General features: G+C 43.5%; 1 protein-coding gene across 1 annotated transcript; it reads right to left on the bottom strand.

The window, feature by feature from the left end:
- Nucleotides 1–43,720: 43,720 nt before the first annotated feature.
- Nucleotides 43,721–103,114, bottom strand: LOC133346151 (DNA-binding protein SATB2-like). Its single transcript, XM_061557600.1, is given in 13 exon segments — nucleotides 43,721–48,715; nucleotides 49,700–49,738; nucleotides 53,917–54,198; nucleotides 68,960–69,118; nucleotides 71,374–71,586; nucleotides 72,129–72,680; nucleotides 72,682–72,725; nucleotides 75,225–75,327; nucleotides 79,670–79,793; nucleotides 86,747–86,873; nucleotides 89,166–89,342; nucleotides 101,799–101,997; nucleotides 102,429–103,114. Coding segments are annotated over 13 exon segments (2,721 nt in total). The 5' UTR covers nucleotides 102,474–103,114; the 3' UTR covers nucleotides 43,721–48,058.
- Between the last annotated feature and the right edge of the window lie 41,065 nt (nucleotides 103,115–144,179).

The following is a 144,179-nucleotide window of genomic DNA, read 5'->3' on the forward strand; positions in this document are numbered from 1 at the left end:
GACCTGTTCTTCACCTGAGGACGGCTGCTTGCGTTGTGGCCGAAAGGTCGTGAGAATTATTTTATTATGTTTTATTTTTATTATTTTATTATTTCCATTCTACGTGACTTTACTGAAAGAACCAAGAAGATCATTCACAAGCTCTTTCAAGTACACGTATTAAACAAAAACATCAAGCCACGTTGCACATGGGTGACACTCGTGAGACGACAACGTCGTGGATAGTGGTGCTGTAAGTCGGAGGAGGGCTGGCATACGGAAGAATGTCTCGCCACATTTGCACGCCGCCAGGCTGATGGAAGGAGATGGAGCTCCGCACACTCTTTTTAAATCCTTTATATTAAGTTCGCTTGCTTGCTTGCTTGCGTGCAAATATTTCGGTCGTTTTTTAACCCACTTCCCGTGATCCAATCGAGCTGACATTTTCCACACACACTCGTTGTGTGAGACAATTAATGTTCGTGAAATTTTTTTTCCAAAATTTTACACTGTTTAGGGAAAACAGATTAAATATTTAATTACCAATTGCTTAATACTGGCAGACAATCATCTGACCCATAGGTGGCAGCCATCTCAAGCCAGAGGACGAGAGGACTCTAGCCGCAACGCATATAAAGGATTTATAGTGAAAAACTTTGTTTTTACGGGTTTACTTGTTACACATTAACAGCGGCAGCAGACACGACGGATTCAGCTGCCCTCCCCACCCCGCCGCCGCCACCGCCACCGCCACCCCACCCGCTGCGCATCAAGGGAATTGGAGTTTTGAAAGTGCGAGTTGTGGCAGTAGCAGAGGTAAGCGGACACCGTCCGCGAAACCCGCGTCTTCGTGCGCGCTCGAGCTGCGTTTTTCACCGCTGATTTATGTGTTTGCAAGAGGGATTCCCTCCCCACCAGGATGCGGGCACTTTTTTTCCCCTCTCACTGCAGTCTGTTAAATTTCGGACATCTGCCTGCCTTTAAGCTGGCCCTACATATTAACCTTTTGCTGCGGTTGCTGACTGTGAATCTGTCACAGAGGTGTGTGTGTGTGTGTCTTCTTTGTTATGCTATTTACAATGGAACAAAGGTGAAGGGTAAAGCCATAAACACGCCGTGCTGAATCGTGCTTCTGCCGGGGTCACTTAAGTGAGCTTTGAAGGGAATTGAAGCAGATTTCGACAGCCCCAGCAATGCCTTTTTTTTTGCAGCATAGCCTAAACACCAGGATATTCATCTTAATATGAAGGCGAAAGGAAACGGTGCAGTGCTGCCATTTCTTGCTCAGGCCATTGATGGCTGAAGGGCCTCCAGGGAGCTCGAGAGAGACCCCCCCTCTCGAGTGTATTTGGCCTACTCTTCCTCCCACCATGGCGACGTGCCGATTGACTGGTGATCCATTCACAGTGCTTGGAGGACATGTGCGGGGGCCAATTGATACATACATACATATTTACGTGTAAGCAAAGTACTCGAAATCGATTTGAAAGTGTATTACACTTAAAACCTTCACCTGAAGACGGCTGCTTGCGTTGTAGCCGAAACGTCGTGAGAATTATTTTATGATGTTTTATTTTTTATTATTTTATTACTTCCCTTCTACGTGACTTTACCGAAAGAACCAAGAAGATGAATCCCTGCAGTCACGAAAGCTTTAAATCGAAACTTAAACACATTTTTATATCAGTTGACGTGAATTTTTTTTATATGTTTAGCTTCCTGGATTTATTATTCATGCTTAGAGACAGTTTATTTTAGATAAAAAATTGCGTTTGATGGTTACCATCACTGAGGTTCAGATAACCGAGACATGGCATGACAAAAATATTATTAAGCAAATAACATATTGGGACTAGGAAGATATGCAGCAGCTTCCTCAAAATATAGTAATCCTTGGAAACCAGAAGAGGTGACAAGCAAAGGTGCATGTCACTGCCTCTGGTCAGGTTATCTGTGAAAGACTGAAGTCTTTCTCCTGGGGACCAACCCACGAAATTATAAATGGTTAGTACAATAATTCTAGATTTGAAGCTTTCGTGACTGCAAGGATTCATATTCTTGGGTTTTTTCGGTAAAGTCACGTAGGTAAAACATCAAAATTAATGAGATTTTTATTTTATTTTATTTTCATTAATTTTGATGTTTTACCTACGTGACTAGTACAATAATGTTTTTGTCAGTATAGAACAACTTACGTTAAATAATTTCTAACTCTTTTTAACATTTTTACTCTGTATTGTACAGTATGGAATGTATAATACAAAAACATAACAATTTCAGCCAGGTGGCACTGTTGATAGAGTGCTTTGCTCACAAATAAAACGTTGCGCATTCATATCTCAAGCACGGCTTTACCAAGGCCATCAACTCACCAAGGTTGATCAAATGAGCATCACTTTGTGGGAAGGCGACTTAGGGAATAACCCCTGTCTTGTGAATGTGGAATTGCCATCACTAGCGCAAGGCTGTTATTGAAGATGGGCACCAAAAAACAACTGTGAGCAAGCAAGCTAATTTGACCTTTGACTTTGACAACGTTATATTCGCAGAGAAAACTATTTTCATGAATACACACGTAGCAACAACAACAACAACAAAAACGGGCTAAAGTACACAATCTCTCACATGTGCCAGTATTAAAAATAACATGTAAAGAACCGTTTCCTGCCACGTGGTGAAGCGAAACTGTGGCAGACTTGTGCCGAGTTTAAATGTAACTGGCATGAAAAATGCGTGCCCGCGTTTAACTCGGGCAATAAAAATAATCAGGTTCCGCTGGCCTTTCCGCTTGCTGTTCGGCACGCCAAGGGGGGGCAGGCTGGTGCAGTGCTGTGACACGGGGCTGGCCACCTGCTCAGGGGCTCGTCTTCATCTTAATCCAACATGGCCTGCAACCAGGAGTCAGTGGTGCAGCACTACACAATACACCGGCCAGCCAATGAATAGGCAACAAGGGGCATTGGAGCCATTTTAATGACATTATTATGGCCATTTTAAATCAGCTGCTCATCCGATGTCTTTACTATCTTACTTTCATGTTGTTAGCTTTTATAGGCCTTTAAGAGGCTACAAATTAAGGTCTTTGGCAAGAGGATGAGATATTATTATATATGCACACTGTACTGTGATACTTACATGCAGATTTAACATGGAAAATACAGCATCTCCTACAACATGGTATATTAGCCAAATTAAATATAATTACCAACTCTTGTGAGGAGGAAAAAGCTGCCTTTAATAAAGCCAGTCCAGTCTTGCTGTGTAATTTGAGGAAGCATGGCTGCTAATCTCCTGGCCAGGACTTCAGATTTAAAAAAAAAATCAGAATTTAATAGTGATATCAGCCTGTAATTAGTTCGCAGTCGTGCACGTTGTTCTGGTTCAGTCAAACCCACTCCTGCAACAGTGGGAGGAGCCTCTCCCGTAATCTCATGAGCTTCGTGCATCGCGTAATGGTTTTTCTGTCCGGAGAAAATCCTTCATAGCGATCTGTTTAAATCCAGCCCCAACAGACGAACGCATGTCACACGGCCTCTCCAGTAACTCCAACTCTGTGTTCACCGATGTGTGTACTTCGCTGCACCTTTCCCCTACTTGGTGTTGTACTTTGTTCGCGGAATTTGTAAAGAATGCTATTGTGTGTGTGTACATATTTCTTTTTTATCAGGATAAAGCGAGTGGGATTCTCAAAATCAAAGAAATCCCCAGGCGTTCACAAATTAGCACACGGAAGCACGAACGCTTAAAGATTGACCGCATGTGGTCACCACAATTAATGTTTAAGAAGCTGTCACCTCGCTCCGAGTTAACGCAGTCTCTTTGGTTCTTTCGGTAAAGTCACGTAGGTATAAAATAAAATAAATTAAATCACGACGTTTCGGGCGCAACACAAGCGTCCGTCATCAGGTGGGACAACCACAGCAAGAAACAATTGCTGAAGTGGACGAGAACTAAAAATGTAGATTTAACGCAGTCTGATGTTCTGATAGTACTGCCATTTAGCGCCACGTGTTTTCACGTTGCAGGTAACACAGCTGCTCACATTGCAGGCAGCTACATGCAAAGTGAAGTGAGGGGAAAACAAAAGACACACCAGCATTTTCACATACGCTGCAGTATGCAAACATACGATCAGTATTGTGCGTACCGTACTGCACAATTTGGATACTGAAAATATGCAAATTGCTGTTATATTTTCCAAAGTATATGCAGACATGCAAATATATGCACTTTACAATTTTTTACAGTACTTTGAAAAAATAGGTTTTCAGTTTTGCCAAAGCAAGTGTATTCGTGGTGCGTACTTATTTAATATCTCTTAAAACGTGGTCAAATATTCCCCTTACATTTAAGGATATATGTTTAATAGAAAACCAAAGGGTAGCTAATTTCAGTGCACACGCGTTAAAGTTAGCAGTTAAATGTTCTGAGAATAGGCCACTTAAAGTGCGCACAAGTAATATGTATATATTTTTAAAAAGTAAACTATACTCATCACACATTGTCTGCCTTACAGGCTTCCCTGGCGAGGGTGGAAATCTTTCAAGGTACTCGGGCATCTATCACCGTTATTTGTATAGAATTTTGCCGTGGTCCTTGCAACTTGTTAAAACAAAGGTATACATATATATCAAGTCTGTAATTATAATATAAATTGGGGAACACACATCCCCCCCAATATTCAAATATTCTCAAAATGCCCCCCCCAATATATTGATATAAAATAGATTTCTGTTTATATGATTGTGGTTATGGTTGTACTTTATTAATCCCTAATCTCTGCCATTACATACAATGAAACAAGAAAAGGTAAAAAAGAAAAAAAACAGAGCAATACACTATTAGACATTATTGTAAAAAATTAATAAAAAGTCCATCTTACGTGTTAGTTATTTTTTTCATATTTTAAGCAGGAAATGGCAGAAAATTCTTTTCAACTTTAGATTTTTTTTTCTGGGGGGGGGGGACCCCAAGCCCCTGGAAGATTTGGTCCCCCCCAATATTGACTCCATGGCTACGGCCTTGCTATATGAACACGCAGAAGAGTGGCATGCTTCTGGCTACTCGTTGTCTTTCTCTCGCATATATTGTTCATAAGCAACTCTCCAACTCTTACTTTGGCAGCAGCAGCAGCAGCAATAAAAGCCAGTTTCATGATCATGAAATGTCACTGCACACCCTGGACAACCTTGCAAATGAGATGTTACATCTCAAAACTGTTTCCAGGTAAAATGTACTTATAAACAAAACACACTCCCCAACTTTACACACTTCAACACTGCCTTATATATATATACCCACACACACATCCTTCCGCTGAACTGAAACTCACCCATACATTCAAAGCCAAGCGTAACCAAACAGCCCAATAGCAAAGCGTATGAACACGAACGTAATTGTTAAGTACGAGCGGCAAAACTCCACACGCAGGTCACTCATGTCTGCGCACGCCGTGCAACTGTCCGAGACGCTTTCTGGGTACATCCCGTCTGTTCTGAGCCGCTCTCACGCATTTATTTCACCTAATAAGACGATCTAATACTTAATGAAATACCGTGATGTAAAGCGGCTCGGCTGGCAGTAGATCAGAAGTTGGAGGGAGGCTGAGTTGACTCCCCAGTGTGCTGTTTGGCAAAGGGAAGACTACATACCTGTCGACCCATACGGTTTACCCTGTATTCTTGTACAGGGAAATTGAGTTTTCAGGTCCATACGGCATACAGCCGTTTCAATAAGGGAAATACACATTTTTTTTGTCTGTGTTTCTCCCTTGTGATGGGACTCTGTCGGATGAACGTTGACATTTAGAAGGGGCACGGGGTGACCAATAAGGTCGGAATTGGTAGGCACTGATGATGGGTTGACAGGTATGAACTATCTAATGCTTATATATTTATCTGCAATAGTATTAAGTTGGCTCAAATGTGAACGGTCATTCTCACTAGCTGTCTGTCAAGCTCCCCTGCACGTTGATTGGCCAGCTGTCAAAATCCAGAGTTGGACCTTGTTTACATGCAATTCTGCTCCTATGCACTGTCTCTGGAGCGCCACGCGTCTGCAAATGTTACCATTTCCATGTATTTATCTACAAAATCACCCCAGAACTGTTATAGTACATGGTTGAACATTAATTGTAGACTACAAAGTTATGGCTATTCAGACACCAAATCCAGTCTACAGTTTAAACGTTGTTTAATCATTATTAATGTTCTGCAAGAGAGGTAGAGCACACTGAAAATTAGATTTAAGAGACGGACAGAGGAACACAAGAATCAGGGACGAGACGCAAATCAGAGACATCAACATTGGCTTTTAATAAACGTTGGCTTCCACGGGGCACATCGCGAGTAGGGATGATGGCTAGTGGACGACACTGGTGAGGGAATGGCAGCACGAGAGGAAAATCCATCGCGGAGATGGAGCGATGAGATGATGTCGTGAACCAGCGAGAGACGAATTGTGGATCATTGTGGGTAACAACGGTGTGGCCATGCCTTCATGCAGTGGAGATACGATGGATAATGATGAGGATGATGGCCTGTATGTTAATGCTTTAATTGCAATCAAATAGTTAATGACTTAATACAAACGACATTTGAACACAGTGATATGCAATATATTAACATATTGAACACGAATGTTCAAATATCTTATGAGAATTTTGATTGGGTTCGTGTCAAATTCACGATCAAATATATCATTCGAAGACAAAAATGAGTTCCTAAGCATCGTAAGAAGTTGGTTGAATCCAGGTTGTGAATTCCGTAATTTTGCAGAACACACTCGGCGAGGGTGGTAAATCACGTTGATTGTTGTCACCAGCCTACAGTCACAAATCACGGTAACATGACGAGAAGCAGTTAAGGAGTCTCAGAATTTTCAAAAAGCTAAAAATGGACGCATGTTAAAACGCTTCAGGAATTCTAATACGACTATGAAACCAAATCTACGGGATTATTTTTTTCTTTTGTAAATATGCATATATATTTTAAAAACTCCGTTCTACAAGATAATTGTGCGCACTGCATAACTCGTGGAGATATTAGTTGTTCCGGCTGACATTTTGCAGCGGGTTAAATAGCTACAGTAGGGTTTTTATTTATTTAGTTATTTACCCCAACGACGCGAGAAATGCACACGACTGACTGGCACCGTTCGTCTGTTATAAATGCGTTGCCTACGATGCCAAAGCCCTGCCGCAGAAAAGAATACTCGTGCAAAGTCTGCGTGAATTTAAAGGGTAGAAAAAAAATATGGTGTGGTACGATAAGCTAAAGCAACATTAGTTATTGCTGTTATCTCCTTAAAAATTGTGTTGCTTCCCGAAAACATCTGCAGCCGGTGACAATTGTTTGTTGATGACAGTCATTTGTCAGCGTTCTGACATGCCTCAGATGACGCATTGCATGTTTATGGGGGTGAGCCTGAGGCTCAGCATTTGAATGCTCGCTGCCACGATGGATGGTGGTTTACTTTGTCGAGGTGTTGCGTGTAACTTTGGATGGCCCGCATACCCGGTAGCGAACGGGCAAATGTGTCCTGCATCTGACACGGCACTTCATCACGTTACATTTGCCAGCCAAATGCCTTCGCGATATTCAGTCAGGGCAATTGTGTTCTAAACAAAGCAAAGCTTGGATGCTAACACGCATGCACTGTAACTTAAATAATCGTGAAGAATCCTCACGGTTTCTTTTTTCATTTGCGCATATACAGTAATGCTCTTTAAATAATTAACGGAGCGTGTGGTTTTCTTGATTGCAGAAAATAAATAGTTAAATTAAAACATTTGGCACCGGGTCATAGTGGAGTGAGAGGAAGGGATTGGAAGTGGAAAAAGAAATGTTTGGAGCTAAAGAGACCGCATGCCTTCACCTGTAATAATGAGCGCAAAGGATAATGGTCAGACTTGCTACAGAGGCGTCACATTCTTCTATGACTTCGTCATCCCAGAATGCACTTCAAACACCGTGTTTAATGCTTACTCAGACTGAATTACTGGCTTTAGAGTCCTTGAGTCGACCGGAGTTTTCGAAGGGAATAACCACGAATGCAAACAACTGAAGTCTGCTTTTTTATTTTTTGAAAACGTCATTTTTGAACATTCATTCACAACGACGATGCGCATTCTGCAACGCGGTTTAAGTGTATGTTAATCAGTCGTGGATTTACAATGACCCGAATGTTATAACTGTATACGCTTAATCACCTGACAACAGCGGTGTGGAGCCAGAGCGTTGTGGCTGCATGACCCCTACCCAGAGGTCGCAAACGGGTTTTGATTCCTTACCCGTACCCGTACCCGGCCGCACCAGGATCGCAAATGGGTACCCGTACCCGTACCCGGCCGGGTACGGGTACTCGTTCCCTACCCGTACCCTATCCGAAATGAGTGACAAACGGCTGCTCACCAGTGACTCACGGCCTACCCGTACCCGTACCCGGCCGCACCAGGGTCGCAAACGGGTACGGGTACCAGTACCCGGCCGGGTATCGGGTAGCCGGGTATCGGGTAGGGTACGGGTATCGGGTACCTGATTGCGACCTCTGCCCCTACCACTTCGCCACGACCCGCGAACATCTTTATCCGTCACTGCCTAGCATCTTAGCCGCCCTAATCGGGTACTTGAGGGGGTCTATTTTCTACCTGGCAACAACACCATGTTTATAACTTCACAAATCCGGCTGTCGGCTGATGAAGCTAGTTGTGATTACTGGTGAAACGTCGTAATCAGATGGTAAATGTTGTGGCTTGGCTCTCTAACACACCGGTGTGCTGTACTGTACTAGTTACGAATTGGCATGTTTTGTTTACGTGACACACCTTACTAATTGGATGTGTTGGGTGGTGGCGGGTTTAACGACACGTTTATATATTTATGCGATCTAAATCCCCCCCCCCCCAAAACCTGTATTGTGGATGATATTGGTCGCGAAAGCCTACGTGTTAAAATTGCTTTAACCCACCTGCAACGAAGAGATGATGTGTTGGGCCTTTTATGTGTAATAAATATACTTTGCTTACTCAGAGGGCTCTTGAAATATATATTTTATATAGGTTGCCACCCCATCGAACAGGTTGTAAGGTCAGTATCGGAAACTAAATACATATATACATACCGTATTTCTTTGGACTTGAGTCGCGTGCGTGAGTAGAGCACTGTGTGTATCACTCCAGTCTGGCATAGAAGCAACAACGCTCACTTATTCTGATTGGGTAGAAGTGGGATTGCAAAATCATAATTGACATGCAGCCCAGAAAAAGTTGAAAATTGAGTTACGGGGCTTACATCAGCCCAGTAACAATGGCACCCTTGTTATTGGTTGTTTCAGTCATGTGACCGTGCAGTAAAAAAAAAACTGCCGTGATTAGTTTAGGGGATTGTGAGGATGATGCAAACAGTCTGATTTTGTGACAAAGATGCCTCCATAAATTAAAAACATAAATAATCCTTTACGTATATATAAACAAAAAAAGTTTGAGAGTAACAGAAATCGACAAATATAAATAAATAAACTTGAGCAAATGTATACACAACATGGGTTACCTTTTATTTTACCCAACAGTTTACTTAATTGTGTTGCCTAACAAGGCAATTAGCCGCCAGTGAGTGAATCTGACCACATATTCTTTCGGAGGAAACATTGGTAGGGGAAAGAAGTTTGTTGACATCTAGCGAGTATAATTTGCTAAACTGCATGACTTCATCCAAATGGTCAAAAGCTACTTTTCCTGTCTTGTAATCTTGGCTGGCAAGTCTGCATTTACCGACTTCATATGTGACTGTTGTCAAGTATAGTGTTGCATTGCAATTGGCAACACATCAGGCAAGATGCCAACTTGCTTGATATAACACTATCAATTGACCGTAAAAATTTGCCCTTCAAACTGATGAGAAACAGACATGCAAATTGTCGCAAAAATATTAGTGATTAAGAACAGAAACGCTGGAGAATGTAATACCGCGCGGTCTTGTACAACATCGTTTTCTGAACAAAGGAAAATAATTCCAAGGACACAACTGGAAACAACAAAAACAACAATGCATTTCTCAGGCAATTGTTTAAGGCATGCTGGGTCATAATAACGAGATAAAGACGCGATCAAGAGCAGATTTGGAGTGAGTTTGGAAAATTTAATTTGGTAATGAAAAACAACGCATCAGTGTGCCTAAATAAGTAAGCCTTTCGAATTAGTGCATCTTGGAAGCTACAAAATAGAATAAAAACGTGGACACTTACAAAGAACGGAACAAAATTCACAAATAACAATGGAAATATGCATTCTGTTAATTATAATATGTTGAAATGCAGAAAGAGAAAAAAACATGGATTGGGAGAAACAAAAGAGGGACATCATATTGGTTTTAATGATTAAGGAAAGTGAGGGAACCTGGTCAGGACACGACGTTAGAAGAGGTTGACGGCTGATGGATGAGACGGTGACGGCGGCCGTCTGGGGAGGGAGAGACGACAGCCACCGTGGAGATGGAGCGGTAAAACTTATCTCACGGGCAGGGGAGCTTTAACAGACAGCCAATGAGAATAGAGTATTTCATGACCGTCCACATTTGAGCCAACTTAATACTATTGCAGATAAATATATAAGCATTAGATAGTTCATACCTGGCAACCCCTCATCAGTGCCTACCAATTCCGACCTTATTGGTCACCCCGTGCCCCTTCTAAGAGTCTTCATCCAGCAGTGGATGGAACATGGCTGATGACGTTGATGATTCAGTCATAACAGCATGACCTTGGAGCGGAGTGTTTCTGCACATTGAACTGAACCTATGTAAATGCGGTGCGCATTGGCGGGGCAGTCATTGCTTCCCTGCCAGCCTCCTTCACAAGTAATCATCTTTAGCCATGTTCAATCCACTGCTAGATGAACGTCTCCCCAAGCCCACCAACATCTCTCACGATCCTGGTATGTAATAGACACCGTCAAACTTCGCAGCGAGTAAAATAGAGCAAGTAAAGAACTGAGACCACCTGTCTGTTTGGAACGATCTCAAGTATGTATGTGTATGTATGTTGAACTTCTATTCGCACCGTACGTAGCCAACCGTGCTAATCGGAGGTACGGGGGAAGGATAACAAAAGTGCAGACAGCACACTGGCCCGTGAGACAATGTCGAATGACCTTTATGGAACTGCGACACGAATGAGCGTGGAATAGTGACATGAAACGCAGCGATCGCAATCGGAAATGGGCTGTCTGTTCACTTTCAGAAGTGACAGAATGAAACCGCTGCAACTGAGAAATGCGACGGGACAGATTTGTGTTATTGTAGCCCAGAACAGGCGTAGGTAGGTCGTGATTTTGTCGCCGCAGACATGACAACGTGTGAGTGCACACCAAAATAAGTGCTACGTTATAATTTTGTTCGTGCTCAATGCAGACATTGGTTGGCTGTGTAGCGAAGGTGGTGATCTGTAGTCAGAGATTATATTTATTTTAGACATTCAGGGCCAGCATCCATACATCTGGTTAAACATATCTGGAGACAGGGCTAAGTAACAGAACGGTTTCATGAAAGACAAATATAATCCAGATAATCTCCTGACCGTGGGTCTTAAAATCGCAAAATCCGTGGCCTTTTGGGTACAGCCAATCAATTTAGAGGGTCTGGGATTTTGTGAAAAAGGAAAAATGTTGGCAGAGAAAATAAATGTATCCTTGTGGTTCACAGTCCTTTCTTTGGAGTGATTTAAAAAAGAATAGTAATCAACGTCTTAACGGCGAGCTGTAAAAACAATCTCCGTCACGAGTGATCATGTTTTGATAAGTCAAGGAAATGGTCTTTTCAGAAAAAAGTGAAGATCTGGTCATTAAATTGATGGTGGCAGTCAGGACTAAAGTTACGTGCAGATGCTTTTTGAAAAAAATGTCGATTGTCTCGTCCATCGCAGTCATTGTGGATCGTAACGAAATATTCTGAGGAATTACCTTAAAGCAGTAAAAAAACAAATGTGTATGGGCCAAATTTTGACTTCAAAATTTCGTGACTGCAGGAATTGATGTTATTTGGTTCTTTCGGTAAAGTCACGTAGATAGAAAAAATAAAGTGCATTTTTTAAAATAATAAAAAACAAAGCCTGGTTCTTAATCGGAGTGTACTGGCAGTCTATAATGTAGACTGTAGCAATGGTTATTAAACTGAGTGAGCATACTGGCAGTCTATAATGTAGATACAAATTAAATTAAAAAACGCCGACGTTTCGATCGCAACACAAGCGGTCGTCATCAGGAAAAGGGGGCTTAGCCTCTCAAGGCAAACTGTTTATAAAGGTTTACAGATGGGCGTAGCCCAAGTGTATCAGCAGCATGGGTGGGGCAGCTAATGTTAATGTAGGAGAAAGCAAGGCCAACGCAGTGGGTCTACACCAATCAAAGGGCTGCCGGACAATCATTGCACCTCGCTCCACATACCCACACTGCTGACGGTGGAGGTTGACCAGAAAACACAAATCAAGTCATGACCCAAAGTGGTTGATGACATTTTTTTTTGAGTTTATAACCATCCTCTCGGTTGAAATTGTGTCTTTGTCTGTATATATGGATGGCTTCATGAACGATTTGTTGTTGATAGCCAGTAGGCTTGTATGGGTTAGTTGGAGTAATATTCATGACCACACCGAATAGATGAAATGCTAAATTTAAGGCTTCTACAAAAAAAACCCTCACAAAAAACTACTCTAATAATAAATTTTTAACATCACTTTTGACGTAAAAAATAAATATAACGATGGTGAGTCACACATCAAAATTGGTGTAAAATTGTTAGAATGTTCTGAAAGGGGCATTCAAAACAATTAAAACACGAGTTGTGAACCACACATATGACCAATAACAGCATTGTGGAAATATTTAAGCACAGACAGGACACACGAGGAACGTCGAACAACAAAAACAACATATACTTATTTATCCAGGAAAGCCACATTCACTCATATGACTCTTTTTTTAGGAGGGTCCTGCATCGGGTTTTTATTTTAAGATGTTGTCAGCCAGTTAATGATGAGTGTTTAAGTACGCGTGGAAGGAAACTCGAGCTCCCGTAGAGAACCCATGTGTATCGAGGGGGCAACGATTCAGCCCCGTGCAGATGGAAGCAGACGGCAATTAGTCCACTTGCTGTACTACCTTCCCCTGGCGAGCCAGGATATGGAACCTCAATGCCCACAGAAAGGGGGTATCACAACGTGTGTGTGGTCCACCAACCCTCACCTCCACAGTGCTGGTTTACAAGTGTAAATAATCTTCTTGGTTCTTTCGGTAAAGTCACGTAGAATGGAAATAATAAAATAATAAAAATAAAACATATTTTATTATGTTTGAGTCACGTAGAATGGAAATAATAATATAATACAAATAAAACATATTTAATCATGTTTGATTTTTATTATTTTATTATTTCCATTCTACGTGACTTTACCGAAAGAACCAAGAAGATGAATCCCTGCAGTCACGAAAGCTTTAAATTGAAGTGTAAATAAGCCAGCACCACCCAGCTGATGTGACTCTCCCTCAAAGTCGTGGTAAAGTTTTCAGTTCAGCGGACGCATGCATCTGTAACAGTATGCAGGTAATGTAGTGGATATTAAAGGCAATTAAATCATTAGTAATGACTGCAGTGTAAAAACTGTGACATCATATACTTGAACTTTGCAGGGATACTTTGCCCTAGGGCAGCAGCCAATGGGAGCAATTGGCCTGAATTATAACAGCATGTATATATTTAGCGATAAGCCCACCATTAACAATTTTGAGTGAATGTGAAATGATGATGTCATCATATTAAAACTGACTTTCGGAAAGGTGATGTCTTGCGTAACAATTCCACTGCTTTTAAACTTAGTCTGTGCCAAAAAAACCGTACAGAGAGTACTAATGTTCAGACAGGGGCGGTAAGCAGTGTTGTGTGCGCTGAGGGAAAAATACGTATCGTCTCATCTGCTTCACTGGCCACAAGCTTCAGATGCATTGTTTATCATGATGAGCAGGTTGCATTACCTCAGCATCAGTCACATTTCCACTCCAGAGTACATTCCCTGTGTGTGAAGCTGTGTGCAGGCCACTTGTGAAGAATGCAAGTTTTCAATCATTGCATATCACCGTGTAGGATATGTGGAATAGAATGTGTGGACTTCTGTGCAAAGAACATTAAACACAAACTTAAAAAAAATGCACTGAACGGCATAAAGAGAGATACATGGATCGGAGAATAAAAAACATAGTGCAGACATGTGCACTGTTAAGGAACGTAAATGGGCTTTGGGTAGAGCGCACCGCTTGAATGGATGATGGCTGATAGACGAGACTGGTGATGGAATTACAGCCAAACGAGGGAATATCCCTGAGTGGATGGAGATTGAGAATGAGATCAGCTCATGTGCAGGATTGAGATAGATTTTGGCAACGTAGGTCTACACGGGCTGGCGGTGAGATGTGGGGAGGCCTTGACACAGAAGTGGATGGAACATGGCTGAAGATACCCCAAATGCTGTCTTATTTTTAAGGCCAAATAAATAAACATTCGAAACAACATCTTCAACAAATCTTGTTGTGATTTTTAAACGGTTGCAAATGGTAAATGCATTCCGCAGCACACCATTTACAGCACAGCACTGACTGCTGTATATACAACATGGGTTTCTAAGACGTGTTGTGTTTAAAAAATAAGTATGTTTATAACATTACAATTAACCAAGCTACGATACTTGTATATTCAGAGTTTATCCTGTAGATTGCCATAAATCAATAAAAGAAAATGGAAATAATCACAGCTCACTGTAATTTTATGCAAATGTTAAATAAGATTTGTGAATGGTTTAATTCTAATGCATTTTATGCCTGTCTATCCAACAATAGTCCTGATTAAAGCTTTAAGTGTCATGTGCTTGGAAATGCACGAGGTGTTTTTGCAGATTACCTGCCAAAGTTTTTGTTTTGCAACTTAATTAGCAATATTCTCCGTCAACTGAAAATAAGCTATTATGGAAGTGAAACAGAGAAGTGATTGGTATTAATTTCACCGTTCCACGGCACATCTGGTGTATGTCTCTCAGTATCATCACACATTATGATAGCTTTGCCTATGTATGTATATATATTTTTTCTCTTTTCAGGGTGTACGGAGGATTGTGCGGGAACACCACCACCACTCTCTGATGAGGATGTTTATTGAAAAATAAAAACAAATTTAGTGTAGCAACTGCTCTTTAGCATATCCTGTGTAAGCAAAATTGCTTCGCACACTGGGACACAGAATGTAATTTTTGTTGACATTTTAAATTAAGATACCTTAATGTGACAGTGTTATATTGGTTGCCTTGCCATCAGCTGCTCTCTGACATGTTAGGCAGTATCCATACCTTTAATAAATGAAACAAGCAGTATTTAAGTTGCTGATATATGGCCTATTATTTCTTTTAAAAACACATTCTTTGTAATCAATGTGTAGTACCTGCTGTGACATATGGTTTTAAAATTCGGTCATTAATGATAAGTGTAGAATGGAAAGTGAGAAGTGCGCAACGAAGCGTGGAGAGATGCGTGCTTGGAATTGCAATGAGGAACAGAAAGAGGAACACGCGGATTCGCGAATATGCGCAGGTGAATGACACCATCCAAACTATTAGGACAGGTAAGTGGGCTTGGGCAGGACCTGTTGCTGAGATTCCAACTCGGTCTCATAACCACTTCGTCAGCATTTCAAATGGCCGTTCACAAAATGTTAAACTATTCGCAAAAATACCTTTACAGGTGGCTTCAAACAAGTGAAGAACCTGCTGCTATGCTGTAGCAACAACACTGGCTTAAATACAAATTATAAAAATAAAAAATACGTGTTTTTCGGCTGTAGGATCTATCTAAACCAGTATCAAAATTATAACAAATTAAGAATAGGCTTTACACTTTATGGCAATAAAACAGGTGTTAAGATGTTCAAACACCAAACAGATACTTCTAGATTTGAAGCTTTCGTGACTGCAAGGATTCATACTCTTAGGTTTTTTCGGTAAAGTCACGTAGGTAAAAAAATAATAAAATTAAAATTAATAAAAGTAATAATAAGAATAAAACAGATACGTTTTTCAAGGCATCACGTCTGCATTAACCACACGTTAATGTAGACATGCTCTGACAATGCATATATTATCAGAGCATGCGTGTTTGCAAGTTTTGTCACAAGTGCTTGTAGTTACTGGAGACCTGATGCCTTGCAAAAGGTGTGTGACCATCTTAACACATCCTGCTTTATTGCCAGAGAGGACAAAGCCGATTATTATGTTGTTTTTATCAGCTGCAGGAAGTTTTGAAGTGCTGCTTGGACACGGCATGCGTCATGCGACTCTCGTATTTTGTGTAAGTGTATTCCAAAGCAATTCACAGGACTTCAGTAATTGTGTAGGTTTATTTCACGAAGCCCAATGAGAGGATGTCTCTTCTCTGCTGCTGCTGCTCCCATCATCTGGAACTCCCTTATTCTGTCTTTAAACAACGCTGAAAACTTTCCCCAGTTCAAGTCCAGACTCGAGACATTCCTTTCCTCTTCTGCCCGTGACTGTCTCTCCCTGCAATGTGTTTTCATTTGCACACCTAACATAACGTCGTCTCATCTCTTCTCACAATGGATCCCTCTTTACTTGCTCACATCACCTACTTTTTCATATCCTTGAGATGTGCACGTTTTCCCTTCGTTTGCACAGCGTTTTGAGTGCAGTTTGTATCGTGTTTTTGAGTTTGCATTGCAGAGTAAAAGGACGGATTCTTGTGGGGTAGCCAACACCTTCCTTACCAAAGTGCCTTCAAGCAGCACTCATCTCCTGCAGGGCTTTGCCTGGTACAGAAGAAGAAAAGGGTCTTGCTGATGCCAAATCCGGAGTCTCGAGTGAGGCCTTAGCGTAACTTCATGAATTCACATCTCTAGCCACCTGTACCGCATTATCATAACATGATGCAAAGCCCTACACATTGACATCGCCAGCAATTCAAGTAATTTCCAACAATGCATTGCAGTGCAATGAGCTAAATGTGTTAATTATACAAAAGTGAAACGAATAACTTATGTTCATTCACATTGTGTCATCATCATCATCATTAGCCACGGCCAATCCACTGTTGGATGTAGGAATTTCCAAGCTGCCACCACCACCACCTCCTCCTCTCACAATCCCGTGATGTAGCAATCCAGTGAGCGCGCTGTGCTACGGCTGTGTGTGGATTGGCTGCTCGCTTGGCTGCCTCGTGCTTCGAGCACGCAGCTGAATTCTGGAAGAAGAAAAAAATCACTCGGCGAGAATTCTGAAATGTGTTGCGACGATAACGTTCGTACGGTCTTACAAAGCACACAGGCAGGACTTAAACCCAGGGCCAGAGGTTTATTTTACAGGGGCAGAATAATGTTGCTCGTTGTGTTTAGTTTGTTGTCCTTTCCCCGCACCTCTCATTAGCACGGTTGGCTACGTGCGGTGCGAAAGAAGTTTAACATACATAATGTCCAACGTATACTCTAATCGGGTTTAAACAATGCTTAACTCGGCATGTATGCACGTTGCTAGGTGGATCATCCAGCAGTGGATTAAGCATGGCTGATGGTGATGATTTGCACACAAAGCCATAGATATAGCAGATAGGACTATGTGCATATGATTTATTTATGCACAAGTAAAAACCTATTTCTGAAATGTTATTTATTTTATTAAATATATGATAAACCCGATGTGTAAGCAACTTTGCCTTCATTGAGATAAAATATGATACGAGTACGTGATATCATTGGCTTTGGCCATGATGACATTTTTATCTTGAGGACGTATGAGGTGTAGAGAAATAAATAGTGTATAGCTGATTTGAGATATTTTTGTCAATTTATCGATGTATTAAACCCTTTTAGAAAATATTTTGTCTGCTTAATTAAAGGTACTTCGACTCAAACGGAATGCATTGACATTCTGACAGACCATTCTTATTTTGGACATATTTCAGAAGGTAAAGCTGTCAAAAATGTCTCCATTTTATGATTATTAGCTTAACATAAAAATTAAATAAAAGCATGGCCATCTTTTTTTACATCGTCTGGAATAACACAAACATAGGCGAGCATCGATATGTGTAAATGTTTTAATATAAAAATGATATCTTTAAAATGAAAGCCAATATTTGTTAAGTCAATAAGAGTAGCACATATCTATGGGACCCATTTACCAGTATGAAGACAATGAATTGCACCTTGATGCCTTGCTATAGGTGTCTATGTGGTGTTTGAACGTCTTCACATCGGTATTTATGCCAGAATGGGTAAAGCCTTTTTTGATCATTCAAAAGTAGCACCATATTAGTATTAAGATATATATTTAATTAAATATATCAATAAATATCAGATACAGGGATTCTTCATATTCAATACTTTGAAACACTTAATTATGTTATACTTGAATAAGTAAAAAAAAAAAATATTTTCATTGTGATGCATATGCCCGGCATAAATTAATGTGTTCTTTCAGCATATCTTTTCATGCCCAACGTCCAAATAACTAGAGTCCTTGATTGAGCACTTAAGTGACTCAATGTAGCGCAAGTAGGAGATGCCTTTGTTGTGTTCCATCTCCTGAAGCACATGTGGCACGGAATTAAATTGTGAAGTCATTGTCATGATTCCACTTATCCCATTATAGTTTGTTTTCCTCTACAAATTAGACAGAGTGAGAATTATGCTTGAAATTGGAGGTAATTAAATTCATTTAAATGATTATACTTTGACATTTAACAAAAAAACATCTTCATTAGCCAAGATCTAACCACTGCTGGATGAAGGCCCCCTCTATACCTTCAACATCTCTCACGGTATTGCGAGATAAGAATCCATTTCGCTCTTGCACTATGAGCCGATCTCATCGCTGGGCAAATTCTTGGATGTGTTCCCTTCTTCGGCTGCCATTTCATCAGCTGTCTTGTCCATCGAACATTATCCCCCTTGGGTGACATGTACTGCTCCGACTCCAATTAATTGTATTTGTCTAATAGCGTGCATGTACAGAGTGGCCCAAAAGTCAAGACACATTGGGTTATTTCAGTTATTTTAACACCGACATTAAATATTTTAATTGTTTATTCTTTGAGTTAATATTTAATCATTTATCGTTATTAATATATTTATTCTTGTTGGGTCACCTCAAATCCGTCTTTTAAAAACATGACCAAGAACCCTGAATGGAGACAAAACATAATTGATTAATGTCCAAGATTACACCTGACATTTAAAAAAAAAGTCCTAAATAAATTTCAAAAGAGAATTCGTGCATTAATGTTTATGGCAGTCCGTTTGAACATTTGCTAAAATAAATTAAATAACCCGATGTGATTTGTTAAATAGATATAATAACCTTGAGACACCCTGTACATTGTATCACAAGGAACAGGATGATGACAAAATGTCGAAGACAAGCAACCGCGAGAGCAAAGCTGCGTTTTTAGGAAAGGCTTCTCTACCAGCGGCCACGGACATACCATTAATCAGATTTTGGAGCAGCAAATTAATTTCAATTACCAATGTGCATGGCCTTCGTGGGCTATGAAAAAAAGCATTCAACTCACAAGAAATTGATGCAGTCATCTGAGCGCACACAAATGAAGGTCAAATAAAAATATATACTTAGATATAATAAATACAATTACAAGTGTATTTATACTGACAATGCTGAAATTCCGTGCAACCTCCTGCAAGTATTATTATTTTGTTGATCATTCAGTTGAGAGTTAATTGCGACGAAATCCTTACTTAGAAAAGAGTAGTGTAAATAATGAAATTGGAAGGTGATGGATATAAATTCAGATGATCTATTGGAGTACATTCGGTGATCTGCCAGACACCTGAAATGATTGAGTACCATTTTCCATTCTTTTTTGCTCGAATCATTAAAAGAGTGAAAATTATCACGTGTCTTTCACTGTCGTTTTTATGCGTCTCACCACCTGCTCAATGTTGCCTAATGCTTAGCGTGACATTATTTGTTTTCTCCGTACATCTATCAATGCAAGGTAACACGTTTCTCAGATCCAGTTCAATACTGCAAAGCCATTGCATCACCTATGCAAAAATAATGGGCATGAGCGAATATCTGGCTTTGAACATTATAATGACAAATGGGGTGGTGTCTATGAGCCAATGGTGGCATTTATATAGTTATATATTTATATATATTAATGACAGGAGCCAGTCTATCCGTGGGACGATGATTGTTGATTTACCAATTATATGCACGGGTTGTTTATCCGTTTATTCATGCCCAACCTGTATTCCAATTGTGCCACTGGCATTGTGTCATGAGATGAAGTATCCATTCGGAGTGCTCACATGGTAAAATGTGGCTGGCAGAAGCGGATATCGCAGAACTGCATCTGCTGCCCGCCACGTGAGATGTTCATCACGTGACTTGTTGCATTGACCCCGACAGATGATAGACGTGACTGGTATTTGAACTCATACGTGTCCACTTGTGAGTTGCTCAAACTACCAGCAGCGGCACGAGCTCACCCACACACATCCGCGTTTTAGTTTATTTTCCACGTGTGTCAGTGCACATTTGGCCAGAATCTAGACTCTCTGATGTGCATCTACTGTTCGTACATATCTGAAAACGGCAATGCACCCTCACAAAATGACAGTTAGCTTTTGCTCAATTAAGCATTGAGGCCGTGCTCATTTCCTGTTTATAGCCATGAGCCAGTGCAGGAAATTCCACCTTACTATGGCAGGAGCAAGTCTCTCAATCGAACAATCACTGTTGACTTTCCTCCCAAAGTGGTACTCGGAGACAGAACATTAGGCTCATATCGATAAAATTACAAGTTGTTTTTTACAAGAGTGGGATTTAAAGTGCAGTAAATTGGTGTAAAACACACGTGACTATACATACAAACAGGTACGAGAACCTGGGAAATGACATACATTCTCAATTTGGCAGCTTGCATCTATCTGGGTTCTATATGTACCTTAATTACCATCTGTCTTCAGATGCTCTGTTCATAGTTTGTTTCGCAATGGTTCACATTTGCTCTATTAGCACATGACAACACTCTAAGATGCGTTTGACTGACATTTTGGAACAGGCATTTGGAAAATCTTTATACATCACTCTGCGAATGTAACTGCTCCCCGAGTACTGTATAGAACCTACATGTCGTCATCTCATTAAAATCATCTGTTTGGCACACGTGACAGCCATCTAGGTCAAGGGCAATAGATGCAGCAGCTGATGATTTACACGCAATTTACTTTTTGGCTGTCAACTTTGACAGAGTTGCAAGCCAGCTCGGGAAAGGAAACCATTTTAATGTATTTGCTTTTTTCTATCAAAAAAACATTAATTGGAGACACAAATACAATGAATAATCAACAGATGATCTAAAGGTTTTACAACTCATTGGGGGGGGGGGGAGTGGTGGCACCGTGGTTAGCGCACTGGAATATGAACAGGATGATGCGAGTTTGATTCTCAGCCACTGATAAAAGCAGTGGCGGGTAACATCTGGACTGGTCCTTTTATTCCCTTAACCAACCTGTATGGAGGACCAGCATGGTGAAGTATGGTCATACAACCCCCATGATCAGCATGGGGAGGCCTTCATCCAGCAGTGGACTGACAACGAGCAGTACATTATTTTTGTGAAATAATATATTTTAGATACAATTGAATAAAAAGATGAATAATGTTCACGGCATGCCTGTGGGTGTAAAATAAACCCTAAAAATAATTCACTTATACATAAGAGGTTGTTGGGTTAGATAACTTAAATATAAAGGTGTCGTTAAACCCGCCACCACCCGACACAGCCAAATAGTAAGGTTTGTTACGTACACAGAACATGCCAATTTGTGACTAGTACAGCACACCGGTGTGTTGGAGAGTAAACCCAGAACATTTACAATTCGAGCACGACGTTGCACCAGTAATTACAACTAGCATCATCAGGCGACGGCCAGAGTTGTGGAGAAATCCTCCTGTTTCGGTCTTACATAGAGGGATAAATGTCACAAGTGACGACAATCACATTTGGCTGTCACCTGATGATGCTAGTTGTAATTACTGGCGAAACGTTGTACTTGAATTGTAAATGTTGTAGTGGGTTTACTCTCCAACACACCAGTATGCAGTACTTGTAACGAATTGGCATGTTTTGTTTACATGACAAACCTTACTGATTGTCTGTCGGTTTGTGGCGGGTTTAATGACGCGTTTATATTTACGCGATTTAACCCAAAGAACTTCTATTATAGATAATATTGGTCGTTAAAGCCTACTTGTTCAATAATTCACCTACATCTGTGAAACTGCATTAAGATTATTTTCATGATTTATTTTTTGTCATGGCCAAACACTTTGAACAACGAAGCTGGAAGCTATATTTAACGAAAAAATAAGGTTTTAAAAAGTAAGTAAAAAAACATTTTTGATAACATCTACTTGCATTTTTGGTTTAGTTAATTCTCATGAGAGGCTGCTAATTTTGTGGATCAACTGCTGATATTGTAATATGCTTGAGGTGAAAAAGAGCTAATTTGCAACAATGGCATTGTGGGTGTTTTGTGTGTTGTCTGTCTGAAAAGATGAATTCTATATGATTGCTCTTATCAGTCATCCCGCCCCGAGTGGATTGCTCGTGAGTGATCTGTCGATTTTATGCGCGCGTGGGAATATCCATTGTCATGAATAAATGCTTTTCCTGCCCATGTCATTGATTGATAGATACACTGTTTTGAGGAGGAGTCTGTCTATTTGAGAGCAGGCAAGCCAAAAAAATACAACAGCAGAAACTGGGCAGCTACATTTTGTTCGAATTCACCATTCTTTACATAACGTTTGAAATATTAATTTTGGGTTTGAAATGATTGAACTCAGGAACAGCAGGATTGTTTTTGTGATACTCTCACCACACTGACTTTACTATCAGAGATGGAATTTCTAGATTCAACGTTTTGGGATGCAGATTATTCAGTTATTAAATCTTGTCTTAAAGCTTTCGTGACTGCAGGAATTCATATTCTTTGGGTCTTTCGGTAAATTCACGTAGAACTATTTTTTTTTGTTCTACGTGACTTTACCGAAAAACCCAAAGAATATGTGTTCAGTAATTAGTTCCTTATTAACCCAATCAAATAATGGAGGATGTGACCATCCCAATTACTTGTCAAATTGTGTTGTGGATGCATTGTCACATTTTATCCGATATGGTATCTGCATCCAGCTAGTTAGGGCAGCTGGATAACGACTTGGATAACTACTCAATATAAACGCACTAGGCCACAAAATCAAGCACATGGCCTCAACCGTAACGATTTTAAACAACATCACGTTTACATTATGAACACAGTGGTATTATCTTATGGCAAGTGCTGTGCATGGGCATACAGCAAGGTAAAAGGTGAACAGCCCAAGCGTATAAAGTATCGGCTGCGCAAACGCACACGTACACGCGCTGAAATGTTTTTGGAGAGTTTCCAAAAATACAAATGAGTGGTGTTATGCAGAGTCTCAAACAGGATTCCGTGGTGAAGGCGATTGGTACACCTACAGCGGTAATGCAGCCCTTGCCATTAACCGGGGCTGACGTAGATAAAATGTTCTCCGGCGCAACACGTGTGGCACGTACATAAAAGCTCCGAGATTAATCAAGTGAACAAGTGGCTGCGAACCAACACGCCGCTGCAGTGTCGGGGAGTGATTGAGGTGCAAATGGAGAGTGCTAGCAGCCAAGTCCGCGTCTAAGGATATCGGTGACTGCCGAGGATGATGGGTCTTCATACCGGGTTGGGTGTCGGCCTTTCAGCACAATGAGTCTCTCTGTCACGGGCTGCCCTACCTTTGGTGCAGCGTCGTGATCAATTTAGACGTGCATTAATAGCGAAAGGACACAATTCAGCCAATTAATACCGCGATTATACCTCGTGTCGTAACCGGAGCAATTTTAGAAATAAAGAGATGACAGGCCAATGTGACACACATACACACCATAATCAGGGTATGCAATAGTTCAGGGTAGAGTGTTTCCTAACATGCTTATACAGGTGCATGGTTGCAGAGTCATGCCCCTTTCATATATCTATTAAATGGCATGCGCTGCATACCACGGAAATGTCCTACTTAAAAAATAATAATAATAACACATTTGCGTTGCATTCAAGTAGGTCCGAACGCACGTAAAACGATATAAGGATAACAGTTAATCGATAACTGTGAGCCTTTTCTTGCGAAGCCGGAATGTAACCCCAATGTGTTCATGCGTACAGTACTTTTAGCGGCACACCCGAAGGAACAAGCTGATTAGTGCCTAGGTGCGGATGTGTGCAAAGACAGGCGTAAAGATGAGATTGTGTTGTCCATTTACTCTCCCATTCAGAGGCTAAGTGTAATTAAGTGAGAGGGAGACAATATGGCCGGGAGGTTGTAAGGCAGTGCCCAGAGCTCTTGTAAAACATCTGCGGTCGAATTTTCAGAATTTCCACGTCCATTATTTCTTAAGTGCCTACTTTATGCTCCCCTAGCAATATCGAAACATTTTTAAAGATTACGATACTGACCGTTTTAAATAACCTCGCCTCCATTTAAACGTGCACATTTTTCCAAAAATGCTTTCCTTAAATAGTGTTGCTGAAGATCTCCCACTAAATGATGGAGAATGATCACAGCGCTGTGCCGTTGGGCAATGTTTACCATAAGCGTCTCTGTACATGAGCACTTGTCAATTGTGATGGATGGTTTTTTCTCAATAGCATTGTGTTTAAAGATAAGTTCAAAGGTCAGTGGGACTTTAAATAACCAAGGATTGCATTAAATGTAATATTTAATGATTTGCCATATGTTATTGGATGTGTTTTGTGCTATAATCCTGTAACTTCCGTGTCATAAATGGGAACATTGGAAATAAGTTACGTTTAATTATGTTTGCATCTGCTGCATTTTTGAAAGTCATGAAATAATACTAATTATAATTTAGAGCCAGTTTTTAATCCACTGTTGTATGAAAACCTCCCCATGCACTTCCAGTTATGGGGGTTGCTTGACCATAATTCACAATGCTGGTTGCTGAAAATGGTAAGTGGCCAGGATTTGTTTCATCACTTTCTGCTGGTGTTCGACGTGGCCAGGAATTGAACCCGGTTTGCCAGTTTCGCAACAGAATGCACGTCTTTAAATACCCGATCAGGATATCTGAAATGTACACGTCAAGACTGGTGCATAGAACACACGTACCTAAGCTTACGAGAACTGTAGTGGAGCGGTGGTTTTCTTTGCCTTGATTGTGTAGTCTTCATACTTTTATGTTGTCTTCGACATTCCGTTTTCTAAACAAAATCCTATACCATTTCAAATAAATAAATAAACATGCACATTACAATTTACGTAACATTTGCATGCTAATGCTGTTTGTGTTTGGCATTGGACCCACATTGCAAATTTCAGCGGCCACATTAATAATATATTTATATCACTAACATTAAAACAACTATAAAATCGGCATCTTACAATGCATAAAAAGATAATGGTTTGTCAGTTGAATTTAATTTCAGACCAATAATCAGTATAATGCTGGAGTACTGTATTAAACATTTTAATGGCACTAATTATACAAAAGGAGTCTTATTTCTAGTGTTATACCAATCCATCTCTTGCTTGAACATTTTTTTTTTGGCACGCGAGCACGTGCCCATTACCGCAACAACAATATGCCGCAGGTGGTTTTTAAAAGCGGGTGAAAGCCTCATATATTCTAATTGTGCAATCTGCTAACCTGGCTAGCATAAGCCATGAGCAGCCCCTTTGACTGGGCTGTTCTGCCCAGTCCACATGGCAATGTTATCAATCTTGTCTCTTTGAAGATATCTAGCTATAAATCAGGTTACAATAGTTTAAATCTTGTCTTTCTGATGTGTAATAGGGGTTTTATAGCCATATGTCTGTTTGGCAAGCCTTGAGCTATGGGGATGCTACCAAAGAGGCCCAAGGAGCGTGTCTCTTGCTGCAAACATCAATATGAAATGTCTTGTTGTTTGTGGAAATGGTCAATGTTGCCATGATGTTGAGTATAGTGATTTTTACGCCGTAATTTAGATGTGCGATTCAAAATTACGTTTCGCTAAAAAAAAATGCGCCAGTCAAGAAGAAGACCGCATGTGACTTTTGCTTCACCTGGCTAGATCAAATATTTTAATTAACAGGATGAGCACATACTCTTTGGTTCTTTCCGTAAAGTCACGTAAGTATAAAATACATTTATTTTATTTTATACCTACGTGACTTTACCGAAATAACCAAAGAGTATGGATCCCTGCAGTCACGAAAACTTCAAATCAAGTATTGTATATACAGAACGTGATACTGGTAACCGGTCAGGTCGGCTCAAAAGGCTGCGAGTTCAAAACGCAGCCCACCATTCCTTCTGGGTCGATACAATGAGTACCAATTTGGTCGGCAGGTCAATAGTAATTGTCGACACTATAAATAGACTCGATTCTGACATACGCTAGTGGAACTTCCACCATTGCTGCAAGCCTTGTGAACAGAAGGTAAGCACCGCTGCAATGCTCATTTGAGCAGAAAATCACTTTGGCTACACTGTACTGGTATAACATCTACATTCTGTCCTATATGTTGGTATGGGGGAACGGTGGTGCAGGGGTAAGCACACCGTTCTATTAACTTTTGTGACCAATAGGGTTTTTCCCCTTTTTTTGGCAACAAAAACCCTATTGGTATATTTGGTACTGCCAAAGGAGGTCCCATTTTGTGACCAAGCTAACATGAGTGTCAATTGATATCGGAATCGATCCTGGATTCAGATATCAGTCCTCCCCCAACCTTCATCAACTCACACTGAACACTGTGTGCTAAACAACCCCAAAACTACCAACATAGCAAGTGGAGGCCTTAATCCGGGAGTAGGATTGAAACATGGCTTTGCAAATGAATACCGGTGTATCTCGTGTTCTAGCATCTGTACTAATATTTTGTTGATTCTAATATTTTTTTTTCAAGTAGAAACTAACGAGAGAAAAAACTTGCTCATTCGGAAACGTGGGAATACTGCCATTGTCTGTCTAACTTGTAATCCTGTAACGCACGTTTAGCTTTTTATGTCAGCATACTTTTGAAGCCATCAGATTATACCAGCACGCTGAGGAAACGTCTGCTCCACAAACAATATTTTATCAACATGAAACGTAAAACATATATCGACATAAAAGATCATTCAAAGCGGTTGTTATAACAGCTCCGAACAATAAAGATAAGGTTTATTTATTGGCGCTAGAGATGAAAGCTACGGCAGAATTGCAGAACAAAGTCTAAAGTTGAGATATCATCATAAAAGGTCCTGCAATTAAATAAATAAACGTTTTGCCATGAATAGGACACGTGAAGTCAAGGCACTTTTAGATAATTAACATAATGTTGTCATCCATCTCACACACAGTCCTTTGATAAAAGGATCAACAGTCAGTTGTTACAAGTTATATGCATTTAGTTAGCAGAGCTAATTGTGATGGAGACACAGGCACTTTGCAGTTTTTTCCTCAATACGTATAGAGCCTCATATCTGCATGGATGTACAGTTCTTCATTTACGATTAACTTATAGTTTCCAAAATTGTACATTGAAGACCCGATTTTATGAGCAATGTCCTTGTTTTTAAAGTAAAAAGTAGGCAAACATCATTTGCAAGATTCATGGTCAGGTGTATGTTTCAGTGATGTGAAGTCCACATTGAGCATTAATTTGTGTCCGGGTCCAAAAAAAAAATCTAACCGCTATAGATGCTACCACAGATCTGCCATGTATAGCATTCACAACAGCAGATACTGTCAGAACGTCAGTATCAACGAAGCGGATACATTGTATGACAACTCTGAAACCCCACAAAGCGATCCTGCGTACAGAATATTTATACAACTGAATGTTTCTCCAAAGAAATCTATACCGATGGCATTCGGAATAAAATCGTGTCCTTTTTAGTAATTCGATGAACATTGAGTCATATCCCCCACCATCACTCTAATACTCCCTCCAATAGCAAGCAATTCTGTTCCAGATCAACTTCAAGACGACACTTGCTGCCTTCACCATCCTCCATGGACCTACCCACCTCTCCCCTCTTGCTTCACTCTAATCTCCTCCTTGCGTCGATGCCCTCGGTGAAGTTTTGCTCAGTGGGAGGTCGTAGTCTTCCCCTCTGCTACCCCCATATTCCGGCAACTCCTTTACCTCCTACATCATCTGTCCTGCCGGCTCCTTGCCCCTGCTCAAGTCCAGACTCGAGACCATTCTCTTTCCCAATAGTTATAACTGATTGTCTAATTCTCATATAATAAAGAAATAAGCATGCAAATGCCCTACTGTTCCTTAGCTTGTCTTGAGACGTGGTGCCATTTAGATGCTATATACATTCAAATTATACGTGATTATTGTATTACACTTCACCAGCACAATTTGGTAACGTACTTTCGTGGGCAGATTCTAAAGCTATGTATCCAGAAGGCGATCTCTTGGTGAATAACCTGTGCTGTAAATATAAAGCCCTCTCGTCGTAGTGTGTGTGTGCCTGATGTACGTCGCAACAGGCGTAATGAATCCACGCACCTATGGGGAATATACTGCAGAGTTCTCTGCTTCAAAAGAGCTTATTGCATAACCCCGTTCGCTGAGAGTGTGCCCCTTTGGCAACATCACTGGCACGATGGCTGCGCTCCTAGTCGCTTCGAGACGCATTTTATGGGTGCAAGATTCCTGCTGTTTTCAGACGGACACGATTTGAAAATAATGCAAAGTGTGTGCACTGTCCAAGTGATATTCACTTGGTCACCACAAGTATGGGTCATGAGCAGACGAGGAATGGATTCAGCAAGGCTGACTCTGCTGATGAGACACGGTGTGTCGAAACTCACCCAGACTTTGCTCGTATTTACCCAGTAAGGTTGAAAAAGAAATCACCCGCGGAAGGCCTCGTGGCCAACGGGGTTTGTAGAATCTTGCATTTTGTATGTGGAGAAGCAAATACGGGAAGGAGGTGCATTGTCTGCTTATGTAATTTGTTACTAATAGTCTCTAAAATGATGCTGACTATGTTGTTACGTATTATATACTGTAGTTTTGCGTAGAACAAGGGACCCAAATCTAACAGAGGAAGTCCTTGCCCAAAAACATCTGGCAGTTCACCAACATGCAAGCAAGCCTGACTCTGCTGATGGGACCCCTAATGCTGAAGCGATCAACGTTTGCTTGAATGTAACCAATGCTGCAAGAAAATAATAATTCTCAAAAGGCTGTATGGCACATGTGATACGTAAACACGTGTTTCTTTTTTTTTATCCTTTATATTAAGTTCACTTGCTTGTTTGCGCGCTTACGACCGTGCAAATATTTCGGTCGTTTTTTAACCCACTTCCCGTGATCCAATTGAGCTGACATTTTGCACACAGACTCGTTGTGCGTGACAATTTATTTTCGTGAAAATTTTTTCCAAAATTTTCCACTTTTTAGGAATTTTTTTTTCATATTTAATTTAAAATACCAATGTGATAAAAATGAAACTCTTACTCAAGAAAAACAGAAATGAATAATAAAATATAACCGATGCCACGCATATAAAGGATTTATAGTGAAAAACTTTGTTTTTACGGGTTAATTATTAGGAGAATCAACTATGGGAAGATGTAGCGTGCTTGTTTATTTTGATACCAGGATTTGGATGACATGGTTTCCCAACAAAGTTTGTTGATGGGACCACAACTCATCAATTGAAATTGATTCATATGCATCGAGTGATGCGTGTGAGAATCGATGAGTTTGGATAATTTATGATAATGGTGTGAAATATTTTGGTAATTTTGCGCTCAGGCTAATGAAGTGAACAGAACTGTACAAATTAGTCCCCCAAAAGAGGAAAAACTAAGAGCGGTTGGTATGAATGAGACCAAAAGAAAATATTGATTATTTAATTAAATTATAATCCTTAAGTGTGGAAATTAATGGGATCGATGGAGGAGGGAACCGTTACAGACGTCGGAGCAATCAGCAGCCACATGTGACGGTGAAAAGTTACTTCATTTAAAGGACATATTTGACTTGGCATTAAAATGCGATAACTTCCTTCCTAAATTGTATTTGAGAGTCAGCAATTGCTGCTGTATTAACTTTAATTAAAACACCATATTTGTAAAAGTTTAATCGCACTTAAAGAAATTATAATAATTATCGCGCTGATGTAAATAGGGCATAAACAATAGATTTACATTGAAACTGATATGCAATTTGGTGGAATGTAGCTTCTTACACATCTACTCTTGCAGAGAGGGTCCTCGTCGAAAAGCATCTGGCAGTTTCACCAGCATTCAAGCAAGCCTGACTCCTCTGATGAGACAATGAACGTTAGAGTTTGCTTGCATTGAACCGATGCTGCGGAAATTATGTGGCTGATGGGATGCAGAAAAAGTGCTTTTATTTATATATGGAGGAACAAATATGTGACCGAAGCATCTTTTGTCTGCTTAGTTATTTTGTAAACCTTACTCTGGGTCTCCTTGGTGGGTTATGAGGCAACTGTAAAACTTAATCAAGATTGAAATGAGAGATGTTTGGACAGACAGAACACACACAGACACCACTGAGAAACTCTCTCATTGTCTACTAAGGTGAATCAATAACTTTCACATTTGAGAGCTCGTTGCAACACAAGCCCGTTGGGAGACATAAATACGGAAAAATTCGCATTTCAACTCAAAATTATGTTTGCAGATGTGGGCCTGGGCAAGACATATCATTACACTGTGTAACAAAATATTTTTTTGTTCCTGGGTAGTAAGTGTTTTTTTACTAATTGCTTATGCCTCAAAAGTGCAGAAAATGGCTATTATTCCCCACAAACTTTGCTTTTGTGACCAGGACAGTGATATTTTGAAATATACCTATTGTCAATTAGAAAACGTGTGCATTTGTGTCATTCCTTCACATAAAGTCCTGGTCACAAAAGCAAAGTTTGTGGGGAATAATAGCCATGTTCTATCCTTTTAAGGCGTAAGACATAAAAAAATAACACTTACTACCAGGGACAAAAATCGTGTTACATAGTGAACTATTAGGGCTGGTGGCTAATGGTCAAGCACAATGATAGTGGCAACCAAGGAATGGAACCCATCCGAGAAGAAGTCCACCAAAGGCGATGGAGTGATGGAATCAACTCGTGTGCAGGTGTTTGGTGGATTGTGGGAGATGTTGATGGTCTTCGGAAGGCCATCATCTAGCAGTAGATTGACCATTGCTGATGATAATGATTATGAGATCTTTCACGATTTGGAGACCTTTTGGAGTTCATCCATTTATCATTGTAGGGTTGCCACTCGCATTTATTTATATAGTTTAAAATATTCTTCTCAAACCCAACCCTCTGAACTGTTCGATCAGTAGCTGTGTCACCCATTAGAATTATAGGTAAACAGGATTGAGAGCTTTAGAAAATGTTAACTTGCTTTTAGAAACTATTATTATTTTTAAAAGTATGTTGTCACTGTACCTCCCTAAAAGTATCTGACTCAAGTCCATAGCCTAGCAGCAAGGAGAGAGGAAAAATACATGATGCCTGCTGAACTTTGTTCTATTGAATGAGACAAAATGCATAAAAGCTATAATAGACGGAAAATAGTGTGTTCGTGTAACCTAGTGGCAACTGGTCAAGAATATATTGACACAACCAAGATAAATGTTAAAATCCAGTGACGTGAACATACGATGACCGTACTGGTCTGGGTAACGATAAATCCACTTTGGTCGTACGTAAGAACAATAACAAAAAAATGTATCTATTTAAGCCTTGCGATATTGCCTTACTACATTGTGAGGACGAGGATCGCCTGATTGATTATTCAGGATTGATTAATTACTGTACATCCTTAAAAAAATTCGATCAAATTGGATAGGTACTCAAGTGGATTAGTGTTGTAATTAACCTCATGGGCTCGTGTCCCAATAGACCCGAACTGAGAGCCCCCTGATGATTCTATGACCTCCCAATGTCATCTTTTCCCATCAGTAGTTGCACGTTGATTCAGCACTGCAGTCTGTGAACTCAAGACCGATTCCTTTACGTACAAAGAGTGAGCCGGCCACGGGCTCTCTCCTACATAAGTGGCACTCTATATTTCCCAGTGTTACACTATGTGCGTAGTGTGTTAAGTTGTCCCACAAACTTCACCTGGGATGAAACGTTAAGTTCCAGTGACAGAAGCTAAGAGTGGATGCCCACAAGCTGATACAATTACTCTTGCCGTGATCTTGTTGTGTTTTCAGGTTGTGCCCCCGTGTGCTGTTCGTCATGATGCCTGACGTTTTTTTTTACTCTGGATTCAGTTCAGATTCAGAAGCTTCCCAGCACGCGGAGTGACGCATCAGACATCATGCTGCAAAACACAAAGTACAACCCGAAAACACATTATACAATTATACAGCACAACTGCGAAAATCCCACGCAGTAGTACCGATCTCATGTACAAACCGTGTGTTAAATCACTCAATAATCGCGTTAATGCCAGCGTTCTATTGTATCACACATTTGCTTTATTGAAGTGAACAGTTACATCGAGGGCCTGCGTTATATGCTGCTGTAAAGGCAGTCTCTGCAAATATTTTATGTAAAAAGGACCATGATTAAAAAGGTAGGTTTCTGTAGCCAACACACTGATTCGTGTTAGTTTTTATGGTGAATCCGCATAGCAGATTCATCCCAAAATTCCTGTCACCACCCAACATGATTGTCAAGCTTACTCGATTTCCATGTAGACTACGTGATGAAGATCAAAGCAGTTTGAGCGAAAGGGTCTTAAGCCACCGTTGAGCATTATTGGCCACAATTTGATCGATGCTTTGGAACATATGAATAGTATCATAATGTTAACGGGTGTTGGAGGATTATGACATTACTTTTGTTCATAAAACTACTACGTGGCCTAACCAAAAACAAGTATGAATCAAAGGGCACAATGGGACTATTCAGCTTCCAACTTGAACATTTTTCCATTGAAACATATTGGGAAAGTATTTTTTACCAATGCATTAAACATACCCGGAGTGTTTTGGAGAAACCTGCCACAATGTGATTATTTGTAAAGCAGTCAATTGCACTGTTATTCCTGTGATAAAAATGTGGAAATAAACGTGATTGGATAGAAATAGTGGATATACTTTTCCCATGTTCTGTACATTGCTTTGAACATAATAAAAGAGTAGAGGGGGGGTATTATCCCCTTTCAAGAGCAGTGCTGCTCTGAGTTGGCCAACGTGGAAGTCACGTGGGTGCGGTGGTGCCTTTGGAGAGGGAACATAATCGTCACTCTAATTTCTTTTGCTTCTTCACAATCTGTGATTTTAATTTGCGGTTTTATGGTTTAATATTACCCCATGTTGTCTGTTATACCAAGTAATAAGCAAGTACACACTAATTGTTTGTGATAAGTTTGGGCATTGACGGTGCCTCCACAGCCTAGCAATTATGACATTGGCTTTGGATATGGCAGACTTTACTTAAGTTCTGCTTCATTCGCAGCTGCCGTCAGTTAATTGTGGCTGCCCCCATGGCTTGCATTGTCAAGGACAAAAGCGATAAACTTTACACAGATACTGGGGGCGCTCTACCTCCCCGGATAGTATTTGGAATAACATCACTCTACTGTCACATTCATATTTAATTGAATATCTGGCATTGCTAAACAATATTTTGATTCCAGCAAAATATTATATTTAGCCTTCTGATAATGAATAAAAAAAGAAGGCCTTATTTAGCAAAAGCGCACGTTTTTCGTTGTTTTCAAGAAAAGTTTTGGAGGAGCACGTAAAGCAGGAAAGGCACACGGATGTGCAACAAGAGATGCAGCAGTGGCAGCTTCGCCAACCTGAGCCGTGGACGCTCCGTGTACCTATTTTGGATCCAGTTTTTGAACTCGAGCCACTTCCACTGGCAACGGATTCTGGGGACAACAACCACCACCACCACCACCACCACAAAATCAGGCTCTGTCGGCAATTACACCGCAGTGTTCTTTACGACTGTCAGCCAGGAAAGGCAGTGAGTGACAGATGATTAATTTAATAAGCAGCAGTGTCTCATCCTTCAATTTTACAGTTTTATGTCACAGAAATCACTTCTTCCCTCCCTCCAACATGCTTGCACCTGCTGTGGAAGGCATTTCTTTAAATATTTTTGTTTTAGTGAGCGCGCTGGCCCAGTCGTGCGGCCGGCCTGCCTGCCTTGGCAGCATGCATCATCTTATCTCTAGCGCTGCAATTAATCCCACGTGACAGGGCGGCCGAACGAGCTGCCATTACCGCCAACGACTCCTATCACTCATTGCATTATTCCAGCATGCGGCCGGCACAAACACCTGCCTTGCACTGTAATTTACCCAACCAGTTATTAGCAATACAGTAAATCAAACGGCTCTAAAAAGCGCGCTTATTAGTCACGACAGCATCCTAGGCTGACGGGGTGGTGGTGGGGGGGGAAGTTACAGAGTGATGTCCTCATCCAGGATTCACTGTTTTGTGAATCGTCACCACCAGAGTGTACCCACATATCGGTTCTGTAAATGAGTACCTCCCCGGCGTTCCTATTCAATGCAGCCTCGGTGCGGGTTTATGTTTTTGTTGCACGATTAATTGTTCACGAATTCATTAAGTGCGGCACTCAAAGGTTTGCACTCGAGAGCAATGGCATGTCCTCATCACCCATCTACTTCCCTTTCCTCTCTTACCCGGGGTCCTTGAAAATACGTTTTGCCCCCCCCCCCCCCCCCCCCCATCGAATGTCTTAAGATTAACCTCCGGTCTGTTGTCAGCGGTGTTCAGCATTCTCTAAGCCATGAACACACAAGTGCCGCTGAAGCTACAGACATACATTTTTTTCCAGCTACAGTTACCTTTCACGGAGCGCTAACACTGTGTAGTGCCAGTGTTTCTATTCAACTGTGCTGCTTTGTGACTGGGTAGCCCAAGAGGCTTGGAAACCGTGCCAACCACTTTTTTTCACTGAAGTGTGACATTTTTTTGTTGTTGCAAATGATAAATTATTTGCTTGGCCGCTTGCGATGTGCTGATGATTAGACATGTGATACTCAGGTGTGCGCGCACCTGTACCACGCTTCAGCAGTGTCCCTGACCCAAACAAAGCCAGCTGGCTGGCACCGAACGCGCAAACCCACCCCAGCCACCAGCAAACCCACCCCAACAACAACAAAAAAACCTTAATTTACGATTATTAATATTTCAGAGAGCAGCCAGGCTTGGGGTGTGTTGTGAGGAGGACGGGCATTAGTGCTGCGCTGGCGGAAAAAAAAAGTGTCGGGGCTTATCGCGCGGGGGGGGGGGGGATGGTTGGAGGAGGGGGGGGGAGAATAGTGGTGGTAGGCGAGTTGAACCCCTCCGGGCCGTGCCCACCGCTGGCGTTTGGGAGCGCCTAACGCCACCGCCACCACCACCAACACTACCCGTCTTATCAGCGCCCGCAGCAGCCGCTGCGCCGCGGTCTGGCCCGGCTGATTTGGGCAGCGTCCGCGCGCGGCGCGTTAGGGCTTCGCGATGGATGGTGGTAATTCACCACTCTGACAGGCAGGTAAGGGCTGCCCGCAGTGGCTGAGAAAAGAGGTAAACCCGCCTCGTGTTGCCCGGGTTGAGTGTGCCCGAGTTAAGGGGGGGGGGGGGGTAGATGGGAGTGGCGGGGTGGGGGCCAGCAGCACTCGGGGCCCGACCCCCCCCCCGCCCGCCCCCCGCATGGATGGCACTCGAATACAAAGATCCCCCGTATAGCCTCAACAAACTATTGGGGCAAGTGCTGTTTAGCGAGTAAGGCCGGAACGAAACACAATGGTATGGTGGGTGGCCATCACCACGCCGGGCCGCCTTTGTCTTCCTTAGTGGCAATGTTTACACACCGCACCAAAATACTCGTCAGAGGCTGAGTCGACTTAGGGGAGGCCCAGGACCGGTTCAGACAATCGTCACCGGTATTGGCCGTGAGCGGGACTCGAACCTCGTTCCGTCTGGTTGGTTAGCGCAGCGCGCTGACCGCTTACACCACCGCTCCACTCAGCATGGCCACACACTCACGCGCACACACACCCCTCTACACACTGCCCGCCCTCCCCACCTGCTCCTCCAAGCCTTGAAGCGGTGCCATGTGCGTAGCCAACGCACGTTTCCTTGGTGCAGCGCTAGCGGCCGGCCGCCGCCGCCACGGCTACGAAAGGTGGTGGTGGTGGTGCTGCCAGGGTATCAAGCTGGCACACATGGGCAGGGCACGCACGACGCACGCGCACACACACGAGCGCGCACGCGCCTCGCTCCAAAAGTGAATGTCTTTTGTTCCTCGTTTCAGCATTGAATGATAAACCGCCGGGTCCTTTCATATCCACGAAATACAAAAGCGTAAAAAAAAGAGGTAATTGGACAATACATAAAATGTAAATGTTTTCATTCGGTGTGCGTTATTGTTGTTTGTTGTTGTTGTGTGAATTCGGCGCGTGTCGCTCACGTGTCGTAGCTCGGGCTCGCCGGGTACGCACCTCGGGTCTGCTCCGTGTCCCGAGCAAAGTGGCGTTGAGGACGGTGAAGTTCGTGGAGCTGTGCGTGTGTCAGCGCCGGCTCTCCTTGAAGCCACACGAGAACGCCGCCCGCCCCCCCCCCCATGTGACAGCAGCTTCCGATGCACGCCAAGTTTGAATTGTTAGCGCGTTACAAATCACGCGCGGTTCTGCGGAGTTAAAGAATGCAACAACGTGAACCTTACATTTTGTTTTTGCGATGGGTGTACTCTTATCTATAATCTAAAAGTCCCATAACCGCATGGAATCCACGTGCTTCTAATTCCTGTGCATGTCCTACGAAGAAGGACCATGGACTGAAACGTCGACATACTATTTTTCCTTTTAAGGCCGCAGTGAGTTTGTTGTTACTTCTCCTCTGTGCCTTTTTAGTCAAATCTGTTACGCAGTATCTCCATATCACTTACCACCACATACTTTCGCGTCCACCCTCTACACCTTAACAGACTGTTGGGACAAGTGCCGTTAGCGAGCACCTATGAAGGCCGGAAGGGTATGGGTAGCCAGCATCACGCCAGACCGCCTTTGTCTACCTAGTGGCGATGTTTTACACACCGCACCAGGTACTCATTTGAGGTTGAGTCGACCCAGGGGAGGCCCAGGACCGGTTCAGATCATCGTCACTGGTGTTGGCCGTGAACTCGGGTGGCCGGGTTCGTAGCGTAGCGTGCCAACCGCTATGCCACCGCTCCCCCGCCCTGTAGGCAAAGACATTGACACCTTTAGCTAATGGGGGTGAAGATAGCGGTACTTTATGCCGTTGATTTTCGCAACCTCGCCACAGCGTCCGTTCATAACATTGATAGCATAAACAAAACACAAAGTACCGTGCTGACATTTCAAGCAGTGACCGTTCTTCAGAGCAGAGCTAGAAATCGATGATCAAATTGTTTTATATTAGGTGACGCATTCAACTTGTTTTTTGTGCTTTCATGACTGGCGTGACAACGTTACGTTTGAAATAAATATAAAACGTACCATGTGAGCTGCGCAACATAGCATAAGTTACCGACAGTGCCGTCATTCATGGTTAGAGAGGAAATTGAGATACCCTCCAAAACATTTGTACTGTTTTACTGAATATACTTTTGGACAGATTAACTTACTCTATGATGTTGTTTAAACTACATCTGCCAGTGCAATTGAAGCTCTGTAATTGAATATATATAGCAACACAATATCTAGAATGTTGTAAATTACAGCATTGAATGCTCTGCGTCGCTACATTTACGATCAAGTCACGCGTTTCGATGTTACATAAGTGATTGGCAGTGACCTCTAGCCACGTTAATATTTTTCACGTTGGCTCAAGTTGCTCGCTGTGACAACAAAGTTTGAAGGTTCTGTCTCGAGCAGTCCTTGAACCATCATCACATTTTTTTTAAACTGTGCAAGAGCACAACGTGTGGATTTAATCACCGCACATCAAATGGTGACGAGTTGCAGATACAACAATTGGCATCTCAAATAAAATCCGTAGCTGCGTTTTGTGTCATAAACGCAGTCACAAGAAATTCTTGGAGCTAGTTTTGCGTTTCATCTTGCTATCGTAAACACTTTACACATTGTTGCATTTAGTGGCGATATAAATATGGCGCAAGTTTTATAAGAGGGAATTCTCCTTGCTGCGCGAGATCATTATTAAACATCTTCATTACATCAACATGCATATGTCACGCGATAATTTCAATTTTCGAAAAACAAATTCTGTTCGAGAATGAATTATTTTGCTTTCAATAAAATTTAGTACATCAGTTGTGCATTTACGGACATTTCAAGCCTGGTTCAACTGCAAAATGAAGGATCTTCGCACGGCTTATCGCAGGTGGATGATTATATAAGCGATAATATGAGTTACGTATTTATTGTGTAGGATGTAATGTGAAATATCAACCACGAGATCTGCGCATTTGCTTGCTTGTACATCTGGAAACCGGGCCGATGTTTATCCCACCTTCTTGTGACCTGCGTCAAAGACATTGTGTGCAGATCATTAGAATTGTAAACGATTAAACCAATCCCAAGGGCAGCTGTGCGAAACTGACAAAGCTGGTTTATGTGGGGAATTTGAGTTGTGCTGCCTGCTTTGGCACTCGACCACTTTCTAATGCCGCCGTAATGCCAATCCACCGCATCACCATCAGTTGCAGTGAACCGACTCAAATGAGGTATGTGCTTTATCGCCTCTCGGGATCGGGTAGAATACGAGGCTTGGCATTGGGCCAGTGAATCTGTCTGCTCACAAGAGTTCACCGCAGGATCATTGTGCCACGCTGCTGTTTCAATGCCCTCCGTCGCAGTAAACTGGAGGGCTGGCGTCCTCATTCCCTGTTCACGGAACGCGCAGAATTGGCCGTGAGAAATTTTGCGGTAATGCGGCAAGAAAATAAGGATGCCAGGACAATTAATTCCCATGTCCTTCCTGGCCGCATGCCCACATTTTGGGCCCCTTTAATGCAATGATTACATTAAAGGAGAGTATTTGTTTTAACTGCCATAGGGGAAACTCCTAAACATGCCACGGCATCGAGTACCAGAGTCTCACACCACTGCAGAGTGCCTTTGAAATGTGCGGATAAAAGGCGCCGACAAAATAAATCAGATCAGACATTGTACTGGCCCTATAGCCTTTAAGGTCATGCCTACCCGCATAAGGAACAGCATATTGTGTCAGCGATAATCCATAAGTTGATAATGCTTGTCATATGAACCTGATTTTAAACAAGTTTTCTTTTTGTGTTTACCACGCTATTTTGTCTAGGCTGATAAAATACCCCGCTACAGTGGCCTTTGAACAGCCCCTTATTGAAGTATCTAAAGTATAGCTCTACAGACTTTTATTTTACAGTGAATGATGTGTCGCTATAGAGATAACAGCGTTGTCTTAATGACAAGACAGCCGAGGAAATGATCAGGGTGTGCTCACAGGGGCTCCAGTGGCAAGCCCTATTTCCTGTCTTCATTGTTAATCCCACTATTGCAAGGCTCCACTTAAAATAATACAAATATTGCTTGATTATTTAAAAATACTTTTTCTTTTCTTTCAAGGAATATATTGTGAACGACTGGATTTGGTTACACACTATTTCATTACGTAACATAATCACATGTATGGTTAATCATGATGTTTGTGAGTGTAAACCAGTTCACAGTTGTTTATCCATGTGGGATGTATTTGTATTTTTATGTAAATGTCAGGCACGTATACTGGTACTGTTCGACTTACATATTCCATAGGGTACATCGACAACCTTTTTAATTTCGAAAGTAGCTTGATTATAACTTATTAATATTATTTTTGTTTACGTTTCTTCAGGAGGGCCCTGGGACAGTTTCCCAGCAGTGAGTGGGCCATAATTGCTGTGCATCAACCCCCTTGAGCAATTTGTGAGTATTTTCCTTGAATTGTAAAGTTTGGACCACGACACTGGTACACAACGTTATTACTCTTGTTAAACGATGTCACGCGATCTTTAACGTCTACTGTGAAGCAGACGGAACACACTTTTACAGTTATAACATTCGAACCGTGAACCTCTGAATGCGATACCACCGTCTCATATCAGCGCCCCAATATCTGTAACTTTTACCGAATGTTTTACTAAAATGAGTCTGATTTTCGCCAATGAACATCAAAGGCAATTGATGTTCTGCCCGATAAGGGCATTCCGTGGGTCAACTTTGAGTACCCCGTGTGCTTTGATAAGGTGTGTGCTAAGGTATGTTCTGGGGCAGAAACAAAGGTGATTGGATATTATGCTGCCTCCACGGCTGCGCCTTGTAGCCCATGGCAGGTTCTTACTCGTCAACAATGGCCCATTCTCAACAACATAGTCAAGTTAAAGTCAGCCTCTGCTCATTAAATATTTTGTTTGTCTTCACGAATTTTTTTATTAAGTAGGCTGGGGTTGCAAGGTGATCAGGAAATGGCAGAACGACAATGGATTAAAAGTTAAATATATCTGTGTGGAGCTTTGAGTGTGTAACCTCCGAATGTGAGTGTTTCTTTGGATATCCACGTTTTTTTGGTCCTCCACATGCCAAACGCAAAATGGAAAGGGCCATGGAGTCTTGAGGCTCAGCGACGCTTAATAAAAGGGGAATTACAATGATGTTTGCTCCACAATGTATTTTTCGATATCATCATTATTGTGTGATCGCATACTTGGGGTGGTGCTAATCTCCAGTTTAAGAGCCCTGAGCCAGTTGTGAACATTCCATATTCCTATGGTGGGGGCGTTTACCCATAGGACAACACATCGTTCTCTTCCCCAGATAGTTGTCGCTAAATGCTTACTTAAGCGGGAAATCACTTTGACTTTTATGGAATAATGGATGTCTCAAACCCGTGTGCGTGCCTGTGTCCACGTTTTTTAGTCCATGAACCCAGACCGGATGAGGCGGTAAAGCTTTTAGTGGTTCAATTCCTCAAAGTGGCAAACAAAAGCGAACTTTGTGATAACCGTTTTAAATGGGTGGGTTATCAAACAGTTCGCTCTAGTTCGCCGGACAAATAAACCAGCACTGCCACATGTGTTGTCACGTTAGGTGGTAGCAATTTCTGTTCTGGCACCCACTGACTGTGTATGCCAGAGCGAGTGAGTTTGCCTGTGCAAACTCAGCTCCAGAGATGAACACAACCCTACAGCCTGCACGCAACATGTTCAACGATTAAACGGGTAAAAACCTATCACTATATTTTGCCACTGGTAAAGGAGGTCTCATAGTGTAAATGCTTACCCCGAGCTCTCAATACTCTGATAGTGCACAGTTTTTGAGTTGTACGCCTTTTGGCGTCATCTGGTCCAATACCAATGGAGACTAGGCTCTAAGAAAAGCTGTCTCGGGTGTGGATCAATCAACTTCAAGGACAGTGCATATCATTACCATTATCAGAGTTGTTTCTTTTTGTTTGCATTTTGACTGCTTGTGTTGTGGTTATTGCAAACATGATGCCTTGTATAAAGGTGTCAGTTTTGTACCAGTTTAAAGGGTAAAAACCTACTACTAGATTAAACGGTGGTCAATGAGAAATCGCTGAAACAATACAATAGAACACGTTCTGGTGACGGATTACAAAGCACAATGTACAATTGAAAAGGAGAGCCCAGGTGGCATACGAGTGCGTGATCTTACTTTGCTTAAGATATATAGCGCTTCAGATATGTCCTCTTAAAACCTGAATAACTCAAGTAAGGGTCATCTGGGTAAAATATGCTGCTGTAAAAGCCAATCGCAAAACTTCAAAGTCGGAATCTTCGTCAGGCTGTATGTGATGCTTGCATGACTTCGCAATAGGTGCAAATTATTGCACAGATGTTTCCTGATATTCATTTGAGGCTACATGGCATATCAGCCACCTTTTTGCTATACACACCAGGTAGGATGCATTTCATCTAAACAAAATGTATGTAGATTGAACTTCTTTTGCACCCTGCGTAGCCAACCGTGTTAATCGGAGGAGCAGGACATTATATGAAAACCCATACAATTGTCCAATTATCATACTTTATTTGTCATATATAAACTTTGAATTTAACTTTTGTGAATAAAAAAAACATTACAAATGTTAAAAGGCTTGTGATTAAAAAAAGAACACCAAGCATTAGCGTCTCATGTCATTGCAAGCAAAGTTTGCAGTTGTCTGCAATTATCATTTATTCTGAACAGCAACTGCAATGTGAAAACTACGTTAATGTACATCCAGACAGAAAACAAACTATACAGTATTTTGGTTGACGGAAAAAACCATACGACGCATTACACGATTAAAGGTAGCAAACGAAGGCACAGCTTCACGTTTCTCTGCAACGATTTACAGGGATTAAAAAAACACATTGAAGGCAATAAATTATTTTTCGAAGCGGTTTTTTTTTTTGTTGCACTGCGCTAACGGGGCAACTCAGCGGAGCCGCAGTGTCGAGTGAAGTGTGCGTGGGTGTGCAAGCTCCAGCAGCAGCAGCAGCAGCGTATCAGTAGGGAAGTGGCAGACAAGATTCGGCACAAGCAGTGTGGCTGAACCAAGGTCCTCTCTTTCCCAGCTGACCCCCCCCCCCCACCGTGCTACACCATGTTCCGCATTGTTCCCGTGGAGCACATGGCCCTCAGAGACAAATAATCGAGGAATAACGCAGAATTACTGACACTTATTGCTGCTGGGTAATAAAGGTGGCCCTATTTAAGTGGCAGCATGGGCAATGATGTATTCCTTCATGTCAAGCCTCATATCTCTATAAGTCAAGTCTGACTTATGAAGCCTATTGATAAATCAATTCAATTCATGGCCCTTGGCCAGACAAGAGATTGGTGCTGCATTTTCAAATGCTATGGACGTCAAAATGAACCGCATTTATTCAATAACTGTCACCCTGGCGAAGTTTGCCTTGAATAAAAAAAGAATTGCCATTAGAAACTGAAATACGGCATGTGTTAAACATATTTAATTAAAACGTAAAATAAATCTCATTCCAAACTTTCCTAGGGTAAACAAATTGCAAAGTGTTTCAACGTGTGTGTGTCCATGCAAAAGGTGTGGAGACATACTGACAAGGTCTGTGTATACAAGCGTAAATGAAAGGTGCTAATCCTTACCTGAACTACCAAAACATGTGTTTTTCTTTAAACATATTTCATCCTTTCCCAGAGCTAAGCGATTCCAGTTTAACTGACCGCAGGTATTACGAGAGTATTACGTTTTTTTTCTTGTGTGCAATTACATCTGACAACAATGCAAACAACATGTTCTGTAATAGTAAATATTTTTTTAAAGTTTAAGAGCCCTGTGTCAATCCACTGCTGGTGAAGGCCTTTCTCATGCTGTGTTAGTCTTGGAAATTGTTTGAACCATATTTAATTACGCTGGCCGGTGTGGATTGGTCAAGGGGAGATTGGACCAGGACTGGTTCAGATATCCATTCACCCCTGATGTTTGCCTTGGCTGGCAATCAAACTCGGGTCGACAGATTCATCGCGCATTACGCTAACCACTGTCCCACCGCTCCACCAAACATACCTCACATGCAGTGTGTTAATACACACACACAATATACATACACTGCATACATTTATCAGCCAGGCCTGTTCGACATCACGTGTATCTTCCTCGTTAAGTCACGCACGCACGGGACGGTACAGTAAACACGTTTCAACAATGACATTGTAAAATAATAAAAGCATTGACAGACTAACATGTAATATTTTATCAAAGTTATCTATACGATCAGTTTGTATTTTATGAGTAAAACATGAAGATGGGGTCTTCAAAAATTCGCCTGCAAAAAACAGCCAAGCAAATCATTAACATTCCCGAAATGTTTTGGCTGTCTTTCACATACAAAATACACGCAACTGCTGTTCAACATTATTGACAACATTGTCAAGTCATCTGTGGTACAACCTGAGAGTTCTGAAAAACTCCAAGGGTGGAGAAGGTTCTGTGATGGAGTCAACAGAGGTGCCTGTGTATTTTTCAGACTGGAGTGATTCATACTTGCACCTACCAACCACCCAATTTAATCCAAATTGGGGAACACACACGTCACTTTGGTGGTTGGCACATTTGCCATTAAGTGAATTAAAGTCGATCGATGTTCTTTGGTTCTTTCGGTAAAGTCACGTAGATAAAAAAAAGAATAAAGTGAATAAAAATAATAAAAATACAAGAAAAATAAAACACTCATGTACACTGTAGGCGACAGGCTACAGTCTACATAATTTTTTTTATTTACTTTATTTTTTGATCATTATTTTTCTATCTACGTGTCTTTACCGAAAGAACCAAAGAATATGAATTCCTGCAGTCACGAAAGTTTTAAGTCAAAATTTAAAGTTGTCCGAGTTTTAAACTCAACACGATATTGAAATTTGAGAACCCAATGACTACTTTATCAAGAGTTGACCATTAAGCTTCTGTCACAACCCAAAGAACAAGGGACCCTTTTAGAAGGGTAAGCAACGCGAATGATGCATCGACATGGACACAAATTCTCTCATAGGTAAACGCGATTCCCATGTTACCTTGGTTAAACTACCTGCAAGTACGATGACCGAGTCAGCATTTATTAATGCCCATCAAACAACAACAACAACAAAAACAGATGCCCCGCACATAGACATACAAAGATAATGGGGGTGAGCGTTTGTTTTAGAGAACATCTGTTGACACATCATTGCAGTCAGTGTTCATTTTAGCTGGAGCTAACCTAACGGAGGGCAACATCGGCTACGAATAGCGGTTTCCTCGGACAAGTCATTGCTGTGGAGACCATGGACTGGGATGCAGTGCATTGTGCCAAACCACCGTGGACATATTTCACAGCACACGTGAATCGGTGCATGTGTGTGTGTGTATTCTTCTGTGCAGCGCTTAATTTCAGCTTAAACGCCATCCCGACAAATATTTTGACACCCAGCCTCATTCATCACACCTTAATATGCATCATATTTTTCAAAAACCTGTTCCTAAGATTATAGGAAGATGGTGTATAATAATGTTGATTATTATGGATAGGCATACCTCGTAGTCTAGTGGTAGTGCCTTACACCAATAATCCCCACTCCAAGCCAGCCTAGCAGCATTCCGTAAAATATAGAGAGAAATTAAGCCTTGCTACCATGTATATATTAAATATACACGATTGCCTTCATATAACTATATACAGCACATAATACAAATATAACAAAAGTGTTTTGATAAATAATTTATTTCACTACACAGTTTGTGTGATCAAAATAATGAATTAATATATAAGAATTAGCTTGGTACACAGTTTATTTTGTTTATTTGCATCGCTATTTTTTTTTACGAAAAAAAAATTTTAGCAAACAAAGGAAACAGCTGGAATAAGACCTATATGATTCAATCATGGGCTTTAATCATGTTGGCACGTGTCATCTGGGAATTAATTAGAGGAATCATCATGAAGCTTTACGTCTTGTTGCCAAACAGAAAATCTCGCACCAAACTATCTCAAGCTGATGACATTTCTATCATACAAAAAAATCCCCGCTCATTACTGGAACGTACAATTACGGAATATTGTTTTTTTTTTCTTTCTTTCTGGAATTATTGCCTGAATACATGCAAGCTTTCGTTGTGATTATTGTACCAAACATATTTTGGTGCTAAAAAAATTGCACGACGACAAAAATAATAATAATAATAACTAGTTACTGGGAGACATCTCTGTCCTCCCTAGGCATGATTCATCATCATTTTTGGGCATGTGGGCTAGCAAGAAAAAAAGACAAACACTTCGGGCAGGCTGCAAACACGCACATTTATCAGTGTCCATTTGAAAATGTAAAGGCAAATTACCCAGTCAAGTTTTATTCACCTATAAATATCCTCAAAGTGTTCCCGTTAAGAGCTTCTAATCGCGCAAAATTACACGAGCTTTAATAGTTATTTAATGGTGTGCATCTCCACCGATCGTCACCTTGTTATATGTACAAAGGAGGTCCCCAACACGCCGCCTTCTGAAGCCACACACCGCAGTAAGGCAGGTTACGTTGAAGCGCTCCGTTCGACGCAATAACGCATTAGCACAGTCAACCGTCCGTATTCTCTCCGAACACACAATGAACAACAGCCCTACGTAAATCAACGCATTCGCTTCGTAAAATAATCACGATGCCGCTGATACAGGACGCGTACGCGTGAATTGTGTGCAAGGGTTACTCCACGTGAAAAAAAATCTCGGACGTGAGCCAGCCTAAGTAAGACAAATTAAACAAAATTACACACCTTCGTAACGTATACAATGGAGCAGCTGATTGCTGCCCTTTAAACTGGAACTCAAGGAAGTCAACTGTTCACGAGTGCCATTAAGGTGCGCGTTCTGACCATGCGAGCGTTCCTTCCCCCGCCCCCGTGCCCCCCCCCCTTCCTTTCGGTCCATTGGTAAACATCTGCGGTGCTCGAGCACTTAACGATGGTGGCTGGAGTGACGGATGCCCAGCGATTAGGCCGGCAAGCCGAATCAGTCTTTATTAAGTGCCGTTTAGACGCGCGGCTGTTAATCACCACCTCGAGAGCGCTTGCTGGGCCCAGCCGTAGGTTTGCCACTATCAGGGAATCAATCCATCACATCAGCACTAATTATTTGTCCTCATCAACCAACTGTTTTCCGCTGGCTTCACCCACCGTTTTACAAACAAATATCATTTGAATTTCAAGATGTGCATCCAGGGGTACCCCTAACACCTACGCACTGTAATACTGCACAGTAAGTAATGCACCTGAATTTGATGGTAAAAAAAAATAATGTTCAGTTAATTAGATACATCAATAACACCCAGCACCAAATGCCAACGAACACAATTTGACATTATGTTTAAGGTGCTTTTTCGCCTCGGATTCATTCCTTATGATTATTCATTATCCCCGTTCAAAACTTATGTTGTAAAATCTGTTTCTAATTCTGCAGGGACGAGATACATCTCTTGTCAGTCGGCGTGTGCGCCAGAACACGTGGATCTTTCTCTTGAGCACTTTTAATCTCTCGGGACTTCAGACTAACGCAGCGAGCCAATTCAGATCACTCTGATAATTGTTTTTGCCAAGTACAAATAGTCCCTCCTTTTTTCATGCTCAGTGACCCCTGTCCGGATTATTATCTCTGTCTGACTCTCAATGTGCTCTATGCTCACACGCATTGGTTGTCACCTGCAACGTCAGCTTCACAACGATGGTGCGTTTATTAAAGGAAATGATGCTACTCCCGTGTCATTGTTGACTTGTTATTTTAAACCTCGTCTACGCAGACGGGAGGGGATCTGTGTGGCTGGCTGTTAATGACATCTGCATTTTAGAGATTGCAGTCGATATCGAATTGCTAATCATGTGAGCATGGCTCTTTTGGAATTTTAATAGAAAATACAGTAAAGCAAATAAAAAAAAAGCCCTTTTGATTTTGTTACATCTTTTACCATCGTATATATACTGTTAAGCTGCAATTGTACCAGCTTTAATGAAAGTTTAGCTTCAACTGGAATTATTGTTAAAGGATTTTTAAACTCACTGTTGCCAGTTGTGATTTTGAAAATTCAAAATAGCTATTTTATTAACTTAAATTGGCGGCACAGCTATTTTAATAATGAAACAGAATTACTATGAATGACTGCAAAATCTAATCTTAAATATATATCGACTACCCAACACAGACAACATCAATTTCAACATTATATTACTTTTAAATCTATTCATCTCTCCCTTACCTCCCGTCCTTCATGTTTCAAGCTGCCTTCTAAAGTGAACAATTATACAAGTTCATTCACAATTGCTGTTCGTAAAATGTAAATGAGCTGAAGATGCATCTTCATGTCGGGAATGCAGACTTATCAGCAGAGTATTTTGTTCACTCTAACTTGAACGAGTCTACCATCATGTAAAAACATAAATTCCTAGTGTTGCCTTAAAAGCCACTGCGTGACTACTCCGAGTTGCTCTGCTCTACTTCTCTGTGCGCCTCCACTTCGGGGCTTGCGGCATGGTGATCTTCTACCTCGTCCTCCTCATCCTCATCATCCTCATTGTCATCATTGTTGTGCGTGTCCACCTCATGGTACGCGTCACTTCCTTCGTCGCTATCTTCCATGGAGTCGTCCATCATCATCTCGCCGGTGGCATTTGGGCTCATCCCACCGTCGGACTCATCCCTGCATCCGCTGGCGCCGCTTGCCTCGCCGCAGTGCTGCTCCTGCTGCTGCCGGCCTGCCTCGTGTGCCGCCTGTCCTTCCTGCAACGCTTCCCGCATCGTTCGCTGATGGTGCTTCGCCTGGTAGCGTTGATTTTGGAAAAATTTCAGGATGGTGTGCCGCGGAAGGTCCAGTTGCGCCGACAGCGTTTGCACTGCCTCCTGGTCCGGGTAGAGCCCCACGTCCTGGATGAAGCTCTGCAGGATGCCCAGGGCCTCCACGGAGATGCGTGTGCGGACGCGCGCCTTGGGGATGGACGGCGGGCCTGCGCCTCCTCCGCTGCTCGCGTCCTCGTCACGAGCCGGAGGCAGCGGGGGAGGAGAGGCCGCTGGTCTGGTCGCGACGGCCAGACGATCGCCCTGGATCAGCACCAGCGGCTGGCTTGTGGGAGGCTGAGGACACGGGAAAGCGCACGACACCACTGAAACCACAGCCCGGACGCTGACATTACCATACTACCAATTACACAGTTATTCTGCTGGAGCTGCTGTTTTTCAGCTTTCGCAGTGGTTCGGTTTAGGCTACTAATGAGTGTGTCACTAACTAGGCATCATATGTATTTTTTTTTAATTCGTGTTGCATTCCATGCCAAATCCGTATTTTCCAGAAATGTAATTATCACCATCATATTTGATGTGAAAATATTTTTACTTGTAAAAAGTATAAAGTGAGTACTATCTGAACTCTATGTGTGAATCCCATACACTCATGGTGGGCGACCACTGTTGCCTTCTACATCCAACTGTGCTCTGCCATTCGGTGCCCGTTTTACCCACCCCAGAAAGATGATGGGCACAGTTGATGCGACTTGAACGCATGGCCTCTCTCGGCTGCACTATATCTCAGTTATTTTAACAGGCGAGCAGAAACCAACGAACAAGAGTACACTCGTTTTATCATGGGAATTTCATGCAAAGTGTTACACATTCCAAAAAGATGTGTTTGATGATGTTTATGGTTAAGCTCTATCAGTGGAATTTCAAATCAGCTGATATGGTGGTTGCCTCTTCTCAGAAAATAAGGAAAGCTAAGATGTTTAAAGGCAGGTGACCACAGTTGGTTAGCTCACTCTTGTCTCTGCCTTCATTTAAAAAACGCTTATTTGTTAGCAATTGGAGCATATGGACACAGTAAAATAAAACTAAGATATCCCTTTCACGCTCAGCTGCAAAACAAACAGGATTGCATATGCATGCCGCAAAAAAAAACACTCTACCGAGTGCAGAGAAAATCTAAATGGATGTAATCGAGTCTTGCGCAGTCTGTCTACGATCAGCTTTCGAGAATGTTTTAACGTGACCATAAGTATATGATTTAAGTTTTTAAGTAAGAGGGAAGACGTGAATTTAGGAGTTGATATATGGTAGCATACAGACCTTCCAACCACCAGAGATGCAAAATCGTGAGACCTCCCTCTACGCAAGGTCAGAAACAGGGGGATGTCAGGAACGCTTCGAGCACAACACACGTTTATATAAATAATTATTATTATCGTATATATCCCACCCTTGTCAACGCACAGCTGATGGAGGCCTCCCCCGTCGCCGTTCATTGGTTTTTGCCAGCCTGTTGGCCGTGGGGGCTTGTTTGACCACACTCGACCAGGCCGGTCGGCGTAGGTTAGTGAAATGGACCTGGTTCTGATAACGCCACTGACGATGACCGTGGCCGGGAATCGAACTCGGTTCGCCGGGTTCATACCACGAGCTATGTCAGCCCTGCGCGTTTTTATATGTACACATATATGTATAAGTATTGCACGTTATTGAGACATGGTCTACACATTTGATGTGTTTTTTTCCTAAACACTTGCGAAGGGGAAAATGAAGTGTAATCCAAATGTAGGGGAATTATTTCACGCATTTTTTTGTATTCAAAGTCTTTAAATACTTTTTCTAATTGCAAAACGGGAGATGAATTTGGTTCTAAATTTTATGCTTAGACAAAATAAAATACTTCCAGATAAAGATATAAATTTGTAAAACCTCTTGTAAAACTACAGTAGTTGGAAGGTCATGCTGTTTGTAAACACATGTGCTCATTTTGTGGAAAACAAATGGAGATTGAAAAAGAAAATTGGGAAAGTTTAAGGTGTTAATGTCCGTGTGTTTCCATTTATAGCGTTTATCGTAAAACACCTTTTTTGCATTGTTAATTTTAAGATAAATTCATACAAAATATTAAAATACCATGATGTATGCGAAAACCAGATTGTTAAATGCTTTTTATCTGATCTTTATCTCTCATTTCTGTTACCGCGAGTGTAAAAAAAAACCCCATAACGTTGTGGACTAGCTTTATGTTCTCAATTAGAAACACCGACACCAAGTCATTGTCAGCATCGTCAGCCGTTATCTATATGCTCCCCATCTCGTCACCATTTATTGAACATGATCTTGCGATTTCCACAATGCGTCTGCTTTCCTCCTGCACACGAGCCGATCTCAGCACCACATCTCATCACCTCGGGTGCGTTCTCCCCTTCGGCTGCCACTTTATTACCAGCCATGATTGCTCCCAGTAAGGTGTGTCCTGTCCAAGGCAATTACACTGGTCAACACACCTTTTCTGGCATAAGGTATTCCAACGGTTTTAAGGTAATTTTGGGGTGCTGATTCCAAATCTGGCATCAGTATTTGTCTATCACATCAGGTTTTTGAGATATCAAATAGTGCATTTTCAATAAAAACTGCTGAAGAAAAATATTAAATAAATGTGGATATCTACATAAAATGATATTATAAACACACTATCCTAAAAATACAGCACCATATTTTAACACTAAAGCAGTCACTGACTCGCAACAACTTGCAATCATAAGTGACAGAGTTAATTTCGGGTAAAATCAATGAAAATGGGGTATGCCGATAGCATAAAAATGAGATGTGATAGAGCAAATCTGAGATCAGATTTGGAATCAGCACCCTGAAATTAGTCTAAAACAGCTGCAAAAGTCCAGGCCAGAAAAAAACGTTTATTTTTTGTTGACCAGTGTTATTAATATGGTGTCTCTAGTTTGCTCCCCACCCCACCTGATCTGTGGTTTATCTCCCAATGTAATTCCAAGCAAGAACGTCTCTGTGCTTATTGTTGCTTGCTTTTAAGCTTTGTTCCAGATCATTTTTTCGGTGTCCATGTTGTTTAGTTGTGTACGTTATGGCGGGTAATATGCACCGATTGAAAACTTTACTCTCTAGGCTCATTGGTACGTCTGATTTCCATTGATCAAATTACATGTCCCACAAGCAATCCGTTGTTCGAACCATTTCGATCCCGAGAGATATATGAGCATACACTCTTGTGTTTCCAAGTGGTGTCCGTAAGTTGTTGGAGTTATTTAAATAAATGTGTTACTTAGTATTCTGGAAATTTTGGGAGGGACACAACTGGCATACTGAATGTGCACCTTATTTTTTTTTAAATTGACACTGCATGAAATATATTAACAAATATAATGGTTAAGAAAAAGTAAATATGGCTTTTCCAAGCTTTATAATTTATCTATACTGTCGATGACAGGCACCACACACAGCTGTGCATCCTGAAAAAAATATTTTCCTATATAATGTGCACAATAATGTAAAGAATATTTCCACTTATCATTACTACAAATAAAATAATGACAAACTAGCACGAGAATGTTTTGTCTATCGAATAATTTTCTAAACACATCTGTTTTAAACCATGGTTGCCGATCACAGACATAAAAGCCCACAGCACCAAGTGGGGCTTGCACCAAACAGCACTTTTTAAAGTCGTAAGAGATAAGAGTTTGAAAGGTTTTCTTGATTTGAGTAAGGTTCTATGAACGAGGAGAAAATAGGCAAAGTGAGCTACAGCAGAACGGTGGTTGTGATCAACGTGCAAACAAAACTCGGCCTCTTGTATTCGGATTCAGGGTGTCTTGAATATTATCTGGATGCAGATCCTAAGGTCAGAGGTGACGGTGTTGAGCACTGACCAGTGAGGCAATGAAGCTGAAACCGGTTGGCTACCTGGTCGTGCTTGCCTATGTGCAGTGGCTTATTGGCGTGATCCGGGAGAGGAAAAGCTGATGCTGATGATGGCAGCAGCTTGGCAGTCTAACATTATCACGGCAATAACAAATGATTTGTTGATGACTGCAGATGGTCCCTGAGCTTGCAAGGGGCTAGGGGAAAGAATTGCACGGTTTCATTATGACGATGATGCCAGTGATTGATAAAGGAGATGATTTACTGCTTAAAAGTTAAAACGTGCAAATCAACAGCATGCGGAGATAGGGATGGCTCAATGTTCGCACTGGGAATGATAAAGGTTAGATGTTCAAGTGGTGAGAATTTGGTTGGACTGTATCACGAGATTCAAATCACTGCTGGCTTACAGTATATTTTGATGGGAATTATATGAAAATACAAATGATGTGAGTAAGTGATAAATTTGCCTCACGAATAAAATTAAATGCAATTAGAAATGCATGTTAGGTCGATGCATACACCAATACAAAAAAAAGATATATGGAGTTGGTGGTGCGGTTTGTATGTTATATCTTAAATGACTGCAGCATTACATTAATGTTGTCTAAATCACATACACAATGACAATAAAACTATCATTATTTCTTGAGGACAAATGAATGCACTCTGCTACAGCTGACAAAACCCCGATGGGGTGAAAGCACAAGCTCGAGGAATAAACACACCGGCTCTGGGTGAGGCTCCCAAGGGGAGGGGGAGAGGGGGATGCTTGAGCAAATGACAGAGAGCAAGAACGAAGTCACACACAAGGACAGAAGAATGAAGTTGGAGACGATAATAATGACGTCGCAAGGCTCGAGGAATGAAGGCAGAGATTAAGATATAAGTCGTCGTGATAGTACAAATGGAATCATGAAGAATGCGAATAAAGTCATCGAATAAGAATGAAGTCTGAAGGGAGATTATGAATGAATTCTAGATTTGAAGCTTTCGTGACTTGCAAGGATTCATACTCTTAGGTTACAAGTTAAGGGGGATGTGTATTTAAGAGCTGGTCTCTTGGATTTTTCCTCACTTGATACAGTAAATTTAGCTGTGACGGTCCCACCTGATGACGGAGACTTGTGTTGCCTCCGAAACGTCGTGATTTTTTATTTTATTTCTATTACTTTTATTTTTTATTTTATTTTTTACCTACGTGACTTTACCGAAATAACCTAAGAGTATTATGAATGAAGTCTGAGAGAATAAGAATGAAGTCACACACACAGACACACAGACACACACAGACACATACACAGACACACAGACACACACAGACACACACACATACAGACACACACACACAGACACACAGACACACACACAGACATACACACAACAACAACAACAACAACCGCCATTCGCCACTAAGTGGCGGTGACGTCACCACACACACACACACAGACAGACACACAGACAGACAGACACACAGAGGGGGAAGGTGGAGTGTGGGTGGAGGCTTGGGCGGCGGGGGCGTTGGTGAGAGGGGGGAGGCTGGGCTGGTGGAGGGGGGGCTGAGCTGGTAGGAGGCTGGTGGTGGTGGGGGCTGGCAGTGGTAGTGGGTGGGTGGGGGGGGGGGGCAACAGGTAAATCACCGGCAGTACGTCGGGGTGAGGCAGCAGGCAGGGCTGCGTGGCCATGGCGGCGTGCGTCAAGTGAGCGGCGTGCGACGCCGCCGCTGCCGGCGGCGGCGGCTGCTGCTGCTGCTGCAGCAGCGTGGGTGGGTGGTGGTGCGCGCCGGCCTCCTCCTCGTAGATGGCATCTCGCTCGCTCTGGGGCAGGCTCAGGAAGCGGCGGATGGTGGCCAGGTTCTCCCACAGGGTGCGGTTCTCGGGCGAGGGCGTCTCCTTCCAGCGCAGCAGCTCGCACAGCCAGCCCTGGTGAGAGGGTGGGTGGTGGTGGTAGGGGAGCGAAGACGCGCACAAGCGTTAAGAGGGCACCTCCGGGGAGACGAGGGTGGTTGCAAGGTGCAAGGTTGAGGTGCAACAACAAAAACAAGACAAAAATTACTGGGATGTATCATGGGAAGGAGAAGAAGAATATCTTGCAATTTTGAGAGTAAATATCAATTGCCCTGAGTGGCGGATTGTTACGCAACTGACAAAAAAACGTTCCCGCAGACAGATTTTGCAGGAGAGCGAACGATAACAGTTTACTTTTATCCAGCGTAAGTGATGCAAATGGCACGGCAAAGCGCTGAACAGCGTTTTCCCGCAGCTGTGATTAGCACGGTTGGCTACGTACGGTGCAAAAGAAGTTCAACATGTACATACATACAACGGCACGAAGCAAGAGGCCCCCAAAGCCACAAAATGACATCAAATTATAATTTGCGACGAGAATCACATTGGAATTTTTTAAAAGACACAAATATCAAATTTAAAAACTCCAAGCAAAACACGTCAGTGCTTACAAGCGAATTAAAATCTTATTTAAGGTACCACAACAATAGGACAATTCTACGAGAACCAGGACAGGTGGAAACCCCCACTGCACGCCTCACATCCACTGCGGCGGCGCAGTGTCCTGCAATTTCCATTCCTACAGCCGGGCGACATAACATCGACTGCTGCCAAATTGACACGCACTGCATGGGTGAAGCCAAAGGCTGTCTGTGTGGATTTGCAATCGGTAAACAGATCACAAACAGAAGAAGAGTTCCTTTACAAAACCTGTTTGTGGTAAATACTGTATGCCGTGTTGGAAAAATGCACTTCAGCCAGTGCGAAAGGTATCATTTGAATGGTTTACAGTTTCACCAATCTATAACCAAAAACTCACCAAAATAGCACCAAACTAACCTCAAATCCTTACCCTATAAATTATCGATAAATACATGTGGGGTACTTAAACGATTATCACCCATGGTTGACCTCACAATGCAAATTAACCAGACATGGTGCACTGAATATTAACTGAACATTAACTGGTCCATAAATAATATCTTGCTTGGTCTCTGCATAATATCTATATACTGTACAGTATAATTAGCGTTACTAATGGGAAGTTTGTTTTTATAATAACAGTAATTTTGTTCAAAGAGGTGAATATGATCGAGTATTATAATGTTTTGTAATATATAACTCTTGAACATAGTTGCTGAATATGCACCTGCAAATGGCGCATACTTATGGCTTGCAATATGGTGCCACGAATACAATACACGGGCTTTAATCAGATTATTATTTATCTCTTGACAAATATGCGTCAGACCACTTCACCACCTCCCACTGAGATGCTTGATTGAGTGTCTTCCCAACCGGTCAGATGACATATCGGGTTCCGCGGTACAAATACGCGCACCTCAAATTGCCGCATTGTAAAGCCATGAAGACACAAATAGAATCAAAAATTGTCACTGCTGATGACGACGATTCATTGGATTCTTTTAACACGCAGTGCAATAAATGTATTCAAATATGCAGGTGCAGCAAAACAGGTTTTGCTAAGTACAAAAACATTACTTAGGCGTTTTTGTTACATTTGTGTTTATTCGGAAACTAACACAATGCAGAGGCAGTGTTGACGAGTCATACAAGTGAGCTTGAACAAGACATCTGTTCAAAGAGATAATGACCAATGGACAAGATGAGTAACCTGAGATCAGCTCATGCATGAGAGATGGATTTTAGGATCACAGGTCCATGAGGAATGGCTTTAGTAACAGGGAGGGCTTCATCCAGCTGTGGATAAATGAAAGATGATACGATGATTGATTTTATTGAGCGAATGCTTTTTTACATGCGACTTTCACACAGTCAGAGCGTACCAGATACACAAGATGGGATCATGGTAACGACGATGTTGATGATATTTGTAGAGGCAAGCCGCCTGCGTTGGTGCTGTAGCCCGTATCACAAACTTACAGGGAAAAAAACACCGACTAAATATGAATAAATGTTTACACGGATAAGTCTTACAAAAAAATACCTATATTGGACTATGCCTGGTTAAATACAGGATAAAGAACCCTAATGAAATCCTGTCATACAGTTCACTTGATTGTAAAGGGCTGTGATGTGCTCTTGCTACAACCCTGTTGACAGCCATAATCTTTATAACGAGATGACCTGTAGTCCCTCGTAACTTAAGTGTTTTTTTATTAGAAGATCTGAGTAAGTATAAACCAAGTACTGTAAATCGAGCTAGCTGCACTATAATCTGTTAAATTCAAGTAAAAAATCTGCACATCTGTGCCCATTTTGTAATTTTGAAGGATAGTTTTTTTGTGTTGTAAGAGGTAGTTAAATATCTAAAGTGTACTCGCCTATTCCAGGTGCCTAAAATGTGGTTTGTAGGCCTTTATTAATCTTGTTCATGCATAATTAATATAACGTTGTGGGAGCAGTAATCTGTGCAAAGCACTATGAACCCGCTGACCTGAGTTTGATTCCTGGCCAGAGCGAGCATAAGTAGCAAGTGAAATCTGAACCGGTTTTGCCCCTCTCTGTCCTCTTCACCAATTTAAAGTCTCCGTTCAGTGGTTGATCAACAAAGAGCTGTCAAAGGTAATTTGTTACGAGACTTTATTTAAAATTACCTAACAGTAGATAATGGCAGATTGTTCTTATGATGAACGCTACAGTTCCTGGAGTGACAACTCCACGTGTCCTATAAATTATTGATGATATGATGTATCGATTGGTCGATACCGGCTGGAGCTCATGATACGTGCGTCATATCACGAGTACAGGAATCGGGGTTTTTCGATTTGCACAGTGTATGTTGTATGTAATTAGTTCACTTTGCCCCTACTACCACTAGAGGCCGCTATATTCACCACTTTATAGAAGAGTATAATTGTCGAATGGAATCGTTACCCTGAATACATACTATTCATTGAAACAATCATGTGTGGACGAATCGCTACATGCTTACGAGAAATATAATTTTAATACCTCTGCATCTGAGGTTCACCAACTGAGCCACTGGTGTCAGCCCCAAAATAATATGTGCAAAGACTGTTATCAAAAAATAATACTGGTCCTCTGGGGAGGACATTCAATCTAATAACTCTAAGACATAAAAGGGTTTTTGATGATATTCATATCAGTAGGCCATTGTCTGCCAGTGTTGTAGCCAAATTTATATGGCAAAATTACTATAATTAGTAATTACTATAAACATCCCAGTACAAAGGGCATGAGACCTCTCTTGAAATGAGCTTTATGGAGATGCATGGAACAATCTTCACATTCAAAACGACGATAATGATGGTACAGATAATTTTATATTTATTTTTTAAGTGATTGGAATTATTATTAAGCTTGATGAGCAGAGTTAGTGGGTGGAACTGACAAAGTGAGTCCTGTCTTGTCAAAATCGGATGACTCAGAATAAGCTCTGACCTGGCCCGCCGTTGACGCTCTTTTAGCAAGGGTTACATCACCTGGTTTTGTCAAACAGGGAATGCTAAAATACTTTACAAAAATGTATCTATCAAATGTGTTCCTTCCACTAGTGGCAAGGTGTGTTCACCATGGGCCCTGGTCTTCGGAAATACCCCCCCCCCCCTGTCCAATTTCCACCCTCTTTGTAGCCACAACATTTTTTGTAACTTTTTTTTTGTTTTAATAGGTAAGGCCCACTGAGTTATGTAGCCCTTTTTCACACGTGACCTGACCACAAATGATAGCTGAACGAAATGGTTTTTGACGTGTACATTTATGGCAACAAATATTATAAACACATGTTTAGAAATGTATATGGAAAATCGGAGGGCTCGGAGAAAAAAATCCACGAAACCACGGGAAGAGAAAACATGCAAACTCTAAATATAGAGTTGTCAGGGCTGGGATTAGAATCCACAACCTCCTGTATACCAGGTGAGGTAATTAACATCTCGCCACCATGGCGTCCTTGAAACCTTGACCCTTCTGACTTCTGGTCCTGTGGGCTATGGTGCAGTAGCACAGCTTGCACACTCGATAGCTATTCCACTGTCTGTCTACCACACGGTGGACTTCATAACACATTTCTGAGTGGTCCGTCAGCCTCAATGTTGAGTGAGCTATGCTGGGTGAGTAAGTGAAAGGTTTATTCTTTTCTGTCTAAGCCTAAACTTACCATCTAATAGAAGAAGAGCACATGTGTAAACTTGTCGTTATCATAGCACGGTTATAACACAGAACACATTATCACTGTAATATTATATCAATAGGTTCACGTGTTGTACATATGGGCGTTGTTATATGTGCATTTCGGCTTTGCTGTATAATTTATGGAAACCACACCAAACATCTAAATATCTAGAAATGTTGAAATAAAGGGCAGTTGAGCTGAAACTATACAGGAAAATAAAATTCGAATCAATCTTCAATTGTCTAAGGAGTAGAGTGTTCTTTTTATTTTCTACATTGCTATGACAAAGCTATTTTATTAGTTCATGTGGAGAGACAGACGTCGGGGGGAGACATTATTTGCTCATCTATTTTGTTAACTTATATTCTCCCCAATTACGCTAATGATTATTTTGTGTTGCGTATGACCAACTTTCATCAATTTGGCATCACGATGGTGCAAACCAAAACAATTATTGAAGTATATTTATTTAAGGTGCCTAAACTCGGATCGTTTGCTTCTCACCGAGAGCAGTAAAGTAGCAACGGAGTTTCGTTGAACCGTCTTAACTGTGATGAATCAACGTAACGTTATCTCGTCATGTGTAAGTCTTGACGGAAATTTGCCACGCTACATAGGCACAGTACGTGCTCTTCCTACAGATACTCGTAACCAAATATCGCCCTGTAACAGACACCGCAAAGAGAAGCGTGTGGGACATTGCTGACTGCGTAGCTCTTAGATGTACGCGATCATCGCTGGCGGTTGTGAAAATTGATGGTGTGCAATAAATACGGTTATTAAACGTTGGAGTTTTAATCGTCCATCGGCCTTGCCGGTCACGGCGTGAGCCTGCCCTGGGCTCCGTGCCCTAAATGAGAACACTGTCTGCCAGCCAATTAACCCCGTCGAATGTTCCACGGTAAACTACTTCTCCCACAAGGCCGAGCGTTTCCGAAAGACACCGTCCAATGATTCCTACGTTTATTCGAAAGAAGACAACATCCGCCGCAAAGTTAATATAACAAGCGGATGGTGATTTTCTTAGTTTTACACTTAATTTTAAATGAAGTCGCTCTCAAAAGCATTAATAGCCAGTTGTATATATTGTATTATGATGCTTACATATAATGGATGTATTGTCGAAGCACTAATAATGATGATTGTCATAATGGTTCTATGTGTGTCGCAAAAGTGGTCTGCATATGATATAAAAACATCAGCAGTTTGCCAAAGACCTTAGTAGACACAAACTAACTTGTTATATTTAAATGCTGTCTCACTAATTTACACAGTTTCTTGTTTTATAGTGCATAATTTCACACACATTGCACACTTTATAAAATACTTTTCTTTCGAATCTTCACGTCCTTTCAACTAAATTCACTCCTACCGTGTCCTTTGCTTCATTCTGTGATTTAATGCTTCTATACCTCTACTTACAGGGTCTTAGAGAGATTGCCAAATCAAGCTAATGGCTACAACAATTATATTACAGGGTAAAAATGTATTATTACGTTCCACCCACATCAACCACATGGCTACAAAACGCAAATTACAGTAATGTCAACTGCGCTAAATGGTTTATTAAAGCCAGCGGCTATTTTTTCTCCACTGCTAACATGATAAAAATGTTATTTGCCGTTTTTTATCAGTTGGAATATGTACCAACTTTCATTTGAAATACAATCGTAGAACATATGGAATATTACTTGCCGTTTCGAATAACCACCCTACCACAAGGGGCATGTTACTGGCATTGAACATAAATACACAAACAACGATGCCTCTCGTCCACGCTTTGACCCAATTCATATAATCGTTGCAGCTTACATCTCGATGCATTTACATATAAACGTCGTGTTTGAACTTGTCTATTAATGAACGGTGTTTTTTTTCTCTCGTGTAAATAAATACACATTGGAATAATTCACAATCCTTCCTCAATCCAGTGTCAATTGTGGGAGGTCGATTTGACCATACTGCACCGCGCTGATTGGTGTGAGCTGTTGAAGGGGGAGCCCAGGACCTGTTCAGATATAAACTCGTGATTGATGTTAGCCGTGGCCGGGAATCTCACCAGGTCGCCGGGGTCATAGCGCACTGAGCGAACTCCTGTGCCACCACGCCCCTCGTGTTCAGTGCCTAGATTATGGTCTACCAAAAAGTGAATGAATGCCATTTTGTTGCAAAGCAGAGGTCGCAAACGGGTTTTGATTCCTTACCCGTACCCGGCCGCACCAGGGTCGCAAACGGGTACCCGTACCCGTACCCGGCCGTACCCGTACCCTACCCGTACCCGGCCGGGTACGGGTAGGGTACGGGTATCGGGTACCTGATTGCAACCTCTGGGATGAAGCCATGTTGCAGGTGCAGGTGGGTTGATTCTAGGAACTTGAATTGAGATGAGACAAGACGTTGGGAAATGATTGACAAACAGTTACTCACCAGTGACTCACGGTCTACCCGTACCCGGCCGCACCAGGGTCACAAACGGGTACCCGTACCCGGCCGGGTACGGGTAGCCAGGTATCGGGTAGGGTACGGGTATCGGGTACCTGATTGCAACCTCCGGGATGAAGCCATGTTGCAGGCGCAGGTGGGTTGATTCTAGGAACTTGAATTGAGAAGAGACAAGACGTTGGGAAATGAGTGACAAACAGTTACTCACCAGTGACTCACGGTCTACCCGTACCCGGCCGCACCAGGGTCGCAAACGGGTACCCGTACCCGGCCGGGTACGGGTAGCCGGGTATCGGGTAGGGTACGGGTATCGGGTACCCGGTTGCGACCTCTGTTGCAAAGCACTACGATGTTACTGTCTTGAATAGGAAGACTAAGGTTTTGTGCAATCGACACCAATTACCGCTCACAAGACAGATTCGGGGAGCCTGACTGATCAGTAACAGACAGCCGATTCCACGCTCAAACGTAAACCTGTCCTTTGATAAACCAGTATATATCATACACTTGGTAACCCAGTCGTGTGTACACAACACAAACAGCATCCCAAATTACTGTATAAATAATGTGTATACGTATGCATTCATTTTAGAGCTGTGCAGAGCAAAGTGTGCAATCACTTTTGATAATATTGATTAAGTAAAAATATTCGCTCAATTATGGTAAAAGTCTACTTCACTAGCTCAGCATAACTCTTTTTTATTATTTAATTAAATTAGCACATTGCTTTTTGCAGTCATATTTTATTGTGAAAAGCATTCATGTATTTTTATTGCGGTATTAGGTAATGCACTGAAATTAAAATGGCAAAACCATAAAAACCGTCCTCGAAAGGATTGTGATGAAAAGAAAAGGCGACTGCTGATGGTGGTGGGCGCCGTTTGCTTTGGTCAAACACCAGCAAGGGGAGAGAAGGCAATGTGTAGCTTTACAGGGCGATCACTTGATATTTCAAACATACGCACTCACCCGCGCGTGCACACACACACCGCTCTAATATGCAATTTATAGTCCGAGTAATCAGTTTTAAGGCAGTTGTAAAAAAACAACAACACTCTACCGATACTTTTTCTAGATTTAATTGATTTTGATTACGAATGGTTCAACTAAAATAGTAGTAAATGCAATATTACCACGTGTAATCACAAAGCATTACCTTCTTTTCAACACTCATTCAAGTTACAATTCAACATCTACACTATTATACTCTCCCCGGCTGGCCACGTGTTGATGCATATCATCAGTTCAAGCACGCAGGGAGTAATCTATTTATAAAATAGTGAACTTTTTAATTTCCAGTTCACCTGAAATGTATCCAATCTTGTCGTATCTCAGCAGCTCACAAGAGTGGGAGGCTAGTAGGTGCTAATTGATGTTTGGTTGAGTGACCGCCAGGGTTCATCAGGTCGTCACCCATCCAGAAAAACAGAGTGGAGGAGCCTGGCCAGGCGATGGCTGTGTGGCAACTCGCCCACTTGAGCCAAGCACAATATTTTTTGTTATCTGTGACCTGGCCACAAACGAAGTGGCTTATCACGTGGAAATTTATAGCAGCCGAATGCTCCAAACGCATGTTGATTTTACCTCTGTATGTAAAAACCGGAGGACCCGGAGAAAAATTCACACGACCACAGGGAGAACATGCAAACTCCAAATATACAACACATCAGGTCGGGATTGAACCCACAACCTCCTGTATACCAGGCGAGGTAATTAACATCTCGCTACCGTGGCGGCCCAGGACCCTCCCGAAAAAATAGTTGAGGCTTTCCTGGATAAAGAAATCAACAACTCTGCGTGTGTGAGGAAACAGAATTTCACGCACACGGCGGTACAGGCACTAATGTGTATGGCACACTGACGGATGAAATGCTTGCGCGCATACAATGGCATTTTCAACATTTTATTTTAAAGACAAATAGTTTAATTAAAGCAATTAAATGTCACAAGGTCAAATAATGTGTTTCTGATATTATATAAAGTGGCGACGGCTTGGAGAGGCCTTCATCCAGCAGTGGATTGATCATGGCTGACGATATGAATTACACTTTTTTTCAAGAAAGAAAAGTATAAATGAAGGAAAATGTAAATATCTTGAATAAAGTTTGATAGAATAAACAAACAAACCGATGTCAATGTTAGTCACCCGCTGTTAAGATTCCTATACAAGACCATACTTGGACCTAGGCAGTGATATGCCATTCGGTGTTGACAGATGTCCCCGGATCCCTCCCAGAAATGAAGAGGCAGCCGAGATGAAGCGTACGCAGCTCGCGATGGAGAACCCTGCTTGTGGCCGCCACCGCGTTGCCTGTCACCGCTGTCAGTGGCATCACGAGTGACCCCACGTGTGTCTTCCCCAACGCGACCCCACCCACCCCCTCTGCACCTCTCGCCAGAACCCTTACCACATCTTTCTCACGTCACTGCAAATTTTACCTGTGCTACCCCCCCCCCCCTTACCACCCTCTCCTCCTCCTCCCATCCAACACCACAACGACAACGTCATCCGCATTCCCCATCATCAGCCCTCATTCCTGCATCGCCCCACCTCTCCCGGCACAGGTTTGGACAGCTGCATCGGGCTTCATTATAGCTGGCCACATCCTGCAGCAAAGCCTCACTTCCTCGGCTCTTCCAGTCAACTGTTGTCGTTGAGCTTGCAGGAGAACAACGTGTGCGAGACCGCGCGCTCTGAGCATCCACAAATATCTTGGCATTTTTTGTTCCGATTTGACTCGCGTGCTGCGTTATTCGTGCTGTAGGGACGGAATCTGTCAGTGACACTCTGCGGTGTAATGTGCACTGTATGGCTAATTTGCGAAAGGACGCCAGCCTAATTTTCCTGAGCTCCGCCGTACGCAGCTGTGTGGCACTTGCTTTCTGCACAAACGGGATGGCTCACTGCCTGTATCGGTTACAATACTCCACGAGGGCCTTAATATTACCAACCGTGCCATTTATATGTCATTACAGATGATACAATACACCTTACAGAGGATATTACATTACTATTTTTAACTGGAAGATGGAATTACCCAATCGCAAATGATGCAAGTGAACGAATTAGTGTACCGCTATATGTGCAGACAAAGACAACGATCCTCCGTATACCCTGTAACCGACTATTGGGGCAAGTGCTGTTCGCGAGCACACGAGGGGGTGGGTGGTCAGCATCACGCCCTGCCACCTTTGTCTCTCCAGTCGGGAGAGATTGTACACACTGCAACCAGGTACTTATTTGGGGCTGAGTCGACCTAGGGGAGGCCCAGGACCGGTACAGATAAAAGTCACTGGCTACGCTACCGCTCCCCACTACGTGGATATTTTGAACTTTCTTTTCCTCAAGTAGATATGTTTACGGAAACAAGTAATTCACCGGCTAAGTAAGTTGTAGATTTGAAAAAAGTGCAAAGCAATGTTTCAGGAGCAAATGAGCCCACTTACTATATAACTTCTAGAATTAACGCTCGTTTATGACCCCACCACACATGCTATACTTCCTCACTGTGTACCTCTGCCATTAGAGCATAAATGTGTGTACTTGTTCTTCCTTTCTTAGCTTCTGAACTTCAGTTTTAATTGGAATATGTTAATTCCCCATTACTGACTCTCGCAGAATGATTTCACAATAATAAAAAGCATGACTCTTGCTTGCATAAGGAATTAACAAACTGCAACTTTTTAATGCCATTTCTCCAGAAAGGACAACATTGAAGTCCTTCATATGTGCCAATTAAAGTGTAAATTAATTACCCCAATATTCCAATTATCCATATTTATCGGCACACAACACACAATGATGTTGCAGCGATGTTTACCTGCGTGTTAAATGCTGTTACGCAAACGCTTTTGTAGATCATAACCGTGTTGTATGTGTCGCTTATTTCAAACACCATCCGTAATAAGCATTCCTATGTTTGCAAAGTTCATCTATTTATAAACTTCTTCAATAGGTTTAGCTTCTTCCATCGAAAACCATGCTCTACAAGATAAAGCTTACAAGCAATCAGTCAACTAATGTTTTAGGAGCTATACAAACTTACATAGTTACGGATAAAAAATAAGTATGGTATTAAAAAAACGATGCACAAGTCCGATCGCACAAAAACAAAAACACAGAAAGCATCAACACATGAACATGAAAATAAAAATTCAATTACCGGGGAAGAAATCTGTCATACTGCAAACCGAGCTGCATGGTTCTGCAGACTGTGCATGATAATGGGATATTGAATGTTGTCATTTTCCGTGCCTGTCCCGCGCTCGAACAGAATCGGCGAGTAATTTGTGGCGAGAGCACTGACCTTCGCTGCCAGTGCGTGTAAATTAAAGTTAATTACAGCGTCGCAGTGACACAGTGAACTGGGCTCCCCTGGGGACGCCTTTAATAGAATATTTATTTCTCCCATCTAATAACGAAGGTGATATTGACTCGTGCTAATTGCTGCCTCATTAATCCCAGGATTGCCCGGAGATTGGGATGACTGAGACGATTAGTAGTAATGCTTCTTTGTACGGCCCACCTCACTAACGCGTCGTGCTGCCGGGATGGGGGAGGGGAGTAGGTGCAGAAACTCGCTGCACTTAAACGCCGCTCTTCCTGCCATGCATGGAATGCCGTTCTGTTCAAGTGCGCCGCTAGAAATTAGAGGCAATGCACGTGAGCCTTCAGCGAAATCGCAGCCTACAATCGGTACCGCGCCACACAATAACGATGCAAAGCATATATGTCTATGAATGCAGGCGTATTGCTTCTTGATTTCGGTGTTGGTTAAATAAGAACTATACGAGCGAGAAGCCCTCGACAAGTGCTTCGTGGAAAGCCAAAACGCCGTAACTTCAAATACACAAATAAGTCCCGTCTGGTTTGCAGGCATTTTACCGCAGCTGCGTGTGGTGGAAGAAATGTTAAGAAATGTGCACAGGTTGAGAAGCGTGTGAATATCAATGTTGAGGCTCTTGTTGCTATTTTTCACATTACATTTCATTGTATATCAGTCATTGACTCTGCCTCAGCCAAATGTCAATGCATAATGACGTGAGGCTACGCCATTCCTGCACATACCACCACAGTGCTGTGTTAATTTTCAAATGACAATTGAAACTGTGATGTTCACACGGTTCATGTGAATGCGATATATACACACACACAAGCAGTAACCACTCCAACAGACACCGTGCTTAACTAAGCCAAACACACTGAAGGTGCGCCAAGTTTCACTTTTGCCACAACTCGCCAACACAGAGCGATACTTGGTGACATTTGAGCAACTGTTGTATTGGGGGGCAATTTCATAAGCATGCTACTTCAGTTACAGCAAAACGAAATGGATCGTAGCCATCAGCCAGTTTCTATCCACTGCTGATTGACGGCTTTCCCGTGCCGTTGGTATCACCTCGGCGTCGTGCGACGCCACAGGTCCATCTCGCTCCTGCGCATGAGCTGATCTCATCGCTCCATCTCGGCACGATTCTCTCCTTTGGCTGCCATTCTGTCACTCGCCATGTTCATCGGCCAACGTCTCTCTGAGCGAAATGCGTCCTCTGCCCCAGCCCGCTCACGTTCCCCAATCGTCAATGTGATGTATCGGATTTGCGTTTGTTCCCTGATCCATGAGTTGCTCTTCCTGCCTGTCAGTGCACTTCCAAGTACGTGTCTCCCATAACCTCCTCATGCTCATTCGCACCTTTTTCATCTTAAAAAAAATAAAAGTAGTGCAAATGACGAATTTATTGTCCAAAATTATAGAGCTTAAATTAGTAATGCTAGGCGCAAAAAAATAAACACCTACATGTTATCTCATCTGTCTGAAAGAAAAACAGTAAAATAGTGCACAATTGCAACATGAAAGTTGTCCAATATAACCTGAAAATGCGTATTACGGCTCACCTTTTAGATACATGTAATATACCATAATTAGCATGTTTCCTATAATTGTGGTATTACTATTAAATTTGTTTCCACAATTAATTTTAAAATGATGCCGCTTATTCAGGTGCATTAAAGCACAAAATTGGATAAACACCGCTTTTCAAAGTCGCATTCAAGTTACAATACAGTGATGCTACACGCTACATGCATCACTGCCGATGTTTTTTTTTTTATAGTTTAGCGATACAACACGTATGTGTCGTGTTCAATAAGAGTGTATCTCCTGTGATATAAAGAAAAAACCAGCGAGCATACGTGCCAACATCAAGACGGGGATGGTGAAACAACGTCAACGCTCAGGAATGAGGTAGGCTGATAAAAAGTGGGTCTCGAAAGTTAATAATACCTTTGAAAGACTATTAGACAAGCTTTATAATTACAAACATGCAATTATCAAGTGCATCAGAAGGAACAAACCATGAAAAAATCTTTATACTAGGGGCCACATCACTGACATAAATATGTTGGAAATATAGTCTCATACCCACAGTTGTATTTCAAGGCATCGACATACAATATTGTCCCTACGTGGTGTGAAAAAGTCTTGCTGTCGCCACTGTGAATCTCGCCCGCGACAAGCGTGTTTCACAAACCGCCCACAGTACTGCATGCTCATCTCGACATGGGCGCAGTGGTGCAGCTGTGAAGTGTGCAGGCAGTGCAGCTGCACTACGGCACCACATGCCGAACGGGCAAAGGTTCCAGGCGACAAAGAGAGGGTGATAGAGCGGGGGGGGGGGGGGCATTGCATTCCTAGCATCAGAGCCGATGCCAGGCAAGCTATGCTAGTAGCAAGCTGAGAACAAGTGACGGCACAAACATTTTACTCCACTGCAAATCGTGTGTGAATATAAAGAAGCTTGCCAGAGATTGTACACGCCCAGAAGGAGACTAAGTATGGGTCAAGAGCCCAGTGATTTATTTTTCATGTTGCAGAAGCTTGTATCTACAAATAATATATCCACTTCAGCTTGAAAGCCTGACATTTGATGTTAGATGACTGCAAAGCGGATACACCTCAGTACTTGTATTAACAATTGAGTGAATTCTATGAGAGTGAGATAAACCATCTGTATAAAATCACAGCACCAGAAGTGATTCTATATTTTTTGACATAGTATCCAGAGACGTGAACCTCGCAATAGCCCTACAATTATGAAACAAGAAGAAACAAAATAGAAATCCATTCAAAATAAATAATTGTAAAAGGAAGGACTTTGGTTGAGATTTTGGCTTAATAGCTTCAACCTATGACAAATTATGTTTTACCAACTCATCCCTTATTTTGGAAGAGTAAAGTTTGACCCATGGCTTAAAATAATCTTGGCTATTTATATTTCAAGCTAAATTTATTGAATCATTCAACCAACTTTATTACTTTACGCATGTGGTAATAATTAAGCATATGTTCATTGATTAATATATTTCTCGTGGATATGTTAACAGGCATAAAACATAGACATTAAATACTTTGCTGCTCCTGGACAATATTCACCCACGTACCTCTCTCTACATGCGCATTAAAAACGCTGAAATTAGTGAATGAACTGCTAAACTAATGACGACACTAACCACGCAACCTCCATTCCCAGGATCACCCGTTGTCATTTTCTTGCTGCTGCTGCTACATTAGTCACATTTCACGTCTCTGATTTAAAGGAATAAAACCTGTCATGTTGACTGCAATTGCCAATCCAGGTCAACTCTTTCATATGTAGGAACAGTAAGGTAATTTAATTAATTAATCTCCCTTGTCTTAGTCAATTTAAAATTTCAGGTTAATAGCACATAGCAGGATAATGGAGGTTAGAATGGATTTACTGTGGGTGAATTTCTGCATGGATGACCTTTCCTGCTTAGTTACCTGCACCAGTCGCCTGATATCAGAAGATTCTCTGAGTGTGCTGGAGCTTCATGGGAAACTAAATCAAGTTCCTCGCACCAAACAACACGCGGTACAAAACCTACAGAGTAATTTTCTTATATTTAATATATTTTTTAAATCCTATTTCATCTTGCGAAACAACAAAACGTTGAATTATAGTTGACATGTAAGCATGCATACATACACAACAATTTCGTAGATTATTTTCATTTCGTACAAAAATTTGCACAGGTTGCCTATTACTCATGATAATCCACTTTGTGTCTGCATTATGACATTCTCAAAAGCCCCTCACCTGGCTCTTCATTGCTGCCACCTTCGCAAAGAGGGCCTGCGATACCTTGGCGCGCTTCATCTCCTGCTGGATTTCATCGTAGATGATGGCTGTGATGCCCTGGCCCACACCATCTTCGATCTTCACGCAGTGCTCTAGGGGCATGGCAAACGGCTTCGTCTGCACACACACACATCATGACGGTACACGTACAGTTTACATTAACCTTTGCAAGATCCGTGACACGCACACATCATAATTGGGATCCATTCAAAAGCACGCACAACTTTTAAAACAAGTGAGGGAGATTTGTGTAGCATTTTTCAGTGCTTCAAGATGGCATTATTGTCAGTTATAGTGTTGCCATTTATTATTTTACTTTCATTTTTCGACTGGTTATTTTCCTTGATGAAGAAACATGAATCTTAGAATGTTTATTATTTTCATCAGACATGAAGTTTTAGGGTTATTATCATTACAACACCGAATGAAGGAATTACAATGAGACAATGCCACTCGACTGCCACGCCTGCATTTGGGGCAATGTAGGTTGAATATAATGTATCAATATATTTATAATTATCTATACATTTAATGAACAAAAACATTCAGTGAAATTATGGCTATTTTAAACATTGGAATTGGTTGGCTGAAATTTTCTTGTGTCAGCCCCCATTCTTCTCCTGTAATACTTCATTTGCTTTCTTAATGGTCTGTAACTGTAACAAGATGGATTATCAACACCTGTGTTAGCTTTCCAATAAATGTTCAAAGTAAAAAAAACACAATGTGGAGAGGAAACAGCATGCGCTACATTGCTAAATATATGTGAGAACCTACATCAATCAATAAGATGCTCTCCAGAAGGGATTCTCAAGTAGTTATTATACTGAGAATAATTTACAGCTGTTTGTCAGTCCACTGCTGGATGAAGGCCTTCGCACACCATGATCACATCATTGGGGTTTACGATCATACTTCACCACGTTTGTCAGTACGAGTTGGTAAAAAAAGGGGGGGGGGGTGGGGGGCTCCAGGACAAGTCCAGCTATCATTCGCCGGTCACGCTCTTAGTGGAGTGCCCTCACCACTGTGCCACCGCTCCAACCCCCAGAGGCAAGTGTCTGCAAACATCCAAAAGGGTCTGCAGGTGGTCTGCAAGGTGATGGAGAGTCAGGGATGCACAAATACAGATCTGCACGTTTGGCAAGCCCTTCCTATCCCCTGCTCGTCTGGCTCAACCAGTAGTATAGTCGTAGACGCAGGCTGCAATGTCCCCGTAAACGATAAGTGAACGCCATTTGCTATGACGAGGACTGCAGGGATTTTCTGCAAATTCAAGGGAAGATTCCAACGCCTAAGGGGTCTTCAACCTAACGAAGGTTTAACAACCTCTGTTCCACACCATCTCGAACGATCGTCTGTGTTCAGAAATCGGACAGGGTACCCACGGAGCGTGAGCGTGCACGTACCCCTCAGTGCAGAACTGTTCCGGCTAACGCGGACAGACATTCGTGCAGCTTTGGACATTTGTTCTTTAAGGCTTCTTTGCAGGCGACAGCTGTTGCTTGCAGTATGTTTGTCGCTGACAAGTCGGTCCTGCGCAGCATACCAATGAAGCATCCTCCGCACCTGCACCAGAAGAACTGAGGACTCTTCCTCAGCCTGTGATTATCTTTTATCCCCATTACCTGACCAAATTTGGAATGGATTATGACCCTTTGTTGACAAGAATCTTTGGCAGGCACCATTGCAAACGGGTGACGTGAAACTTTACGGTGTAGATTGCCGTCGTGCAGAAATTGCTTCATTTCTTCATGACAAATGTTTATCTGGCATCTGGTGACTTTTGCAGGCCTGAGCTCATCCTTTCTGGGTCCTGGACTGAGTTGTCTCTGTTGAATTTCAGTTTCAACAGAAGCCTCTTTCGGCAGTTGCCAAAATAAATGTCAACGAATTCATCTGATCACTAAACCCTTGCAATAAAATGACTTTATACTTTGCAGCATTGTGTACTCTGGGCTTCATCTAGACATAAAGGAGTTTCTTCTTGAGAGGAAAGCACAGTTGAAGATAAATGGTCGGCATCACACGGGTTGGCGAAGGTGCCAACTGTGGCAGAACACTCCCACTTGCAAGGTCATAAGTTAAAATCCTGGTCAGGGGTCCACATTGCCCAGCATAAACAACAAATTGTGCCACTTTGCAGAAGTCAACGGTGGTTGTTGTATGAAGAGACTGGTCTCTAATATGGGAATGTGGAATTTCCATCACCTGCTTGGGAGGTGAGCACAGCCACATGCTTGCTTGGATAAGGGGACATAGTTTGACTTGAGTGAAAGTAAGCCTAAGGGGACCCCATGCCCTATGGAAATTTTAGCACAGCAATGAACTGTGGGTTACGGGGCTCACAGGAGTGGGAGCAGAAGCGCTACCTGTGGTGAGAAGTTCCTGCCAGGTTGCATTATGCTGCTGGCCGCCATCACCCCGGCTGGGTTCATGTTCCTCTCGCGCTCCTCCTGGTACAGGCGGTCCCTCTCCACCTCGGGCAGGTTGAGGAAGTTCTGCATGGCACGAAGGTTCACCAGCAGAGACTGGGACGCCAGCTTTGGGTCCTCCTCCTTCCGGAGTATCTCAGAGAGCAGACCCTGAGACAGATGCAGGCATACGGATGTTGAGATTTCTGAAGAGATGAAGCGATCCAAATGTGTTTTTTGTCCATCACTTAAGAGTCTTCCAGTTTGATATTTGGACTCATGATCTACTTCTTTTGATACACACTTCCAGAAGCTAGGCCAGGAATGAACATAAATGTTCACGAGGCATCCAAAGAAAAGTAATTTAAAGTGACGTCTAAAGCAAATCCAATGTTACCCATTTTGCATTGTCTGGTGGTCAAGCAGGTGTAGCGTGGTTGGCATGGGCCCTGGTGCAAGGAATTATATACGGGGTGGGGGTGTCCTGTCCAATTTGCCCCCCTTTTTCTATCTTGGCATCTGAGTCACTCCGGCCCATGGGCCCTGGTGAAGTTGCACCGCCTGCACACTCAACAGGCTACGCCAACCGTTGGTTGGCAATGGTTGTGTCGCAGCTTCAGGCAAACTGATCTCACTGCGACTCACTGGCTGTGTTTTTTTCTTTGTCTGCAAGCGCCATGTGGGGGGACCCCGTTCACCACAACGCCACTCACCTGCGTGCGGTTGAACGCGACGCGGGCAAACACGGCCTGCGAGACGCTGGCGCGCTTGAGCTCCTCGCGCACCCGCTGGTAGATGTCGAGGCCGACGTCCGACGACGAGTTGGGCATCTCGCCGGCGCAGCCCTTGCTGAAGGCCCTCACGGTGGAGCCCATGGACGCGCCGGGCGGAGGCACTCCCTGCGAGCCCGGCGGTGGCGGCGGGTGGTTGAGGAACTGCTGGTGGTGATGCTGCTGCTGGTGGGCGAGGAGCCTGCTGACCGCCAGCTGCTGGTTTAGGAACTGAGCCATGGCTATCTGCTGGCTCACCAATTGCGGGGGCATCATGCCAGGTCCAACCAGCGGCTGCAACGGAGACAGCGGGCTGCGCAGCTGGGAAGACGGCGGAGGGAGGAGGCCTTGGGGAGGACCCGGGGAGGACTGCGCGAGGTGCGGTGTCTGGCCCGGCGAGAGCTGCGTGGGCGTGAGCTGCCGCGGTGAGGCTGGGTCCTTGCCGCCCGACAAGTGCTGATGATGATTGGGGCTGGGGCTGGCGTTTGTCCTTCCCTGACAGCCTTGCCAATGACATCATGTCTTGTCCATCTGCTCTGGCTAAAAGCGTCGCAACAAACACGTGTTGTTACTGACACGCGCAGTTCTCATTGAGTTGATGCTGCGATCGCAAAGTTTTCGTGAAACATTCGAACTTCGCTCGATCGCAATCCGTGGATCGAGTTGTAATTCGCGAATATTACATCGGTCGGAAGTGATATGAAATGCCGCGAAATATTACGTAAGCTTGTAAGTGAAAAGCAGGTGTTGAAACATTGACCACACCTGGGCATGCACTATAACATTTTGTGATTTTTACCATAACTCTCCCCGACTGACATACATTTAAACTGACAGCTCTCGTAAATGTGTTAATTTTATGGTTCGAAGCATTAGTACAATATTTGTATTACATGTACACAATTGGCAGTGTTATGTGAATAACATGAATTTGGTTTGCCATGATCGATTATCTGAAATCATTACAATGTGTTTTGTATCGCAGGCACATTGAGATTGAAGTGATAGCGCGTTTTTTCTCATTTTCATGGTATGGAACTCATAAACGTAACTTGAACCAGGAAATATATTTACGATTGTGATTTAGCATGTAGAGTAATTCGTACGTGGAGCCTAAGTCACATCTACGGTCTCGTGCCGATGCTTTACAGACCCCGGATGATACAGAATTGCACGTCGCATTAGTACAACAGACACCATTTCCCCTCCTAGTGGGCAATCTGAACATTGCCAGTAATTTCTATCGTTTTGTTTTCCCAATGACACTGGAATGCAGAAGACCTTACATTTCAAAGAGGCAAGTCAGATGTTTTTCTGAGTTGAATGATATGGGGACGAGACTTCGTTTAAAATGGTTCAGACTAGGAGATGTGCGCCTGAAATTTTAACTGGCAATGATTTTTGAGGCAAACTATTACAAGAAAGTCAACGAAGGAATGTATCCAGTGCTTTTAATGGTCATATTGATACTCCTAGGCCACTCAACCACCTGGATATGCACTCATAGCTTTGTGGTAATTCTGTGCGTCGAGAAGTTCGTACAGTGTGCGTCTAAAAACTATTTTCTACTCTCCCAAAACGTAAACTGATTAATGTGATATTGTTGGAGCCAGAATAACCCCCGATAGGAGATGATGACAGAAACATTGATTGGCTGAGGATACAATGTTTATGATAAGAAAGCAGTTAGTTTATCAAGTTCAAAGACTATAACACAGCGATCTGCAACCACTAATCTCACGATTATAAGTGAACCAACTGATTCAAATGTTTTTTGCATAATGTTCATAACGACCTTTTCATTTTTTTTACTTTGTGATTGATGTCAATCACAAATAACCATGACTGTTAGCAAAAGCCATTCACATTCATGCGAGGGGTTAAATCAATATCGATTCATAACCTGGCGATGTACAGGTTCAGTTTGTGCGATGTCGCATACGTGTGGTTTAACTTACTTTTGCCCAAAATTCTCTCTATGCAGTTCAAAGTCACTCATATGCGGCTATGCAGTCGGACGTGGGACAACATTGTGCGTGTACTTTAGGCACTACTCGTCAGACAGCTGTCTCGTGCTCTTTCGCTTTGTGCGCCCTTTTTCAGAATGTATCTACCACATAAAGCGAGGGAAACCTGTATGCAGAATAAAGCATATATTTTCATGTTGTATGTCACGGGTTCCTTTCATCCCTAAAGCAACTTCACTGGCATGTAACATATATATTAGATATATTTTTTTTTATGAAATCCTGATCCAGAAGCACAACACTCTGCTGAATCACCGGTGTGGTGGGAAAATGTGGGTGGGTGGATGGGAGGAGAATAGATAATCTTCCTACCTAGGGTTGCCTCCTGTCCTTATTTAAGCCAGGGTTTTTCTCTTTTTGAAGTGGCTGTCCTAGGAAGTCTGTATTTTTACCAGAACATTACAGCTCACTTTTTGTCAGTTACATAATAATACACTCCTCAAGACAATGCACATAGCCTTCTTGCCATGATATACCCTATTATTTTTGAATATCATGGATGGCAACCCTTGTTCCACTCCAAGTGCATACAAAGACAAAGATCCCCCGTGTAGCCTTAACAGGCTGTAGGGGCCAGTGCTGTTAGCGAGCACCTATGAAGGCCGACAAGGCACACGAGGTTGTGGGTGGCCAGCACCCCGCCTCAGTGCTGATGTTTGCACATCGCACAAGGTACTCATTTGAGGCCGAGTCGACCAGAGCAGGCCCAAGACCGATTCAGATAATCATCACTGGTGCTGGCCGTGAGTAGGAATCGAACTCGTGTCGTGGGATTTCGATTTAAAGCTTCTTTCGTGACTGCAGGGATTCATCTTTTTGGTTCTTTCGGTAAAGTCACGTAGAATGGAAATAATAAAATAATAAAAATAAAATATTATATTATTATGTTTTATTTACCGAAAGAACCAAGAAGATCGTGTCGTTGGTTCCGTAGCACAGCACGCTAAACCGCAACACTACCCCAAGTGCATTGTGCACATCCTCACAAGCACAAAGGTCTAAGAGAACATACCTCTGTACTTCTTGTAGTGCTTGTACCATCGTCCAAACTCGTGGCACTTTGCCATAGAGACGTTGGCGTAGTAAGTGCTGTTCACGATGGAGGAGATCATACTCTGTGGGAAGATTATGGTGGTAATTTTACACAAGCACAAACATAATTGATCTCCCCACCTGCTGACTGCCAATTCCATAAGCACCAGTTTGTCAGCACCGGCACAACTGGGGCTGTTCTCAATTAGTTTATCATGCAAGCACGCAAGGACTTTATTGCATTAGTACACAATTACGAAGGCTGCAACTTAAGCAGTTGCAACTCCTCTGCAGAGCATGTGTCTCAGAGCGGCATATAAAACATTTTAACAATGGTCATATCTATCTGCGATGCATCAAATTCCCATACCGAAATGTCATCCTCATTAGTGTGTATTTTTCCAGCAAACCTGAAATATTGCCTTGTAATTTTTGGCAAATTAAGAAAATCACGAGTTATGTTTCAGTTTCATTTCATTTATTAGGTATAAACCTGTGAGCCATGTGGCTCTTGACTCGGATGCAACCGCAACAAAACAAAAACATGAACGTTTTGTAAATCCACTTCTGGATGAAGGCCTCATAGGAATTGTTTGACCATACTTCACCACATTGGCCATTGTGGGTTGGTGAAGGGGTGGAGGGTGCCCAGGACTGGCTCAGATATACACTATCCACTGTTGTTAGCTGTGGCATGGAATTGAACTCAGGCAGCAGGCTTTTTAGTGGGGTACATCAGCCAATGCATTACCACTCCACCCTTGCTTATGAAAATTATTATTAAAGTAAATATGCCCATGTGCTGTATTGTACACGTAAACATTTTTCTTAATTGGAAGACAATTAACATGTTTTGTGCCATTATATAACATCGGTATGATTAAACAGAATTTTTTAAAATGTCTAAAAAAACTAAACACACACAGATACAATATCACGTTTTTACATACGTTATTAAAAGTTTGAAATGTAAGAAAACATCTGTAAACACTCTTTGCATGCGGTTTAATAAAGCGGGGAACAGCAATTATTTTTGATAGTCCGCTTTGGGTGTGACCAAACGCCGGTTTGTTCCCAACTTCCCTGTCACACCCTGGCATTTAAACAATTGGGGACCAATTGTCCCACTTTCTAGCGCTAAACACTATAATGTACCCAGTGCCCCATCATCTAACACTAGCCAGTGGCGTAACGTGCGATGGCATGGGTCCTGGTGCAAGGAATTTCTCCCCACTTCATATCCTGGCCTGCAAGCCGCAGTGCGCGTCGCAACACACGCATGCTCAACAGCTTTGCCATTGCCTCTAACGCTCCACACTTCGTGGTCGTCATCCAGGAACGTAAGTGTTTAGTTCATCTCTCCCAACACACATGTGTTTAACCAGGCAGCACTCCCAGATAAATATTAAACATATTAGAACACAGAGAAAAAAACACTCTGGCTTAGTTGGCGAAGAGAGATTCAAAACGATTATATTTGACATAACGATTCTAGTAGTAAGCATTGTATAGAAGCAATTCAGAATAGTCTCACGCATTTAGTGCTGATGACAATGATATTTGGAAATGTGGATGGATGCTCATAACAACACCCTGAATGATTAATCACATTTTAGATGTGTATTGACAGCTTGAATCTTTTGTAATCCTTCACCTAATGCCATTATTTGTATCACACAACAAAATAAAACACCGTGCACATTTTCACGAAAGAAAAGGCCGGATTGAGTATTATAATTTTCACATGAGCCACAGGTGCTGTCACGTGATCCACAGGCTTATGGACCCTCTGATTCACAGCTGCAGGTAACCGATTACCGTACAGAAATACCAGCACAAGTAGCACAAGGCAGTGAAATGCACTCAAAAACGACATTCCCCGTTTACCTGGCACTAAGTTAAATCGTTTTCTCTGTCGTGTGCAGAGTGCACGTGAATCTTTATCACGTGCTATTGACTAATAATTATCGGCGGTTTTGTAGCACGCGATGATCTGAGGTCGCCCTGACTCGAGAGAAAGAGAGAGAGATGGCTATGCACCCCCATGGCACACATCCATGCGCAGGCTGCACAATGAGACAGTGCGCACAAAATCATTCTAAACTCGCACCGGCAAATGTACTTATACGTTAAATGTTAATGCTTTTACGTGTTGTACATTTAACGGAGGTCCAAATTAAAGTCAACTTGTTTATGAAATTATTAAAACCAATTTTCTTTCTTGGGAATAGGTTTTAGCGCTGGCTTTTTAAAACCCTGAAGAAATTACGGTCCAATATTTTATTCATAAATGAATAATATTAAGGATAATTGTGAAATGTGATCATGAGCACTCAAATCAAATTCAATTTATTTTTTAATGGACTTTATTGGATGTGTTTCTGTTTTAAATAACGAGATAACATACATCTACTGCGAAATGTCAATCAAGAAACTGCATTGATTTCTTTTGTTTAAATATATAGCCAGATTGATAAAATAATAAACATAGCTGATAATAAACAGAATTGTAGGCATCATTTACATGACTCTTAATGCATTGGAAAACAAGGGATAAATAAATTTTAGGCATTATTTCACGTAACATTTCAAATGCAACGTGAAGAAATGTAAAACTGTTCTTTTATTTGAAAGCACCATCATGGAAATTATGGTAAATGCCAAATTTCTGCCGGCTTTGCCAGCAATCAGTTCGTGAAAGAAATGAACTGTGGGAGCTGGCAGTGTGCAGCATATAACAATAAGCCTGATTAAAAATGGTGTGAGCTTCCCAGCAAATGTTTGCCGAGCATTTTTTCACATCTGTTTAGCAGCTCCACTAATCACCTAATGTGAGTATTAGTGGGGCACATGGCTAATGTTTAAATTGGCCATAAAACCTTCTGGCAGGATGCATCACATCAACATGATCTTCACACAATCTCCCCACTTCCACCAAATGTTGTGAAATGTCACAGAAAGGACGTTTAGATAAAATGGCAGGAAAATTTCCTGCCTAAGACCTTAATGAGTGTGAAACAATCTGCTTGAGCTAGAAATATACCTCCATTTGTTTAAACTAAATGTGAGGAGGCTAGATGGATAATGTGCTATCTGCATGTTAATCCACACTAAGATGCTACATACTGTGCCATCTCTGGGAGTTGAGTTTAACAACATTTAAAACCTCCGTAAAAAACGAGTAAATATTTAAATATTGAAAGGTATATGCAACGAATGTTTTGGGAAGCATATCGTAATATTTACCTTGGTTAACAGTTATTAATGTTTGCATATCATTATTTTGCATCTTAATGATTTACTAAATCTGAAGTCACAAATTTCATTTTTTTGGTTGATACTGGATTAACTGTGAACCAGGCTTAATTCATCTCCACGTGGTACACAAAACTCATTTACTGGTCAGTCGGAAAAAAGTCACTCACCTTTTAGAAAATCCTGCGCTAAACCAGTAATGTAACCTGAGCTAAATCCCATTGTCCAGGTCATCTGATTGCAGAACATGTGGGCACACAACAGTGCCAGCTCCGCAAGCTTTCCTGGCTCAACAGCCACGCTGATTGCCACATTGTTTCGTTTTGCTGTCGACTTAGACCACATTTGATTGGCGGCTATTGCACCATTGGGTGCGAAGTATCTCCCACAAATGGACGCGCGGGTCCCACAAGCGATAGCTGTAGCCTGGCTCCGGTGTGCAATGGGGTGCTATAGAACCCATGTACAAAAAAAAGAAATAGCTCTCCGATGTGTTTTCTGGTTGTGCCGAGTGTTGTTCGGCGTGCTTTGCGGCGTTTCTCTCAACGTGCTGGGAGTTCCTGAAATAATCATAATGCGGAGCAAAACGTCGGACGTCATGCTGAAAAATAGATGAGAGAGCTATACGGAACAACTGTGAAAACTTGCGGAGTAGTAATGAAAAATCTATTCTTTTGTTTATTTTCCCCCGAGTGCACCTTGTGGTATGGGACAATAAGCTAGGAATCTAACGCAGGTACCACACACGCACAGGGCTTTTAGCGACATGCTCGCCTGCAAGCCCCCCTGTGATGAAGACTTGTAAAGTACCGTATGTACTAAATTTCGATTTAAAGCTTTCGTGACTGCAGGGATTCATCTTCTTGGTTCTTTCGGTAAAGTCACGTGGAAGGGAAATAATAAAATAATAAAAATAAAACATAATAAAATACAATTCTCACGACGTTTCGGCCACAACGCAAGCAGCAGTCCTCAGGTGAAGAACAGGTCTGTCGGAAAGACAGCGTCTGAATACCGTATGTACGTACGTATGTTAAACTTCTTTCGCAAGGTACGTAGCGAACCGTGCTAATCGGAGGTGCGGGGGGAGGACAACAAACTAAATAATAATAATAATTTACATTGATTTGCAAGGCGCCTTCTACTTCAATGTGCACCAATCCAACGTACCTGGGAGAGGGGGCACTCTTTGGCGAGGGCGCTCTGGTTCATCTCCCGGAGGAGTTCTCGTAGTGCGTTTCGGACGGTCGTGTGGGTCCACTGCTCCGAAGGAAGATCCTCCAGTCGAGAGCAGCTGCACGCGCAACCAACACCACGCAAAGACAAAGACCCCCCCCCCATGCAGCCGTAACGGATTGTTGGGGCAAATTCTGTTAGCAAGCACATATGTCACTTAACACCAAGCCCAGCTGCCTTTTGTCACCATGCCCCACCGCATCAGGTACTCTTTAAGTATGAGTAGACCTAGCGGAGGCCTGGGATTAGTTCATATATTCACCACTGATGCTAGCCATGGCCAGGGATATAACTCAAGTTGCCGGGTGCGTAGCGCAGTGTGCTAACTACAGTAGTACCGCTCCCCACACAAACACAAGCCAAAGATCCCCCGTGTAGCCTTAACAGACTGTAGGAACAAGTGCTGTTAGCAAGCACCTATGAAGGCTGGCATGGCACACGAGGGGGGTGAGTGGCTAGCACTATGCCCGGCTGCTTTTGTCTCCCTAATGTCGATGTTTACACACCGCCGCACCATGTACTCATTTTGACGCTGAGTCGACCTAACATACAAATACAAAGACATACACACAGGCACGTACACGCACACACATGGACGCACGCAATAATGTCGCTAAAAAGTCACCAACGGATTAGTCATAAAGCTCTGAAAGTTAAAACAAAAAAATGTAATGCATGACTATTTGGAGCTCACATGCCAATTATATGCACGTTAATTTCAACCTGGCATGTGACACGCAAGTATCCATCTATGTACTTATCTTCCAAGTATAGACAATGAGGATGTATGCGTTTAAATGTATACCAATATTCTCACTTGAATGATTTTCCTTGGTAAGTGCCCTCATATTAAAACTACGATATGCCTTCCAATAAGACTTTAAAATGAAATGGTGTACTTTTTTAAATCGGAAAACACGATCAAAATGTTTAATTTGTACATCCCACGGTATATAAATAAACAGGCCCGGTACTGTCATTATTAATTGACGTCCTTTAAATGGACGATGAGTCCGTTGGGGCTTGTTACCCTTATATAGTGGCGAACTAGGTGACTGTAACTAACGATTTAAAATATACATTACTAGGTAAGGCACACTGAGCTCTTTTTCAGAAGCGACTTGGTCACAAAATGACAGCTCAACGAAGTGGCTCATCATCGTGTGGAAATGTATAGCAGGCAAATACTCTGAAGGAGCGTTGATTCTAAATGTGGAGGGAAAAACTGGAGGACCCGGAGAAAAATCCACGCCACCACGGTAAGAGAGACACGCAAACTCCCACTATACAGGCATCAGGGTTGGGATCGAACCCAGGACCTCCTGCATACCAGGTGATATGTTAACATCTCACCACTGTGATGCCCTATAATGAATGAAAGAACGGTTCTGTTCCATCTGCTTTTCAAAACGAGCGGCTCACCATATTCTGAGAATACTTTCCCCATTTGTAGTGTATAACATTCGTCGTTGGATGCGCATTCCATACTACATGTGAAGTAGTTGAAGTATCGGAATGACGGCAGGAAACCTCTTGACGGGTAGCACACTTTTTATTAAACCTTGACTTGTCACGATACAACGTGTGGTCACTCTTCCTCACACTACACACACTTCACTGACACGTGTGGTCACTACCTCTCCCACTACACACTCCACTGACACGTGTAGTGACTATGTATGGCTCACGCTGCATGCTCACACTGCATGCTCACACTACACTCCAGCCCCGTAACGTCCGTGGAGCCTACAGACCCACCCCAGCTTGGGCGTGGGTCACAACCTCTGGGTCCCGAGAGCCGGCCCTCACACGGACGTTCGGCCCCGGGTCCCAGGGTCCCGCCTCTGGGTCACACAGAGCCCCGGCCCTTACAAGGACAGCGGGACTTGGTGCCGCAAGGCCCTATCTCTTCCTCCGCCGTCTTCAGTCTTCGCAGGTCACCAATTCCCCGAGCGCCCGTGCGCACCGCCTTATATAGCCCTCTTGCGGACCGCGATGTGAGCACCCACTAGTCGACCAATCACGGCGCGCTGTTCCTACGATCCGTTTTCCCAGCGCGTGTTACCACTACACAACCAATCGCCCCGCGCTGCCACACGATCACTCCCTGTCAGCGCGCGTCACCGGCACACAGCCAATCACCACGCGCTGCCCCACGATCCCCACTGTCAGCGCGTATCACCACTACACATGCACACTCGTACAACAATGACCAGCGTCCACCTGACGTATTCGGCAATAGCGCTGCCTTAAGTGGAAAACAGATATATACTGGACAACGTTTTTGGGGTGATGGCTCTTAATCGTAACACACGTGTGCTGTTTGTGCCATGAAGGGCCCCTGCACAAAACGTCGCCTGTTATGTGATTTCTCATTTGAAGGCCACAGCCCTTGTGGCAAAATATTTGGGGTTTTTTGTTGTTCATGCTTGTGCACCACTAGCCAATGCAGCGTCGCCAAAGACGGAAAGCAACGGGAGCCGGTGCTTTAAGCAAAGTGTCCGTAATGGTCCACACAGTTGAATGAACTCAAGTTTGCATTGCCGTGGGACATCGCCGCGGGTGATCGCATATGTGAGCACAACTCTATTGTGCGTCTCCACGTATAAATGTCCATCCGCCTAGTGGCTTTCCACACGAATCCCATATTATCAAGCAGCACTTGTTTAAGCAAGCAGACCGGACCCGTTTTGACCTTATGCATCTCATCAGCAGAGTCAGGCTTGTCAAACACATGCTGCTCAGCTGCCAGATGCTTTTCTTTCCATAGCTTACATGAAATGCACTTGCCAATAACATCTGATCATCGGACAGCATGTGTTTAAAAAGGCTGATTCGCATAGTATTGTAACACCGATCTCTAAAATACTCAATGAATGACGCGCAAAAGAATGCAGAGGAATAATTTAGTCTGCTTTGAATGATTTATGCTACGTGCGTGTGCAGACATTACAGTTACTTTGTATTAGCGTCAGAAACCAACAAGAACTGTCTTCAGGTGAAATAAGGAATCAAATACAGCACCCCAGGGTGTAGCCTATGATTATCGCTACATCCCAGCTCCAATTAAGTTGCGGTTTTCTGCTTCAACAGTTATTGGTTCAACACTTGGCTTAGGTGCTGGCTTGGATCAAGGCTTACGCCGGCATGCTTAACCTTAGCAAGAGCATGAAAAGCACGGCAGTGTGTGACGTACCACAATGTTAGCACAGTTTCAAAAGGATGTAATCACGAGGGTCGGTCTCGAGATATAAAGTAACAAAATATAAAAATCTACGTGTAACTATTTTATTACTTATATTCGCCACAATGACACGAATTATTATTTTGCGTGATTCTCAAAACTTGCTCACAATAAGGGTTTTAGGGTTAGATCACGTAGAAATATAAATGTGTCGTGAGCCCACCACCACCTGACAATTAGTAAGGTTTGTCACGAAAACAAACGTGCTAATTTGTTACTGCATCAGCACACTGGTGTGTTGAAGAGTAAACCCACAACATTTACAATTTGTTGTTATTTACATGACAAACCTTACTAATTGGCCGTGTCGGTGGTGGTGGGTTAACGACGTATTTATATTTACGTGATCTAACCCAGACACCTTTATTATTACTATAATGAGCCAAGCAAGTCTGTTTGTGTGTAACGCTCGTGACGTCACTCCACATTCCGCTCCTCCCCCCCCCCCCCGTCATGAATATTCATGAGCGGGAGGATTTTTACACTCACGCAGAAGAAGGTCGAGCGGAAACATTATTTTTCGCAATTCGCTTAAGTTTGACGTTTCTTTATTGAAAGTTAATCTAATAAATAATTCTACGCAGCAATAAAGTGGATTTGGTGCTTTTATTTATTTCTTCAGCACTTGAGATAAAAGGTAAGTCTAATTTTGCTTCTACATTATGGTAAAATAGATATTTATCGGTGATTTTCCAGATATTGCATCGATTTCCAATTTATTTCAACTCCGACAACGGAAAGCAAAAGAGAATAGAGTATCAGAGCAGTGAATTTGAACAATTTGAAGGTCAGTTATATACAGTGCTACAGTGACATGAAGTAAGGTGTTTTATGACGTAGTTTTGTGCAAGAATCAATGTCATTAATACAGTGCTACAGTGAAATGCAGTGAAGTGTTTGATGACATACTTTCGTGCAAGATTCACTGCCATTAAATTTACACAAGATTATTAATCTCTGCTACATTTTTTCGTAAATATTACAGCTTCCATCCTAGGACGGGCAAAAAAGCTAGTTATGAATAACATTGATCGTGGAAGTCAACTACGTGTAAAAACTCAAAGTTTTCGTCGAACTAGAACACATATCTTAAACAGAGCCACCCTGCCTATAACATCTGACATTTTCCCAGCATTGATTCAAGCAAGCACGACTTTGCTGATGAGAACCTGTGTGTCATATGCCGGTCCAGAGTTTGCTTGTACTCTACTGTGATGAATCAATGTCTTGTAAAGTAGCACTCTTTACACAGAGAGTTCTTGCCACAAATGAACCACAATTTCTTGCTGATCTCGCCAAGAAGCATAAACCATCACGCCAATTCCGGTCATCCTCGCAGCAACTTTTGGGTAGCCATCGAACAAAGACGGTCACTGCACCACACTCTTTCAGATGCGCTTCTGCGGCCATCTGGAACGCTCGTCCTTCCGATATTAGGAAGCCACTGGAGTTATGCACTTTTAAATCATCTCGAGTGAAAACTAATTCCTTTGAAACTACTTTTTGTGTTTAGTTTGTTGTCCTTCCCCGCACCTCCGATTAGCACGGTTGGCTACGTACGGTGTGAAAGAAGCTCAACATACATACGTATAATGCTGATGAAATTATGCACTCCCAGACAGCTGTAGGAGCCAATGGTTGCGTAAAAAAAAATACTTTTATTGTTTTAAGTGAACAGATATAGGAGTTGTATTGTATGATTTTCTAGTTTCAAAAGGGATCAACCCAACCGTTTTCTATCAGCCACATTTGTCGATATGGTCATAGTGACTCCAAATCTGCCAGATGCCCTTGAAAGGTTTTAAATTGTGGCCATGAACCTGCGCATGTTTTATTTGTGCGGTCATTCTTCAATGTAATAGCGTGTGTTAAAATAAATAATAATCAATTGCTCTACTTTCTTTTTGCATTTGACATATATCCTTGTCCGTTTAGATGTTAAGACAATAGTTACCTGTATCCATTTCATGTTTCTGTAACACAATTGTACAACGATAGGTTGACAAGTAATCTGCCAAGCCGGTTTTGCACTTTAGGGGATTTATTATTTGACGTATTTTTAGTTTGTGCACTATTTTCGATGTATCAGGTGACACCGTTGTTTTTGCACTCATTTCTATTTGCATCATTGCTGTATTTTAATTCATGTTTTTACTTAGTCATTTTGGTGACCCGGGTCACTCTTGCAAATTGAGAACTTTATTCTGGTCTCTTGAGTTATCCTCATCTGGTTAAACAAAAGAAACTTGAAAATTTGAAATAAAGGCCTTCTCACACAAAACGCCAGTTATGAGACTGTTTGACAAAAATATCACCACGCCGGTCGGTCGGTGCGGGTTGTGAAGGCCCCAGCACCAGTTCAGATGTCATTCACCACCTTAACTGTGGCCAGGAATCGAACTTGGGCCACCGGGTTCACAGCGTTGTGCGCTAATCACCACGCCGCCACACCACAATCGTTCTTCAACGTACATATTATACAATAATACCAGGCCCTGTTGAACAAATCTTTTCTGTAAACAGCGGATTTTATTTACCCGACCACACACAACCTGCTGATATACTCTGGCAATTGTGCCGTAACTAGGCTGATATGAAAAGAAACGAATGTTCGAATGCACGACGCAGTTTGCGAAATGAAAAGAATGTGCACATGAAGGGGTTAATGGAAAAGGCAATCCGATGACAACAGATTGGTCTCCACCCTGGCACCCATCCTCCTCATTACCTGTTAGCACATCCCAGCAGCTTGAGGTCTGCCATCTTCATGTAAGCACCACTGGCCATCATAAAGCACACATTTAGTAAAATACATCCAGTCTCTCCCTGGCCAATGAAATATATCCAGCGGTATACTTATTATCGCTGCCTACATTTCAATTTTCTGTTCGACTTTCGAAATGATGCCCAAAGCTATTGTTGAGTGGCATTTTCATGACGATTATAGAACGAATTTAACTCTCTACCCAAATTAACGCCGGCTCCAGTTCTGTGGATTTGACAAGCTGCGACCTCGCACTTAATAATTTCCATATCTCATGTAAACAAGCCTCTTGTAGAGATTACGCTATTATCTTTATGGTGGGTGGAAAGAAGTGAAATTTGAATAGTAATAAGTAACATGTGCACAGGATTCCCAACGCTTTGTCTCTCCATATCTGCTTCATGGTTAAACAGGTCAACTATTCGCCGCTCTGACAATGCCGAAAGGTCCTGACTTACGAGCCAGCATGACCTAAAAAGTAAGTGTTAACTTAAAGGGTAGGTTTTCGTAGGCAGAACTATGCACCATCCATATTTGCTTTTGTATATGCTCACGTGGTAGCTTTACGTAAAAATCCTTGCCATTAATCCTACACCACCCGACAAGATTGGCACATTTACACTGATATTATTTCAACGTTCCAATATGTTGATCAAATTACGACCGACAAAGTTCCTCACCGGTGGCGTTAGAATTTCCTTGACTGAATTTTAACACCAACATATGATGACATTTCGTTAAAACTGCTATGAGCTTCAGGAGGTAGTGCCCCCAGAAGTCGAGTGGATTGCACCAACTGCCAATGTTCTGTTCCTATCAGTGTAAAGAATCGGCACCTGCCTCAGATAAAGGAGTCATTTCCATTCATCCACACATCAGACCTGGATTTCTATAGTTTTCAACACATCGATTTATCAGAGTGACAAAGTGCTTACAGGAGTACTGACTGACACAGCCCACTTTGGTACCCGTTGACGCGTAAAGTGGGTGGCCGCGTGCCAACCTGTGCAGGAAGATGCGGAGCGTCGCTGTGTGGAACACGTCCTGCAGCATCTCGCCGATGGTGGCCTCGGGGGAGTCGGTGATACTCTTCAGTGGCACCGGGTTCCAGTTTCCCAGCTTCAGGAGGCCTACGGGCGGCATAGCGGCCACGAAGTGTGAGGAGACGTAATTGCGTCAAATTTCGATTTAAAGCTGTCGTGACTGCAGGGATTCATCTTCTTGGTTCTTTCGGTAAAGTCACGTAGAATGGAAATAATAAAATAATAAAAACAAAACATAATAAAATAATTCTCACGACGTTTCGGCCACAACGCAAGCAGCCGTCCTCAGGTGGAGAACAGGTCTGTCGAGGAGACGTTGTGGCCGAAACGTCGTGAGAATTATTTTATTATGTTTTATTTTTATTATTTTATTATTTCCATTCTACGTGACTTTACCGAAAGAACCAAGAAGATGAATCCCTGCAGTCACGAAAGCTTTAAATCGAAATCATTATACGTGTATACTTTGTGGAAAGCACTTCGCCTCTACTGACTCCCATTTTAATATGCATTTTGTACTTTCTTAATTTAATTGCAGCGTGGCTCTTTTGTAAATGGTTTTCATTGTTTCTAAAATGTTCATTTTATTTTATTTCGGCCTTGGTTTGTAAGAGCATTGCTGTGACAATGATTATATTATCATCATACCTCATAACATATACACTGATTCATGGTAAATGATGTGTGGAAATATAATTGTTTAATACTGGAATACAAACTACTGTAATGCACTTAAATCCACAACCAAACTTAACGTTGCATTATTAAATGCTCACAGACCCAACCGTACATTTTTTCGGACATAACCGGCTACGTGAGAAGACGCCGCTTAGCAATACAGAAAAACAGCGCAAAGGCAACTAAATAAAATGTATAATGTTCATCCACGCACTGCTTTCCCTTTAATTTCTTATGCACCAATTAGGCTGCCGCAGAATTTAACTCGATGCATTATTTATCACCAATGCCGTATGTTGACAGGTGTGGCCATACAACCTGGCTCTCAGGCCAAAGAATTGCATTATCCTGGGGGGTTTGTCACATGCACGGTCCAGCTTTTCATACCCAGCACGAGTGAATTCAGCAGGGCTGTGAATGAACATATACTACTCAACGATGACCATGCAAAACTGGTAACAGAAATTGTTATGGATGGCACACTTAACTCACTCCATAACATTACCAAAGCAGCTAAACATGCTGACCTTTGTCATAGTTCTGGAATATGTGTTGAGTCTTTGGCAAGTACTCCGCATAATGAGTATGCCTGCAATGATTAATCACAGCTAATAGTTCAATACGTATAATTACCAATGCCTCCATCAGACATAGCGTCAAGCTATGTGACTCCAAACTCATAAGACAGACGTCGAAAAACATTTTAAGGCAAAGGCTACATCACCTTCCAATAAGTGTTGCAAAGAGCTGAGGCTTAATTTTGGCAGTCATGAACACCAGGAGAAATTAGCTTTAACTTTCAGCTGAATTGTTGTGAAGGCTTGGCATGCAGGCTTACTCTGGAACATCACCACAATGTGCGGTGCTGATGGCTGAGTGGTGGAACAGTGAAGGTTTCAGCTGCTAAATTACAATTTACATTTTTTTTAACCTACAAGGAGGAAAAGAACTGTTCTAAAATAAGTCAATCAGCATCATTAGCAAGGACTCTTAATGAGGCATCCATAGAGAACAATGTGTTAACTATCGTGAACTCAACTCCTCGTGAACACATCAATAGATCCGTGTGAATAAAATAACAGGGGGATTTTTTAACCGTCACTCAGATGAAATGACGTTTCAGCCAACTGACCTTCTTCAGGAAAACCTCATCAGTGTGTCCTTTACAGAACTGTGCTTTGCTTCACAGAGACAAGCAGGCTCAGGAGGAGATTCAGTGGTAGGTAGTTGGGTACTTCTCTTCTGCGTGGGTTACATCTCTCTTGTGAGGCTTCATGGGCCACCTCTGGCTCTGCTCTCTCTGTCGGAGCAGCTGAGTTACCGCTCACTCTGCGAGGGTAGTTGAGTGGTTCTCTCTGTCGGAGCAGCTGAGTTACCGCTCACTCTGCGAGGGTAGCTGAGTGGTTCTCTCTGTCGGAGCAGCTGAGTTACCTGCTCACTCTGCTAGGGTAGCTGAGTGGTTCTCTCTGTCGGAGCAGCTGAGTTACCGCTCACTCTGCTAGGGTAGCTGAGTGGTTCTCTCTGTCGGAGCAGCTGAGTTACCGCTCACTCTGCGAGGGTAGCTGAGTGGCTCTCTCTGTCGGAGCAGCTGAGTTACCGCTCACTCTGCTAGGGTAGCTGAGAAGTTCTCTCTCTGTCGGAGCAGCTGAGTTACCGCTCACTCTGCTAAGCAAGCTGAGCAGCTCTCTCTCTCGTAGTTACCTCTCGCCTGAGCGGCCGAGCTGTGCGAGTATCCCAGCGAGAGCAGCGCCGTCTCCACCAGCTGGTTGAAGAGCACGTCGCGTCGCAGCAGCACGAAGTCAGCGTGCTCCTCCTTGCCGTCCAGGTCCATGGGACTCTCGCCCTGCTCCACGATGCAGAACACGGGGATGGAGCGGCCTAGGCGAGGGGTCGCGAGCACGCACACAGAGAGAGACGGGGGGGGGGAGGCAGAGCGAGGGAACGTGTGGGACGTCGGCGAGGACGGACGGTGCGGTGCGCGCCCGTGGCAAGTGAATTTTAATCTTCGCGCTCGCGTCCAGCGAACATCAAAGTAGATTTCGCAATGAAGGTTCTTTTGGGTGAGATCACGTGACTGCAAATGTGTCGTTAACCCGCCACCACCGTCTGACGCAGCCGATGTAATAATTCGGTTTGTATTCTGTTCACCATCCACTGACAAGAGTGGTGAAGTGAGGTCAAACCACCCCCAGTTGCCCTCGTGGTGGTTTTCTTTTACTCGGGAATGTATGGAGCATCGAGGTTCTTTTTTTGGGACGGGTTCTGCTCCGTAAATGGTCTCCGAGTTCCCTGGTGAAGTTATTTTTTTGATTTGCACGTGAAAGGGACCCCAGGCAGCTTGCGAAAAGCCACGCGTACGAATGGGGTCACAATAATCGACATTTGTACGGATGGAAAACGCACACTCCTCGACAACATTGTGACGTCAGGGTATATAATTCACTGCGTTTTGTCCAATGGCCCTTCTTCAGGGCATGTAAAGAGGTCACAGAGAGATCGCATGAATACGTGTTGGAGACAGCACGTAACACCATGGCACCTCACGAGAATTACATTTTCATGAGAATTACGTTTTCTGATGACAACTTTTGAAAAGGGCATATGAATAGTTACCTAATAGTATCTATACAGTACCAAACAAATTATGTAATAATCAAAAGTATTCCTGAAAAGAACTCACTAAAATACGATTGGCACAATGCGATGTATGAATAGGTCAGACATCAATTTGCTCTACTGCCTCTTAAAGCTATTTCAGATGGATGTTTCATGTAGGTTCCATATTTATTCGATCCATCAACGCCAATCATATTCCACACCAAACTTGCTTCACTACATGTATACTTTGAGGACAACAATCATAGCAGCTTCTTACGTTTGGCGAATTTTTTTTACATCATTTGAAGAATAACACTCTTTATTCACAGGGATTAAAGAGTGAGACTGTGTATCTATAAAAACCTACTCAGAAAAGTAAAACTTTGAATTATGAATCAGCATTGATGACAGTATGTTCCAGGAGAAATAGACTCTTACAACAATACGGCATGGGAAAATACCGCATTCACCACAGAATGGCAGCGTGTAGGAGGCTGATAAATTTTATTTATTCTCGGAGACTTGATCAACTGGTACTGATTTAACAGAGATTGAGTCTTGCCAATTACGTCACGTAGAATTGTATTCCTCCCCCACAGTATCAGCAGCACAGCCACTCTGCCGAGCGAATTGTGTAAACACTAGCAGCCACAAACACTACAACATGGCCAAAGATCACGGACTAAACAAAAACGTGAGACTGAGTTATGAACAATAATCGGAGCAATTGGCGCCATCGATGCTTGATTTCTAAAGCGTAAAAGACGTTTCTCAAGTCATGCATAATGGACCGGTCTGAAAGAAGTGAACGGCATCACGGAATTTACGTGGCCAACATCTCAGGCGACACTGTACTTGTTCAATCTTGCGCCATAATCCATGCATCTGTTGGCACAATATGCAGATAATGGCAGAATGGATAATGCGGTTTAAAATTTTGAAGAAAATGCTTGAAATTACTTGAACACAATGGTTAGTGCCATCATTTGGTACAGTTATAAATTGAACACCCTTTACTCAACAGCACGAATACACCGCAGCCGATTGGCACCGTGGCTAAAACACTTGCCTCACAAGCACACACAGCGCTTCGCGAGTTCAAATCCCAGACCGTGGTCGACTCCACGGCTTTTTTATCATCTCACCAGGGTCGCTAAACCGAGTTACTAACGAGCGAGAGCGGTTGTCCTATGCAAGAGTCATTTCCTTGGCTGCGACCCCGGGAAATGTTTACATCTTCACCACTAAGCCTCACCGGGAAAGCCGTGAATCCAAACCGCGTCCCCCAAAACCACCGCGAATGGAAGCAAGCAACACTCCCCCCCGCCCCCCACAAAGCGCGCTTTTGTGAGTTGGGGGAAATGGGAGCTCGGCCTGCATTTCCCCCACAGCAGTTGCAACAAAAGCAAAGCCAGTGCCGGCCCAAACCTGGGTCGTCCCTTTCATGGACTGGTGAGCGCGTTCACCCTCGGGCGGCAAAGGCCTTTTTATTCTTAGGTTTTTTAGGTAAAGTAACGTAGGAAAAATTTTAAATTAATAAAAGTTAAATAAAAAATAATCACGACGTTTCGGAGGCAACACAAGCTTCCGTCTTCAGGTGGGACCGTCACAGCACGATAGCTGTATCAAGTGAGTCACCGTGGAATCGACCACAGTGTTGCCTCCGAAACGTCGTGATTTTTATTTTATTTTTATTTTACTTTTATTAATTTTAATTTTTTACCTACGTGGCTTTACCGAAAAAACCTAAGAATATGAATCCTTGCAGTCACGAAAGCTTCAAATCTAGAATTAAGGCATTTGTAAACACACGGTCCTCAAACATCGCGGACTCCAAGACGCCAGAAACGGCGTGAGCGGTCCAACATCGGGTGTGCCCAGCTTGGGTCAACTCCATCATCATCATCACTGTTCCATACCTGTCAACCCATAGTCAGTGCCTGCCTTATTACAGACTCATTCAGGCTTTATTGGTCACCCCGTGGCATTATAAATCTCAACGTTCATCCTACAAAGTCCCATCATCACAAGGAGAGAAACACAAATAGACAAAAACATGTTTTGTGCCCGTGTTGAAACGGCTGCACGCCGTATGGACTTGAAAACTCAAATTTCCCTGCACAAGAATACGGGTAGACCGTATGCGTTGACAGGTATGCTGTTTAGTACTTGCAACAGTGTAACATAACCTGGTCCTTATGGTAAACATTGTAACAACAACACAAAGTACAATTAAAAAAACGACCTCCCCCCCTGCCACGGGAGGGAATGGGTTGGGCAAATGGAAGCGGGGGGGGGGGGAGATTGGGGACCGACTGAGCTCACGGTGGCCACGCGAATCTCGGAGCCACGAGGAGCGAGAGAGACGGAACCTCCTCATTCCCGACGGCGCATCGCTCACAATTCTAATCCGAAAATAACTGAACACTCCCCCCCCACCTGCGTCGAATATATAGAATATCACTCAGAAACAGGCGAGGGGGGGGGCATTTAAAGCACCAATCTGCAGCCCCCACCACCACCACTACCACTACGGCTGGAAGGAACGACGAGGAAGAGAGGAGGCTGGCCACGGACCATGCCGGATGACGAGCCTCGTGTCAAGGGAATATCGGAGCCACGCTTCGTGCGCGTGTCAAGAGGCCGTGAGATGTGGGAGAGAGAGAGAGCTTGGCTGCCAAAAAAGTAATCGCTCGTGCGCCCACGACTTCCATGGTTAAGGGACTGATGATGATGATGCTGCTGCTGATGCTGCTGCTGATGATGAGGAAGAGGTTTACGAAGCAAAATGTAAAAGCAAAATTGTTTACGAGTTTACTGGTCGACAATTAGCCCATAACATGATATACAGTAGTTATATAATATTTGAGTAATATAATCAGCTGCTCGGTCTCCAATGATCTAGTTGTGATCACGTAGACGCGACGTATATAAATTCTTCAATAATGATGGGAGTTGGTTTAGATGACTATAATCTGCATCTTTAGTCATTTATCCACTGCTGGCTTAAAGCCTCCCCACGTCATTGACATCCCTCGTGCTTTTGTGATGCCACAATCCGTCTGTCTCTCTCTCGTGCGCATGAGCTGAACTTATCGCTCCATCTCCATGGTGGGCGTTCCTCTCAAGCTAATTCACTCCTTCAGCTGTCATTCTGTAGAGATTCTCGACTATTGGGCATAATCCCTGCGAGTGATGCGTGTGTCCTGCCAACGCCTGTTTACTCAGCTGCCAATCCGGTGTCTCTAATACTTGTTCTTGATCCGACTGTTCCAATTTCTTTCTCTGTGCAATTCCCAGCATGCACCTTTCAATACCTCTTCGAGAACTTTTTAGATTGTCAGGTCCATATTGCAAATCAATATGCACTCATTGACAAATGTCTTCTTTAGGAAAATTGATATTCTGCTTTTCAGTATGTAATGTAATTTTCCAAAAGCACACCAAGTGTATAATGAGTTTATATGGAGTAGTGGTGCAGTCATTAGCGCACTACGCTATGAACCTGGTGGTTCTCTCTTGAATCCTACTCGTGGCTAACCACAGCTGTGCATGTATATTTTCTGCACCAGTCCTGCACCCTTCCACTTCCCAGACCAATACTGACCAGCAGTATGATCAAATAACCCCCAATAACCAACACAGCTTCCATCAATAGATTGTCAACGAGGTGAAACATATAATATATATATAGCATGAACAGTATACACAGTGTACACGGTATTCTAAATTAGATTGGTGACCCCCATCAGTGGTGTAGACAACAGCTCCATTAACCTGCAGAGTAACTCCACACAGAACCCTGAAACTTAAATGTAACATCAGTTACCGACGCAATCTGTTTGCTGGATTCGAGATTTTTAGGCCCACACTAAACAGTGGAGATCACACGTCTTGGGATGCTTTACAAAGACACATCCAGCTGGTGCTGTTTCAAACCAAATTATAAATTCCAAGACAGGTGGAGCCTCAGAGCCGAGCTACAGTGCCGTAGCTGCTGCTTGATGTGTTCTGCATTGCTCCTGTTACAATGCAGTACAATTTTGATGTATCTAACGTCTTTAATCGGTGCGTCCTATCTACCAGGACATATAGATCAGAAACGTTGACAATGACAAAACAATTTAACCAAAACTCAAAAGTGCACAGAGAAGCGTGGACTTATTAAATTTTGGAATTACAATGAGAGATACAAAAAAAACGACTGTGGATTACAGAATTACAGAGGTTAGAGACTTACTGTTGACTGTGAAGAGAAGTGAAATGGCTTTGGCAGCATTCGCGACTGAGAAGGGATGATAGCCGGTGGTCGAGATTAATGATGGAGTGGCAGCCGAAGGAGGAAATGCGCCTGAGAGGTGCTTGGTGGATTGTGACATGGCAGGACCGTGAGAGATGGCGGCGATGGCTTAGGGAGACCTTCACCCAGCAGTGGATTAGTCACGACTGATGATGACAATGATGATGATGATGATGACAAGTGCAACCACGTGTCAAGACGCTGTACAGAAGCAGTGGCCATATTTATTTTATAGAGAAGTCAGTCATCGGCAGGGGGTTGGGGGGGAAGGAAGGCCTTCATTTGAAACAGAGATAAAGTTCGCAGCACGGATGGCGGTTGGTATGAGATCATGGTTGAAGGGCTCATGTGTTGGTGTTGGTTTGAGGAGCACGTGGTACAAACATGACTGTGAGCCATTGCTCGTGTGACAGTTCTGTATGTATGTTGAACTTATTTTGCACCGTACGTAGCCAGCCGTGCTAATCGGAGGTGCGGGGTAAGGACAACAAACTAAACACAAACATCAGTTCTAAATAAGTGAGTTTTCAATCTAGATTTAAAAGTACACAGCTCCAGTGGTTTCCTATTATCAGAAGGAAGAGCATTCCAGACGGCCACAGAAGCGCATCTGAAAGCGCGCGATGCAGTGACCGTCTTTGTTCAATGGTTAGCATGAGGCTGAATTCAAAATTAAATGGTGCGATTTCCCTGCAAAAAATGTTGATTGCAACAATTGTTTATGTCCCGTGCTGCTCTGTTTCATACAGGGTGCAACGCGGAGGAAATTAAGTTGCATGTGGCTCATTGGACTATGAACAAAACTTCCTGAGTTCGATTGCCAACCACAGCGAAGGCCAGTGGCGAGTGATATCTGAACTGGCCCGTCTTGCCCTCATTACACTTAAACAAACCTCAGGACTGACCCGGCATAGGGGTAGACTTCATCGAGCAGTGGATTTACAACGAGGCTTATTATAATAGTCTTTACTGAAGGTAATGATCATTGTCTGAATAATTCAAGTTTTAAAAATCTTCCCCAATACTCAAATGGCTGGATGTAAAAAAAAACATCTATCTCTTGTCACATTGCAGTGAAGCTTTTTTTTTTAAATGAACAGTTATGCATTCCTGTGTCATTATTATACAATTCATCTTTGACGTATTTATATATTTTGCACTTTGCTTGTGATGCTTTCCGGGGCAGTAGAAAGCACCACAATGCGAAATGCGAGTGCAATCAAAAAATATATAACGAGTAAAAAAGTACAAATATTGAGACACGTTTAATATCGAAGTAATGTACTTTGAATGGTGCGCACTCGTGAAAATACATTGTTAGGGAAGTTATGGCCAGGCAGCGTAGCGTAAACCTTCTACTTTGGGATTAAAATAAACACCAGAGTGCTATGTTGTCATTGCTCATGCTGCGTATTAGCCACACGTGAAATAAATTGGTTGCGTTGTCTTTGCTTTTTTCTAAAACATTTAACATACCTCATAAAATAACCCCAAAACATGATAGCCATCTACAGTACATATAAAGCACCCCCGATTAGCATGGTCGGCTACGTGTGGTGCGAAATGATGGCTGCTTGCGTTGTGGCCGAAACGTCGTGAGAATTGTATTTTATAATGTTTTATTTTTATTATTTTATTATTTCCCTTCTACGTGACTTTACCGAAAGAACCAAGAAGATTCATCATACATATTTATTGTTATGAGGTAGCATATACATTTGTGATATCTCAGTGCTGCATTCATCTTACATTTGATATCAATGGTTTCTATTCAGCAGGTCGGAAGTTTTAAAAAGTGAACATTTTAAAAGTGAACATTATCTTGTACTGCTGAGGGATCATTCTATGTTTTTTTTTGCAAACCGAATACCAGTATGAACCACGTGAATTTAATTCACAATCACTGGTTTTATTTTGCACTGTTTTAAAGTGTGCACATTTAATATCGTCTGTACTTTGTGTTAAATTACAAAGTATGTTTTGCATTAGAGCGTGTGTAAGTGCATGTGTATGTGTATGTATGATATCATGAGAATAATTACGTACAAATGCTGTCAATGGATCTTTTAAAACGAACCCTGAAGCTGATTTCCTTTTAAATCCTGTTTAAAAAAAACCCTCCAAGATAAAATTAAAGCAAACAAATAATAGCGGGATTTCATTAAAATTAATTTAAATTCCACATTGTCTGTGATGTTTTCAAAGTTTTCAAATATCAGAGAGCTGCACAGTCGTAACGTTTGAAAAAAATGTAAACTTCCGAGCAAATGTCACAGGTGCGTTTTGACACTGCAGCGCATTTCAAATATGCACTTAGAATGCGGAGTGTTCTCTCGGTGTCTGTGTGTGTGTGTGTACGCGTGCACGGCGTTGAGATGCAGTGTTGTGCTGCACCTAAGCCTGTTTACATCTCCAGGAGGCGTTGCTAGATTTTACTGCATCGAGCTGGCATTAATGCATGGGCTTGCAATCTGCACCAAATGCTCATTTTGCACGACCAATTAGCAGACGTTTCAACATTCTCGATGCAAAATAAAACATTTTTAAAAGACAAAATTGTAATTGACAGAGCTTATCTGCATTGGGCATTTTACTTGACTCAAAATTAATTTGTTCCAGCTGAAATAAGTGTGAATTCCAATATGTCTTAGTCACATTGTTTTACGTTTTTTTTTTCACTTAAAATTGGACACGATGCCAACTCGCCCGTACTAATAGAAACATTACTTTTTGTTGGAGCTTTGCAACTATGAGAGCGTGCAAATAATACACAAGATTTACAGGCAAAAAAAGCAAAATCACGTTGCTTTCATGCATTTGAAAATTGTAAACTAATGTTGTTTAAATATGCTATTTAATTAAATGATCAGTTTTGTTTTTGAAAAGAATCAATGCGCATTTCCAGATTCCCAGACTCAATTCTAAGGCAATTTTAGTGAGCTTTTGTGCGTCTGTTCATTACAGGGGACAACCAAAAATTTTCAAAGATAACATAAAAAGTTGTATACAAAAAAAGCTAAAATATTGGGCATATCTGATATTTATGTCCGAATGAAATTAGTGCCCCATGTATTACTATATTCAAAATATTTGTACATACTTATTATTTTTTTACCATTACTCAAACGTATAATTGCAATGTTAAATAAAATTATAGATAAAGGAATATAATTCCCTAATATTGAATTGTGTTGTCAATTATGAAACATAAAACATATTGAAAATAACACAGTATTGTAAGTAATCCTCTCACAAACCAAAGAACAACTACGTTTGACTTTATTAATATATATTCATTATACTAATTTTAGATTTATAAATTTCATGCCTCGCTTTTTTTCAACTGCACAATGATTTCTCAAAATCATCTCAATTTTTGAACCGCATTTACAAAACTGTGTAAATTTCAAATTTAAATATACAGTGTGTGTTTTTAATTAGTTGTCATAAGTTAAGAATATTGCCTCTTTGATAGTGTACAGAATGTGAATGCTGCCCAATGGATGTAGGATTAATATTAGCGGTGGGGATTGTCAAATGGTATAATGGTCTCCACCCACCCGCACCCCAATTAGAGCAGAAGGCGAAGGGTGGCACACTTCGTCTGGTCGACAGCGGAAGCCTTCGTGTATAAACTTGCTTCCCGCGCGCACAAATATGTACATACTTGCAATTGGATCATTGTTCAGATTATTATTTTTAATCTCTCGCCTCTCTTCAAATTATAACCTGTCAGCGGCTGGTGCCCTTTCCTCGCTCCCAACACAGCCAATTGAGAGCACTAATAAGCAAGTCGGAAATATTTCAACCTCGCTACTTCAATTCCCCACACAAGGGACCAATCAGCATTGCCAGAGGATTATACCGATTGCGTATGGTCACGGATAGACTCATCTTATTTCCAGATTTTCTGCATTCATAATGTGTCCTCTGAGTCTTTCCTACCCCGACGATTAACTAAAAAACCCGAGCTCTTGAATGAAAACTCATATTAAGGGCCATGTGCTCACGCTTGCTTTTACAAATGAAACAAAATCTTCCCACCAAGCCATTCATACAAATGAGCCATTAGTTTAAATGACCATTTATTTAATGCACATGCTTGGACAGATTATTCAAAGTTGTAACTATTCGCACTCTAAGTTACCCAGTATAATGTATTATTGTTTCTGGTCGTTACATTTTCATAATTGTGTCAAATACTTCTAGAGAATTTTTAAAAGAAAATATAAGCAATTAATGAACATATTTATTCCACTACTTTGAACATAAATCATTCATAATTAGATATTGAAAATGTATACAATGATATATTTTATGGGACCAATTAATTTATTAATCTTCATAAATATCAAAGCTAAACTAAGCACTGTTACCAATTTTTATGAAAACAACATTGTTTGAAACCTCCATCAAAGGCTATTTGGTATGTGGAAAGTTACATTATGAATACATAATTATATAATTGAGTGATACAATTCCCCTAACCTCCCATAGAAGAGGTATTTTGAGTCTCAAATGGATGTATTTTGGTGAAAATATAGTATACGGTATTTAATTTGCCGCTTCAATATGTATTGCTATTATTCCTTGTTAAAAACTCTAATTGTTTGGAACAACAATATTGCATACTTGTTTTGTTCTTTTTATATATATAACATTTTATTCTTACATCAACGTTTTAAGACATGATTTCAATGTAATGTCTTAATTACTAAAGTAATGTTATCGTACACAACCAAGAATAGTACGTTTAAACAACAACAATGAGTAAAAAGACTTCCACTAAACTTAAAAAAGCCTATACTGTGGTTTAAAGATGTGCCTGTTCATATCCTTTGCATTCAGTACCATTCTTCTGCTTATCATATGCAGGAAATGTAAGCATAAATTAAGTAACAAATAAATGCTCAACTAGGAATAGAACTCTATACATTGGCTGACAGGTGGTTTTCACCTATAATATTGGGTTTACTTCATGAAAACATTTCAGCTGATGAAGAGGCCTCCAAGTGTATGAAGAAATGGCCGTGACGGGAGAGCGTGTCGTAGAGGATGACCCACACGGAGATCGAATGCCAAGCTTTAGGATACGTGGGGAGCCAGGTGGACTGCAGTACAGGGCAAGGAAGTAATGCCGGTAGTGAATCGGCAATTGCTGAAAATGGGCATGCCTAATGAATATGGGTGGCGAGATGTTAACTACCTCGCCTGGTATACAGCAGATTGAGGCTTTCATATCGACCGTCATGGCTGCAGTTTGCACGTTCCCCGCGTAGCCGCGTGGATTTTTCTGTGAGTCAGGTCGCTTACGATAAAAACAATTATAGAGCCTCTAGCCGACAGCAACCCGAAAGAAAAGCCACTGTTAGCGCCTTGGGTCGTATAATACAAAACCGTGAGAAAATATTCGTTTCGAGCTAAACGTTTTCAGCGTTAGTTCTAAGGTCATTGTCCATTCACAAAGACCGCTTCTGCGAATGTGTATACTCACTGGCGATACATGGATCGCACTAGAAAATGGTCTGAAACTATGAGTCACAAAGGAAAGTGATACTCCAAACTTCAGTTGATATACATAGGACAGTGTTACAGTTAGTTAAAAGTGTCCTAATTTTTTATATTGAAATTTTATCTATTAATGAGGAAAGGCCTTCAGATGACCATAATAATAATAACACATATAGTCCTAATAGTATGGGCTACTTTAGCCTCATTTAGCAGTATGAAGAAGCACCGTCAAATAACCCCCACGAACTGCACATAATGTTTATGCCCTCATTCAGCAGTGGACTGCCATAAGGGCTGTACATATACATTTAAGTTACCCTGCTGACAGTGTTACAATTAGTGATAAATTATCACGTGGTTAGTCATGGTGGCACCATGCTGGCAAACCATGGAATTAAATGCGTATACATTTACTTGCAAAGGTGTCGACATGCGTACGCATAACGTACATGCAAAGTGTATATACGCTATAAGCAAAGCAGGCATATGTGGAAAATTGCAGGACTGCTGGGAAAACTAGAGCGAAACTTCCGTACATAATAACACGAACAACTTAATCCGGCAAGCTCACAAGGGACCATTAGTACACTTACAAATATAATGTAACTGTCATGGGTCATACAAACATGTCAAATTGTATCCATGTCATTGGCACACAATGGGCTACTGGTGAAAACCAAGAACAGAGAGTTTGACAGATACTTTGCAGCAAAGTGTGTGCTTTGACAGTGCCTTCCAGGATTTTACATGGCGGAGGTGCAATCGAAACTGCTGAGCCCTGGCAATGCACTGGCTCTACATACTGTGCACATATCACTCGAGGTTATCCGGCGACGATTCATCATTCAAGTATTTACAAACTAGCCACTCAATCGGCACGTCTTGGAGCACTAGCTGTATCAAGATAGTTTTCTCTCTAAACATGTGCGACGGTTCCCGCACTGGCTCACGCGGCGAATCTTACTCCCCGAATACACTTCACGAGAAACGGGCTCTAATTGTAGCATCCGCAACAGATGCACGTCCGTATCGGTGTCAGCTCACGCCGGTGCCGATTAATCGACAGTTTACATAAAACACAAATAAAACCCAGCGCCTTTCGTGGCGCAGCGGTGCTGCTGCTGCTGCTGCAAGGCGGCCAGTCGCCGTCGCGCCACTCCGAGGTCGGCATTTGGCGCTCGTGACCCTCGCAAACTCGATCGGATCGCAATTGTCCTATTGCACGTCTCTCAGTTTTTAGTCGGGGGTTCACGGCTCTCCGTTATAGCCGCGAAAATAAATGCTCACATTATACGCATGATTAGCACGGTTGGCTGCGTACGGCGCGAAAGAAGTTCAACATACATGCATTGTATTTTTATCGGACCACTATAACTGTTTTAAATCCCGTAAATCTGATCGAATACATTTAACCCAATACCAACGTGGACACGGGATACATTTGATCACCGTCCTGTGCACGGATGACACTAAGTGAAGAGAAAGAGAATAAAGGCTCTCGTAAGTGAATGCGGTGCCAGCGGTACATGTGAAAATCTGCAGCTGACCCTCCTTTTTTTGGCTGAGTCAACCTGAAAGATGTCCTCGCCACGTGTGGACACCGATTGTCAACGATGTGAGAGACCGGCCGAAAATCAAATCAACGTCGCAGGAATGGAAGTGCAGCGCGCTGACCACTTTGTCCACAACGTAGCGGGGGCGAACGCCGCTCACACGCGCGCGCTCAATGCGCACACGCGTTGCCACTTGAAATTTACTTTATTAATGGACACAGTCTCATAAGTTGCCATTCATCCAGCCATACGCGAGAGAGAAAATGTTTGTCCGTTGTTGGTGAAGCCACAAGCCTGTGACAGAGCCAAATTAGCGTCTACGGTCGTGTGCGTGCCTGCGAGCGATGCATGTGTGCGTGCGCGTGCACGTACAGACGGGCTTACTGCATTTGGCCATGGCCCAGGTGGACACCCTGGCTCTGGACTCGACGAGTTGGTTGCCCGCGCCACCGTTCTGCTCCGGCCGGGCCAGCTTGCTGGGAGGGTGGTCCCTCGCCACGTCGCTGGGACTGGCGCAGAACTCGCGGAGCCCCTGAGTGGCCCACGACTCCTCTCCTTTATTCATCCCCTGCTGGATCACACGCGGCGATCACTCGCGAAACCCGCGGGCTGGGTTAGCCCAATGCACAATGATGCTCGGCAGGAAGTGGGAGCACTCAAATATTAACGCAGCGAGATTATAATGGCGTTTGCAGACATAATGTGGAATGATGGAAATCAGAATTGCGGCTTACAAGATTTCAGCTGTTTTAAATGTCTACATGCATCTCAAAATATCAGTACACACTGCTTTAATATTATACAACACGACTGTAAGGCATCACATCACCCGGACGCTATATTGTCAAAATATTTGAACGTGTTAAAAACGAACCATTACGTTAGTCATTTTTTTATCGTGATAAAAACATGCGGGGCAGATAAAAAAAATGTAGAATGGCATTTACGATGTACATTTAATTTAAACGGCATTTTCAATGTAACACATTTTTTAAAAATTACCTTAATTTTGAGAACTGAATTTAAGTCACAGTTCTTTTTTACCATCTTTGCTTGATGGATATCTTCGTCGAAGCCACGGTTTGTTCCTCTAAGTGTGCGACCGCTTGGCTTTGCAGCCCATTTCAAGTAAAAAAAACCCCAGCATGAAACTTATTATCGAGACTACCGGCCCTATTTATCTCGTGCCTACCTTTACACTGCAATTTGAACTTTAAGTCATTAAAATTATGCACCTCACTATATCTCTGCATCGGCCAAGATACGACGAGTATTATTACCGTTACTACGGTATTGTGAAGACGTCTTAAAAGTTACGCAGGAAATATTGAAACTCAAGGTGCTGACGCGGAACACTGCAGGTGGCTAGGTATTGGTTGCAGTGCCTGACACGTGAATTGAACACCCACTACCCCACGGAGAAACTTAAGGAGATTGCAGTTTACGGAGTCTACCTGAAATCAATAACGGCTTGGGATAATTAACAACCTGAAACATGACAACTTTGAATTGCTGAAAGTTGCCTTAACTGTGAATAAGTAACGCTCCAGCATTCCAACAAAAGAAATAGTTAATCTACGAAACAAATTCACCAAGTGTCCTCAAACAAACGCTATGTTTTGCGATTGGAAGTAATGGTCAAGTTACTTTAAGTGGTACTGAAAAACATACCACATACACACAGACAACACGTGGACATCACGCACGGGCACGACACAGAGATAGGTCTCACGCAAGTGTAAACCAGGCGCAGCGGTGAGTTGGAAACATGCGACTCTGCTCTCTATAACGCGTTCCCTGCACAGACACGCGGCTTGAGGACGTAACATCATAGTGGGAGACAAGATATACAGGGAGACAGACAACAGAGAGGCAGCGTAGACACTGAGACAGAAGATAGAGACAGCGTAGACACTGGGACAGAAGATAGAGACACTGGAACAGGAGACACACAAGGGAAACACGGGGTCAGGAGACATAAAAGTACACGTCCTCATTGGGGAAACACTCGTGAACAATACACAGAGAGAAGCGAGAGTACGAGGACAGGGGAAACACACACACATACATACACAAGATCAACGCCTCGTGCTGCTGCGACTTCCTACCGCGCAGACAAGTTAGTGACAGACACGCGAGCGACACGTACACAAGAACAACTCCGAAACAAGCGACAGGACACGAGCAAAAAAGACAGGCAAGCGAGGGTGGTAAGCGGCAGGAAAACAACACAAAGGAGTTCTTAAGACGAGACAAACACACAGAGTGATCGGCGCAGGGACCAGAGAAGCGTATACTGGGGTATGATGGGAAATACTACTACTACGAGTAAAGAGACAACATCGCACAAACACAAAACACGGTGTGACGTTACTCAGGACCACGCAATACAAGCCAACACGACAACCACACACACACACGCGCGCGCGCAAGACACAGACGTCCACGGAGAAGACACAGGACACGTGGGAGACACGGACACTCGGGAGACACGGAGACCAGACGGGGAACCGAGCCCCAGGGGGTCCCAGGTGCACCGCTGTCCGATCCGCGCTGTCGCCCGAACAAAGAGCGCAGCCGAGACGCGCGGCGCGCTACAAGAAGAAGCAGCGCTCCCCACCCCCCCTACCACCACCACCACCACCCCTCTCTCTTTCTCTTGCCCGTACTCACCGCCTCGTGTGCTCGTCTTCCCAGCACTTTTAATCTCTCCCCTCCGAGGAAACGCGCGCGGCTTCCCCCACTCGGTCACTGCTGCGCACCTTCCCGAGCCATGCGCCGCGGTCCTGAACTCCTGCACCCCCCTCCTCCTCTTCCTCTTCTCCTCCGCACCCCTCCCGGCACACGGGCGCACGGCGAACCGCGCTACTCCGCGGGGCCGCCTCTGGGCCTGTTCCCCCCACCAGCAGCAGCAGCAGCTCCCACGCTGAAGGCCGGAGAGGAGCCGCTCTGCAGGGATGAGCAGGGATGCGAGGAGGAGGAAGAGGAGGAGGAGGCGGCGAGCCGGTGCTGCTGCTGCTTGCGCACGCTCCGGTTGCGGGACAGCGCAGACAGCCCCGCGGTGGAGGGCACAGCACCGCGGCCCCTGCCGAGTGGAGGTCACGATAAAAGTGGTGCCGGTCGCAGCCGCGCCGCTAGTCGTAGTGCGCTGGTAGTAATGGTGCTGCTGCTGTTATTGTTGTTAATACGGCAGTCACTTTGCGAGTCGCCGCCTGTCACCGAAGATCGGAGGGCCACCCGCTCACAACAACAAGCGTGACAGAAGCACGCAACGTAAATGGTGGAGGTGGTGGGGGGGGGGGGGAGCAAAACAAAACTAGGAAACGTCAAAGAGTGCTCGCCTCCTCCCAGGTACCACCCAGCAACACCAACAACACGAATAAGAACGCTAAGACCGACACGGCCAAGCCGCAGATGATTAGTTACGGAGACTCATCACGCACGAGTCACGGAGCCGTCACACGAGATTTTAGTTTTTTTTTCTCGCGTTGACTCAGCCGAAGGTAGTTTGACGAGATCCTTGGGTGCGGGTTTCCTCTCGGATCGGACACCCCCCACCCCCCACACACACACCACACGAACACCTTTCAATCCCCTAGGTCGCCCCCTTGTTTAGCGTCCCGGTTCGAGCCTCGGTCCGTCGCGTCTCTCTCTCTCGACTCTAACCTCGGGCTGCGCGTGATGGGGAAGGAAGACGGAGAAGAGGAGTAGGAGGAGGAGGAGTAGGTGGCGTAGCCCGCAGAGCGACGGCAACAGCGCTTATCGAGGAGGAGGAGGAGGAGGAAGGGGGGGGGGGCCCGGCCGCGCACGAATTTTTAATCAGCTTGATTACTGTGAAGCGGCTCGCATTTATTACAGATAATAATACCACATGATCAAATAATTATATGGCTGCGTGAGCCTCCGGGAGGAGGGGCAGGGGATGAAGCGAGCGCTGCGAGTGAGCGCTTCGCAGCCGCTCCCGGCTGTTGTGCGTGAAGCTTCGGACCGGTTATGGTTAATAAGGATTAGCGGCGAGTGCAATGTTTAATTTCACTGACGCGGAAAAGTATTTTGCGTAACTGGCTTTCGGCTGCGAGAGGGGCTGCGGTGGCTCGGGCACACCACCCGTTCGCCGTGCCACGTTCGGATGACGGTGCCACACTTTTCTTGCATGCCATTTGCATAAAATTAGTTAATAATAAACAACGCACCTAATGGACGCATGTTGCGACTTCTAAATTATTGATGAGCCTAGGTAAAATTGTCTGTGAGCTGTGCTGAATATTTCATAGGCAGCACCCGTTTCATTTTACAGCTGTCTGCAACATTAGCGAAACCTCCAGAGGTATGAAACACGGCGTTTTGAATAAGAAATGCCACCCTAAATGCGAATAGTGGATGCGCCGAGTAGAACAAGTGTGTGGGGGGGGGGGTTGCAGTATTTATTTAGAGACGGACGGCTGCGTGAACGGGGGGGGAGCGCTTTATGTGTAATTTGTGAGTGCCGAACGAACTCGCGGGGGGGCGGGGTGGGGGGCCCACAGGGGCCCTGGGTCAGCTTTGGGATTTCGACTGAAAATACGAACACTTTTTTCGCGAAGAGGTGATTAAAAAATAATATAAATAAATGTAAATTCGTGCTCTGACTTCTGGGCCTTGTAACTTTATTTTCTGTCATGTCCACACCTTGTTGAGCGCCCCTATATATACGTGTGTGTGCCAGGTGTGTGTGTGTATCCGCCCCGGCGTGTCCAGTGTGTGTGTCCGCCCCGGCGTTTCCAGTGGCTCTTGTCCGATCGTAACTCGCAATGGGTCCATCGCAGCCCTCTCTGCTTGGAGCGCACCTTGGTCAGCCGAGATGGGCAACATGCTCACAGCATGCAGTCCACATCCTCTACTGTTACACACGGCTTGACCGCAGAGCGCTGCTCATATATATCTACTGACCAGTTGTAGTTTTAGAGGGAAAGGCTATTCCAAGCGCTTTGTGTAATACCGTGCCATTTGTTGGCCCCTTTAACAGCCAAGACCGTGCCCGCGTGGAACCGGCTCCCTCGGTGCGCCGAACGACACGAACGTCAAGTGCACGAAGCGTTCGCCAAATAACCAAAGACGCCAACTACGAGGCACACTTTTAAACACACCGCTTACCTAACTCCACCACAGCCGCCAAGGCGAGTTGCTGTGCCAGTGTGCGCGATGCTACGTGTGGGTACAACTGCTCTCTCTCTCTCTGTGTTGCTGTACGGGACTGAGGTGGTGGGTGGTGGGAGGAGGAGGGTTATGTTACAGGTCTGCGCAGTGGCGTCCCCTCCACCTCCCCCCCGTGAGGTGGGAGAGATCCGTTTCGCGAGGTTGCGACGGCTGCTGCTGCTGCTCGATGACTGCAGGGGGGCACGGTGTGGGGTGTGGGGTGGGGGGGGGGTCTCTGTTTCACCGCGCCACAGTCTCCGCGGCCCCCGAGTCAGAGCAGAGCAGAGGGCGGCCCCCGTGCGGGAGTGGTGGCGCCCGTCCCCACGTGCGCCAGCCACCCCTACCGCCCCCGGGGGGTCGAGTGGAGAAGGAAGACGAGGTGCTCGCTAGAGAGAACGAGAGAGGGTGAGCCTTCGAACTATGAGATGTCGTGTTTTTTGTTGTTGTTGTTGTTAACATATATGAAGGTACAACTGCGTGTGTGCTTTGGGAGGGTCGGATGTCTGTGTGTGTGTGCGCGTCTGTGTCTGGGGGGGGAGCGGTAGTGTAGCGGTTAGCGCGCTGCACTACGAACCTGGCGACCCCGGTTCGATTTCCGCTCACGGCAAACACCAGTGACGATTATCTGAACCGGTCCTGGGCCTCCCCTAGGTCGACTCAGCCTCAAATGAGTACCTGGTGCAGTGTGTAAACATTGCCACTAGGGAGACAAAGGCGGTCGGGCGTGGCGCTGGCCACCCACCCCCTCGTGTACCGTTCCGGCCTTCATATGTGCTCGCTAACAGCACTTGCCCCTACAGTCTGTTAAGGCTATATAGGGGATCTTTGTCTGTGTCTCGAGAGCGGTGACGCTCGTGGTGCTTGCAAGTGCGCTGCGAACCCTGCCCACCCGACGATTTGATGACAGGGACCACGGGCAAAATTAGGCTGAAGAGAGGTTCGTCGTATCAAGAAATCTGGCCTGGGCATCCCTTAGGTCCACTCAGTCTTAAATTAGTGCAATGCGTTATGCAAACATATCGTACTCGAGAAACAAAGGTCTGTAATTGCTGGCCGCAACTACTCAGCACCCCATTGTGCAACGTGACGACCTTAATTGATAGGTGCTCGCTAATAACAGCATTCCCCCGGCAATCTGCGTGGCTATTCGTATAGGGGTGGTGGAGAGTGGGGGGGGGGGGTTAGGTTGGGTGGGGGGGGTTGGGGATGCGGCGAGCGATGTTGTTTTGTGTGGTGCGAAATCTTCCACGCGTTCCGTTTGCCGAGATCACCGCGGGTAAGCTCTCATCCTGCAAAGTTTAATTAAAGACCTTCCCGATGTTTATCGATCTGGGTAGGGTGGGGGGTTGGGGGCGGGTGGGGGGCCTGCTGCTTGACCGCTTCAAAGCATCGCAGAATGCATCGAGGCCGCCCGCGTGCGCTGCAATAACCACGGGCACGCCCGCGGTGGCGCCTCTCGTCAACCTCGCCACCGCCCGCCTCGTCGTTCATCGCGCGTGATCGCTTATCATCGCACGATCACCTCGTCAGCAGCATCGCTCGTGATCACTCGCCGCCCTCGTGACAGCGTCCATCCGTGCTTACTTGGCACAACGCGTCGTCCGCCCTCGTCACCCTCACTATTCGTTGTCATTCATGGTAACTCGTGATCGTTCATAGTCGCTCATCATCACGCATCGCCGCTCGTATGTTACCGTCGTCATCGCCTGCCGCTCGCCACGTGTCGCCCTCGTCACGATTGATTGTCACCCGTTGTTTTGTCACTCATCATCATTATCACTTGTCCCGCTCGATCACTCATTGCGTCGATCATCATCACCGTCATCATCATCATCACATCACGCATCGAACTCGTCATAACACTCAGCCATCATCGTCACTCGCCGCTCATGATGACGACCGTCATCGTTACTGCAACTCGTCACCTCGTCACTCATCGTCGCTCATCACTCACTGTCCACCATTGCAGTCGTCGTCATCATCGTCAACCACGATAAATCAATCATTCACCGCGTTTCATTCACCGCGCGTGTCACTTATCATTCACTCAACACGCACGACCAAATCGCCACTCGTCTCACCCATCATCATCATCCTCACTTCGTCACCAGCCATAGCGGCGGGGTGGGGGGGCATTCGCCCGCAGCGCATTACCGCTGCCGTAACGCGTTCGTGAAGACACTTTTACTTCGTGAGAAATCTCGCGTTTTAGCGGCTGAAGCGAAGTTTTGGCCGGCGTCAACTCAAGACGCCTGCGGGCGGCAAAAGTTTACACGGCAAACTTCAAACGGCATACCCATTCCATCATAATAATGACATCTTTACGCGGAGTGCGTGAACTTTATTTGTTCCCTTGATGCAGTCGCACGGATACATTTGTACAAATTCGACAATTACAGTTGAGCAACATGCTCGTCGTTGTTGTTGTTGCTTTACAATTGGCTCCAAACTCGCGCACGTAATTCGTAGAGGTGTGTCGCGTGAATACGTTTCATCCGTAACCGGCAGTGCGACGTTTGCAATCAAGTACTGTTATAATTCTGGATTTGAAGCTTTCGTGACTGCAAGGATTCATACTCTTAGTTTTTTCGGTAAAGTCACGTAGGTAAAAAATGAAATCAAAATTAATGAAAAATAAAATAATAAAAATCACAACGTTTTGGAGGCAACACAAGTCTCCGTCATCAGGTGGGACTGTCACAGCCAGATTTTTTTTACCTACGTGACTTTACCGAAAAAACTAAGAGTACTGTTATGATGCTCGTGTTGTTAAATACACGGGCTAATTGGACTGTGCTCATATGCTCCCAAGTAGATGCTCCCCCTCCCATTCTTCCGCAACCCTCGCTGACCAGCGTGGTGAAGTATGGTCAAATAACCCGGCCCACGACGCGAGCCCCAAGGCGACAGCGTTTGAGAAGCTTCTCGTCGACAAATGAGTTGGTAAACGAGCGGAACGTTGACGATAGGTCACCGCAAATATGTGGCCTATAGTTTAGAGTCAAATCAACAGTTTACAAGTAACTTAAAAACACCATTACTGCCTCCAACGATGGCAACATAGTCACGCACACAAGACGCTAGTGTCGTACGGCCAGCTGCGCGTGTTAACTACACTCGATCATATCGACACGTTTTGCGGAAGTTAGTCTCATTGTCGAGACACGAGGTATTGTGGGGGACTTTATTGCAGGCCTGCAGACAATATACAGTACAATATATGGACTGTAGACCCATTCTCTGGTGCCACTGCGTTCACAGTAGCGCGCAAGGACGACTAACAACACATAAAATCACTACATTTATCAATAACGCTGCCTTAAAAGGGAAACAAATATATACGTGGACGACGTTTCGGGCAACGGTCCTCCTTCACAGCACATGACTACAGATAGACCAGCAAGCAGGTCTTCGGCAGATTTCCCTTGGAAAAGTTTCACCCCAATTATCTCTGAAGTTCTAATTCGGCCACCTTAGCAAGAGAGACCTGTGCTTGACGCGGCCTTTCGTCACTCTGGCCGCATCCCCCGAGGCACTCCAAGCCCCGAAATTTCACGCGCCCGAAGAGCGTCCCACGGGCAGTAGCCGGGCAGCAGGCAGGCAGGGTCCGCGCTTTGATGGTTGACTAAATTATCCTCGTCACGGAGCCATCCCGATTAATCGCAAGCGGCCCTATCACCGGCTACACATGGAGCCCATCGTGGTTGCCTGCCAGCCCTTGTTGCGTGTCCTTGTTTCAAGGGAGGGGGGGGATACAACAGTTATCGGTGCACGACGCAATCGTTGGTCAGCAAACTCTGAACAAATGTTAACCGATGAACAGAATGAGTCCATCGCGCATTCTGCTCTCGCTCTCTCACCCCCCGGTGATGATTGTGAGGAGATGCTGTAACGATCATTGGTTAAGCGTCCTATTTATTTTGCATTTTCTCCAGCCACCGCCAACTATTGCAGAGAGTTTCGTATATTAAATGTACTTGATTGTAAGCATTTAGGAGGAGCTGAGCCTTCGGCAGGGAATTCAGGGGAGGGGTGCTCATACCTCTCCAGCCCCCCGAGTACGGATATTCAATGAGCCTTTGTCTGCGCTTATTCATCTAAAGGTAAATCATAGAGGGGGTGCAGTGAAAGTGTATATTTATTTGCTATATTTTAGGTGCATTTTTTTGGTTGTTGCACTGAACGTTAGCAGTCGGTCTACCCCGAGCAGCTGGCTGCAGGATGGGTGCAGTAAGTTGATCGTTTCTCTCATTCGCGACTGCAAAGAGCGGTGAGTTTGAACTTGGCGAAGTAGGTCAGGCAATGAGCCACTCGAGACTACAACACAGAGCCCGAGCAAATCCGGCGCAAATTTTTTTCACAAACGTATCATTGTTTATTTGAAATCTTTAGATCGAGACGATTAACTAATAGCCGGACCTCTGCATAAATAACTTTAGCAAAACATTTTTTTTATTGTAGTAGGTGTTTATGCACAACGACTGTCCCCATTTTTTAAAGAAACCTATTGCATTATATGACCTGGGTTCTTTCATTGTGTATTCTCGCGAGCGTAGACATATATATACCCGCTGAATACGAGCGTGCACGCGTGGCTTGCGTGTTACGCCTTTTTTTCTTTTAATAAAAGACCCTCGTGCAAAGAGTAGTGTTCTTCACTTTCTGTCTTCTGCCGCGTGTGTTCACTGGAAAGTTTCACTGCAAGTCGCTGCGGGCACCTGTTGGTATCTATGCCTTGTGCAGAACAAAAAGGGGGGTGGGGAGAGTTGATTTGTGTTTAGTTGTACTGTCGTCGAAAACGATGCGAGAGCCCCCCCCCCCCCCCCGGGGGGAGACGTCTCTGTCGAGGCCACGCGGATCAAAATCCCGAGGCGGTCCGTAGGTGCAACAGTTACAGGTTATACTCGACAGGTCACCTGTTCTTGCGCCAGACGCGCAGCTGTGTTATGATAAGGCCGTGACAGCAAATTTTCAATTAACTTTCCTTGTATTGTTTGGCTTTGTTTATAGACGCGTATCATGAAATACAATATGTTATTGTGAATTTTACGCGGATACTTATTTGAGGATTACGGTGGTCAAGGCAAACGAAAGAAAGCAGTAACGCAACACCGTTAATTATAAAAGGCAAAGCAAATCAATCAATAGATTGCGGTAAACCAAGTGTCAACTTAAAGAAACGCTTGCGCGCCATTTGTGCGTAATTCTTCACGCGTAAGAACAATTGCAAAGAGATCAAGTTTTACAATGGTATAACATATAAAACGAGAGTAAATACTGTCATTCTCATCTCGGTTTTCAAGAATATTATATGTACGTAGGTTGAACATCTTTCGCGCCGTACGGAGCCAACCGTGCTAATCGAAGGTTTAACTTCTAATAACCATAGAGGCTCAGCACTCGCCAAAGCCACAAAAACAGTACTTGCTCTTCATTATCCTCGGCGTACAACTCAAAGCACGCGTGGCGGTTACGCAAATTAACATTTGCGCTGCGCGTGTGCGCCACACAGGGGGCTCGTGAATAAAGTTTGCGAGAGCGATACACTTCAAATGTACAACTTAATGCTACCGTTATGTGATGCCCGGTCTTCGTCGGCCGGAGCCGGAACGATTACATCGGGGACAGGTGACCTAATGAGAGGCGTTACGATGTTGAGAGGCGCGTATGAATGGGGCTTCCGTGGGTGTTGGTACTTTAAACGTCTCGTTCCGAATGAACTTTTTCACCACCCCAAGACCGAAACCGCTGGGATCATATGCAATTAACGCTACTCTTAAGAATCACTGCCCTCGTCGACACGATTGTATCTTGTGCCATTTTGTCTCGTATAATTAATTACGTTCATTAGTCGAGAACATGCAGTTCCGACGTGATTGTTTCAGATTTAAACAACAGCAAAGGCAATAATAAAAACAACAACAACATTCACCACTGGATTCGTCAGCGCAGAACAGGTCCACTGCGCGAGCTAAGTTTATTAAACAATCCGCTCTAATTATTAAGTAATTCAATTGTTTCAATGCGGTTGAAGTGTTGCGGGCGCGCGGGCATCGCAAACATTGCGTTCATTTTAACAGTTGTGTGGTCAAATACGAGAAGCCTGCGAAGCGAGCGCGTTGTTTGTTGTTTGTCGTTGTTGTTTATTTGTAAGAGCCCCTTTATAAAGCGTCGCTAGCTGCCTGGGGGAGTCGTGAAGCTGTGCTAACGCATGCGACGGTCGTGCGGCTACACCGTTTGGCGAGGTTCCGCAAAATGTGCGCAAAACTCCAGCACGGGCCACAGACACTGGGGCAGTGGTGGGTTTTGTCTGCGTGAGATTGAGAAGGCGACAATGCAAGATTCACAAAGACAAAGCTCACCCGTATAGCCTGTAACAGACTGTTGGGGCAAGTGCTGTTAACGAACACCTATGAAGGCCGGCACGGCACACGAGGCGGTGGGTGGCCAGCACCACGCCCGACCGACTTTGTCTCTCCAGTGGCGATGTTAACACGCCGCACCAGGTACTCATTTGAGGCTGAGTCGACCTAGTTGAGGCCCATAAACCGGTTCGGATAATCGTCACTGGCGGTGTTGGCCGTGGGCGTGAATCGAACTCGAGTCGTCAGGTTCGTAGCGCAGCGTAGCGCTAACTGCTACAACCTCTACTGCAGGACTCAAACACACACAGAGACGCACCGACAACACACAACACGTGGCGTTGGGGTTTTTTTAATGAGTCCGGTGGCAATGCAACTGGAGCAGCTTGGCTTGCCTGTGGAGACCATCTCAAGTTCGTGGCAAGATGACCAGCGAGAGAGAGATAAAAACAAAAAATCCACGCACATTTAATAAACCACTTGTTAACTTCAATCTATTTCATACCCGAGGCCACTTTGCTTGTACATCTAGATGTATGTCGCGTGAAGTCGGAACGCAATTAATGAGATTATGGACCGCTTGTGGATGCCTTTATCCAGCAAGTGGATTGACCACGGCTGCCGACAGGCGAAATGCGCGTTATATATGGAAGAACACAATGACTTGAGAAACCGACACAACGTTGCGGAACAAGCAAATTACAAGGTTCATATCGGGCTAAAAAGTGTTCCATTATTAATGATATATTTTTGGTTAATGTTCAGTTAATTATACAGCCCACAACGGTTATTTCAGAACGCGTTAAAACTCGCAATTCGGTGTTTAGTTGTTTACGACAACTATCCGCGAGACCTTCAATTCCGCGTGTTGGTGGAACGTTTAGAAAGCGGCACGCAACACCGAACGTCTCGTCGGGGAGGCGCTCGCGTGTGCGTGTGTCCACTCGTCACGCGCGCCGCGCGTCTCTGTGTTAACGCGCGACCACACGCAGCTTCAGTGCCCATGAGTCCTGTCGCGTCCAGAGACCTCTAGCACTCACCCTCCACTCACCCTCCACTCACCCTACACTCACCCTATACTGACCCTCCACTCACCCTCCACTCGCCCTCCACTCACCACCTCTAGCACTCATCCTACCACTCACCCTCCACTCACCCTACCCCTCCCTACCTCTAGTACTCACCCTACACTCACCCTACACTCACCCTCCCCCTCTCTACCTCTAGTACTCACACTACACTCACCCTCCACTCACCCTCCACTCACCCTCCACTCACCCTGCACTCACCCTCACCCTCCACTCACCCTCCACTCACCCTGCACTCACCCTCCACTCACCCTACCCCTCTCTACCTCTAGTACTCACACTACACTAACCCTCCACTCACCCTGCACTCACCCTCCACTCACCCTTCACTCACCCTACACTCACCCTCCACTCACCCTCCACTCACTCTACACTCACCCCACAATCACCCTCCACTCACCACCTCTAGCACTCACCCTACACTCACCCTCCACTCATCCTACACTCACCCTACACTCACCCTCCACTCACCCTACCCCTCTCTACCTCTAGCACTCACCCTCCACTCACCCTACCACTCACCCTGCACTCACCCTGCACTCACCCTCCACTCACCCTGCACTCACCCTCCACTCACCCTACACTCACCCTCCACTCACCACCTCTAGTACTCACCCTCCACTCACCCTCCACTCACCCTACCCCTCACTCACCCTCCACTCACCCTGCACTCACCCTACACTCACCCTCCACTCACCCTACACTCACCCTACCCCTCACCCTACCCCTCACCCTCCACTCACCCTGCCACTCACCCTACACTCACCCTACCCCTCACTATCTCGAGCACTCACCCTACCACTCGATAATCCTATCCCTGACCATTACCCTCTCAAACTCTTGCACAAGCCTGACCCTCGCGAGCTCTAAGCCTTCGCCCGTGATAGCAAAGCTCGAAGCATAACTCTCGCCCTAGCTAGCGAACCCTAGCATTGACCATAACCCGAACTCTAACCCTATAAACCACCCTAACTCGAGCTCGTCTCTTAAACCAAGCTCGCGCAAGCTCTAACCTTCCCCCTTACGCTTGCTAACTAGCCCCAACCTTAAGCCTTGAACCCCATTCCGCGCCCTGAATTAATCACACGTCCCGCGGTGCAGCATGACCCTGCGTCTAGCCAATGGGTCGGTATGCGAACACGAGACGGTGGTCACTTCATAGATTCACGATCACCGAGCAGTCCTGCAAGATCCGCATGCGGCTGCGGGAGCCGCATGTTCGCCGACGCCTGCGATCTAGCCCCTAGGCTCCTAACATTGGCCCCCATATTCTTCGCCGCACGATGCCCTGGTGTGCGGGAGGGGACCACGTTCCCTTTACACCGACGGTGGCCGTAGCCGCGGACGGCCATCCGAGCCATCGATTATTTTGGTTCAAGATTCGCGGTCTCGGATCCCCAAAGGCCCTCAGATTGGCTTCGGGCACTGAACAGTTCAGGATACTCTGCAAGAATCGTTTTTTTTACTTTTAGCTTCTCCTTGAGTATGTCCTCTCATTTAGATATTTGCATACGTGTCTTGGTTTTATAGGGAGGACTGCCTTCGTTTAATTTATACCGCGATGTATTGCGATGCCCTGTTTAGTGGCGGACCTAGTTTTTACTCAAAACAATAATTGAATTAATGAAAGAAGGTTGGCTGTGGGGGGATGTCCACCCTCGCACAGATCACCCACCCTCACCTGAGCAGCTGCAGCGGCCGTTCATATAAATATATTGCATATACATTGTAAACAAAAAATTGCTTTCGAACAAAACATTTTTAAGTGCACAAGAAGCGTGGAGAGATGCATGCTTGGGATGACGCTGGCGAGACGGGAAGAGCGACGCGTGGATTAGAGGCAATGTGCGAGTGAATGACATCATTCAAACTTTGACTTAAAACTTTCGTGACTGCAGGAATTCATATTCTATGGTTCGTTCGGTAAAGTCACGTAGATAGTAAACATTTGAATGAAAAATAAAGTGATTAAACATATCATGATGTTTCGATCGCTTGTGTTGCGATCAAAACGTCGTGATATTTTTAATCACTTTTTTTTTCTATCTCCGTGACTTTACCGAAAGAACCATAGAAAATCATTCAAACTGTTCAGACACGTGCTTGAGCTCGGTGCGGAACGCTTCGCTAGAAATCCGACGGGGCAGTCGAGGAACGGATCGCGTTTGAGAGGACCTTCGCTCGGGAGATGGAGCCACGAAATCGACCCAACTCCGTGGTGTGCCGGCGCTTGGTGAATTGTTACACCGCAGAAGCATTGGAGACGGCTTAGGAAGGCCTTCATGTGGCAGTGGATTGATCGTGACTGCTGCCTGCTGCTGATGCTGCTGCTGATGCTGCTGGCTTCGGGTAGCGGCGGCGTGATTCTCAGGTGGCGGCGTGACGGTGCCACTTTCACGTGGCCGACTGAAGCAACACATCCGCATCCTTCACGCGGGGAATGCCTGTTTGACACGGGGAGTCCTATAAACTGCTGCGATTGCAGCGCGAAGTCGCGTGCAACAACAATAGTTAAACCCGCTTGCGGACGAATACAAACATCCGCGAAGTTTCCTGCCGCTATGTTTGATGCTGTCTTCCGTTGGTCGAGTGTTCGTGGTTGTTATTGGTGGTTGTTGTTGTTTTGTTGGAATTCACTGGATCACGTGTTGTCTCCTACACACATAAAAGTGGCGTCTGTGTGTATTGCGCGAGGCGGAGCTCGCTAATTTTAACGGTCAATTATCGGCGTTAACATTATGGCCACGGTGGCTAGGAGACGTTAACCACCTCGCCTGGTATGCAGGAGGTCGTAGGTTCGATCCCGACCCTGACGCCTGCTGCTGTATATTTGGAATTTGCATGTCTCTCTCTCTCCCCGTGGTCGCGTGGATTTTTCTCCGGGTCCTCCGGTTTTCCCCTCCACATTTAGAAACAACGTGTGTTTCAAGTATTTGGCTGCTATACATTTCCACGTGACAAGCCACTTCGTTGAGCTATCATCTGTGGCCAGGTCGCTTCTGAACAAGTTGGCCTTACCTGGCAAAAGAAACATTGTTTTTGTTATATATAAGTTGTTGTCAGAAAGCTTTGCATTCTGAGATAGAGACGAATAATGAGAGATAGAGATTAATAATTAACTCCACTTGTAGGTGTTGCTTCTAACACGGCTACCTGTTGTAAATTCATAGGCGACAATCAATAAATTCATAGGCGACATTCAATGAGTTTTAAGTCAAAATTCAATTTACCTTTAGTATGCATCCGTAACGCAAGCGACAAATAATAATTTTAATGTCATTAACCATTTCGGGGAGTTGCTGATACTTATTGACTCCTGAGATAATACGTGGCCCAAAGCAAACGCCCTGGACAACGATCGATCAAGGACGCTTTATACATTTCAATTCTCATTAATTATTAGTATTACTACATCGTGTGTGTGCGCGCGCGATTTGACAACTTGACACACGACGGATTTGCTCTTGTATATACGCCACCAGTGCATTCATGTTTTTGTGTGTGTGTGTACATACACTGCGGGGGGAGTTACAACGTTGTGGGGAAAATCATGCGAAGTAAACTAGGCATCGGGAATTTCGGTGAAAATTCGCGACCCTTCCTCACCAAACCGCAGCAGCAGCAGCAGCCCAGCTGCTGCCGGACGTGTTGCAGGTGGCGCAATGAACCCCACTCCCTCTTTGCCTCTGCTGTCCGTCGCACTAAATTACACAACGCGGTCATAATTCAACACTCATTAAGTGTTCTCTTAATCACCCGGTGGGACGACCACAGGAAAACGCCTGTAGTAGTAGTCTTAATTCTTAGCACACGTGAGGCGTAATCTCAAATCGTCGTGTATTAATTTGTTTTAATTTGGCTGGCGCGCGCAGGTTTTTCAGCTTCGTCATTATAATCATCATCTACATTATTATCCCCAAATCTCCATCACAGTCAGCATTCTCCTTTTGCAGGCAAGCACATTTCATTGCGGCTCATCATTCGTAACAAGTCTTACTCTGGTAGCACTGTATAAAGTCACGCATTGTGTTGGTGGATCGTGTCATAGAGCAATGCGTAAGTAACAACGACAACAACAAAAACAAAACAACCCCGCCGACGTCCACCAGCCTACGCTCCCTTGGGAGCGATGTTTCCCAGCAGCGTTTGCTTTAAGCAAGGTAAACCCCCTCCTCCTGCACGGGTGTCGACTTCTCCGATGATTCTCAGCGCCTTGCATCGCAAACACACCGCGCGACGCTTCGGCAGGTGTGCGGGAGACACCTGGGATGGCGTGGCGGTGCAGGCGGTGCAGCCGATGCGCCTGAGAACAGTGCTCGCCGAGAACCAGACGCGACGGTAAGTTTATCGTCGGCCAAGGTAAAGGACATTTATGGGCTGGGGGTAATTACTATGTCACCGCATTGCTGTATTCGCAGTAAAGGCATGCGGTGTTGGGGTTATGGTGCCCTACACAGCGCACGGTTGTGTGTGTGTGTGGTTGTGACTTCTGTCTGCAGGTGTGTCAGGAGCCGAGCTGGAGTATCGTTGGTGTAAATGCGGCTGTTGACTTTTGCACGGGGATTGTTGAACACCATTGTGAACATTGTCACCTGTCTGCGAGAACATCAATATAATCATATCGTGGCGACCGGCAACAGAAGCCCCTCGCATGGACCGTCGTAAGGGAGCATCGTTATTGGACACCAGCTGCAAAAGAACATTCCACGAGCACACCTATTCCATATTTGTTATGCCACGTGGCGCACAGTGGAAGAAAAAAAAAACAACCGACAAAATGAGAAATCGCCTCTCGCAATGTCATCATATCCCGCATACCCGTGTGTATTGCAAACACTCCCGAATGGGATGATAAGACGCGCGTAACAGTTGTTGGTAACAATACCGGTCTCACGCGTGTTAGATATGTGGTGTAGCAGTGTTAGCGTGGGCCCCGCTGCAAGGAATGAATGAGACCCCACCCCCACTGCACCCCCCCCGGCTCCTCTTCGTAAATCCGATGTCCGGGACCCTCCGACCCCTGAGCCCCGACGCAGTTGCACAGCCTGCACACCGATAGCCGCGCCACTGGATATATAAACTAAACTCTCCATTATTTTTTTTACTGTATTTTTATTTTACCAGATAAGGCCCACTGAGCTGCAGAGCTCTATTTTCAGAAGCGACTTATCAACAAAGGATAACTCAACGAAGCGGCTTATAATGTGCACATAATATCCAAATACTCGAAAGGCATTTTAATTGTCAACGTGGAGAGGGAAAAACGGAGGACCCAGAGAAAAATCCACGCAATCAAGGGGAGGAGAACACGCAAACTCCAAATATACAGCAGGCGTCTGGCTCGAAGGTTCGAACCCATGACCGCCTGCATACCAGGCGAGGTAGTTAACACATTCCTGCGGAGGGAGCTGGTAGGAACGTTGGGTTGCTCGGTCAATTGCCAGGGTTAACGGCGGCGTGGTGTATTCCGCAAATATGCCCGACTGTGAGGGCGGGCACTAGCCGGCGTGAGTAGGTTAAACGTTGAGTTTTATAAGGGCACCACGGGGTGACCAGCCCCTACCCACCAAGCCCCACCCCTCCCACCCCCTACCCAGCCCCTCCCTCCCCACCCAGCCCCTCTCCACCCTCCCCACCCAGCCCCTCCCCACCCTCCCCTCCCCACCCAGCCCCACCCCACCCAGCCCCACCCTCCCCACCCAGCCTCTCCCCACCCTCCCCTTCCCACCCAGCCCCTCCATGCACGACGGACGGACGGACACAATAATCCCCTGTGGGCTGGTGTAACCAGGAGGTTCCTACCAGTAACATCTCGCCAATACACACCATCTCTGTTGGGTACGCCCAAACTTGGGCTGGTTTGCACGAATCTATTTATTATCGTCCGACCGCCGGCTAAAGTGCTCCACGAGTTGACTTGGAGTGAATGTGCTGACCTAGGCGCTGGCCATTTCGTCATTGTGCAACCTCCCGTTGCACGCCTCTTTTGTTTGGAATGCCTTTGTTTCATCGGCATGTCGTCCGTAGCTAGCGGCAAACGGGCTTTTCAGAAACGCGTCGCCTATACAGGTCCTTCTGCGGTCGACGATTTTTGCATTCGGCACCACGGCGGCACAGACAAACCTCGAGTGTCTGCCTACCAAAATACATTTCCAAAAATACCTAACTATACCCAGCCAGGAATGTCTGTCCTTAACGCTCGTGACGTCACTTCACATCGACCAGCCCCCCTCATTAATATTCATGAGCAGGTGACGTTCCTCCAAATGGTCACCCCCCCCCACCCCTGCCTCATTAATAATCATGAGCGGGTGACGTCACTCAATATGGAGTACTCCCCCCTCACTAATAATCATGCACAAGTGACGTCACTCCACATCGAACAGCCCCCCTCATTAATAATCATGAGCAGGTGACGTCCTCCAAATGGACACCCCACGATTATTATTACCGGCTATAATGAGCCAATAATGTCTGTGTGCAACGCTCGTGACGTCACTCCACGTCGACCAGCCCCCCTCATTAATAATAATGAACAGGTTATGTCCTCTACATGGACCCCCCTCCTCATTAATAATCATGAGCAGGTGACGTCAATCCACATGGAGCACCCCTCCCCCTCATTAATAATCATGAGCAGGTGACGTCCTCCAAATGGACACCCCCCCTCCATTCATAATAATTAGTGGGTGACGTCACTCCACATGGGGGGCCGAGGCGCCTCCTCCCCCCTCCTCGGCGTCAACTCACAACCCTCACGACAAAGGCAGAACCCTCACGTCACGCGATCTCTGTAACGCTGTTGAGACGTTAAAGTAAAAAGGACGTCATGATGAACAAGGGATTACAACCTTAAAATGAAATAGGTCTGTGTCACAGCGGTCTGCTTTTCGCTTGCAAGTTTCTGATTCACTGCAATCCACCTGTCCTTGGACGGGCAAAAGGCTCGTTGATAATAAACAGCAACGTTGGTGGGGACGACAACAGCCATTGTGTGCCTCGACGTCGGGCCTAATGAACGCCGCGCGTGAAATGTCACTATTCAATAAACACATAAACAAACACGAACTATAGTCGTGGTTCATGGCGTGAATGAAACACGATAGATGCGTCTGCTGTAATAACATAGCGTGACCAAGACGAGCAGTTTATATTGAGAGAAGCATTTCTCACATTTTTCCATAGGTCTTCATCATCATCAGCAGCAGCAACCATGATACACACAAATACATTGCTGGATACAGGACTTCCCAAGATCAGAATCTGAATATTTATTTACACTTGAGGAATCCGATGAGCTATAAATTTATTTTCACACATGTCCAGTAGGGGCGGTTAGGAAACACGTTCCTTCGGAGTGGGCAGGTAGGAACTTGGTTGGACAACGCATTCGTGCACGACAGACAAATAATCCCTGGTGGGCAGTGTGGAACCTGTTGTTCCTACCTGTATATCACAACCATCCAGCACCTCGATCTGCCCCGGTAGACGTGTTTCAACTTTCGGCTGCCACTGGTCATCTCTATTTAAAACGAACATGTCCTTCTCAAGACCCAATCTTCTTAGCAACCAAAGTTATATCTTGATCTTTCGTGAGTAATCTAATCCACGTGTTCCGCTTTCTGTATCTCGGTGTCATTCCATTGGTTATTGCGCACTTCTCAATTTATGTTTCATTTTATTTGAAGACGTCCACGTTTCTGATTCATACGTCATGCCAGGTAATTTGGACTGATTGAAACAATCTTCGATGATCGATAATCAACGTATATTTATGTATAGGACAGTTATTGCAGTAAGACAGAAATTCAAAGAAAAGGATGAAATAAAAAAGTGGACGAATTCAGATTGGAGTGCTATTGGGAAAAGGTAAAAAAACTGAACTTAATAATGAAAACATCTTATCAATACACGCGTATGTCTTTACAGCTTTCTCTGCATCGCTGAATGAATGCCTCCCCCCACTCCGTTCACTCGCGGAGGATGTTTGACCATGCTTCACCACGCTGGTCAGTGCGGGTTGGTGAAGATGTGATTTATTATTTTATTTCTATTATTATTTCAATATTTATTTATTTTTGTATTTTTTACCTACGTGACTTTACCGAAAAAACCTAAGAGTATGAATCCTTGCAGTCACGAAAGCTTCAAATCTAGAAAAAAAGATGTAGGTGGTTGTTCGGTTACGGATAGGACAACCTCCTCCCGCGCAAGAGCTGCGTTAGCGGCGCGCGTAATTCGACTTCTGAACACTGCGGGACAGATTTACCGGGCGAGGAGATTCGCGGGGTATTTAAACTCGCGAAAGCGGCACTTACATCGGCACTTTCCCTTTTACCTTCGCGTCGCATCCCTCACCGGCGTGACAGGACGTAAAGGTCGATATAAGGCGCCGCGGGCATAGCGACCACGCAAGAAAAACGCGCACTTTACACTCACTGCAGGTGCTGTCAACAGCTGTCTGAAGACGCATATTTGTGTACCTTGTGTGTGTGGGCTGTCGCCTACAGATTCTCGCCAAACCGAGTGACGGTGTTTCTTTACGTTCCCCGGTTATACGCTGGAGACTATTGTTTATACCTCCCGTATACATGTCGGCGTGTAGGACATCCCAAGATAAGCTTGCGACATGCACGTGTTCACGTCTGGCTAACAGCGCCTGAAAAGAACAGTATTAAAAGCATAATAATCATAATGTACGCTCGTTTGTCAGCACGCTGCTGGTTGAACTCCACCCCAACACCGTGTCGGGCGTGAGGGTTGTATGACCATACTTCGTCACCATGTTGATCAGAGCGAATTGGTGGAGTGGGCCCAAGACCAGTTCAAATATCACTTGAGGAAATAATGTGATGCCTTTCAAACGTGATTTACTCTCTTTTAAACGTACAAATTAACTTCTAACCGACACCCCCCCCCACCCCAGGGTAAAATAGTTTTTTTTTGATTAACCACATTGATTGAATTGGCTCATCTTGAATGCTTGCCGGAACGTGACACCTCTGCATTAACGTAAGAATGCTTAACCTGAGCCAAATGCCACAAGGCAACATTCGGTATGTGTATATAGTGTGTATATAGTGTGTATACACACTATATATGTGTATTATCCACACACAGTAGATCATTTCATTGCTGTGTTTGACAACTGCCCCTTGAGAAGAGGGCTTGCAGATCATCATGATCGGCCACGATCAGTCGACTGCTGGATGATCATGCCCATCCTAATATCTTAACAGTTTGATGCCTCTAAGGTGCGTGTGTTCTCTAATCCATGTATTCCTCGTCTCTCCTTGTACATTCCAAGCGTGAATCTCTCCACGCTTTTTTGCGCATTTTTCAGGCTTTGTTCCGGTATATTCTTGGAAAATCACGTTTTGGATCCACGTGTCATAACCGGTATTATAGGCACTGATTAAACACAAATGCACGTAGTTATTGATCATACGTGAAAGCGTTTATTTATGCTTATTGTTAGCCTAACAGTCCGCGGTCGCTTCATGGGTACCCACACACATTACAATAGCAATCGCGGTTCGCCACTTTTCTATTCTTGCGAATGACAATTTGTTCAGGAGCCAATTGCCAACGTCGAGGTCTGCTTGCTACGAGAGGGTTTCAGAGAACAGTTCGTCTAGTTTTGCTATTCCTCCATTGAAGGAGCAGAAAACAGTGGTTTATTGTCTGGTCCACAGCTTGGGTTACATGGCCACAATCGTACTATGGTTTAGGGTGATTGTCACCATGGCACTTGTGCCAGGCTAGGTGCACCTCGAGGTCGTGTTTCGTTATTTGTATTTTACGTATTTATCCAGATAAGCCACAATTAGTCTTTTTCAGGAGAGTCCTGCATTGGGTTTTCATTTCAATATGTTTTCAGAACAGCCAAGTAATGCGCATGACGGGGAAACAATCCATCCCCATACAGATAGAAACAGATGGCGATTAGTCTACTTGCTGTGCTGCCTTCTCCCGGCACCCATGGGAAGGGAGTTTCACAAGGTTTTTGTGATCCGCCAACCTTGGTCTCGACAGTTCTGGATTACAGGCGTACATTACCACCACGTGATGTGCCGAAGGCTCGCTGGAAGGAGGTTATGTATGCATACCTTCGTTCCCACCAGATGTAGCCAACCGTGATAATCGAAGGTGCGGGGGAAAGATAACAGACTCAACACAAAAAGTATGGGACAGACTCGGGTGTTACGGGTTGACTTGCTGAGATGACTGAAATGTGCATCACCAGTGCTCCTCACTGTGCCAACTCGCTGCGATTTATCCGCCCGGCCCTCAGCTCGTTGTTGTGAGCGTCGTCCCTCTGTGGCACCCATGTTGTTTCTTGTACCGTGCGTCATAAAACGTCAACTCATTTACGTGCCTACTTATAAATAGACCTACTGACGTATACATGGGCTCCACGTGGGTGCAGGTCAGGGTAATATTTGACGCGAGAGGTAATTTACCACGAAGAAATAAGTAGTTGTTGGTGATAATTATATTCGGCGATCTCTTCGACTGAACCGAGGGGAGGGAGGAAGGGGAGGGAGGGGAGGGACACGGGTTGCAGGGAATGCATGGGCGGTGGGTCCACTCGTGCCACTTTACCTCTGCGTGACCAACACCCGGGGCCCGCTGACAAGTCACTCACTCCTGGCGGTTGAAGGGTCACGATCAAACAGACACGATGGGAGGTGTTCTATGGCTTTTATTGAGTCTCGCGCCCAGCGTTTCAGTCGCTCGACGCCGTTTATGGAGGCGCAGTTACAGCCGTGAGCTTTGAGCGGAGAGGCGCGTTGCCCGTGCCAGGCACCGCAGCTATCAAAAGCCAAAAAATGTTTCGTGTCGCAGGTGTTGCACTCGCGTTCACTGTGAGCGGCGCTGTTAGTCAGACGACTCCACTCACAAACGTAATAGTTATGTAATAGCAAATTACAGTCATTCTCAATCAACTGCTGGATGACGCCCCCCCCCACCCGCCGCCGCCGTGAAAAAGAACGGATTTTAACCATACTACACTATGTTGCGAACACACGTTCGATGAAAACAATTTTGCGCATCAGTTTAGAATAACATACTTATTTGCTATGGAGCATTTATAAATGCCTTTATGACTTTATTCGCGGCTTATGACTGCACGGTCGCCTAACGGATACGCAGACACTGATCACCCACGTCCACAATGCGGATTGGTGGCGGAGATGGGAGCGCACGATGCTGACATCGCTCCACCACGGATGTTTGCCATGTCCGGGAGTACAACTCGGGTGATCGGGTTCATAGCCCAGTGCGATAACCACTGCGCCGCCACTCCACTGACAATCCAAGTCGGGTATCGACTAGTCCATCATCGTTCATCTTCACTGGTCGGTAAAATGAGTCCTACATTTTTGTGGGACGTTAATGGCGTGCGGTCGTCCCATGGAGATACGAGCCCAGCGTTTTTCCGAACTCCAGTCCTCACGATCCAACGCCACGCTACGTATTGCCGCGTTTGCCAATTTGCTCCCCCCCCCCCCTTTCAAATATAAATTAACTCGTTCCACGCTGCGCGCGCCCAATGATTGTTAAACACGGCCCACGTGACGCGTTAAGCAATTAACACTGGCTACGTCACGTGGAACACGTGTGTTTTACACACGCAAACACACTGAGACCTTAATTTGAATCGGCTCTGTTAACGCGGACAGCATTAATTGCTTGACGCGTCACGTATGACGTGTTTAACAATCATCGGGCGAGTGCAGCGCAAAATGCGTTAATTTGTATTGAATGGGAGGAGTAGATAGGTAAAAGACGTCGCGTGATGGGTTACGAGGACTGGAGTTTTGGAAAACCTCTACTAGCCCCTGCCATGGGAATGTGGAATTTTCTTCGCTGGCTCAGTGCCACCAATGGATATGAGCCATGGCACAGTGCACATTTTAGAATATTTACCCCCTTTTGCTTATTCGCATGACGCACCAGACACCAGAAAACACATTTCAAGTAGAAAACGGTGATGCTATTTATAATCCTTAGGGCTCTCTGCACTTTTATTTATTGCCATTCCATAGGGAATAAAATAATCACGTTACATCCTCTGTGTTTCTCCTGCCTCTATGTGTAATGCACTCAATTTTTAGTGTGCTGTTTGTTCTCATTCTCTCGCGAACGCAGTGGTGGACAGTTAAGACGGTGGTAAACAAGCCGTGCTTAAAGAAATCCAACATGTCAGAGCAACCTGCAAGATATACATTAAGTCTCAGAAACTCGTGTTACCCGAGACTTTGATCAATTCTACGTCGCGTGTCCACATGAAACACCCCTCTTGGAATTTCCTTGCCGGACGAGGACCTCTCCATATCGTGTCGGTCGTGGAGGTTATTTGACCATAATTCACCACGCTGGTCAGTCAGTGCGGGCTCGAGAAGGTGGAGAGCATAGATCCGGAAGCATAGGAGCACAGTACAACAGCAGATGTTGCTATACTTTTTGTGCACTAAAATTGTGTCCACAATGTAATTGTTTTATCATTCCCGTGGCCAAGAACACATGTTATGCATTGGTGGTCGCAAATCCAAGCACCATCTGGGATGAACATTGCTTAGCTTTTGTGATGTGAAGGGATATCTCATTCTGTAATCGGGATAATTGGCATGTACAGGGTTGTTTTTGCAAATGTGCACAATCAAAAAACTTTTACCCTGAAAACATTTTTGGCTGAGTTCGGTCTGTCCTTCACTGTTCAGCGAGTGGTTAATTAAAGGTGGTGTGACTTTACTACCTGGTAATGGATTTATTTGAACTGCAACGGACGATAAGCATCACATTTTCATTTATTTGGCACGGGCGGTTAACAATCGTGAACGCAGGTGGGGAGCATGACAGCGATTGTCCCTCTCATACAGATCACGAGTGCACCTAACTAAACATATGGCAGGTTATCAGTTAACATCTTCCTTCTGTTGGATCTACTGTATTGCACAGGGAGTTTCAATCGGTTTAATTTTCCAGGTGTGGACAAACATTGGCCATCAAAGCTAATAAAATAGTTTGAACGTGCAGGTACACCAGTCGAACATTTTATTACCTTGTCACTTTATTATGCAGTTCCCATGGAAATCAATTGATAGCACACCAAAGGATGAGCCTGTGTTTTAAAGAAAGCCAAAGTCCTTTCTTTACATTTACTGCTGCTTTTTTATTGGAATATAAAAGTTACTGATGATGTAACAGTTTGGTTTATTCAGGTAAGGTGCATTAATAACTTACCTTTAATCCATCTTCAAAAACAACTTTTATTAACTGCAATTGCCCACACAAAAAAACCTTTCGACTTCAGATGGGGGTCAATAAAATCATTCAGGATGTTCTTATGATGTGACAATAAACTGGTTTAATTATTGAATAATAAAACACATTTCTAGATTGTGTAAATATCTCAGCCTTTGTACTGTTTAAGGGATAAAAGCTTTTTCTTTTTTACGTGGAACCATACTCAAACTAAGATTTTTAAAAATCAAGTAATTGCCTTAATTTACTTGTAATACAATGCTAATGACTATGAAATGCGTACTAATGGCAGCAGAAATGTACATACGTGGGAATTTGCACGTGGATTTTGTCATATAATTTGCGGTGAGAATTTAGATCAATCGAATGGTAATTTATTTTCGTTGTACCTCAAAAAAATTATGATTAATTATTGCATTGTGGACTGAAATTATACGTTTGACAAAATATTGTAAAGTGTACTTTTACATCCTATACTGATACATTTTCCAGTCAAACATCTAAATACATGGGAACATTATGATTTGTTTTGGGTGAGCTAGAAACATATAACAGCATAACAAAATATAACAGAATAACACAAATGGGATATATCAGAAAATTAAGAGTCATTGTACACTATTTTTCTGAGAACTTTTATTGAAGTAACTACTTTTCAACATTTCCAAACAATTCAACGTTACAGAGAGCTCAATAGCGATGATTATGATGATGGTGACAATGATGAGCGTAGCCTCTGCCATTTTACAGAGCAGCCCCAGCTGTACATACAACCACGTGCCGATTGTAAAAAAAAAACTTTCAAGCTTTGATGTGCCCCTACTGACAAATGCCATTGCTCGCTTCAGCAATAATATGACTAATATTAAATCTTCAATACGTCTGTTGCAAAATTTATGAACAACAATGATCTTCGCTATTTATTGCAGGTATGACTGGCGAGCCAGCACCATAAATAAGTCATGTGGCTGGGAATCCAGTGTACCCTGAGCACACTGGGACTTGATTGACCATAAGCGGAACACACTTTGTTGTTAACGTACTGAATTGTGGTGAGAAATCCATTATGGCACAGCCCTTTAACTTGACCACTTATTGTAACCTGCCACATACAGGAGCCATCAAAATACTGTCCTCTGTGACTCCACAAACTCTATGAATGTTAAAGAATTTCGATTTAAAGCTTTCGTGACTGCAGGGATTCATCTACGTGACTTTACCGAAAAAACCAAGAAAAAAAATGTTAAAGAACTTGACGTGTAACTAAGTGCAACATATATTGTATGTAAAGTACGGACCTGCAATGCATTATGTACACCTCGGATTAGCACGGTTGGTTACATACAGTGCGAAAGAAGTTCAACAAACAAAATTTAAGTTGTTGAGTTATTTATGTTATGGTTATGTCCTAATAGTAGCAGTAAAGGGGAAAGTTCGCAGAAGTCAATGTCTTAATATGTTGCTTGCGAGAAAGAAAAACTTGCCTCATTGTGCAGTATTGCGTACACCAACACTGGACTCAACGGCGCCAGCCAAACTTGACGAGTGTATAGCATTGTGCACATACCACCGAAGGAGTCATCTTCTTGGTTCTTTCGGTAAAGTCACGTAGAAGGGAAGTAATAAAATAAATAATAAAAAACAGAATAATTCTCACGACGTTGCGGCCACAACGCAAGCAGCCGTCCTCAGGCTGCTTGCGTTGTGGCCGAAACGTCGTGAGAATTATTTTATTACGTTTTATTTTTATTATTTTATTACTTCCCTTCTACGTGACTTTACCGAAAGAACCAAGAAGACGAATCCCTGCAGTCACGAAAGCTTAAAATCGAAATTTCACCGAAGGAGTGGTTGAATGAGGTGACAGGGAGGCTCAGGGAGATAATGGACATGCCAGAGAAATGAGCTACAGATTTTGGTCCACCACACCTAAGCTGAGACCGGGTTTTCAGCTATAGAGAGTTTATATTAACGACTAATTAATCGGAGAGCAGTAAAACGACATCGCATCATTTTGGTGAGTCACTTGCATTCGCTATCTCAGCTTTCATAGCTATAGTTTCATATATATATATCTCGGGTGGGTGGTGGTTATGCATTCACGTATACACATCGTGGAGGATTCCTCAAAGTTGGGTAAAAGCAGCTTCTTGAGCACAACACCAATAATGTTGCGCCATGAATGTCAGTGACAACCGAGTGACGTTCAACATCCCTAACACCAACATCAGACAAGTTAATGACCAGTGAAAATGTTTCGTTGAGATTCAACGCTTTAACGTGCGTGTTGTGAAATTTGCAATATCTTTTGACCGATAATCTTATTTAACCCATCTATATGGAGGTGAGAGCAGAATAATGCAATGAAACAAAGTTATAATTTCGTTTGTGCAATTTTCGATTATTAGACATCGGGTTACCGATACAAGTGTACACACACATTGTGTTCATTGTGATACTGTATATTGCGATTATCAGCACAGTAATCACTTGAACTGTTTGCCTAAAGCACCTCAAAAAGAATGGAACAATCATAGTTCAATATTGTAATGTATTTAACAAATATTAAATACGACGTATCATACAGAAGAAAGCTCAAATTTCATTTACATTGTGAGAGATGACGCAAATGTTCCAGACAATAAACGTGTCTTTGCCACGTAACTGTATATTTCAATGAAAGCGTACACTATTTGTTGAGTGACATTTATCCCCCTAAGGGACGTAATTAATATTAAACATCGCATATCTTCTTTTAATTTAAAAGACAGTTCATTCTGCCATATCACATGATTTTAAATGTGTTATATTTTATGTGGAGACCATTAATCTTCAATGTAGTTGAAATGATTTTTTTTTGTTTTCATTGTTTGCGGTCTTGTGTGTTGAACTTCTTTCGCACAGTACGTAGCCAATGGCGATAATCGGAGGCAACACATCTCATTTGTCCATGTATATGTAGGCCAGCTCAATGTGATGCTATGAGCACATGCAGTCCTCGACTTACGAACACCCGACTTAAGAACGAACGGGCTTCCATGAAATATAAAAAAATTAACATCCACTTAAAACGCGAACTCGCAATTACAGTATTTTGTTCAGAGGAGCGATCCTCCGCGAGATGTAAATGAGTCGGCCTCACGCTGGGAGTGAGTGCGTGTGTGGGACACATTCCCATCAGTGAGCTCCTCCGACAGGCAAGGCTGCGTTGGCTGGGTCACGTAGCCCGCATGCCCAGCCACCGCATTCCCAAAAAGCTTCTATTTGACCGCATAGAGGGGGCTAAACGGGCACGACATGGCCTGGAGAAAAGATGGACTGATGCTGTATAGAATGATGTGGAGCAGAGTGGACTTGCCGGCGACTGGGACCAGCGGTGTCAAGATCGGCATCTATGGAGGAGGCTCGTGAAGGACGCTGCTACTGGGCAGGTGGAGGCAGTTGCCCACCAGGAATAACGGAGGGCAGAGGAGCTACACTCACAACAACGAGCGGAGCGCCGGGTGGCTAAAATACAGCAAGTTGGCACAGTAGGGGGTACAGGTGGTGCATCTAACCAGTCATCTCAGTCAGCCAACCCATGGCACCCGGGTCTGTCCCGAAACCTCTCAGCGAGCCTTCGACACTTCACGTGGCCCCTAAAGTGCACCTGGCCTGGCACAGGCGCTGTGGTGACGTCACCGCCACTTAGTGGCCAATGGCGGTCTTTGTTGTTGTTGTTGCGTGGGTGCCCCGCGTGTGTGTGTGCAATTGTGGTGACTCATTGGCCTCTTTCCGACTACAAGCTAGCATCAGGACTCAAGATAAGTTAAAATAGTTTTTTTTCTATTTATTTTACTTTATTTACTATACAGTATATTTGTCGTGTTCCGTGCCAATGTACAATATTTATTTTAATTATGAGTTTTACAATGCTTCCCTTTTTGTTGAACCGTAGCACATTTCGTAACACTGACCATAGGGGCATTTAAATACAGTACGTTATTATGTTCCGACTTACGAACCGTTCGAATTTTTAAGCATCCAGTGCATTAATTACTTCCTCATGTAGTCTGTCACTCTCCGCCTCATTTATAATCAGGACATTCATTTTACCATGGGATTCAGGAGTCTTACAATTGGTCCAATATGTGGCAATGCCATGATGCTGAATGGATTACAAACAATTGAATCAATGTAGGAAATTAGAAAATATTAAGATGTTTAACAAAAATCAAGGTTAGACAGTTATAACTACTGAACAAAGCACTTCAATTACTCACAATAGCCAGAATATATTGGAAGTCTCATAATGCTGACTCTATCATTGAACAGAAAAGTTTAAGTTATCCTTGATGTGACTGCTCATAACTGATCAAGAGTGTTTTAAAGTCGTGTTGTTTATAATTTAGAATTACATTTCACTTCACAGTTTGATGTGATTTTAGATGTAAGCAGTTGCCTGTCCGAATCTGAGAAATCATTATTATTCTTTGTAATATTTTAAAGTGCCTTCGGGACAAAAGCTCATCGTGTATCTGCTGAAGAAGTTGTATGCGCATATTGTAATTACACAAAAAAATATCATAAGTGATTCAACACTGACATGTAATGCATTAAAGCTATTAATAAATCAACCTAATCAAGCAAGAGCATCTGCGTAATCATTGTAATGCATTTGTAGTGTTGATTTACAGTGAAAATATGATCTACCAACAGTAGTGCAACATGACCATGTTAGACTGAGGTCAGTATAGTAATTAACAAAAGCCTATGTTTTATCTGTTATACATAATGTTCAACATTAACCTTTGGTATTAAGCATGGCCAGTGTTTTATGTGGATCGTACTGCAAATGGGAAATGGAGAAGAAAAAAAACATATTTTACTCGACTTATGATCGTTCTTAATTGGTCAAGATTGTGGCATATAATAAATACACATTACATGTCATGTAATAAATATAACAGTGCAATTTATAATGTGTACAATTATTTCACAGCCAAGATCAGTCTCGTTCAAAAACCAGGCGAAAAAAGGTGGGGCCTTGAAAAGTAGGTGTACAGGGTGTTCCAGATGTCTTACGAGCCCAATTGAATTCTCTAAACCTGAATATTTTAAAAGTAAAATTTATTTCAAACATAATTGAATACGCAAAGTACGAAAAAACATGTTCGGGGGTCACAAGACATCTGAACCACCCTGTAGATTGAATGCTGTGAATCTGCAGCGGGGTGGCGTTCCGCGGATAAGTCATGCCTGGCAGTGGCGGTCCTGGTTCCTTCGTAATAGAGAAGATCGTTGAGTCGCACCGTGGAAAGAGGTCTACTGTGGGCTGCAGTGCAGGGCCACAGAAGCAGAAGGGAGATCCGGTGACCATGCAGAGGGAGGTGAGGGATCTAAAGAGACTGGCCCACCCATCCATCCATCCACAAATGCGGATGTGAAATTTTCACCACCGCCTGAGGCTCACCAATATAAACGTTCGCTGATCTTTTTGAGCGTGGAGACACGTAAAAAAAATATATAATCAAAATATGAATTAAAATAATAAGTGTTAAAGATGTAATAATCCAAGTCTGATGCTTGCCTCACTACTGTGTGCAAGAGAACTCTGAAAAGGAGCCCTCTTCACTCATTGCCCCTGCCTACGACAGGAACGCACCTGCGTCATAACCTCGGCATCAAAGTGCACAGGAGGCGATGGATCGTTCGGATGTTTTGTTTTGAAAACCGATCGTTATCCATCTGCTTCTTGAGACAACCCAAGGGGTGTAAAGAATGGCGAAAACCTGCTTCTCAACAAACAACAGTGAGATTGCACGAGCACTTGTTAGCCGATGATCGGGTTGATTCCCACCTGACACTCTTGTTTACCCACCTGCATTGTTGCGCTCTTCGTAGCTATTCGTACACCTGGTCACGTCTGTCACGCAGCGAAGGGGTCGAGCAAAGCGACATTGCGGATCGCATAGCAGACTCGCTACTACTGCACGCTGGGAGCGCTCTGTGTGTGTGTGTGCGTGGAGGCATTCCTGTCCCACGTTGGCAAAGCGATGTGTGAAGACGTGAATGGTACCGCGGCAAGTTCAGTTTTCAGTTTCATTTATTTGGTATAGCCCTGTGAGCCATTCGGCTCTTGAATCGGGTGCAACCGCAACAAACAAAAACATGAACTAGAAAACACCTTAAAGTGACAATGCGCAAACAGAAAAATCTAGGAAAAACCAGCAAAAAAATATTCCAGAAAAAGCACCGTACACCAACGCTGTGTGCAAAAATCCCAGTGGGATGCAAGTCAAACAATAACAACAACCACAAGACAACTTAGATTAAAGCCATCATTCTAACTCCGTACTACAACAAACAAAATGGCCAAACCAAAACAAAGTTTTGATTTGTCCACCGTGCAAGCGTCAACACCACACAGTACAAGTGTAAATGTTCCATTTCGTTCGTGTATAATGGTTTACTTATTTTTTTTTGTAGGCACTGCAGATGAGTGAAACTAAAAGCGCCGGTAGAAAGGGTCGGACTCGCGATGAGTAAACACATCAAGTCGCGTTACAAACCAACCTCAAGCCATCACACCAAGCAGCCGAATGTCTACACAGGTTAAGTCAAAAATGCTCCCATCGTTCCATCGGCGCTGGGTTAAACTATTCCTAACTTAGGCACATCCTCACAGCACCAGTGTGGCATCTTAGGAGGAGGAGATGGTGCCATGTTGAGGGATCGTAGTTACTTGAAACAATTATATAAACACAAGTTGCAAACATGTACACGTTTTTTGAAAACACATTCCTGCGGAGGGAGCTGGTAGGAACGTTGGGTTGCTCGGTCAATGGCCAGGGTCAACGGCGGCGTGGTGTATTCCGCAAATATGGCCGACTGTGAGGGCGGGCACAAGCCGGCGTGAGTAGGTTAAACGTTGAGTTTTATAAGGGCACCACGGGGTGACCAGCCCCTCCCCACCCAGCCCCACCCCTCCCACCCAGCCCCTCCCCATCCTCCCCTCCCCACCCAGCCCCTCCCCACCGAGCCCCTCCCCACCCTCCCCTCTCCACCCAGCCCCACCCCTCCCATTTTTGGATGCACGACGGACGGACGGACACAATAATCCCCTGTGGGCTGGTGTAACCAGGAGGTTCCTACCAGTAAAATCATTCCCACTTGTGTGTAGCTTGCGTGCAGTGCTCAACCACTCGGCGTGCTTGCTCCACACAACAAAGTAAACACACGGCTTACCCCTCTTCTCCTCTTTATATGCAAAATTAGGATTTATCCCTTTTGAAACTAGAGATCACACAATACAACCCCTACCTATATCTCTCCACATTAAACAATAAAAGTGTTGTTTTACACAACCATTGGCTCCCAAAGCTGTCTGGGAGTGCATAATTTCAGCAGCATTGTATGTATGTTGAACTTCTTTCACACCGTACATAACCACCCGTGCTAATCTGAGGTGCAGGGGGAAGGAAAAACTTAACACAAAATCAGTACATTAAATTGGCATTCTGCTGAAGGTATAAACCATCACTACAAACCTTTCTCTGTGTAGTAAATATTAAACTGTGCTCTTTGGTTCTTTCGGTAAAGTCACGTAGGTAGAAATAAAATAAAACAAATCACGACGTTTCGATCGCAACACAAGCCAACCTCATCAGGTGGGACAACCACAGCAAGAAAATGCTGAAGTCGGCGGGAGAGCTGCCGTGGCGAGAAGTGATATAGGTAAAAAAAAATGGGGGGACTGAGAGATTATATTTTTTTCAACGAAAACAGTCCAAACGCGAATGTGTTCGCTCGCAGGAAACTCTGGCGCAGTGAGAGACCGGCGGCAGTTTTGCAGGCCCCCCCCCCCACCCCGACTCACTGGGAGAGATCCTTCGCACCCTCGCACCAATTGGCATGCTTGGCTACGTACGGTGCGAGATAAGTGCAGCGTACATGTATGTGTAGCATAGGGCACATTGTGTGTGGCTGCTTCCCCACTCGCTCAAGGAGCCGCTTTAACATACTAGTCTAGTCAGAGGTGCACCCGGTTTGAGGTTGTTGAGATGGGGGGGAACTACATTGTATGTAATAGAGCATTTTTGAGATAGTTTCATGAATGCATTATTGTAAGCAATACATTACCACGCGTGTGCGTATATTTTGATTTACTTGACAAGACACCTGATGACGGACGCTTGTGTTGCGCCCGAAACGTCGTGATTTATTTTATTTTATACCTACGTGACTTTACCGAAAGAACCAAAGAGTAAGATATAAAACGGTAAAAGGTGCAGCCCTGCAATTGTTTGGTCATGCCACTCCTGGCGAAAGTGACCTCCACTCCAGTGGGAGCTCTCGGGAGGCCCTCTGAAGGTTATTGGGGGTATTTGACCACCTCTTCCACACTACGTACTCTTCCAAGCTGGCCAGACGTCTTGGAAGAGGTAGGGAGCCATCCACCATTTGCCTCGCCACATCTACCCTGCCAATCGGCTGTGGTGGAGAAAAAATGGAAACTCGATATGTCGACAACCAATTTTGTTTCCTGATGAGAGCGACTTTGTATTTGAGTGGAAAAAAAATGTCCCCCGGGTGCACATGTTGAGTGCAGTTTATTCCACGTAAGATCGTCATTGAGTATATTTTTCACCGTAATAATATATATTTTAAAAAATGTTTATTCCAATTAATGTTCTCAAATTCGTATATAATTCTCAATAGTCATCCGTTAATACTAACCTACATTGTATCTCAACATTGAAACTTGTCAACGTATTCATTTTCAGTGAAGCTTCACAAGAAAAACAACCCACAGCATACAATGTTTGCTTACAACGTCATTTATTTCTGGTAAATAGGTAATTTTTACATCTAGGGAATATTTCAAAAAAAGGTTCATAGGTTACTCTTAAAGAACATTCAAAGCACTTAGAGTTTTAATTGCAGTCTGTAAATACAAAAACATTCCACTCAAGTCACACTTGCAGTCACTTCTGGCCAGTGAATCACAGAAGGGCGAATTGCCTGAAACTGGCAGCGCCAGCAAAGTATACAGCTACATCTTCTTGGTTCTTTCGGTAAAGTCACGTAAAATGGAAATAATAAAATAATAAAAATTTAACACAATAAAAGAATGTAAAAATTTATTATTTTATTATTTATTATTTCCATTCTACGTGACTTTACCGAAAGAACCAAGAAGATGAATCACTGCAGTCACGAAAGCTTTAAATCGATATACAGCTACAATTTGATTGTGATCGTGAGTCATTTTTTCCGATTGCTATGATGTACGTTTCTTAAAAAAATGGTCATTAACAAAAAAAATGTGCAAAGAAGCGTGGACAGATCCACTTTCATTAAGAGACATAAAGAAGAACGTGTGGATAACGAGAACACACTCAGGCTAATGACGCCATTCAAACTCTGAACACAAGGACTCTTAAGAACACGTCGCGAGAAGGGATGAAACGTTGGTGGTTGAGAATACTGACTGAGTGGTGGCCAAGGACTGGAACGTGTCTGAGAGAGCGTTTACCAGGGCGATAGAGCGATGAAATTAATTCATTTATAATGCTAATTCGATTATTTACATCGCAGGGTCGGGACAGATGGTGGCAGCTGGGTGAGGTCTTCAGCCAGCAGTGGATTCACCATGGCTGATGATCATAAGCATGGGATGGATTTCGATTTAAAGCTTTCGTGACTGCAGGGATTCATCTTCTTGGTTCTTTTGGTAAAGTCACGTAGAAGGGAAATAATAAAATCATAAAAATAGAACATAATAAAATAATTCTCACGACGTTTCGGCTACAACCCAAGCAGTCGTCCTCAGGTGAAAAACAGGTCTGTCGGAAAGACAGCGTCTGAATCATTCATTATTATTTATTATTTTTTATTATTTTATTATTTCCCTTCTACGTGACTTTACCGAAAGAACCAATAACATGGGATGGATGTGTAAATAACTCATCCAGCAGGCATTCAGAAAGCTGAGCAGACCTATTAAAAACATAAACAGCTCTATTTCCTGAATATTTTTTACGACACTTTTAAAAATCAATTTATTTTATTTTAAATTAGCTATGTCCATCATGTGAATTTCCTAAAATTGAAACAATTGCAGTTGAAAAATGTGAACAAAATTAACGGGTTAGAATAAAAGTCTTGGTGTAAAAACATAATTGTCAACCGTTAATTTAATTTCAATGTTATACATTATAGCCTGCAAAGTTTGTTTTACGCAATCCCTGAGTAATTATCTCAGAAAGACAAAAGCAACACCGACTGTGCATATAAAAAAGCATTTTACTGAAGTGCAATTCTGTCTTTAAACATATATAGAGAGTCACGAGAGTATTTGTGTCACAGTAATTTGCATTGTGAACTCAGACAGGCAGTGGCCATAGGTTGAAAACTCATTTCTTTTTTTGTTGTCCTACCCCCGCATTTCTGATTGGCACGTTTGGCTGCTCATAATCAACGTTTTTGGGTTTAGATCGCGTTATTTATAAATGTGTCGTAACCCTCCACCACCCGACACGGCCAATTAGTAAAAAAAAGTGTCACGTTGACAAAAGACAAATAGTTCACTGCTTTAGCCCACCGGTGTGTTGAAGCCACAACATTTACAACACACCGGTGAGCTAAAGCAGTAAACTATTTGTCTTTTGTCAACGTGACACTTTTTTTTACTGATTGGCCGTGTGTCGGGTGGTGGAGGGTTACGACACATTTATAAATAACGCGATCTGAACCCAAAAACGTTGATTATGAATAACATTGGTCGCGAAAGCCTCACACGTGTTAAACGTTTGGCTACGTGCGGTGCGAAAGAAGTTCAACGTATGCGTAAGAGGCAAAGGCACAGTGAACACAATGGGGCAGGTTTCTCAGATTCCTCCCACTTGTGTCCACTCAGTAGTAAAAACACACCACGGTTAGTCGATTGCCAGGTTACATGTGGTGAGGTAAACTGTCGATACTCCCACCTCTTCGAAGATACCTGTCCAAAATACCGTCAAGAAATTGCTGCACTGCACCTTTAACCGTTTCAAACTGAGCAACTACACCCAGTGAATATGGTAATTCCATCTTAAAATGCAATTGCCACATCCCAAGATTACTTATGTGTGTCCAGATTCAACATTGATTAATGCCAGTACGAGCACCTCACCCTCGTGGTGTGATTACCCTGGGCTGCTCTTGCAGCCGACGCTGCACTGTGGAGCCCTCTGTGACTGCAGTGCTTGAATGAAGAAAGTACTTAGGAGGTGTGAAGTGAGAGCTGATTGCTCTAATGTGCACTCTAGGTTGTCGTAATTGGTTGTTGGTTTATGCTTTCTGCACTTGAGTGAACGCTGTTCCACTTAATCAGAATTTAGGCAGGGAGTAACTTCTTCACAAAAACAGCAATGCCACATGGTGTGTTCAACAGAGGATAAATTCAGTGGGTGTACGTTTACCAATTTGCTAAATACTTCTCAAATAAAACAATTGCGTTAACGTAAAGTGGCTACTAGCAGCTTCTCAAATTTAGCATATTTTCACTCGCATAGCTAAAGTGCCTGTTCTGTGTGTAATTCTACTTAAATAAGTGAATTAAAATATTTCTGTGATGCCTATGGCGATGATAAGACACATACATTGCACGAACTCAGCAATGGACAAAGACGTCACAGTATTTGATTTTGTGTTGTCATGGGATATTAACAAATATGTTCTGTTAAGGAGCCGAATGTCTGTGATGGCTAGACAGCTTGGCATGAGCATTGACATAATATGCTGTTTGACGGCAAAAAGCACAGCAACAACACGCTCACAACTATTTAATCGTATAAGCTAGACGAACGTGGTTGCTGAGAACATGAGTGCCTCCTCGTTTGAATTAAAAGTTTGTAAATGTTTATTATAAAGGCACTGCGATTTGAAATATATAATTTGGCCCACGGATGTCTTGTTGGATCATCAAACAACGGAATCGGTTTGCAGCATCACATATATCATTTGACAATTTGTGTGACATGACATTTATGACCAGATTATATCTGAACATCTGTGGTATATTTTTTCTCTCCTGTAAACCCTCGTAAAATACCAATATATGATGAAGATTCCACCAAAAATGTACGTACGCGTGTATATTTATGAGATAATTGCTTTTTTGACTCCTGCTTGTTTTAAATTCTGCGTGCCCATATAAAATCACAAATGTGTACGCGCGTGTGAAAATAACATTTCTCAAGAGCGAATGCTCATGACATTGCCCGGCTTCCCAGGTATTTGTGGCACGCGTGATGGGGTGCGGAAGAGGCAGGGTACGTTTAGATGGGTGGGAAGAGTTGCCCCTCTAAAGCTGGTAGATGTTTAACTCACAAAGGTGTGAAAAGGGCAAGATTAGGATGGGCGGCCACTGAGATGGGACATGCATGGCTGCTGCTTGATGCTGCCACTTGGGCCCCACTGTGCTGCTGTGTTTGGATAGGAGGTATCTCTGCCGCCACTTATTAAACTTGCACGGTGAAACTTTAACCCAGAGGGGCACGCTTCAGTAGCTGTGATGCACAGTGGCCGTGGTTGTTTAGTTAAAGGCTAATGGCGTATTGGGGATGAGGTTTTCATAGCTCCTGTCGAAGCGGGTTTTGGATATGATACCGTTTGGATTAGTTGGCCTGCGCAATGATTTAAGTAACCTATTACTTTACCGATGATCCGTTCGATTAGTCGACACATCTGATTTCCCAAAGAAAGTGTGATAAAAAAAATCCCCACCTCGATTCTCTCAATTACTGCTGGACGGGAGGCGATGGGCCACCCTTGGTGTCGTCATCGGCATCTACAGGCACGTCACGCTGGGCGTGGCTTGTCTGGGGTTGCCCGCCTTCGGGAGTCAGGGTGGCCGCCATTTCTTACGTCGCCTGGATAATCTGCCACAAAGAAGTTGTCATTTACCATTTCTAGTTGATCAATTTACTTGACCCTCAAATCTTTCCAGCTCTAGATTGGATGAGTTAAGTTTGGTTCCATGAATTGAATTTCCGTTCAATAATTATAAGAAATGGCAAAAATATTTAATAATGTCTGAGCTTAAATGATGCCCCATCTTTCGTTGGAAATATCACAGCACAAATCTGTAATTATACAGTACTGCTGACAAAAGAAAAGTCAAGGTTTTGTTGTTGTATACATACTTTATTGCTTAACATTTACTATTGTAACAATTATTTGTACATATCTGACGGCATCAACTTAATTATATGACTTCCAGACATGCAAATTATTTTTAACTATTGCATCGTTATAACATTAATGAAATATAGACGATGGAACATACACATTGAATTGGCTCTTACATGGTTACACACATAGTAAACCAGGTTTACAGCAAACACTACTGGGGCAGTGTTTGGTCTTTACGTATTGTTATCCACCACTAACAGATCTGCATTTACAATAATTGTGTGGAATTGTTTTTATTATCAGTGTTTCCTGTTTGGTGGTAGACTCAGGTGACCATCACTGATTAAAAATAAATTAGGACCACTTCGTGGGGAAAATCAACGGCGAGTATTCTATGGAGACACTCACCCTCGTCATAGCAACATGGAACTTCCACCACTGTTTCAGGGTGGAAACGAGGAAATGAGCACCACCTCAATGCTGATTTCAGCTGATTTCAGCATTGAGGTAATAGTAGTAAAAACAAAATTAACCCGTAAAAACAAAGTTTTTCACTCTAAATCCTTTATATGCGTGGCGGCTAGAGTCCTCTCGTCCTCTGGCTTGAGATGGCTGCCACCTATGGGTCAGATGATTATCTGCCAGCATTAAGCAATTGGTAATTAAATATTTTTTTTAAAATTCTCTAAACAGTGTAAAATTTTGGAAAAAAATTTCACGAAAATTAATTGTCACGCACAACGAGTCTGTGTGGAAAATGTCAGCTCGATTGGATCACGGGAAGTGGGTTAAAAAACGACCGAAAGATTTGCACGGTGGTAAGCAAGCAAGCAAGCACGCAAGCAAGCAAGCGAACTTAATATAAAGGATTTTAAAAAAACTGAATTAAAAAGGGCTACAAATAACAGCCTGCAGAAATTCAACAATTTGTGCAGCACCTATACTTGTTTTTCTTAGGATCGTCACATTTTGTTCTCATTTGTTGGCGTTACAATATTTGGCAGATTCCACAGTAGTTAAATTGTCGCGTCGCTGATTGTACATTTGATTGGAGGGAGAATTTTTTTTTGTTTAACTCTAAGCACACATCTCAATGATTTATCTCACAGATGAATTTGTCAGAATGTGGAAAATGGCCAAGTGCAATGGCAGGGAAAGCCATGGAAACAAAGTCCTTCATACCAAATGAATTGGTCTTCGGCACCTAAGAGACATTGGCAGTTTATAGACTGCGATTGTATGGACGCCTCCAGATAGTGGACAGCCCAAAAGAAAAACCTCCCGCCAACCACTGTTTAATTCCAAAACAGTGTTTTGGTTGGCTGCTTTCCAGACTCAAACCTGGTTGGGCATCTGTGGAGCTGAGCCGTAGTGTTGAATCTCTAAGTAATACAAGCCACTGAACTTGGCAAACTTATTAAACCCCGTGGAAAATTACAATGGTAATGGGGAATCATGACTAAAATGGAGCAGCAATATATGGCGGAACGCAATCGTCCTAACAAAACGACAGCACAGTTAAAATGGATGCACCAACACAATCATTAATAATAATTGACAGCCCTCTGTCAAACCTCTGCTGAATGAAGGCCTCCACATGTCGGTCGCTCATACCTGAGTCTAATAAATATAATATTAACCCACTCGAAGTCATGATTGTTTGTATAAGAGTTACACATTATGCCAAGGAATTAACAATGAGGTTAAATATATGTATGTTTTGGACAGTCGTACTTGTTGGAATGTTATTTACGTTTGTCTTTTCCAGAACCCAATTGACTAACAGGCCAATGTTTTTTTTGTTAAACAACTAATCAATACACCGTGCAACTTCACAAGCATCACACATCACACACCCAAATGTTATCACTGAGGAACTCACCTGTCTAAAAAAAACTGTCACCAGCCATTTCACTTGTTGTGTTTAATCATGATCGCCCATGCTCAATCCATTGCGAATCAAAGGCCCCCTCAAGCCACCGCCATGTCTCACGGTCCCGTGATCCACTGCGTACCTGCACACGAGCAGATTCCATCGCTCCATCTCCTTGGTGGTCGCACCCACCTCAGACGCATTCCATTCCCTGGTTGGCACTCCGTCGTTATTTTTAACTATCTGCCATCATCTGTTCTTGCGACATGTCCTGCCCAAGCCCACTTACTTCTCATAACAGTTTAAATGATGCCATTTACACGCATATGTTCTCTCATCTATCTGCTTATCTTGATGACTCTCTGTGTATTTGCAAGCACGCATCTCTCAACGCTTGTTTGCACACTTATCAGTTTTTGTTGCATCTTAATATTGTTTCATGAACCACACCATCATAGCAAGTATTACGCACTGTCTGTGGCACTGGCACTGTTTATGGACATGTAACCTTTCAAGTCCAGAGACTTCATTTGGCTATCCTCACACCGACCTTTTTGTTCAAACAGATTGACAAACCATGATGCTTACTCTAACTTGCTCGGCGACTGAAAGGAGCATAACCTTGAGATCTCCAGGTATACTTTGGCGACATTTGCATTATTGCTAACACATGTCTCCAACAGCATATGACCAGGCAAAAAAAAAAGACATAGCAAGGGAGTAGCCACAGCATGGTCGCGTCTACTCTAAGACGTATGTTGCCAGCTGCATTTTTTTTATTGAAACATATTAAGACCCGTATGCGGTACCTTTGCACGTGATATACATATAGCTTATAGCCCTCATAGACCCAATTGTGTTACTGGCCACAGTAACACTTTGCAATAAATCCATTGGTCCATTACACTTTAGCGTCTAAAATGAAGTACAGTAAAGAGCTGTAATTATAAATAAACTAACAAAAAGCACAACAGTGACTCTATTTTACTCTGTGAGATAATATTTCTATTTGTGGAAGATAAAAAAAAACATGCCTAAATAAAGTTTATCACTGAGTATGCCACTCTAAGAATAAATGTGTAAAAACTGCCATTCCATGAATGGTATCTTAATTTGTTATCACTCTTTTATTACATGCATGGTACAATCAACACAACATACAGGGTAGTATTCCAAAATACCATCCGTCCAATATCATCTGTCTAGGTAGCACGGTGGTTTAAGGGATTGACTCACAGTCGGAAAGGATACAAATTCAAATCCTGGTCGAGGGTTTACCCAGCCAATCTATCATCCCTCTGGCAGCCAGGAAAAAGAGTACAATCTCGTGGGAAGTAAGGATTAGTTTACTATAGATAAACTAGCACCCGCCATAGGAATGTGGAATTTTCATCAACGGCAGAGTGCTGCCAACAGACACTGCCTAGTCCCATTGCTCGTTTGAGGGCAACGGTTTTACTTGGTAAAAAAATGCGAGCAAATGTTCAACACGTTAAACCTACATGGAAGTGTATACAAGCATATATACTGTCTTGGCCTGTATGTAGGATAGTATCACATAGACTGCATATATTAAACAGGGACAACACGTGAATTGTATTTTAAGGATACCCACATATTTTTAAAGCACGTCAACCCTGGGGTTCACTCATTATATGATTTGTACAAAATTACAGGGTTTCAAATGTCACTTAAAATGATGTTGGGCCTAAGTATGAAAATGCTGCAACCGATATGCGGCCCCAGGTTAAAGGGGGCAGCAAAGCCCACCTTATTTTCCAATCTCTGGCGAGGCGTGCAGGTGGACTTATTTAGAAGCTGCACG

This window comes from Lethenteron reissneri, chromosome 23 (genome assembly GCF_015708825.2).
Source record: "Lethenteron reissneri isolate LAM-NWPU_2019-01 chromosome 23, ASM1570882v1, whole genome shotgun sequence".
Classification (NCBI taxonomy): Eukaryota; Metazoa; Chordata; class Hyperoartia; order Petromyzontiformes; family Petromyzontidae; genus Lethenteron; species Lethenteron reissneri.